This window comes from Schistocerca piceifrons, chromosome 3 (genome assembly GCF_021461385.2).
Source record: "Schistocerca piceifrons isolate TAMUIC-IGC-003096 chromosome 3, iqSchPice1.1, whole genome shotgun sequence".
In the NCBI taxonomy this organism is placed as follows: Eukaryota; Metazoa; Arthropoda; class Insecta; order Orthoptera; family Acrididae; genus Schistocerca; species Schistocerca piceifrons.
Window position 1 is genome coordinate 535162741 of NC_060140.1, and position 133345 is coordinate 535296085.

Sequence of the window (133345 nt, forward strand, 5' to 3'; positions counted from 1 at the left end):
GATTTTTTCGGTAAATGCTGTATCAAAGGAAAGGAAAAAATTCTGTGTCGCCACCTGAGGGACCACATATAGGTAAGAGGCATGAGCCCCCTGAGATACCGTTTCACGAAAGGGGAATCCACCGAGGATGTGATAAATCACGCAATGAATATTGTGAACACCTCAGACGACAAGTATGTTGAAGGGATCATGATTAATATAGCCAGGAAGTTTGACAATTTGTAATAACCTGCCCTGTTCAAAAGAATGAAACAGATGGACTATCTCAGGTGTCTCTATATGAGTCTACGAGATTGCAAGTGCAATTAGAATGTACTGGACAGAAAACTGTGAAAGACTTCACCAAAGCCTGCCCACAGGGCTCTGTTCGTGGTGCAGAGTTGTCGGATGTTGGCATAGAGCCATTATTGAACTGGCTTGACTACAGGCTGTATCACCTACACAGGCGATCTGTTAACCATACAATCTGCCAACACAAGGACTAAATTAAAGGAAAATAGTAGCGTAGTTCGTGAAAGATTAAGTAAATTGTGCGTAGAAAACAAACTAACGACAGCAGCACACAAAACGCTTTACATATTATAAAAGTAACATTACCAGAATGAGAAATTCCACAATCAGAATAAATGACCAAGTGAAGAGAAAAGAAGTACTCGTCTAAAAGTACGTTGGAATTAACATCGACGAAAAGCAAGACCTCCATGCACATGTAGAAATCGTCCGCCAGAGAGGCATTAAAATCGTAAATAAAATAGCATCAACTGGCCAAAGAAGTTTTCAGCTGTCACTAAGTGCAACGAGAATGTACAAAAACTGAAACTACTCGCTACTTTTGGGGTAGTGTGGGTGGAGTGTTTGGACTCATAGAGCCAGAAAGGTACGATGAGCAAAGAGCAGTGTACTTCTGCTCCTGAAAGGCGCGTATAGAACAACACCGTCAGAGGCGCTGTTGGTGATGATTGTGCTTGCTAGCCGGCCGGGGTGGCCGAGCGGTTCAAGGCACTACAGTCTGGAGCCGTGCGACCGCTACGGTCGCAGGTTCGAATCCTGCCACGGGCATGGATGTGTGTGATGTCCTTAGGTTAGTTAGGTTTAAGTAGATCTAAGTTCTAGGGGACATAATTCTCAGAGCCATTTGAACAATTTTGATTGTGTTTGCTACATCTAGACCTAGCCGTAAGAAAGAATGGTGCACACTATTGGCTCAAAAATGGTGAATATGTTAAGATGACAGAGACACTGTGTACAAGAGTGTCATCAGCTAAGAAAATAAAAACAGTAATTAATAGAAAATGGCAAGAAATATGGGACAGACCACAAACAGGGTGGAAAAACTACCAATTCCTTCCTAATATAATTGAAAGATCAAGAATATTACACGTCCTTCGGACCAAGGGAGCTACACTCTGTCGGAATATGGTCCATATCCCAGCTACCTAGTAAAAATACACAACGCACCAGAGACACATATGAATGTGGAGCAATCGTCACCCTGGACCATATCCTCTGTGAGTGTGCCATGAAACAAGATGCTATATACCAGGTTCAAATGGTTCAAATGGCTCTGAGCACTATGCGACTTAACTTCTGAGGTCATCAGTCGCCTAGAACTTAGAACTAATTAAACCTAACTAACCTAAGGACTTCACACACATCCATGCCCGAGGCAGGAGTCAAACCTGCGACCGTAACGGTCACGCGGTTCCAGACTGAAGCGCCTTTAACCGCACGGCCACACCGGCCGGCTATATATCAGGACAGAAATGCATTTGCTAACGTAAAAGATCAGTTTGGATTCCGCAGAAATACTGGAACACTTGAGGCAATACTGATCCTACGACTTATCTTGGAAGATAGATTAAGGAAAGGCAAAACCTACGTTTCTAGCATTTGTAGACTTAGAGAAAGCTTTTGACAATGTTGACTGGAATGCTCCCTTTCAAATTCTGAAGGTGGCAGGGATCAAACACAGGGAGCGAAAGGGTATTTACAATTTGTACAGAAAGCAGATGGCAGTTATGAGAGTCAAGGGACATGAAAGCAAAGCAATGGTTGGGAAGGGAGTGTGACAGGGTTGCAGCCTCTCCGTGATGTTATTCAATCTGTGTATTGAGCAAGCATTAAAGGAAACAAAAGAAAAATTCGGAGTAGGTATTAAAATCAATGGAGAAGAAATAAAAAATTTTAGGTTCGCCGATGACATTGTAATTCTGTCAGAGACAGCAAAGGACTTGGAAGAGCAGTTGAACGGAATGGACAGTGTCTTGACAGGAGGATATAAGATGAATATGAACAAAAGCAAAAGGAGGATAATGGAATGTAGTCGAATTAAGTCGGGTGATGCTGAGGGAATTTGATTAGGAAATGAGACACTTAAAGTAGTAAAGGAGTTTTGCTATTTGGGGAGCAAAATAACTGATGATGGTCGAAGTAGAGAGAATATAAAATGTAGATTGGCAATGGCAAGGAAAGCGTTTCTGAAGAAGAGAAATTTGTTAACATCGAGTATTGATTTAAGTGTCAGGAAGTCTTTTCTGAAAGTATTTGTATGGAGTGTAGCCATGTATGGAAGTGAAACATGAACGATACATAGTTTGGACAAGAAGAGAATAGAAGCTTTCTAAATGTGGTGCTACAGAAGAATGCTGAAGATTAGATGGGTAGATCACATAACTAATGAGAAGGTATTGAATAGAATTCGGGAGAAGAGGAGTTTGTGGCACAACTTGACTAGAAGAAAGGATCGGTTGGTAGGACATGTTCTGAGGCATTAAGGGATCACCAGTTTAGTATTGCAGGGCAGCATGGAGGGTAAAAATCGTAGAGGGAGACCAAGAGATGAATACACTAAGCAGATTCAGAAGGATGTAGGTTGCAATAGGTACTGGGAGATGAAGAAGCTTGCACAGGACAGAGTAGCATGGAGAGCTGCATCAAACCAGTCTCAGGACTGAAGACCACAACAACAACAACGTAAAAGTCTATGATATCGAGATGCACCATGGCAAAATATCCACCTACAATAACTTCCTGGCAGCAGTGAGGAGGTGAGCTTCGGGGAGGACCAGGAGGAATTTCCTGAGACTGTGACAGCCATCTCCCAGTCTCTTGGCATTGAGGGTGGGGGGGGGGGGGGAGGGAGGCACAGCAGCACAGAATCGTGAGTTGCACCTTAGCACGCCGGTGGCTAACGGTCCAGACAAACCAGAAATCCAACTTGGTTTCAATACCAAGGACAGTAGTGTAGTGTGGTGTTATGTAGTGTAGTTCTGTGACGTATGGTGCTGTATATCCGTGTAATCCACATTTATAAATTACAAAAGTTGTAATCTAACATGCTGCGTTGTGTAACGCTACTGATGTAGCGTGTGCCTTCTATATTCCAGATGATCAAATACACTCCTGGAAATGGAAAAAAGAACACATTGACACCGGTGTGTCAGACCCACCATACTTGCTCCGGACACTGCGAGAGGGCTGTACAAGCAATGATCACACACACGGCACAGCGGACACACCAGGAACCCCGGTGTTGGCCGTCGAATGGCGCTAGCTGCGCAGCATTTGTGCACCGCCGCCGTCAGTGTCAGCCAGTTTGCCGTGGCATACGGAGCTCCATCGCAGTCTTTAACACTGGTAGCATGCCGCGACAGCATGGACGTGAACCGTATGTGCAGTTGACGGACTTTGAGCGAGGGCGTATAGTGGGCATGCGGGAGGCCGGGTGGACGTACCGCCGAATTGCTCAACACGTGGGGCGTGAGGTCTCCACAGTACATCGATGTTGTCGCCAGTGGTCGGCGGAAGGTGCACGTGCCCGTCGACCTGGGACCGGACCGCAGCGACGCACGGATGCACGCCAAGACCGTAGGATCCTACGCAGTGCCGTAGGGGAACGCACCGCCACTTCCCAGCAAATTAGGGACACTGTTGCTCCTGGGGTATCGGCGAGGACCATTCGCAACCGTCTCCATGAAGCTGGGCTACGGTCCCGCACACCGTTAGGCCGTCTTCTGCTCACGCCCCAACATCGTGCAGCCCGCCTCCAGTGGTGTCGCGACAGGCGTGAATGGAGGGACGAATGGAGACGTGTCGTCTTCAGCGATGAGAGTCGCTTCTGCCTTGGTGCCAATGATGGTCGTATGCGTGTTTGGCGCCGTGCAGGTGAGCGCCACAATCAGGACTGCATACGACCGAGGCACACAGGGCCAAAACCCGGCATCATGGTGTGGAGAGCCGTACACCACTGGTGATCGTCGAGGGGACACTGAATAGTGCACGGTACATCCAAACCGTCATCGAACCCATCGTTCTACCATTCCTAGACCGGCAAGGGAACTTGCTGTTCCAACAGGACAATGCACGTCCGCATGCATCCCGTGCCACCCAACGTGCTCTAGAAGGTGTAAGTCAACTACCCTGGCCAGCAAGATCTCCGGATCTGTCCCCCATTGAGCATGTTTGGGACTGGATGAAGCGTCGTCTCACGCGGTCTGCACGTCCAGCACGAACGCTGGTCCAACTGAGGCGCCAGGTGGAAATGGCATGGCAAGCCGTTCCACAGGACTACATCCAGCATCTCTACGATCGTCTCCATGGGAGAATAGCAGCCTGGATTGCTGCGAAAGGTGGATATACACTGTACTAGTGCCGACATTGTGCATGCTCTGTTGCCTGTGTCTATGTGCCTGTGGTTCTGTCAGTGTGATCATGTGATGTATCTGACCCCAGGAATGTGTCAATAAAGTTTCCCCTTCCTGGGACAATGAATTCACGGTGTTCTTATTTCAATTTCCAGGAGTGTATCTTACCACCAGATGGCCAAATGGTAGTATGTAGATTTTATTTAGAGTTATTATAATTATCATTTTTATTTTTATGTAGACATTGAATTTAGATTTTCCCCCTTAATCAGCATTATGCTCAGTTATTACTAATACATTTCAAATTATGTTAACATATTGTGTGTTTTATTCATGTCTATTCATGTGCAACATATGATCTGTTCTTTTATACTGATTTACATCTACATGGATGCTCCGCAGATCACACTTGAGTGCCTGGCAGAAGGTTCATCGAATAGATAACCGACTAAAAGAAAATAGCAAATAAATAAATAAATAAATCCGATGTGAAGGATGTCTTCCTTGAGTAAGAAAACTAAAAAGAGGAATTAAAAAAAAAGTAAGATAACAGTTCGTTTCACACATTGTATGACGACCTTTAAAGTATCTTTAAAAGTTTTTTTCTGTATTCTCATATATCGAGTGGATCCTTCGACAAACCTTCTTTCATTTTCAAACCTGCTTTAGGGAACAAGTATCAATAAGCGATCTTGCATTCCAGCAAATGGTTACCTCTCGTCGCCTGGTACAAGTCTTTTTGGCTGACGCCACTCAGCGGCTTGTGTGTCGATGATAATAAAATGATGATGACGACAACACGACACCCAGTCTCCGAGCAGAGAAAGTCTCTGACCCAAGCGGGAATCGAAAATGGGCCCTTTACAGGGCAGTCTGCCACGCTGACCACTCAGTATGGAGGGGAGCATTCCAACAAATGAGAAGCCTGCTCTCAGATTAAGGTAAGGACAGTTTATACTCATATCTAATCAAACATTTGTTTTGTTACAAATTACGCATCAACTTATAATCCAAATTACTCTAAATTTGTTTCTGAGGAGACACTTGAAGCAGACGCAGTTACTAACGGTGTTGATATCCCACGTGGATCCCTGTACGTGAGCTCGTAAGAGTGACAGAAATGGTCTGAGGGTAACGTGGGAAATCTTCAGGTTGCACATTACGTATGCAATATGCTACAAACCGAAAACATTAAATTGAACAATATGAATCGTATAATGTGGCGCTACAAGTGACTTTGACACTTTGGTTGCCTTGCAAAACCCAAGTTTGTCAGAATGTGAAATGTAACTGAATCTGAAATTAAGCAAGAAACAGGCACACACTTGAGGTGCAGTGCTTAACTCAACGTAATCAACGAAATTACTGACGCTTTAATTTGCTGACCCTAGCAGTTAATCTAAATGAGTGGAACCAACATAATATTTATCATCTGAAGAAAGTGGATGGGATAATAAACTCAAGATTTAAGATAACTACAGCTTATTACAAAAGAAACATGAATAATAATGCAACAGAACACAATTATGTGGTCACGAAATCTACAAAGATATCTCTCACATTGAGAACTGTAAACTAAAGCTCTGAGCTCACAAAGTTACTGAAAGAGATGGAGCTACATAAAATCTCGGACCTAATTCTGTGGACTAGGCACAGTAACCTGACTAAGACGATCAGAGTGACTTTATTTGGAACCAACACCCAAAATCTCTAAAGATCTGAGGAAGCACTGTTAAATATGAGCCAGTGCTAGCTATCCTACAACTGAACTACAGTAGTCACGCTTGCCCTAATATGCCGCAGCTGTAAGCGATGTTTACCATAGTCTTCAATGTACAGTGAGCAGAGTGGAGACACAGCAAATCCTCGACTTGAGAGCGTAGCCACATCTCAGTGTTCACCACCCGTCCATGACTTCTGACCCCGAAATCCTCCAACCTCCATTCACTTCACCTCTGCGACCGATTATAAGCATCTCATTTGTTTCAAGTCTCCTCTCAGCAACTTGCTTATGTCTTCCGCCAACAAAACGTAACCACCAATCCTCTTATAAGTTGCTGCGCCCCGCAATGGCGTAGTTGTTTCTCTGAAAATATTTCGCTCCCAGACACCGCAAAATTTCAACAAGCCAGTGAATGGAATTTCTTCCCTTATTTTCTAAAAAAACTCCCCACCGAGAGCTACGTCCTCGTGTATTACTACTAACACTCCAACCGGTGCACATTCAGCCACCAGCTACCCTCGCGTTACAGATCCCATGAAATGTCAACAACCTTGCTACGAGGCTAGTAGCAATCCTGATCCATCGTTTGTCCATTACGTAGGTCAGTGCTGTTTGGTCAAGTTTTTAGGAAAGCTAGGACATGTTTATCTGCTCCTTGCGCCTACCTCCCGCTGACGGAATTCCGTCTTCTGGAACGAAGGCTCTTTATCTTTGTCCACCGCAGACCATCCTATAAATGGACAATGGCCTGTCCACTTACTCACGGTGTGGAAAGCCAACTACCATTGCCTGGCAAGGAGGCAGGTGCCCTACCTGATATTGCTTCTCCCTATGTTTCTGCAAAGTCCAGCTTGGCCATGGACCCCAGTGGTTCGTTCTGCTGGACCTCGCAATACATCACCCGTGTCGTATTTACAGCACTCCTCACTTAAAAAGATAGCCCATAAAGCAAATGAACATATCTAGAACCATGCTAGACTACAAGAGGTTAAGAAGAGGAAGTGAAATAAGCTCATAAAATCACTGTGCTATCATGACTCTCATTAAAGTAATTTGACTCCTCATTTGTATAAATAAAGATGAACAAAAATGAATAGAGGCAAGCCAAAAGCTTGCCATATTTCACCTTGCCTTTTTTAAAGCTTTTGGATTATGTTCCATGCCTGGATTGTTATCTGTGTTGTAATGTCAACATCGCAAAACTGGATGGAATTTATATTGGTAAGGGATTTGTTAAGTAAAGTGATAGATTGAGAGATTAACTGTAATGAGAGTAGCTGGTTTCCTTGTTAACAATAGAGTATGATACACAGCGGGCCGGAGTGGCCGTGCGGTTCTAGGCGCTACAGTCTGGTACCGCGAGACCGCTACGGTCGCAGGTTCGAATCCTGCCACAGGCATGGATGTGTGTGATGTCCTTGGGTTAGTTAGGTTTAAGTAGTTCTAAGTTCTAGGGGACTGATGACCTCAGTAGTTGTCCCATAGTGCTCAGAGCCATTTGAACCATTTGAAGTATGGTACACAATTTGAATGATAATACAGAGTAAGGTACTAATAGAACAAGACCATGTCAAGAATAAAACAGTTAGTATCATGGAGCACAGTAAAGGTAGGGTAGATGGCGGTTTAGGAGAGGAGCAGTTGATATTTCCCACGGAAATGTCAAGTCCAAACATGGGTGAAAAAGAAATAATTGATCTAGATCACATTCAGTCCGGGGATGAATTTAATAATGCACATGATAAGGGTGACAAGGAGGAAGATAAGTGCGCTTCATGACACATTGACACTGTAATGATTATTTAAAATTATGAGACGAAAGAGTGTGGCAGACCAGAAACGCTGGTGTGACGAGATGTACAAATGAGTTCACAAACCTCTTTGCAAATAGACAGACAGTAAACAGCAAAAATAGTTTCGGAAGTCTTCAATTTTTCAGGAAAATTAATGAAAATGCACAGAAAGGGGTGGCTGAGATTAGGAAAGACATAAAAGACATACAGAGACAGATGAAAGAAATACAGGAGACGAACCTAGGACAGAAACAAGAGACGAAGCAGAACAGACGAGGTTATTGGCAGGCTGTACATTGCAAGAGGCACAAGAAGCTAAGAAAATAGATCAAGAACCGATTACCAAAACGAGAAAAAATTAAAGGAAACGTGGAAAGAGATGACGAAATTAATCGATAGAGTCGAGAACATAGAGCAAGTACAAAATCAGTTTACCGCTCTGCAATAAGATCAAACGAAGCTGTATAGGTGGAAGAAAAAGTAGAGAAGTGGGTTGACAAGACAAAAGATTGGGTTGAAAGGGTTGACATACAGGTCAAAAAGCAGATAGAGAAGGCCACAAGTCAATTAAGAGTTCACAACCATGAGATTATTGGAGAGGAAGCATGAAAAGCATAACCCAGAATCTGTAGTAGAATGCTAAGAGATACAGGCCCTTCTTGGTTCCCGGAACAAACAGTAAAGGTTAACGAAAGACAGAAGAGAAGAAATGAGGAGTCAGACAAAGTTCACAGCAGACTTCGAAGGATGTGTTCGCTAGTGGTAGGAATAGAAGCAGACTCTTGCGAAACAAATAACTACGTGCCACTGATCGGAAGTCACTTACGCAGTGGAAGTGAATGCACTTCTGCATACAGCAAGAGCGTAAGCGTTCTCGCCGATTCCTGATGGGAAGAGATTAACAGAACATCGGAAACAGCTTTTCGGTGGTGTGTAAGATAGAGAGATTCCTTCGACTTAAAACACATTATATCAGTCCACAAGTTCCAAAACCCTAAAACTTGTACTGTGCTATGCCACTTTGATCTATGCAGAGTGGCGTGTCGAGACGCGACCCTACTCTGTGTACCGACAAAAGTCCTGCCAGCAAGGTTAGACACATCTCGCCCCAGTACTAATATAAATTGTTAAATTTTAGTCCAAGATGTTTAACTGAATGAATGTAATAGGAACTGGGCACAATCTAGGCATCCGACTGAAACGGAACTACACAGCTTACACGCTCATACCACACTGTACACAATCTGTCAGTACTGCGCTGCCAGCCTGTGTGGCCGAGCGGTTCTAGGCGCTTCAGTCTGGAACCGCGCGACCGCTACGGTCGCATGTTCGAATCCTGCCTCGGGCATTGATGTGTGTGATGTCCTTAGGTTAGTTAGGTTTAAGTAGTTCTAAGTTCTATGGGACTGATGACCTCAGATGTTGAGTCCCATAGTGCTCAGAGCCATTTGAACCATTTGAGCCAAGTACTGCGCTGGTCAATAGTGTTGTTATGCGTTAAAGTGGTGAAGGGTCAACACACTTTAGTATCAATACTTATCGTTATAGTAATTAGGATTTAATTAAATCTTGGGCATATCGCACATTATCTGAAATCTAAATACTCGTCCAGTGAGCCATAACGTAGGTTGCTTCTAACAACATTTCAACAATTCTCAGTAAAATTGCGTATGTTGTAATTCATAACTTGCACCGATTATGGCGTTATTAGCAGTTATTTAAATGATGAAGACCCCTTACTGACATAAACAACTTTATAGCATGAAATAATTACAGCTATCGCTGGTTGTTTTCGTTAATCACGTTAACTGTCGGTGTAATTTATTAGTGAAGATCTTTCACTCACTATTGTAAAACAGAATCACTTAAAAACGTGCAATAAATACAGTTTACCTTGACCAACGATTCACTCATTTACGGCAAATCTCAATCTCGCACACCCTTGTTCAGTTAAATTTAATAAACGGTTTCTTATTACGATAAATCCGGACGTGGCAACCAAAGTTACAATTTCCTTGCTACTCAACAATATAGCGATAGCTATGTCTGCGATACTGTTAATTCTCTTACGATCTGTAAACGTTGTGTCTTGTTGTCCCTCTTTCTTATTTCTTTCTCTTTGATCCTTGAAATAACCGTTAAGTGAATAAAGAAGTTAACACCCTTGCCTTTTCTTTAACGAAATCTAATTAAATCTTTTTTTCTCTAAATACTGATTTTTAAATCGTAATAAAATTGCAATATGACATTGATCCTTCGAGTCTAGCTCTTTGATCTGAAACAACTGACTTATCTCTGGAAGACTGACTTTTAATCACTTTGCATCAATGTAGCTCCTTATTATTTACGCCACTTGCATATCTTTCAGTGGGGATTCAATACTTTCCACTGTAGAATTAGACACCGAACTCAGAATTCAGTTTAACTTTTCTCTATTTGAGTCAAATTAATATCTCACATACAACTTCCAGGTGAACGAGTGATGTTTAAGAAAATCTGAACCCCACACAGATCGGTATAGAAAACACAAAATAAAAACACACTCAAGAATCCTATGCACCACCACCACTTTTGCACTAACTTTGATACAACAATCAAGACTCATTCACTTCAAGTGTTGGAAATCACATTCCGTCTACAGGCCCCAAGTTTGCTACTCATCACCTTACCAAGTAATGGAATTGAATACCATTGAATAACATTAATTGGTTCCGCAAGGGTACGAAATCTATTTTCAAATATTAATCTCACGAATTTTATGGGCAACAATACTATGTCTCCTATACCAGCCCACGGCGTTGGTGGGCTGACAAAGCGCGTTTTTTCTGGGGAACGATGAGGAGACATTTCCTGACGGCCACGTGCAGCGGTCGCATTGTGCAAAACACGCTAGCTTGGCGCCGAAAAGTCGCCGACAGCTCATTGTAGGCCGAGAATAATAGCAGAGGATGGACCCTTGTTAGAGAGCAAGCCGCCAAAAGAAATGTAAACGTTCTGCAAATGTCCATGGGACAGGGAAACTTGCGTCCAGACTCTGTTTCAGAAGATGTTTGTCAGAGCATGAAGCTTTTTCACGAATTTATGGCCATTCTTAGCAAACTTTGAAATGGACGCAACAGGGGAGATAACAAGCTGTTTATGGAGGGCTGTGCTTCCACCCTGTATTGTGTTAGCTAAAGACATGGCAAACGTGTGGGGAAGAGGCCGCAAAGCTGAATTTTTTTCCGTTTTCTGCCAATTAACTTTAAAGTCTCTGATTGGTCAAATCGGTTTGCAGTGCAAAGACCATTCTCTGAGCTTAGAATGCCGGGCTCCAGCTCATGATTGGCTTGTGTGAAAGTGGGGGAAGTCAAAAAAGAGAAATGTGCTTTTGGAACCGAGCTGAGGAGGAAACGGGGAGAAAGGAAGAAAGATCACTCTTGTACAAGTCTCTTGTACTGGCGCTTTGCTAGTAAAGAACTGCAGGTCTCTACTTAAACGGTGAGACTTGTGTCCTTTGCTAGTGTGCGACTTAGAGCCTGTGCCAGTCACCTTCTGAACCATGAGAGGTACTGCTTATATCATCATGGTCACAACGAGTGACGCATTCGTGTACTTATTTGTCTTGAGTCGGCCGTATAAACATTCGACGTATTCCGACACGCACAGTCGTGGCACAGAGTCAAATTGGTTTGGCAAACCAGCAAGCGGGTCCACCTGCACACTGGAATCCATCGGGTTTCAGAGGCTCTTAGGGAAGCACCTGAATTCTGAATTAACCGAACGCGAGACCGCGTACTTGCATTTTTTGGGAACGGGCATTTAATAACAGATTGCCGCCGTCCATGACTTCAGTTGCCGAACGCATCGTGGTGTGCCGCCTTGACCAGTAGGATGGTAAAGTGTTCGTGACTGCGCTGTAGGGCTATAATATTTCTCAGCACCCTGTTCTTTCGAACCACATTTTTCTTTTTTTATTGTATGGTAGAATATAGATGCTTGGTGGTGGGGTCGTCTGATGCCATAACCTGGATTCACGTGTATGAAGTGAGATAGAGCGGGTAGTGTTCTGGTTAGTGTCGTGTGTCGATTCCCAACAGATCTCTTTGTCCATCATAGATCCCATTTTAGTAAGGCTTTTGTTAAATAAATATTTTTTGTATGATGTTCCTTTAATAATTTTGTTGTCTTGTCATGTTTAAGATCAATAAATCGGTTGTGAATTAGACTACAACTTCTCCCTGAGTTCTGATTAACAGTTCCTTCGCATTTTTATGGTAGTCTAGATCAGAAACATACGAAGCAGCTTTTTCACTTGGTGTCCACTGTGTGGATCTTTACTTCATTAACATTAATCATCTTTCAAAGTATCCGGACACCCGGCTGAAAATGACTTACAAGTTCGTGGCGCCCTCCATCGGTAATGCTGGAATTGTGTTGGCCCACATTTAGCCTTGATGACAGCTTCCACTCTCGCAGGCACACGTTTAACCAAGTGCTGGAAGGTTTCTTGGGGAATGGCAGCCCATTCTTCACGGAGTGCTGCACTGAGGAGAGGTATCGATGTTGTCTGGTGAGGCCTGGCACGAAATTCAGGTCAGGACTCTGTGCAGACCAGTCCATTACAGGGATGTTATTGTCGTGTAACCACTCCGCCACAGGCCGTGCATTATGAACAGGTGCTCGATCGTGTTGAAAGATGCAATCACCATCCCCAAATTGATCTTCAACAGTGGGAAGCAAGAAGGTGCTGTGATAGTGCCACGCAAAACAACAAGCCCCCTCCATGAAAAACACGACCACACCAAAACACCACCGTCTCCGAATTTTACTGTTGGCACTACACACGCTGCCAGATGACGTTCACCGGGCATTCGCCATCTTGCCATCGCATCGCCACATTGTGTACCGTAATTCGTCACTCCACATAACGTTTTTCCACTGTTCAGTCTATAGTGTTATAAAAAATATAGTGTTGAAGATATAATGAAATTTTGTGGGTAACTTGTCAAAAGAATCATAGATTGATTGTATTGTCTTATCGTAACAAGTCACTGTAATGATTATTTCACCAGATAAACATTTTTTAAATACCTGACATTCTTTGGACATAGAGCAGCAGATTAATTTATTTCAGATTGGTAGGAAGCAACATTATCATCTCCGCACGTTTTCATGACCGCGATGCAGTCATACCCGAATCGACACTAAGGGACCAAAAGATTTACTGACGTTAAAAGAAAAACAACGCTACACAATTAAAAAGGATTGATTCAGAAATGATAGGAAAACGATAATGTTCCTCCTGCCTCAATGCTGCTTTCGGTCCATCAACGTGATCGTACGTGTTGGAGGTAAACTGATACAAAATGATTAACATTCAAGTAATGAGGAGATGGAGATACTTAAGGATAATTTGTCTAAATAAGCACACTTCATATATAATACACGTTTTTAATGCTACGTATCTTTTTTATATTACAGTTAAAGCCGGTGCATATTAACAAAAAATTATGCACATAACAGGCATTACTTGAGATTAATGTCCTCTTGATGGTGTCTGCTCGTAATTAATTACATAAAACTATATGTTCTCTGGCTGAGAAGACAATTACATATACATAATATTTTCCACAAATTATAAAACACAGATTGCGTAACGCAGAATCTTCGCGTCCGCCTTTCGTGGAATAGAAAAAGTAAAAGGTGAAGTGCTCAAGGCCTCATTTGTCTTGAAACAACAGAATTTTTTATATCATTAATCGATACGTGTACATAGAGATTCACAGCCGACGCACAGGAGCGGCAAAGATAAAGAATGATAGATTCTGTTGCTGCTATGCGATTGTTTATTTTTTTACGTTACAATTGTTTGATAACTTCAGTCCATCAGGCGTTCACTATTGAGCGTATAGTAATGTTTGTGAGGCGAAAATTACCAATATTACATATCGTCCAATGTTTACGCTCCTTACACCAACTGAGGCGTCGTTTGGCATTTACCGACGTGATGTGTGGCTTATGAGCAGCCGCTCGACCATGAAATCTAAGTTTTCTTACCTCCCGCCTAACTGTCATAGTACTTGCAGTGGATCCTGATGCAGTTTGGGATTCCTGTGTGATGGTCTGCATAGATGTCTGCCTATTACACATTACAACCCTCTTCTACTGTCGGCGGTCTCTGTCAGTCAACAGACAAGGTCGGCCTGTACGCTTTTGTGCTGTACGTGTCCCTTCACGCTTCCACTTCACTATCACATCGGAAACAGTGGACCTAGGGATGTTTAGGTGTGTGTAAATCTCGCGTACAGACGTATGACACAAGTGACACCCAATCACCTGACCACGTTCGAAGTCCGTGAATTCCGCGGAGCACTCCATTCTGCTCCCTCACGCTGTCTAATGACTACTGACGTCGCTGATATGGAGTAACTGGCAGTAGGTGGCAGCAAAATGCACCTAATATGAAAAACGTATGTTTTTGGGAGTGTCCGGATACTTTTGATCACATAGTGCATGTTGAAGCGAGTAAAAGTTCGTGACGTCACAAAAACTTTTGTCCGGTCACAAGCCTGGATTTTGCAATTTGATCTGTCATTCCCATATTCAGGCATATAAATTAGAGTTTGTCACGCATACCTTGAAAGAGTGACAATGGAAAGAATGAGGAGAATAGCCGCGTCTTATACCACATATCAAGAATTTAGAGATGCTTTCCTCATGAATTACTAGTTGCGAGAAATTCAATAACATATTACGCACGAGATGGTACTGTGCAAGGATTTAATAGCATCCGAATGCAAGAGTCCTGTAAAGTTTCCAGTAGCTATGGTTAAAAAGAATCAGCCCAGGTTTCATCATTCTGCACTGATATCTGGAACTATCAGCAAATAACCAATAGGTACTAGCAGCTCGATGTAATGAAAATATGGAAGCATTTAAGAACACAACGGATCTCTGTGATGTTACAATAGTAATAGGAATAATAACTGGATGGAACAACGAGAGGAGAAAATAATTTAAACTGTCAGTCAGGAGAAGAAATCATGTCTGTATTCACCAGCCACAAAAAGGAGGTTGGAAAAACTATGAGAATCGTAAAACTGGCCATCGTTTTGTACAGGACAAACTCACTCCACCACAAGAGAGAGAAGGAGCAGAAATCATAGAAATCAACCATCCAAATCCAAGTAGTGTTGAGTATGGTAATAGATTATTGTAACACTGACTAGATTTAACAGTGGGGGAGGCTGCCGAGACACCCACAGAAGAAATTGGAAGCAGTCAAGTAAATTTACTCAGATACAACAACTTATCAGAGCTGCTACTGGCGAAAAAGGATGTAGTCATGACACATGATCTGCATCCAGAAATTAAGGTCACTAGAGGATATACAAATCTGAAACGGATACTCGCCAGTGGAAGCCAAATTTTAGCGACACCCAGTACATCATAAATTCTTTTCGATATACAACACTCTGTTGATGATAAGGAGAATTGCTCGTTCAAACGCATTCAAGCTAGAAAGAATTAAATTGAAGAAATCAATTAGCGTACGTCACATCCGTCACATTAAACCCTTCTTAGAATAAATCATACGGACATGGGTAGAACACTGTATGGAGAGAAATATGTTATTCGGACAGAAGTAGAGAGTGCAAAGTAAGAAAGTGAACCAGTTACAACACATAGCATCGTTTGGAGGTGTATAACCTGCGGTACATTGTCTCAGATTAAAAGTAATCAGGCAGACAGAGAAAGAAGCCGTCTCTGAGAATGCTGATATTTTAGTGAATGGAGGGTAACAGAGATATGAGTACTGGGATGCACCAATGTTTAATAAATGCACAGATGCAACTAAGGTATTATCGAGTAAGGAATATTGTAAGATAATAATATGAGTTTATGTTAGGAAAGTAGCAATGTACTTTGTATCAGTTTGACTGTTGCGTGGAAAGATCGCCACAGTCACATGCCTGGTACATTGGAATTTCATGGCCTGTTTCGACTGTCTTTTAGTTGGTAGATAGTTTGTGTGGGCAGCAGCTTCCACAACGTCTGCAACACGGCAGAACCCTGTATTTTCGTTTGTGAGTCATAGTGAGCTTCTAATAACTACAAGCGACGCATATTTTTACTCACTGTGTATATTTTAGTTTAAAATGTTAAATTTATTGCGCGTTTGTTCACCTAGTAGCCACAGTTCCACGGTGTAATTACTGTCTAGTCTATAGTTCCGCTATGTTTAGTGTGGATAAGGACCATTATTGCTATGTTCAGATGCGAGCTGAGTAGGTGACCCTTTACTCACAGCTCCAGGTCGTGCTAGCTTCGATCACACTGTAATAATCTCTTTGGATCGTTAACGCTTAACTTTGCGTTTGCCTGGTTCATTGATGATTGATAAGAACATCACGAAAGTTTCAAGCTTCACGGAAGTTTTTATTGACATTAGTTGACAACCGAACTGCACAGACTCCTGAGGTAAAACAAAACATTGACTGATTGATCTTCTCGCAGCCTCTCTACGTCGTTTTATATACAAATTTAACAATTGTTACAATTGTTAATTTATTACAATATGTAACTTACAATGAAACAATTTCATCTAAACTAACTGTTGTTACATTTGTACAGGTTACAACATATAATGTAAAATATCATATTACATTTATCATCATCTTTGGTTTTAGGTGTGAAAATTAATTCACAATCTGATTTCAACAATTATTTTGATTTACCTTAATTTCGTAATTAGTGACTATGGATTTTATTGCTAACATTTGTTTAAAGTATACTCATCGTGCTTCGCCAGATTACATAAATTAAATACACACGTTTTCTTAGATACCGGAATTTTGTAAATTAGGGTGGTGTAACTAACAAGAGGTAATTATCTGCGTAATTCACAAGCACCATTAATTACAATGAATTACGTAAAAGTGAATAACGAATCAAATTACATCACTTGATAATAATTGTTATTTTCCTTTGAATCGGAATGAGCTTTTTTGTGTCAGCTAATTTACTAGTTGCAATTATGGTAATTAGAGACGTCAGTTATTCATGCCAACATTTCCACAGCCACTTAATATTTTTTGCCAAACATCCATCACTTCAATTTCACGATTTGATATTCAATTTGGAATATGCACATACTCTTGCCAATGACAACAATCTATTAACAATCACGAGAATCCACGTCATTCCAGAACATTCTACATGCGTTTACAAAGAAGAATAGTTTTTTTGGGCAAACTGAACTGAACGATTCCTATAAAAATACACATAAAAGGCCCTAGGAAGCACTGAATCGAACGACAAATAAACGGATGCATATAAAGAAGATGGTATCAGACACTTTATAATGATCTTGGGGGAGGTTGCAGCATTATAACACCTTATGAGGCTGTTGCCAATAGGCATCACTGTGGGGGGCCAGACTTTGGGCGGCAGGGCAAGTCCAGCACGTCCCTTGTGTCCCCCATTGGACCACTACTATGACTGCCCCAGATACTGCCTGCACTGACGGTGACCCGTCACCTGTGGTCAAGGGGGAGGTTTTTTCAAGGTGTGACAAGCAGCAAAAAACTTTCTGGAGGACCTATCGAAAGTCCTCACTGGTTCATCTGACAAACAGTTTGGGGCATTATCTGTAGCTGACAGATATCATGAGTCAGATGCAGCCACTCGTCTGTTACAGCGGAAGCGTCCCTGCCCACGAGATCTGGACATTCATAGAGAGCGAAATTACTGGCAGTTGGGAGCTCCAAATTCAGGTGTATAATGTGACCTCTTAAGCATATGACTGTCAAGGAGGGGAAGAGATCCATTGTGTATGCTGAGAGGAGCTATTCCATATATGGAACGAGTGCTTGCAGATACCATGAAGATCACATGTTGCAGCCAGCTGCAGATGATGGCTCATGTTGGTACTAATGTTTATCACTTTGGGTCAGAGGAGATTCTGCGTGGTTTCAGGCGGGTAGCTGAGGTGGTGAAGACGGCTAGTCTTGCCTGTAGTTGTAAGATGTTGTAGCTGTGTTGGGAAAGAACCAGAGCTCCAAGAGCTAGTAGAAAGCACTGAAGCTCAAATCGTTATAGGTACTGAAAGGTGGCTGAAGTCGAAGATGAATTCAGGCTAATTTTTTGCAAAGAACCTAACAGTACTCAGAAAGGATAGATTAAATACAGTTGGTGTTGGCGTGTTTGTTTCTGCGTTAGAAGTAGTTTATCTTGTAGCGAAACTGAAGTAGATAGTTCCTGTGAGTTAGTATGGGTAGAGGCTATACGTGACAACCGGAGTAAATTAATAATTGGTTCCTCCTACCGACCCCCAACTCGGATGATTCAGTTGTTGAACAGTTCAAGAAAAACTTCAGTATCGTATTACATAGGTACCTCACTCATACGATTATATTAGGTGACGAATTTAATCTACCCTCGATATGTTGGCGAAAATACGTGTTCAAAGCCGGTGGCAGGCATTAAATGTTATCAGAAATTGTACTAAATGATTTATTTGAAAATTATGAGCTCACTCCAAGTGTAAATGGTTGCGAAACATTCTTAATCTCCTAGCAACAGATAATACTAAGGAAACGGGAAGCATCACGACGGATACAGGAACCAGTAACCACAAAGTCGTTGTAGCAAGGCTGACCATCGTTACATCAAAATCTACCAAAAGTAAACGCAAATTATAACTATTTAAAAAAGCCGATAACAATTCTCAGTCCGGAACCGCGTGACTGCTACGGTCGCAGGTTCGAATCCTGCCTCGGGCATGGATGTGTGTGATGTCATTAGGTTAGTTAGGTTTAAGTAGTTCTGAGTCTAGGGGATTGATGACCTCAGACGTTAAGTCCCATAGTGCTCAGAGCCATTTGAACCATTTTTGAACAATTCTCATGACGCCTTTCTGAGAGATAGTCTCCACACCTTTCCGACTAAATATGTAAGTGTAAACCTGATGTGGCTTAGATTCAAAGGAATAGTATCTGACGCAATTGAGAGATTTATACCGAATAAATTATTAAAAACGTGGTACTGATCCCCCATAGTACACAAAACAGGTCAAAAAACTGTTGCGGAAGCAACGAAAACAGCATGGCAAATTTAAAAGAACAGAAAAATCTCCAAGATTGGCCATGTTTCACTGAAGCTCGAAACTCGGTGCAGACTTCAATGCGAGATACTTTTCATAGCTTCCACAACGAAACTTTGTCTCGAAATCTGACAGAAAATCAAAAGAGATTCTGCACATACGTAAAGTACACCAGCGTCAAGGTATAATACAATAGCCCCGTACTTGGCAATCACGTGTAATTGCCCCCTCGATGAAAGATCAACACCATAACACTGGAAAGTTGCACAGGTCACATCAGTACTTAAGAAAGGAAATATGAGTAATCTGCTGAATTGCTGATCATATCATCGACTTTGCAGTAGGATTTTGGAACATGTATTGTGTTCGAACATAATGAATTAACTCAAAGGTAACGGTCTAAAGACACATAGCACGGATTCAGAAAATATCGTTCTAGTGAATCACAAGTAGCTCTTTATTCTCATGAAGTAATGAGAGTTTTCGACAGGGGATCTCAAATTAGTTCCATATTTCTAATATTCCATAAGGCTTTTGAAATCATTTATCACAGGCGACTTCTAATCAAATTGCGTGCCTGCAGAGAAACGCTTCAATTGTGCGACTGGATTCGTGATTTTATGTCAGAAAGGTCACAGGCCATAATAAGCGACGAATAATCATCAAGTAAAATAAAAGTAATATCCAGCGTTAACCAAGGAAGTGCTACAGGCCCTCTGCTGTACCTAATCTATACAAACGATTTTTTTCCTTTTCTTGGAAAATATGTTCTCATCCACCGTCTAGCAAAGTTATTAAAAGATCAAAGCCAATCGCAAAATGACTCAGACACGATGCCTCTGACCAAGGAAAAGTGTGAGGTCATTCACCTGAGTACGAAAAGAAATCCGTTACATTTGGACAACACGATAAATTACACAAATTTAAAGGCTGTCGATTCAACTAAATACCTAGGAATTACAATTACTAACAACTTCAGTTGGAACGATCACATAGATAACGCTGTGGGGAAGGCAAACCAAAGACTACGTCTTATTGATTGAACACTTAGAACATGCAACGGTTCTACTAAAGAGATTGCCTACGATACGTCTGTTCGTCCTCCTCTAGAGTTATGTTGCGAGGTACGGAATCCAAAGAAGGGTGGCTCGTTTTGTATCATCGCGAAACAGGGGACAAAGTACCGCGGATTTGATAAGCGAGTTGGGATGGCAATCGTTGAAACAAAAGCGTTTGTGTAGCGGTGAGCTCTTTACACGAAATTTGAGTCACCAGATTTATCACCTGGATATAAAAACATTTCACTGTCTCCAATCTACATAGGGAGAACAGATCGTAGTAATAATGTAAGAGAAATCAAAGATAATGCAGAAAGATTTAAGTGTTCATTTTTCCCATGCGCTTTTACAGAGCGGACATAGAGAAATAGCCTGAAGGTGGTTCGAAAAACCGTCTGCCAGGCACTTAAATATGAACTGTAGAGTAGTGCACTAGATATAGATGTAGGAGATAATGTTTCTTTTCATCCGTGGCGCAGGAGCGTTTTTCAGACGACTGGATAGCGATTTTGCATCGTGCTCTTCACCGAAGCTGCAATCGGACAGGATTTGTTATGAAGTGAGTATATTGACAATTTGGAAATTTGTGGTAAGGACTATGGGACCAATCTACTGAGGTCATCGGTCTCTAGGCTTACACACTAATTAAACTAGCGTGCACTAACTTACGCTAAGGACAACACACACATCCATGCCCAAGGGAGGACTCGAGCCTTCGACGGGGGGAGCCGCACGAACCGTGACAAGACGCCTTAGACCCCACGGCTACCCCGCGCGGCAGTATATTGATAACTTCAATGTCAAGAGTACCTTTGAGGATGATAATAGTTCTATGGGGACATATGTTTGATTTTTGTTGTAAGAGAACGAAATGTGCTGGTTACTGAGTGGTAAGCAAGGTCTCTCAATCTGACTGACAGCAAATGCTAAATTTAATAAGAAGAATTGTGCATAATAATGTTTTGTCTATGTTTGTCTATAATCCAGCAGTGTGGAGACATACGAGAGGACTGAGGACGTGAGAGACTAGCCCGCAGAAGGATGGTATCAATGTAAAGAATATCGTAAAGTAAAATGTAAGTTCATGAATGGAACGAAATGGAACTACTATGGATGTAAGGTGAAGACCATGTGTATTGGAGAATAACGTTGACTCCAATTTCGTGTGTCCAGTCATTAAATATAAAAATCATAATTGTGTTGTGTTTTGTGAAGTTATTGATCGCTCTTGAAGACGATGACATGGAATGCGCTAGGAGAGGAAACTAGAATGCGAAAGGCATACATCTATATCTACGTGATTACTTTGAAGTTCACAATTAAGTGCCTGGCAGAGTGTTTATCAAACCACCTTTAAACCACTTCTCTACCTTGCACTCTCGAACAGCACTTGGGAAAAACTAACACTTAAATCTTCCCGTGCGAGTTGTGATTTGTCTTATTTTATTATTATGATCATTTCTCCCTATGTAGGTGAGTGCTAACAAAACAGTTTCACACTCTGGATAAAAAGTTGGTGATTGAAATTTCATGAGAAGGTATCGCCGCAGCGAAAAACGCCCTTGTTTTAATTACTGCCACTCCAATTCGCGTCTCATATCCGTGACACACACTGTCCTATTTCACGATAATACGAAACGAGCTGCCTTCTTTGGTCTTTTACCCTCTGTCAATCCTATCTGATGTGGATTCCACACCGCACAGCAATACTCCAGAAGAGGGCAAACAAGCGTAGTGTAAATAGTCTCTTTAGTAGGTCTATTACTTTTTCTAAGTGTTTACCAATAAATTGCAGTCTTTGGTTTGGTTTCCCCACAGTAGCGTCTACGTAATCGTTCCAATTTTAGATTATTCGTAATTATAATTCATAGGTATTTAATTGAGTTTACTGCCTTTAGATTCGTGCCTTTTATCGTGTAACTGAAATTTATCGGACTCTTTTTAGTGCTCATGTAGATGACTTCACCTTTTCATGATTTAGAGTCAATTGCCACTCTTACACCTTACAGATATCTCGTCAAAATCATTTTGAAATTCGTTTTGATCATCTGATGACTCTACGTCACTGTAAATGACAACATAATCTGTAAACAATGTCAGAGGACTGCTCATACAGTCTCCTAAGTAATTTACGTAGACCAGGAACAATAGATGGCTTATAATACTTCCTTGAGGAACGTCAGATATTACTTGTGTTTTACTCGATGAGTTTCCGTCAATTATTACGAACTGTGACCTTTGTGACAGGGTATCAGGAATACAGTCACAAAACTGAGACGATACTTCATAGGCACGCAATGTAATTAGGAGTCGCATGTCAGGAATGGTGTCAAAAGCTTTCTGGAAACCTAAAAATATGGAATCAATTTGACGTCCGCTGTCGACAGCACTCATCGTTAGAATAAAGAGCTAGTTGTGTTTCACAAGAACCATATGTTCTGAATTCTTGTTGGCCATTTGTCAATAAATCGCCTTCTTCGAAATGACTCATGATGTTCGAACACAATATATATTCATAAATTCTACTGCAAATCGACATTAGTGATGAAGCGAATTACTACTATTTCCTTTCCTGGGTATTGATACGGCTCGTGCAACTTTCCTGTGTTTGGCTAGGATCTTTTACGAGCTGTACATGATTGCTAAATATAGAGATGTATCAGCATTATCTGAACGGGACCTGACTGATATACTGTGTTAGAAGAAACCGTGTTTGGTAAGTCTGCTGTAGTGGCACTGTCATCAATAACATCATCATTGTTAAGGCGCAAGAAAGGTACTGATTGCGTCTTCCCACTGGTGTACTTTACGTACGACCAGAATCTCTTTGGGTTTAGCGAGGAGTACACAAATCACGAGAAAACTAAACACTTATCAAAAACTGGCCTAAGAACAGGACTCGTACTTCGATTATACAAATCTGTTTTAACTCAGTCATTTTACTTGTGGTTGGCGGGATACAGTTACAGGAACATGACTTGCATGTAAATAATGTACACTACATTAATCCTGTGAGAAACCATGAGTGCACACTTACCAAGGAATAATCTTAAATATATGGTAGCACATGTAAAAATAATAAGTTTGATGCGCCAAAATGCAAAATCTAACAGGTTGTAGCTACACGATCATAGTGAATTCTTTTGTTGCGAATAATTGAATTTGTTATATATATATATATATACATATATACATATATATATATATATATATATATATATATATATATATATATATATATTTCGTGCACTCGGACTTTGCAGAGTGATTACTCACATATCAGCAATACAAAAATGTCTCCCACAAAATTTCGTCCTACGCATGTTTCGGGCGGTAAATGGACGTTAAAGATTGGCAATCTGGCGACACTCTAGTCACGTTTACGGTAACTACCTGTGTGAGAATACATTAGTAGTTCTACGCAGTTGGTCCAGTGGATAGCGTTTCCGTTTAGGATGCAGGGAATCGAGGATTCGAGTTTGGGTCAAAGCGTATTTGTTTTTATTTGCTAAAAATAGTGTGCGTGGTACGACATCTGGCGTCTTAATCGTTATGCAGGGTTTACAGTGGGTCTTCTACAAAACGTTTGCAGTTACATACTACGAACACAAAAATAAAAATACAATCTTTTTCATTGGCTAGCTTTTAGAAAAATGTTTTGAACGCCGTGGACGCGAATTGTTTCGCTTCACTGCATCTATTAGATTCCAAACTTGTTTTGTGTGTATCCTCACCCAGTGGTTCCATCGATTAATACCAACTACTTACCACGTTCAGGTCCATTACATTTCGTTAGGGCTTTAAGTCACCAGAAGGGCTAGTGACGTGCTTTGCAAATAATTTCGATGGGTCCGTTCGGAGAGGCTACACAGAAAACATTTTTGGAACCTAGTAGATGCAGTGACGCGAAGAAATTCGAGTCAACGACGTGCAAAAGGCTTCTTTAAAAACTGACCAATGAAAACGACGGAACTTACATTTCTGTGTTCGTAGTACTTAACTAAAATATTTTCTAGAAAACCCAATGTAATTGCTGTATGACGCCAGATACCGTACCACGCAGACTACTTTTAGCAAATAAAAACAAATAAGGCTCGACCCAGAATCGAACCATCGACCTCCTCCACGCTAACCCAAAACACTATACACTGCAACAACTGCACAGCAGTGCTCTGTTTCTTGACAGAGATGGAACACACATGTGATTACAGTGTTGCCAGATTGCCAATCTTTAACGTCGATTTACTGCCCGAAATATGGTTGGTTGGTTGTTTTTGGGGAAAGAGACCAGACGGCGAGGTCATCGGTCTCATCGGATTAGGGAAGGACGGGGAAGGAAGTCGGCCGTGCCCTTTGAAAGGAACCGTCCCGGCATTTGCCTGGAGCGATTTAGGGAAATCACGGAAAACCTAAATCAGGATGGCCGGACGCGGGATTGAACCGTCGTCCTCCCGAATGCGAGTCGCCCGAAATATGCACAGGACGAAATTTTGTGACAGGAATTTTTGTATCGTCAGTATGTGAGAAATTGCGTTATGAAGTCCGAGTGCGTGAACTTTTCTTCGTCCTGTGTAGGGTAGAAGTTCGTAAATCAGAATATAGTACATAATAATGTGTAAAATAAACAAGGTAAGTTATATTTGTTTTGATAATCTTAGCATTCGTATAGTATTGTAACGTATCGTTATGAGTAATGTGCAGAATCATGAGCATCGAACGGAGTTGAGTCGGAGATTTCGTCAGAGCGTGTGCAGATACGGAGTCAGGTGGTGAGCGCGTGTCTTCACAGTCACTCTGCGAGTGGCTGAACACTAGGTGAAAGTTCTGAGTTTAGTCATAAATCTGTTCAGAGAACTCGTGGCATCGGCTTGTGAATATGTTATGAAGATACGATGGAGAGCGACACATAGACTCTGCAAAAACGGTGTAGGTTGTTGGACCCCTGATTTTGTTTTTTGCTCTGTTTACTTTGCTACCGGACGGGAATTTCAGGCGTACTAAACAGACGCACTGCCTCAAGGAATCCGCAGTAACCAAAGACTTCGTTGCCGACGCACGGGAACGCCCGGGAAACTCCACATGTCTGGCCAGCAGAGAGGATCGAAAGAACATCTCCAAATAACAACCGAAGATGTGAATATTTGATTTGTGCACACATTCCGGCATTCCTTCATAAATGACGTAAATGAATATCCCCTTCCTTGGCAACTGCCGTCCAAAACATTGGTGGGAGGTTGAGAGAGTGTGGAGAGGGATGTGGATTTCTTGAATACCGGGGGAACACATTTGGCCAAGATGCACTGCCTTTGCCCATTTGCAAGTTTCCGTTTGAATTGTCGTTTATTCTCCAATGGCTGCCTTGCATCACTCGTGCGACCGCCGATGTTTATTCTCTTGTCTAGCTACGAAACTGATAATGTTTCATTTCAGTATGTATGAATCTGTGCGGAGCATTGAATTGTTTCACATATCATCTTAAGATGCCCGCAAGAAATATACAACCAAGGCGGAGGAAAGGTAGTTTTCTAAATGTACACAACATCGTTTCACGAGATTTACCTTAACTTTGTTCAGTTATAAACCAAAATGCCCTCAAAAAGCCCTAACCAGACTAATCCGGCCAGTTTTAACCCCCGAAATTAATTTGCTCTTTTGCTTCAGGTTAATTTGATGAAGAATTCACTAAATCCTATGGTACCTACTTCCTTTTTACCTCCATAACAGCCATGGCTAATGTCTCTGTGTGATAAGCTGTTAAATCATATACATGTTGTGCTGGTCACTCCATTTACCCCGTTTATTTCAGTGAGGTGCCGCTACTTGCGCTTGTGATGAGTTCGGACGGCACCAGACATTGTAGCCGTCTCTGCCTCTGTACAGAATTGTCGTATTCCTACTGACTTCCAACTGCAGCTAGCAGCTTGAAGCTTGCGCGTACGTCGGTCTCAGAAGGAATTTTCTGTTCGTCGGCCGGCGATCTGCTAAGAACTCTGCGTGCACGCAGCACTTTGTCCTTGGATGACGCAATTGTCAGGACACTGCGTCCGACCTCTGCAGCCGTGACCTTGCTCTGGGCGACTGTCTCACCTGGCTGTAAGCAACACTATGGAACCGGTTAAATTCTGCTTTCATGATTCTACAGTGACTACTGAACGAGTCAGAAATTTCATTGTTATCTGAAACAAATCTCTCGAATCTCAGGACACAAGATAATACAGGGTGAGTCTCCTAACGTTACCGCTGGATATATTTCGTAAACCACATCAAATACTGACGAACCGATTCCACAGAGCGAACGTGAGGAGAGGGGCTAGTGTAATTGTTTAATACAAACCATACAAAAATGTACGGAAGTATGTTTTTTAACACAAACCTACGTTTTTTTTAAATGGAACCACGTTAGTTTTGTTAGCACATCTGAACATATAAACAAATACGTAATCAGTGCCGTTTGTTGCATTGTAAAATGTTAATTACATCCGGAGATATTGTAACCTAAAGTTGACGCTTGAAACCTCCGACGTTCAGTTGCGTGTTGTAACAAACACGGGCCACGGAGGACGCATAAATTGGCCAGCCCGTTCTCCTGATCTTACACCTCTGGACTTCTTTCTGTGGAGTACGTTAAAGGAGAATGTGTACCGTGATGTGCCTACAACCCCAGAGGATATGAAACAACGTATTGTGGCAGCCTGCGGCGACATTACACCAGATGTACTGCGGCGTGTACATTCATTACGCCAGAGATTGCAATTGTGTGCAGCAAATGATGGCCACCACATTGAACATCTATTGGCCTGACATGTCAGGACACACACTGTTCCATTCCGTGTGTACCTCACCCCTCATGGTACTGTACATGTGCTTCTGCAGTCGGATCTGACTGGTCTGATTCCAGTAGCAGGTTTCTCCTCAGGATACAATGCTGATTACTGAAGTTATGCAACGGATTTTGGATAACGGGAGGACCTGGTGTAAAGGACCATAAGCAGTATATCTTGACTGGGGTCTCATCGTATCTTCTCTCTTTACTATGACCAGGGGTTTAATACCTATGAACACAAAGTCATCAACTACAATATCCTGAATTTATTCCACAAATGACATTGTAGTTTAGAGGTATCAATAATTATCATTCATCATCTCAGCTCAGTTTGTATACGAGGAGTTTTCGGAAAGAAAGGAACGATTGGTCGCGAAATGTAGACCACACTGAAAATTAAAACCGTTTCATTTACAACAATTAGCTACATGTTTCAGCTACTTCTCTGCATAGTCGTCGCTCTAACTTAGACATGTTGCAATGTTGATGCATTAAGTTGATCTGAAAGCGGTGCTGATATTCAAGACAATAAAAGCGAGTTAAAAGCCGTGAGCTATCTGGGGAAGTTAACCTTGCATTACTGAGCAACTGTTTCACCAGGTATCCAGTCTAGGTTACCAAATTCCCAACCAGACTAACATTAATTATAATCTTTTAATAGTCATCTTACAACAACCAGTGATATATATATAAAGATATATATAAAGAGATATATATAAAGAGAATTTAAATTAAAAGAAATAAATCAGTTTATATTTGGACATTTATTTTAACATTGATCATTGTTCCGTTAAAATTTCAGCATATTAAAATTGATTCATAACTAAACTGATGCCTTATTTAAGATTGTGAAAATGTGAGTTTGTAATCTTACGGAACACATTAAATATGGAGCCAAGATTGGGAGACTGCATACAACACTGCATTCATAAAATAACACACGAAGAACGTTGAAACATATGCAAGGGGAAATTAACCACAACCAACCGATCCACTTTTCACCCAAAGAAGTTACGTTCGTAGCGCAATCCTGTCCGTCATGAAATTACCACACACTGGTATACTAAATTCATACTAACTCTCTGTGAAATCTTCCCGAAAAGAATAGCTGAGGGCTACTTTGATGCTTACACCACATGCTTCACGTGGTCAACCTGGTTTACACAAAGAGTGTAACTTCACAATAATTTTGATAATTAAAATAAATTACATCGAAGCGCAATTTACAAAAGAAAAACCTCGAACTGGTTACTGTCTTACTATTAACCTGATGGGTCAAACAATTGTATAAGCACGTGATAGTGGTCTCACAAAGTACACCCCACGTGGGTTGAACATAAAGAAAAGTTGCTATATTGAAAAATATTGTCAAGACGAGACGTTATAATCTCACGCACATTCGCATTTAAGATTGTTGATCTTAGTTAGAATTACAGATCACCAACACGTGGTTCCACTTTACTCACTAAGTAGTGACAAAGCAACTACTGGAAGATATTCTGAACTTCACACTCGAATTACACTGCGCTGCAATTTAAGATAACATTAGATATTTTAGATCTAAATCTGAAATAAAGGTGATTAAATTTTCAGTTAGGCTGAACTTAAGAAATCCATTGCCCTATGGACTTAGCAGAGACGCACTTAGCCGAAGATCTTACCATTTCAGACGCTCGCCGCGGACAGACTGCCGTGCGCCCCTACTAAGGGTGCTTCACAGATACAAACGGAAGTGACCAGAGAGGCAGCTTCCTATACCAACATTACAAGGGACTGACAGGACCATACCAAGAATAGAAACCTCTTTGCTTTTAGAAAGCGTAGCTACCTGTTCCGACGTTGGTCCTACTGTTCTCTAGCAGACCGGCTTGTCTGCTACTATCGAGCATGCAACTAGAAATACATTTGCTCATTCATCCTTTCACACAGAAGGGAAGGAGGATGACAGTATCTTATCATATACAGTATATAAAATAAAGCGGGTGTAGGTTCCGTATGAGACTGTGTGACATGAATTACATATAGACTGTGTTTTAAAGTGTAGTAGTGTGACAGATCGTTCTTGTTTATGTGTAAAAGTAACACATTCCACTGCTCAGTCTCCTCCCAGATAGAGTCAGAAACACCACAGTAAATTTAGAAGAGGAATTTACGCCATAAATGACAACAGATTTAAGAAATTAACATTAAAGGAATCCAACAGAGACCTTTCAATGTGTCGTATCATCATACTAACTTTCCAATACCCTCGTCATAGAAGGCAGCTCCTGTGCTTTCCGACAATTTTCTGCACCGGACTGCAGCTCGTTGTCTGTACCAAAATGTTGTCTTCATAGCCTTGGTTCATGTTACTAGAGATGAAAATCAGAGAGAGCCAAGTCCGGGCTGTACGGTGGGTGATCAAACACTTCCCAATGAAAACGCTGCAGGAGCGTCCTCGCTGTCCCTGCAGTATGCGGCTGAGATTTGCCATGGAGAACATGCATGACAGATAAATTATGTGGGGTTGCATGAAATCAAGCGGAACCACTCGACAGGCGCCCACACCTGGCGGGAGACACTAATTTCTAAGCATCTTTAGTCGCTCCCTGGGGCCTCAGAACTGAGACGAGCGACGTGACGCTATCTACGGGTGTACTAGAGACATTGTCCAACACATCCGTGCAAAGCTTCGTCACTATGGTTTCCACTTAGCGACTAATCATCGTTCGTTATTTTCCGAATAGCCCTCGCACGAGGGTTCATATTAACAACCATCAACATGTGTTGTCAAGATGTGGAGACCAGTAGGGATTTCAAGCAGTATATGTCGCGACCTTACCACAAATAGTCTAACATTCTGCGTGGTGTCTGTTTGTTCTAAGTCGTGTCTCCCCATCACTTTCGCGCAACGACGCTCTGAGCATGTTTTTTAGGGAATTGACTAGTTTGAACCTGGGACCTGTTGCTGGTAAGGAGACGCCAGACCACACATGACATGTAGAGTTCAGAAGAGTTCAGTGAGACTAGCGATGATATAATCAAATACTTAATGATTTAAACGTCAGCTCCACTGCACTCCCTGTAAAAGAATCTTAATACTAACTATATTTAGTGGAAGGGGTTCAAGGCTTTCCCATTTTTAGTTAGCTGGTAAAATAAAGTCGAAAAAGCAGTTAAGTTTACCATTGGGATTTTTATTCTACTCACAAAACATTGTTTATAAATTGCGATATTGATGAAAGGAAATATATTTATACAGGATGACAAAAACCAACTACGTTCAACAAAAATGTGAACGAATATTCCCTGAATGGGTTTCCAAGTTCCACAATGAGTCGAAGGATGACCTATGGCACATCACATCTATAATCTAGGTTTAAGTTAAGTTTCATAAAAGAGAAAACTATCAAAATGGTCTACAGTGACCCTCAATTATCTTTAATTACATATTTAACTTGTCGTAAATTACAGTGTCTGTTGTCGCTTCTCAATAATTGTATAACAGAAAAATCATCGCGTTTCAGATTTTAACTTCTAGTAGCAAATGTGAATACCATGAGCTTTAATTGACGATCGACACTAGTATTACGCAAAACGGGGCTGTAACAGATGAGACTTCTGCAGTTCTGAGTGAAGCGTTATGCGCTGTTATGCGGCATCGCGTGCGTTCATTACCTTGTCGGTGGTTAGTCAGCATCAGGGGGCGGCGGCAGGTGCAGCTCCACACGCCTCGCCGTCTCGGAAGCAACTCTTCTCTAACTTCTCTTTACTAAAATTTACCGAAGTTGGTTTAAAAATAAGGTATCTGGCTGTGTTTTCAACTGCCCAATGAGGGTCTCAATGTTAACCTTAAGCTCCGCCTACAAAAATTCTGTCTATCCAATGAGAAACGTTATACTTTTCGTGGTGGGGCAATGTTTTTAGTGTTTGTTAAGTAACAGAGACGCGTATAGTCTCACGCTAAAACTTGCAGCTGGTGTGGCCCTTTTAGTGTTATTGTAAGATCTATACTGTTCTTCTTGAGGGCTCTATCTTTTAACAAGGGCTGGGGAGTGGTCTTAGCGGTCGGCTGACAATGTGGGTGTCCTTTATCCTAGTGGCTTCTGGCTTACACGGTTCTGCTCTCAGCTTCTGTTCTCGTTCCTCCCCTTGGAACTGCGTGTGTTTCACGGTGGGAAGGTATGACATGCATTTAGGCGTTCTTGTGTTAGTCTGTGGTATTCCATGTGCTCACTCGTTGATGGTATTACTTTGGTTAATTTAATGTCAGGATTTATTCGGAGGTATGTGACATACTGCTGGATTTGCTATCATGTCAGGGTTTTCATGGAAGGTGTTGGATTTGCCTGACACCTTACAATAGAGACACGCTAAGTTGTATGACAGGTAAGCAGTGATTCCACAGCTGAGGAACTAATAGCGAACGAAGATAATTTCTATACATGCGACAGTAGACTTACCAACAGGTTCCAAAACGATGATAAATAGTTAGGGCCAAGTGTTTGGATAGTCCTTGGCATAGAACCCATTTGTGTACCCAAGAGACTGATTGTCTTAGTGTCAATGTCCTACAGTACATCTACATCTACATCTACATCATACTCCACAAAACATCTAATGGTGTGTGGTGGAGGGTACCTTCGGTACCACCATCTGACCCCTCCAACCCTGTTCCGCTCGCGAATAATGTGTGGGAAGAATGATTGTCGGTAAGCCTCTGTATTGGCTCTAATTTCTCGAATTTTCTCCTCGCGTTCAATACGCGAGATGCATGAGGGTCAGAGGATGAATATTTTACCATTCCTCCTGCCAAGGCAAATGGAAGAAATCGATTGGTCCTTTTTGCATTTGATGTGGTCTTTAGCGGACTTGATGAGACTTGTGCAGGCACTATTAGTTCATCCGCGGTTCCTTGGAAAACCCCAAAAATGTTTTTTATACTATATTTTCACAGGCAGCAGCAGACCAAAATTCAGTCTAGACTACGAAGACGACTACGAACAGCAAATGGTTGAAATTTTTGCGATTTATATCTAACATCCAGATCTCGAGCTTCCTTGAAAACTTTCTTTGTATCTTTATTCGTTTCTAAGATACAGAGATTCAAAGTTAGACTACCTGTATAAGTGAAATACACACATAAAATTATTAAATATACTGATTGATGGTCGATATTCGTCATATCCCCTTCTTTAAATTGACGGACATACCTGTGGTGAATGGATGAAAGATACATTTGGGTCAAAATTGTATTACCTCTAGGCTTATAAAATGGTTGAAAACATGATTTTTTGGTACCAAACATGAGGTGCGGACTCCAAGATGGTTATGCGCAGAAAATGGCTGGACTTTTTGCTCTATAGTCCTAAAATCCTGATCTCGAACACCCTTGAAAATTTTCCTGATATCCTTATCCCTTTCTCAGATATAGAGGTTCAAAGTTACCCTATTCCAAAATTTAAAATATGCACGTAAAAATTAAATAAATTGTCTGATGACAGGTATATCTGCGATAAACCTATGATTTAATTAAACTGCCGAGTATATCTATATCTGAATGATACATAAGCGATTGATGAATTTTTGTAAATTCATGGTCAGTTCCTGAGGAAACACCCAAAAAAGCGTTTTTCACTATTTTTTTTCGCCGTCAGCAGCGGACCAAACCTAAGTTGCGCGAATGCAAAGACGGCTATTCACAACAAATGGGTGTAATTTTTACGATGTACGAGGTACAATCAAAAAGTATCGGGAATAATTGAATTTCGCTGGCTTTATACATCCATTAAAAAAAAGAAAAGGTTATCTTGTTGGTACACGTGTTACTGGTGTATGTCTGCATTTTCAGCTGTTATGAATATTTGGTTTACTGTTGACTGTCGAAAGGTTTATACGTGTTTTCGAGTGTTCGTCGAATTTTTACTTTCGAAAAAGAAAGGTCAAATAGTTTGGATTAAAGTTTGCTTGAAAAATGGCATAAAAGTGCAGCACCACGTTCGAAATGTTGACTGTGGCTGTTGGTGAGTCTACTATGGGTAATACAACAGTTTACGAGACACTGAAGACGATAAGCGCGCTGGACGACCAAGAAAATCAGTTACTGACCAAAATGTGGAAAAAGTAAATGGTTCTGGAATATCGTGTAATCAACATTAAGAGATTGCTGACAATGTTGGAATATCCCTTGCTCACGCCAAGCAATTTTTTCGGATGCTTTCAGCATAAACATGTACTGTAACAGAAATCTTCGTTCCGAAATCGTTGAATTTTAGCCAAAAATAACGTCGCTTAGACATCGCTCAGGAATTGCTGAATGAAGTCGACAACGATCCAGAACTTCTTGAAGAAGGTTATAGCAGGTTACGAAACATATGTAAAAGGATGTGACGTCAAAACCAAGGACCAATCGTCCCAGTAGAAATTGAAGAGCCAAGGCCGAGAAAAATGCAACAAGTTCGATAACATTTGAAGATTCTGTGCACTGTTTTCTTCGATTACAATGGAGTAGTGTATCATGATTTCCTGCCTTACGGTCGTGCGCTGAAAAAGAATTTCTACGTGGAAGTTAAGCGCCGTTTGCGTGAAGGAATATGAGGAAAACGACCAGAACGGTGGCAAAGCCATTCGTGGAAACTGAATCGCGAGAATGCTCCCGTTCACACCTCAATGCCTGTTCGTGAATTTTTAACAAAAAACAGAACCGTTAAGTTGCCTCAGCCACAGTATTCACATGGCATGGCCCTCTGCGACTTCTTTCAATTCCCGAGAGTGAAGAGAACCACGAAAGGACGTCGTTTTGCCACCACTGATGAGATAAAAACAGAACTGTTCACTATAATGAAAAGGGAGAAACAGAAGTGCTTCCAAGATCGTAAAAAGCGCTGGCACATATGTGTTATATCTGAGGGGGATTAGTTTGAAGAAGACGAAGTTGATGTTGATGTATGAATAAAGATTCTTTAAGAAAAACAAGAGTTCCCGTTAATTTGTGACCACACCTCATATTCTCAAGATCCCAGTCTCGAACAACCTTGAAAATTTTCTAGATATCATTATCCATTTCCGAGGTACAGAGGTTCGAAGTTACTGTACTTTCGCACGTAAAATACGCATATAAAATTCAGTGTGAGGAGGAAAAGTAGTTTATACACATTCAAAATTGTTTTGCACGTAAAATCCGGTATGAGGTGTAAAATTAGTTTTGCGATGTTTCAATTCCACATAGTAACTAATCAAAATTTTACTGCTCTATATGCGAGGGTAATCCCAAAAGTAAGGTCTCCTATTTTTTTATAAGTTTATTTCTACAATGGTTTACGTCAGTTTACAACTTGAGCATTTAGCTATTTTTCGACATAATCACCATTTCTGTCGATGCATTTTTGTAGACGCTGTGGCAGTTTTTGTATGCCCATGTCGTACCAGCTCGCCGCCATGCTATTTAGGAAGTTATGAATCTCTTCTTTCACCTCGTCGTCGGAGCTGAATCGCTGGGACCACAATTAACGCTGACGGGTACTGTGAGACTCTGAAAAGAAACTCAAACGGGCAATTCAGAACCGGAGTAGAGACATGTTGAGCAAGGGCGTACACGTTCTCCATGACAACGCTCGCCCACACATCGCTCTCCTGCAACAGTTTCAGTGGAACATAATCACCCACCCATCCAATAATTCTGACTTGGCGCTCAGTGACTATCACCTCTTCCCTAGGTTAAAAGAACATTTGGCCGGAAAGCGTTTCAGCTCCGACGACGAGGTGAAAGAAGAGGTTCATAACTTCCTAAACAGCATGGCGGCGAGCTGGTATGACATGGGCATACAAAAACTGCCGCAGCGTCTACAAAAATGCATCGACATAAATGGTGATTATGTCGAAAAATAGCTAAAGGTTCAAGCTGTAAACTGATGTAAACCATTGTAGAAATAAACAGGTCTATGTACTTATAAAAAAGTAGGAGACTTTACTTTTGCGATTACCCTCGTAGTTCTTTTCACATGAGTGACATGCCCTGCTGTGGCAGGGAAAAGAAGGGAACCAGCGAAAAAATGCCCCTTTTGGAGCACAAAAAAGGCGAATATGCTGCTCCTTCTTTAAATGATACTGATTGAAAAGTGGGGTACCAGCTGCCTCATTCTACCTTCCTCGGCGCCTTTAAAAAATTTTCAGAAATATTGGAATGCGAACATATCCGTAATATTTGATGATAAGAGAGGAGAGAGTGGCAGCAGGAAAAAGACGGAGAGGTAATAAGAACTGGAAGATAGGAGACAGCGGTTGTGGTACAGAAAGAGCAAAGGAGGCAATGGCAGTGTGAGACAAAGAGAGGGACACAATTACAGTTGAACATAGCAGACAGTGAGATAACAGTACTAGGAAAAGAGTGAAGGAGACAGTACCAGTGGTAGACGAATAAAGAGGAGGTGTAAGTGGAAGTGGATGAGAGCCAGAGTCTATGACAATAAAAACTATGAATTGAGAGGTAGTGACAGTGAGAAGAAACAGCAGCATGGGAAGGAATGAATAAGAGAACAGCAGTAAGAGGGAACAAGTGAGTCATAGTGAGAGGAGACAATAGTAGCAGGATAGAACGAAGCTGTGAGACAGGAGACAGTGACAGTCGGTGAATTACAAAGCGATAATGGCAATGAGTTGAGCCGAATGAGTGAGTGAGAATGGGCGATTGGGAGTGAATGAGCATGAGGGACTTACGGTTATGGACTAGTGGGTGCGAGCGAGTTACAGTTAGGACGGCTTGTGGGAGGTTAGTTGAATGCTAAAAAAGAGGGCTAATATGTTCGTATGCCAATATTTTTGAGGCAATTTTTAAAGGTCCTGAGGAACGTAAAATGAGGCAGCTAGTGCCCCACTTCTCATTCAGAATCTTTTAATAAAGAGGAGCATATTCGCCTTTTTTGTACTGCGATAGTAGCACTTTTCCACTGGTTTTACGACTTGGACGGAACGACAATTCTGGAGAGCGCCATTTCCAGCCGAACTAATGAGTCGTTACGCATATCTGTCAAGGGCATGCTGCTGCCGCAATGTATTCTTTTTACTCATACTGAGTATCAAGGGGCGATCAATATTTACCTTCTCAGAAGAAGGAAAGCTTCTTAGCCAAGATCGCAATTTGTGTACATAGTAATTTTAACTTTCACTTTCGATGTGCCAACACATCATTCATGACACGTGTTGTGCATCTGGAGATTTAATGGAAAGATTTTGTGTGCATCTGGCATAAGATGTTTATAATAACCTGTACGAAGACATGATGATGTAGCATAGTTTTACCGAAACCGGTCATCGATACAGTATTTGGTTTGGTTCAAATGGCTCTGAGCACTATGGGACTTAACTTCTGAGGTCATCAGTCCACTAGAACTGAGAACTACTTAAACCTAACTAACCTAAGGACATCACACACATCCATGCCCGAGGCAGGATTCGAACCTGCGACCGTAGCGGTCGCGCGCTTCCGGACTGTAGCGCATAGAACCGCCCGGCCACTCCAGCCGGCGATACAGTATTTCATTGCGATCTTGGCTAAGACGTTTTTCTTCTCCTGAGTAAATGAAATCACTCTGTAATGAGCCACCGGAGACCGAAAGTCCCTTATACCAAGACGCTCATAAAGTATCGCTGAACTACCTCATGTTTTCGCGAAGAGTAATGAGAGTGATTTTTTTCATTGAAATACGGAACCGTCTGCTTCCAGGGACTTGCTCCTATGTATAACGTTATCCACTAAAGGAGCCTGCACGCGTTCAATAATTATTGACAGTACTAGTTAATCAAATCTTCAGTACCATGAAGCAACATCACACCGCCAATAACGTTGCCAAAAACTGTGCTGATAAAGCGATTTTACAGGGTTCAGATGTCGAACATTGTAAAGAAAGTGTGTACTGCAGTTGTATTAGCTATAGCTTTCAATGGTCGTACGGGAAAATCCCCACTTCATCTCTACCTCGGAGATGTCCCATCAGTCGTGCACCGTCTATAACACCACGTTCAAACTCACTTAAATCTGCCATTGTAGCAGCAGTAACCGATACAACTGCACCAGACACTTGTCCAACATAGGCGTTGCCGACCGCAGCGCCGTATTCTGCTTGTTCACATACCTTTGCATTTGAATACGCATGCCTAGACCACTTTCTTTGGCGCTTCAGTGTACATACCACTTGTGGGATGGGCAACGGAGAATTTTCTATGACTCTACTTACTGTATTAATTTGAAAATATAACTAAGGCTGGCGAATTTCATAGCAGTTTGAAAAGAAAAAAAAACACTTCCACTACGAAAAATACTCATACATGTGAAATGTTTATTAAGAGGTCTGGAAAATGCATGTCAGTTTCACCAAAGTATCGCAAAACGTAAAAAAAAAAAAAAAAAATGTTACGTTAATTGCCTGAACATATCCTTGTCAAGCAGGTATAATTGCTTCAGAAGTTGCCACAGAATTTTATTAACTGTGTATGTGATGATATTACAAACTAAACTTCGAGCATTCGGATGACTTGCCTATCGCCAGGCTTGCATAATCGAGCGTACGACTTTGTGACAGAAATTCCAGAGCAGCGAACAACGAAGAGGCCATTATACAAGCAAAGGGCAAAGTCGCAGGGAAGTGAGAGGGATCCAGAGACAAGAGAAGAGACTGAACTTAAAGCAGAGCTAGTAGCTATGAATGATGGCAGCAGTTTCCTGTTAAGTGACGATAGATCAGGAGACAGGATAATAGTTTTTTGTGGAAGAGCAGGGAGAGAAGCACTAGGAATTAAACCAGACTTTTGTATGTATGATACGTTCAAGTGCTGTAGCAAACAGTTTTCACAGATATATGCAATTCATGTAGATTTTGAAAGTAATAAAAACGAGACTAATATCCACCCAGTTGCATTTGCGTTATTACCAAATAAAAGAAACGAGACATACATCAGATTTTTCAGAAATGTGCTGGAAAATATTCCAGAATGGAACCCTGCGAGTGTGACTGTAGATTTTGAGTCAGCAGCGATTTCTGCAATTATACATATGTTACCAACTTTCTCAGTGCGTGAACGCTATTTCCATATGAGGAAGTCTCTCTGGAGGAAAGTACAGGATCTTGGACTCACTCGCGAATGTAAAGAAAATGAAGAACTGAGACAACAAATTCGTATGTGTGCTGCGATGGCGTTTCTAAGGCCTGAAGATGAATGTGATGGCTGGCTGGAGAGACATTCACAGGCACCGGATGTTCCTAGGCTTTCTGACTTTTTCGACTACTTTGTAGAGAGATGACTGGAAAATCAAGAAAACCCTATCAGCCTTTGGAGCTGCTACAAACGGCTCCATCGAACAACTAACTCCATAGAGGGCTGGCATAACAAAATTAATAATATAATTTCCAAACCAAATCCTAAAATCAGTGATATAATTACTTGCATGAAAACAGAAGCAGAAAATTCTGCGTGCTCGTTAATGAGAACAGAGCTGAGTATGGAAGGTAAAAGAAAGAAAACAGTGTACATGAAACGGGATGAAAGGCTGGAGAAAACATTGAAAAAGTATGAGGAGGATGGTGAGATAAGGGCTTGCTTGAAGGCTATCTCCTACCTTCAAAAACTAGACTAAATAATGTATCAGAATATGTATACAGGATGTTACGAAAAGGTACGGCCAAACTTTCAGGATACATTCCCCACACACAAAGAAAGAAAATATATTATGTGTCCGGAAACGCTTACTTTCCATGTTAGAGCTCATTTTATTACTTCTCTTCAAATCACATTAATCATGGAATGGAAACACACAGCAACAGAACGTACCAGCGTGCCTTCAAACACTTTGTTACAGGAAATGTTCAAAATGTCTTCCGTTAGCGAGGATACATGCATCCACCCTCCGTCGCATGGAATCCCTGATGCGCTGATGCAGCCCTGGAGAATGGCGTATTGTATCACAGCCGTCCACAATACGAGCACGAAGAGTCTCTACATTTGGTACCGGGGTTGCATAGACAAGAGCTTTCAAATGCCCCCATAAATGAAAGTCAAGAGGGCTGAGGTCAGGAGAGCGTGGAGGTCATGGAATTGGTCCGTCCCTACCAATCCATCGGTCACCGAATCTGTTGTTGAGAAGCGTACAAACACTTCGACTGAACTGTGCAGGAGCTCCATCGTGCATGAACCACATGTTGTGTCGTACTTGTAAAGGCACGTGTTCTAGCAGAACAGGTAGAGTATCCCGTATGAAAACATGATAACGTGCTCCATTGAGCGTAGGTGGAAGAACATGGGGCCCAATCAAGACATCACCAACAATGCCTGCCCAAACGTTCACAGAAAATCTGTGTTGATGACCTGATTGCACAATTGCGTGCGGATTCTCGTCAGCCCACACATGTTGATTGTGAAAATTTACAATTTGATCACATTGGAATGAAGCCTCATCCGTAAAGAGAACATTTGCACTGAAATGAGGATTGACACATTGTTGGATGAACCATTCGCAGAAGTGCACCCGTGGAGGCCAATCAGCTGCTGATAGTGCCTGTACATGCTGTACATGGTACAGAAACAACTGGTTCTCCCGTAGCACTCCCCATACAGTGACGTGGTCAACGTTCCCTTGCACAGCAGCAACTTCTCTGACGCTGACATCAGGGTTATCATCAACTGCACGAAGAATTGCCTCGTCCATTGCAGGTGTCCTCGTCGTTCTAGGTCTTCCCCAGTCGCGAGTCATAGGCTGGAATGTTCCGTGCTCCCTAAGAGGCCGATCAATTGCTTCGAACGTCTTCCTGTCGGGACACCCTCGATCTGGAAATCTGTCTCGATACAAACGTACCGCGCCACGGCTATTGCCCCGTGCTAATCCATACATCAAATGGGCATCTGCCAACTCCGCATTTGTAAATATTGCACTGACTGCAAAACCACGTTCGTGATGAACACTAACCTGTTGATGCTACGTACTGATGTGGTTGATGCTAGTACTGAAGAGCAATGAGTCGCATGTCAACACAAGCACCGAAGTCAACATTACCTTCCTTCAATAGGGCCAATTGGCGGTGAATCGAGGAAGTACAGTACATACTGATGATACTAAAATGAGCTCTAACATGGAAATTAAGCGTTTCCGGACACATGTCCACATAACATCTTTTCTTTATTTGTGTGTGAGGATTGTTTCCTGAAAGTTCGGCCGTACGTTATTGTAACATCCTGTATAATTAAAAAATATATGGGAGGTATGAATTAAACAACGCCTTCAGTCACAACTTTTTCGTGTTTTATTAACTACACGATGCATTTCGGACCCTGTGGGTCCATCTTCAGGTGTAATTTATCTTAATACACGTTTTATTTTTTCTCCTGAATGAGGTGAAATGCATATTGCAAAAAATCGCCAACCTTTTCAGAGAAATAAATGTAACAGTTGCATTCTCAACCAATAATAAGTTAGGAAACCTTGTCATCCATAACGTAAAATCAAATACACAAACATACAACAACAGCGGAGTCTACAAAGTATCATGCTCCAGTTGTCCTGCCTACTATGTAGGGAAACAACCAGAAACTTCAAGATCCGTTTTCAAGAACATGTAAATGCTTTCAGGCTCAAGAATTTCGAAAAATCAGTCATTGAACAACATGTGTTGGAAACGAAATATGTCATCAATAGCCTAGAAAACAATTTGGTAGTACTACATAACGAAGCCAATGGTTTCTGTTAGAACAACTGGAGATATACCTCTATAAAATCAAAAAACCAGAATCTGTGTTAAATGAACAAACAGATTTCGCAAGTCATAGTTACTTCAGTAATTTTAAAGACCTATTCTAAAGTTATTTCTTGCATATGTGAATTGTTTATTAGTTATCTCTTTAGCACTATGAATAAATTCATCTTTGACAACACCATGTACAAAAACATCCGTGAAGTGTTTATAAACATGTGTGCCCAAATGTACATCTTGAATGAAGTGACATGTACAAAAACGACAGAGAAAAGAATGTTTGCCGGTACTAAAACGTTAAAAAGGCTTTCCTTGAATGATGTGGTAAGTTTACACTGTTCATTTTCCACTATTTTCACATATTTTCCGCTTTCGACTTAGGAAATTCATAACCTAACATTAAACCTTTTCGTGACAGGAATATGCATTTCACCTCATTCACGAGAAGAAATAAAACATGTATTAAGACAAATTACACCTGTCGATGGGCCCGAAATGCATCGTGTAGTTAATAAAACACGAAAAAGTTGTGACGGAAGGCGTTGTTTAATTCATACCTTCAATGTTTTGAATACAGTCACGTTTTAAGCTGCAAAATAGGGATAAAATTAAATTACAAAATATATGAAATGTAAATAGCAATCTTTAACAAATACAAAAAAACAAAAAACAATAACAAAAAAGATAAAAAATTTGACGAAGCTTATAAGCTGATTTTAAACACGCCTAAATGACAATAAAATTACTTTTGCCATTTAGCCAGTCCAAAGCCTGGATAAAGTGCGATGGGAATCAGATTAAGTCCCATGCCTCAGTAGTATTTACAAATTAACTGTTAAAATTAAGCTACACTACAAATGTGTGAACACAATGCCACTTAATATTTCCGTGTATTTAATAACTGCACTTTTATGAAAATACATCTATTGACAATGACTGCTGTCTGGTGCTGTAAAAGAACCGAATCTTCTTTATGTACTGAAATATTCTAAAGTCTCTGTGAAGTCTTATTTTGTTCTATCTACTGGCTATTCGTTGTTTATCGTACCAAGCGAGGTTAGCGCAGTGGCTAACCAGGGCTCAATCATCTGGTCGTCCATAGTCTACTGTACTTGGTTTTCCTTGTTTAAGCAAATGCTGCACCTCTCCCGTACCAACAATCCGAGCGAAATCTAAATCTCTAATGACCACAACTGTGGACGTGACATGAAACACCAAACGCAAAATTGGTTTTCTTTAGGTTGTAATGATGAATGATCATATACTGAGCTAAAATTGAGGATATCTTTGGAATGTAAACTTGCTTTTTGTGAGTCCCCATTCACTTTAGAAAGAAGGGCACTAATGATGCAAATATGAGACACCTGAGCTATTTAAATATGAAATTATTGAATGACTTTGCGATATTTGGCGTGATCAATTTAGATCTCACACAGAACTGTATTAATTTCCTATTTTGTTACCTACATGTCGAATATTTTGTTCTGCTTCAGACTGACGTTTACGCAGTGGTTTAGCTATGTATTTTAGAACCCAACGCGGACTTCTGTCATCCTCAGTAATTACCATCTTCACAAAATCATTTATTTATTTACTATTTCCGATAGGACCACGCTTCCGTTTGAGGTGCTGTCTAGGTAAGGTATTTCTGTTTACAGTTAGACCTGTTCCTAAGGTTTTAAGGTTTAAAAATTCAACCACGTTTGAAAACTCTTGCTAAATTTATATGCGTTGTTCAAACTTGTGCCTGTGGTAAAGAGACTACAACAAGAATAATGCAAACTGTGGTTTTTGGTTGAATGTGCCATCCAAGTTCTAAAAATATTCTCACGCTGTGGCTGATGCAGAAGGAGTCGGACGTTAACTGTTAGTTAACGCTTTTTTTAAACTCATTTTCTGTTAAACAAAATCTAATGTGTAATGTTTGTTTTTAAATTTTTTGTCACTTACTATTTTGATGATTCAACTGTTAGATTTTCAAGACAGTCAAATGTCCTGACAGATGTCAGAATAGAAAATATTACTACTACTTTCATTGGATTTTTCTTCATTTGCTCTTTCTTCAACTAATATACTGTCTTCTTTTGCATGGCAGTTACGTGCAAGATTTCCTACGTTTTCTTTAAGTCCTTCAGTTTTATCGAGAACCACCTCCTTAATAGGTCCTTAATTTTTGTAGGTCTCATCAATTTTTTGATCATCTACAAATGCACTCTTGAACTATAATATTTTTACGCCTTCTTTCATGACCTTTGGGTCAAATGCTTCTCTGACGTAAGTTTAACAAATTTCAGCACTGAACCAGCCAACAAATGACCCTTCAAAAACCTGACCGCAATTTACCTATTTATTTATTTACTTATTTTGTGCACCACTTTCGCAACGTCGCTGGGTATGTGTTCTAAACCAAATTTCTGCATAAATTAATAGAATCATTTTTTTTCCTTTTAATCAGGAAGAACTCTCTACCTAAAAACATATACGTATCAGAACTAATAACAGTGAAATTGCTACATGCAACATATAGTACGGCTAGTACCGTACGGCTGAGCATGCTAGCTCACGTCCCCGGGGGATTAGTGGGCACTTCCTCGACCTTTTCTGGGCGGAAATTTGACGGTGCGGAAAATTCACAGGGCGGAGAATACACGACACCATCTATTCATGTCCATCGTGCATTCTGACGGACTTGGGCAATTCCAGCAGGACAATTCGACACCCTGCACATCCAGAATTGCTACAGAGTGGCTCCAGGAACACTCCTCTGAATTTAAAAACTTCTACTGGCCACCAAACTACCTAGACATCAACATTATTGAGCATATCTGGGATTCCTTGCAACGTGCTGTTCAGAAGATATCTCTACCCCCTCGTGCTCTTACGGTTTTATGGACAGCCCTTCAGGATTCATGGTGTCAGTTGCCTCCAGCACTACTTCATACATTAGTCGAGCACATGCTACGTCGTATTGCGTCACTTCTGCATGCTCGCGGAGGCCCTACACGATATTAGGCAGGTGTACCAGTTTCTTTTCCTCTTCAGTGTTTAGTGTTTACCCTTGCACAGACCTAGTAAAATTGTTTTGTGTAAAAGATTATGTGAAAAATTGAATCTGATGTAAGATATGCAGAAAGAAGAAAGGAAAACATCAACGTAGACACTACACTGTGTGGCTAGTTCACGAAGCTCTGTTAACATCTGAATGGAGAATATTGTCAAACTGTCAATCTCACACGTTCAGTATGTGCTGACAATGCTGAGAATAATTCTGAGGGCCATCGACACTGCTCCTCAATATTTCCTGTACTGACAATATAGCGATATGTGTCCCCATATGGTTAATATACCGATGTTTGACAGTATTATTGGACATGTGAAGACCCCTTGAGTGTTCTCTGAAATCTCTACAAGTGTGGGACAGGAATTACGGAACACCCAGTGGATGCCTCAGGAGCTGCCACGTGACTGGGGGTCTACACCTGAGCGTGCGATGCTCTAACCACGGCTCCCAAACAGCTTACCTTCTCAACAAAGGGATCCTTCTCCCTTCTCCACCAGCAAACGACGACAATCCCAGAGATACGTACAGCTGACGCACAGAGCCTCGCAGTTTGGTGCCCTGAGCAGGCAGTCAAGGAACTTCAGTTAAAACTTCCGGTCTGAGAGGCCGTGGGTGGCACGTTAAACCAGTCCTGCCCCAACAGCTCTCTGTGAGCACGAGTGCTCTGGCCGCGCTCCTGCCCAGCGCCCCGAGAGCAGCGCCCAGTGAGGTTGAGGGTGAGAGGAAGAGGAAAATCAAGGCTGCTGCCAGACGCCGCTATAGTAAAGTATTCGCCTCGTCAGAAGTCAAGCAGTTCGCTGACGATACTACTCGCGTTAAATTATATTTTCGTTCTACAATTGGAATACAATGGCATCTATGCCCTTGTCAAGAAAAGACAAACCGTTCAACGCTGAATCGGAATTACCTCATTTTTCTTATCTAAAGACCATTTAAAAGTGCTTAATAAGCCATCGCACTGTTATGAAATGGAAAAATACTCATTGGAACGTCATTACAATAGTAACCAGAAAGATGGTACGAAGCAATTGTCTTCTGACGCACGACAGTTAATGGTAGCTGAACTGAACTGAAGGCGGCCGTTAAGGAAAAAGCTGAGCGATGACAAAATCTTTTATGGTCGACATCGCCAATTACTTGAATTCATTAAGAGACTAAATGCAAGGAAAGAATTGTTTACTAACAGATATGGCGAACAACAAAAATGCTGTCAAACAAAGCCGGCCGGTGTGGCGGTGCGGTTCTAGGCGCTTCAGTCTGGAACCGCGTGACCGCTACGGTCGCAGGTTCGAATCCTGCCTCGGGCATGGATGTGTGTGATGTCCTTAGGTTAGTTAGGTTTAAATAGTTCTAGGTTCTAGGGGACTGATGACCACAGATGTTTATTCCCATAGTGCTCAAAGCCATTTGAACCATTTTTTTGTCAAACAAACAGTAATCCTCTGGAACAATCAGCTTCAAGTTCACGGTGTGGAACATTTCCTGTAACTGAAGGCAGTCAAGGCAGACATGACTGACTACATTTCAGTTATTGAAACATTGCTCCGTGAGTTCTCAAAGAGATTTCACGAGGTCGCACAAATGAAGACGGATTTCGATTTATCTGTCAGACCGATGTCATTTTTGGCTGCTAATGTAGCTCATTACTTCCAGCCTGAGGTGACAGACATACCTAGCTCAACGACCTGTTTGTCCAATCCAGGGACTCACAACACTTTTATAAAGTGTTACCCCAGGAGCAATATGCTTGACTGCACAGAGAAGCCGCTAATTTCAGTATGTGTGTCAATACCTGTGTGAATGTTTCTTTTCTTCTGCTATGAAATTCACAAACTTCCAACGATGTTGGAGTTTAATAAATTTTAATCTGCGTAGCTGTTTGACAGTATCACAAACGACAGGACCGAGCATATTGCATATTCTAAAATCGAATGCGTAAAATGTATAAACATGACAGCTTAATGTTGCATGTCTGTATGTAAAACTTTTTGTAGTTCTGGTCACTGTATTAGCACTACATAATGTATTTCTTTACTGAAGTAATAAAAGTTATTGCTTTGGCAAAAAAAAGAAAAATTAAAAATAAGCACCGTTGATGAAATCCTGTTTATAAAAGTATGCTGCAGTTATCATCTCTCTGAAGTAGTTGCACTGTGTTTCAAACACGCCTTCCTTTCTCACGCGTGTACCGTTTGACATGCAGCGGTCCCACTCACACACCTCTTCGGGATAGCAAATTTGTGGGGGAGGGCGGAGTGCTGAGTATGCCGGCACGGTAGCTCAGCGTGTTCGGTCAGAGAGCTGATTGGCCTCTGTAACAAAAAACTGAGTCGCAGGATCAACAAACGAACTTGAACAGATATCATGTGACGTCCGCAACCACCAAACACAACGATCAAAAAAGAAAAAAAAGTAGAGTCGACCGCACTCCGGGAGCGCAAAACTTGTACGGACCTGTGTTAAACTGTTCCCTGACGTTTCATCTCCAGTTGTGGGAGACATCTTCGGAGGTAACACGGCAACTGCATTCAAAGGTTCAAATGGTCCCTGAATTTACAAAGCCGTATAGAGGACACCAACATTTGTTCGTGATGCTAAACGCTTGATTATCTATGGCTGGCATCATCATCCTCCAATAAAAGTAACCGATCATCATTCTGTTGGCACAAAACTGACGTACATATTTTATTTATATTAACTCCCACCTCTTTTCTATTAAATTATTATGGTGTTCGTGAATCTCTGTCGCCTCTTTATACATCAAACGTGACTTCTCACTCTGGACGTATTAATGTGGAAGTCTACATTGTCTCAGGCCGAGAACTATTTGAATAAGTCCACACGTACATATATACTCTGCAAAACATTGTTAAGTGAATGGCAGAGAGTACTTCTCAGTATACCACTTATTAGGGCAGTGATTCTCCATGAGTGTAATAAGGGATTACCTAATACCCAACCCCAACCACTGCCATTAACATCTAACAAAAGTTTGCTATGAAAAAGAATTTTCTCTGAAGATTTTCTTTTTTAAAGTAACAGAAGATAACTTTGCATTGCGAATGCTATTTACAACTCCTTTCCAGAAAAGGAAGCTAACTATTCACATTGAAGGTGGACACTTGTTACAAAACATGCTTCCTCTGCAACACTCTTGCCCTAGCGCAGGACTTCCAAAATACTATTCAACGGGAAATGAACAAGTGCTCCGCAAAAACTGTTAATACACTCCTGGAAATTGAAATAAGAACACCGTGAATTCATTGTCCCAGGAAGGGGAAACTTTGTTGACACATTCCTGGGGTCAGATACATCACATGATCACACTGACAGAACCACAGGCACATAGACACAGGCAACAGAGCATGCACAATGTCGGCACTAGTACAGTGTATATCCACCTTTCGCAGCAATGCAGGCTGCTATTCTCCCATGGAGACGATCGTAGAGATGCTGGATGTAGTCCTGTGGAACGGCTTGCCATGCCATTTCCACCTGGCGCCTCAGTTGGACCAGCGTTCGTGCTGGACGTGCAGACCGCGTGAGACGACGCTTCATCCAGTCCCAAACATGCTCAATGGGGGACAGATCCGGAGATCTTGCTGGCCAGGGTAGTTGCCTTACACCTTCTAGAGCACGTTGGGTGGCACGGGATACATGCGGACGTGCATTGTCCTGTTGGAACAGCAAGTTCCCTTGCCGGTCTAGGAATGGTAGAACGATGGGTTCGATGACGGTTTGGATGTACCGTGCACTATTCAGTGTCCGCTCGACGATCACCAGTGGTGTACGGCCAGTGTAGGAGATCGCTCCCCACACCATGATGCCGGGTTTTGGCCCTGTGTGCCTCGGTCGTATGCAGTCCTGATTGTGGCGCTCACCTGCACGGCGCCAAACACGCATTCGACCATCATTGGCACCAAGGCAGAAGCGACTCTCATCGCTGAAGACGACACGTCTCCATTCGTCCCTCCATTCACGCCTGTCGCGACACCACTGGAGGCGGGCTGCACGATGTTGGGGCGTGAGCGGAAGACGGCCTAACGGTGTGCGGGACCGTAGCCCAGCTTCATGGAGACGGTTGCGAATGGTCCTCGCCGATACCCCAGGAGCAACAGTGTCCCTAATTTGCTGGGAAGTGGCGGTGCGGTCCCCTACGGCACTGCGTAGGATCCTACGGTCTTGGCGTGCATCCGTGCGTCGCTGCGGTCCGGTCCCAGGTCGACGGGCACGTGCACCTTCCGCCGACCACTGGCGACAACATCGATGTACTGTGGAGACCTCACGCCCCACGTGTTGAGCAATTCGGCGGTACGTCCACCCGGCCTCCCGCATGCCCACTATACGCCCTCGCTCAAAGTCCGTCAACTGCACATACGGTTCACGTCCACGCTGTCGCGGCATGCTACCAGTGTTATAGACTGCGATGGAGCTCCGTATGCCACGGCAAACTGGCTGAAACTGACGGCGGCGGTGGACAAATGCTGCGCAGCTAGCGCCATTCGACGGCCAACACCGCGGTTCCTGGTGTGTCCGCTGTGCCGTGCGTGTAATCATTGCTTGTACAGCCCTCTCGCAGTGTCCGGAGCAAGTATGGTGGGTCTGACACACCGGTGTCAATGTGTTCTTTTTTCCATTTCCAGGAGTGTAATATGCTGGTTTTTTCGGCATTTTGACGATACCAATTTTTTAAAAATTTTATTATGAATTATGTGTGTTTAGTTATGACTTAAAATTGAGGTGATCACTGATTGAAACAAATTTTTAAATGACCTTTATTAATATTCAAAAGAAACAAGGCGTTTCATCAAAATATCAGGATTCTCAAAGCCTTGCGTCGGAGCAAAAGTTTGGGAACCGCTGCGCTAACGATAACCGCTTCGCTCACGCCCTACACCGCAATTTAAGATCCAAGCATATTTTAAATGTGTGCACTATACTTCTGCTTATTATTTGCAAATCTCTAGATTACTGGACACTTCGCTTCTGAACTGGCCGAAATTGGAAGGCTTCAGGTTGCCCGTACTTTGTGTTTGACCGCTGTCACTAATAATAATAATAATAATACGGTATATGCCCTACAAGACAATAGTAGCCATTACATAGTTACTGTCGTGTTGTGCTGTCAATTAGTTCGTTTACAGTTGCGAAAATGCTTCATTATTTTCTAGTCTGTTGTGAAAACTACTTGTAACTCGAAGACAGCATTTTCGTGACATAGCTAAGCATATGTGATGAATATGCCTCAGTTGTAATATCGCTGATGCGTGGTAAAAAACCACAAAGAATGTGTGTAATGGGAGGACTGTGTGAAGAAGACGATCATACATTTGTTTCACAAACGGTAACCTCATGCGCACTGTGTTACGCATTAATGCTGGTATCTTAAAGAAAATGTAATTATTAGTAAGTTACGTAATCAGCATTACAATCTTACGAAACAGTGACAATACGACGTTAGTCTGAAGTTTCCGACCTCTTCGAGAAGATAGGAACACTTGTCAACGAAAGTTGGTGAATTTCGTTTTCAAATGACTAGTAAGACACGGATTAAAATTTCAGCTATTTTAGATGCGCAGTTGTTGTTTGATAGTCGGTCTAGTGAGTCGATGCGAACGTTCTTGTGAAAATGGACAAAATCGAATATTGAGCTATCATTAGATTTTTGTTTTTGAAAGGCAATACGCGTATGCAAGTTAAACACAAGTTGGACGCTGTTTACGGGGACTCTACACCATCACTCACACCGTGAAACTTTTGACAGCTGAGTTTAAACGTGTCTGTAAATGTTTGGGTCACAATGTACAGGTACGTATAGGACGGCCAGAAACGGCAACCACTGGCGTTAACATTGCTCAAGTCCACCAAATGTGAGAGAGATAGCCGGGGCTATGATCATATCTAAAGAAAGTGTTTGTCACATATTTATTGAGAACTAGGGACGAGGCAGCTCATCGCTCGCTGGATGCCACGGTTGCTCACTCTGTGCCGCCGTCTCACACCTCAGCGGTTCCCATGGCGAAAATCGTTTTGTATGTATGCATTATGGTTGCGCTATTTACTTTTATTCTTTCCTGTGTTTTTCGTTGCCTTCCACACCGCAAACAGTCCGACATTCGAGCCACTGTATCAGCGGCTTCATCCTCGCACAACACACAACACACAACATCCCGTTGATGCAGCTTCCCATGCCCTGAAGTCCTCCCGCTGATAATTTAGTCACGCGTTAAAAAAGATTCTGGCTAGAACAACATAAGATAGTTACCACGTGTGTCTGAGCAGCCGGAGACTATTGCCATGTGTGTATGGGTTTTGTTTGTATGATTGTATGAATGTGTGTGTGTTTGTGTGTGTGTGTGTGCTTTGCTTCCATTCTTTAGAAGGCTTTAGGAAAAACTTACTTGACCACTCTTTTCCTCGTGCCTGCCTGCTGCTCGGCATGTGAGTAGTAATCAATCGCTCTGCGTTGTAGTTATTCCCTCGTGAAGTTTACTGTAAACAATCCAATGCACTTCAGCACGAACAGTGATGTACATAATTACAATACGTAAAAATGACAATCATTACGCCACATTAAGGCTGTCTGTAGCACAAACAGGTGTTCAGAATGCTGCAACCAAAAATATTGATCACATATCCAGTAACATAAAATGCCCGACAGACAGCAAAGTAAAATTTTAAATTAAACTGGAAAAGTTTCTCTTTGACAACTTCACCTATTCCACAGAAGACTATCTATTATTGTAATGTGTAATTGGTGATGATTAGTAACTACCGACTAACATCTGTCTGTCTTTGATTAAAAAACATAAAAACTAACAAATGATCAGCATGGAGGCATAGCGACAAAAAAAATTGATGTTAATATAGAATGAATCGTGGAACATGAAACTAACTATTGCTAGTGACTTCTATACTTTGACAATCTCAAAATGAAATTCAAAAATAAAGCGAAGCAGATGATCAAAGTAGATGTACATTACAGCTGTGTGATATGCTTGGTTATTCCTAAAAATTGTAGAAGTTACTTTCGAGAAATGTTCCGGGAAAAAAAGAAAACAGCCTGCTGTTGTAAAGGTAGGCCTATGTGTTACACAGGTTAGCCTATTATCTTTTTTTTTGCCCTGTAAATTGCTATTGTTGGTCACACACTGAATGACGCATCATAGATAAGATTTCAAAGTGAAAAGATGTGTAAGCTACAGTGAAACTAATGCACTGACAACCTAATAAAGCAAGAACTCTATTCTGGATGGGTTTACACCTCTATGCAGTTCTGTTTCTTTGACATTTTAATAATCGTTCACTTCGTTAACACGCACAAGATATGATGCATACCTTACGTCTTCCCTCGTTGCGCACGTTTATGGGCTAGCAAAAAACGAGTAGGTAATTCTTTTGCAAATGTGAACATTAAAAATGTTGTTTAGAAGTTGAAAGCTGAAAATGTAACCAACAACAAGGAGTACCTGTAACCAGATAAGCACTGTTTTCGGAGTTTCAGTTTCATTTTCCATCGATACAAATACAGTAAAAGTGGAATTAAATGGATTACGAAAGCATGATTTTCACATTACTTCCTTCTCTTCTTGGTAATTCGAAATATATCAATGAAAAACAGACTACATTAACTTGGCCAAATGTGTCGTATTACTACAGCAAAGATGCGTTTAAGGACAGAAAAACGTTTGAGATTCCCTTCCTGACAATATGATATCCATGTAAGCACTATAATTTTGGGCATTTAAAACAGTTGTTGCGTGACACAACAGGAGTAATGAACAAGAAGCAACCATAAATAGTGGTGTGGTAATGTTTTGGGCTATTTAAGATGGCGGCAGGCTCCACCCACCCTGGCTTCAAAACGACGGGCAGCGCAAGTCTATAGTGTCATCTCTCTCCTTTTTTTACTTCCAAGACAAAAACGTGTACGCTCTGAAGCAAATAATATATATAACCTACGTTTCAATGAGTTAACCATAATTATTTAAATGCGAACATTTTAGGTTAGGCTTAACCGTGACTGTTACTGATATCGAGCCAAACAACAAGTTTACTGTTACCAGTCACAAACGTCTACGGTATGGAGTCCTGTACAAGCCACCTTATTCTTCGACGATTTTGCAGTTTTCTGCTCCTCTTCCAGTACTACAACAGCAACACGTCAGCTGCAATTTACAGTAAAGAGGCTGCAAGACTGGACTGTAAAGTAGGTCTCTTGTGTTTACCTGAGCTACGTATGTAAAGATGAGGACGTGCTATGAAAACGCGAAATGCTGATAAAAACAGCAAATATAAAAATGAAATAGTGACTCGTACAGTGGAATATACAATGCGTAACAAAATTACAGGATCACTTTTTCGAAATTTCCTGTCTTCCATTACGACGCATAAGTTTCAAATTTGGCTAAAAAGTGTGAACAATCTTCCTCTACAATGATGCAAAAGCGTGGCGCTCTGAAGTCACATTCGTGGTCGATGACACTTCAGACAGCAAGGTGTCAACGCATAAGAAAGGTCACAGCTCAGAAGTTCACGTGAGGTGTAAAGTGGGTTACTGATGTCGCGTTCACACCAAATTTCACCGCACTTCTGCCCAACCCCACATTGTACGCGTCACACGCTGGGAAGGTCGTCACAGCCCCTCTTACCTACATTTCACTCCTCCTTTTGACGAATCAGCAATGGAACTCGGAACTGCGCCACCCTTTATTGAAATCACGCAGTTTTCTTGTGAGCTGCCAAGGAAAACATTCAGACTCACCTCCGCTCAAAACCAACACGAAAAGGCCTCAGGGGATGGCATATAGGAAACTAATGAAGTCATCCTTTCCCTTGGGGCATTGATTCTCATACATTTCACGGGCGGAAACAACAGTTTGCAGTGCGATGAACAAGAAGAAGACGTTCTTGACAATCTTTGCCACTGATGCTGCCGACACCCTCGCACGTTTCAAATCCCTATTAAACGTCATCGCATCCTTTTGGAGTGCAATGTGGCCACAGTTTGTTCTCGTGACCGTTAGGAACATTCAACGAAATTTGAACGTGGTCCGGCAGAGCAAAGGGCGCTTTGCTTTTCCAGCCCTCCTGTTTTGCCTACTTCTGTGGTATGATCACGGCGGGGTGCAGCATTGACACATGCGTGAATAAAAGGCCAAAGGGTCCTTCAAAGAGCCCCCAGTTCAGCAAAAGCCTCGGTGGCACCCGCTCATCGTCATTGAGAATTTTAAAAATGAATTTGCACAGAGACAGCCTCTAAAATTGCGTTTACAGGCACGCAATTAGAACGGCAGGGGTGTCAAGAGTGTACCTATCGGCGAGCACCTCGGACTATTTTGAGAGGTGCCGGGGCTAGCAGTGTCTTTAGCACTAAATTCAGCCAGAATTTGCATACGGAAATGATGCTCTAAGCCCCCACCCCCTCTTCCTAACTCCGAATTTTGCGGTTGTACATGGATTAAAAAGAAACGCAAACTGATTGCAATCGACCCTGCAAGTGGAGTAGAGAAGAGTTTGGCACCTGTAATAATTTAATTTGATAAAAATTAATTTGACAGTGGAAAGATTAATTAATGTTGTGACAGTTGAAAGGGTTGCTCTACCTAACTACAGAATGAAAGTTCTGTTCAAGATAACAATTGGATTTATTCTGACTAAATTCAAAATGAAAAACACATGAAACATTTTCAATACGTCAATTTGATGCACAGATAATTGCTGTGAAGGTGAAGTTGTCCATAAACTAGCTCGTGACATTTATGACCAAGTGGTACGTGGAGCCAATTACTTGCAACTCAAATCTTAAAAAAACACCCAGCAAACCCGACATCAGTTGTGCTGCAACAGCAGTGAGAACTCAGACAATGAAAACCCAAGGCAAAACCAAGGCAGAAAGAACGGAAACAGGCGTGCTCTGCTGAGCTCTGATTATCACACAGGAAAGTTCACTAATCTGCCGGTGCTGCGGACATAAATGACCAGGCTTTCTTCTTCACTGCAAGAACACTATCTGGCGTACTGGAGGCGATGGCTGGTTACTTATACGTCGCGTCGTGGTGATGATGATGTCCTGAGTATACCCCGACACTAATTATCCTGGCCTGGTTGTTGCAGACTAAAGACTTCCTAGCAGTTCAAATGCGCCTCTAAGGGAGACGAAGAAAGCTCGCCACACAGTCACTGACGGTACAGTGATTGATTTTAACGATCGCATTCACATAGTAACTCCGATACAATCAACTTTAGCCAAAACTGCTCAAGACGGACAACATAGGGCGTTTGTACGTAGAACGCTCAGTTGCCAACTGTACTCGGAAAGTTACGTTGAAGCCGAAACCTCATCAACTTTGTCAAACAGGTACTATTAAACAAAAGTGTATTAGACAGCCAACGGAAGGCAGACTGTCAAGAGCAGCGAGTGCTCAGTCTTGTAACCTACTCAGACTGAAAGGCGAGACTAGACTGCCTCACAGAGCACCCATACAAGCCAAACCCAGCATATTACCACCCATACCACAGTGGCCGTGGTTAAACTTGTCAATCAGCAACTTGATAACCAGCGGAAAATTTCACTCAATTGCCGAAGCACTTCTACTACACCAATGGAGATACTTGTGCCAATTTCTGCGCCGATTTTGCTACGTCACAGAGCTTTTCCCTGAGTAAGCCCACCATAGGTAATATTTTACTGAAAATGCGGGAGTTTGCTCGTGGAAACTACCTGGGAACTCATGTCGTTGCCGCACCTCGCTCGCAGCTCGCCAGAAGGTGTGTTTACCGAATTTCCGCGAAGAAACGGAATATCCCACCCCAGGCGCTCCCTCACAACCCACCGTGGGCGTGTCGTCCCGCTCTTTTGACAATGTCGGCGTCGGGGCAGCATACACCCTATTCAACCAGTCCCCCACACCAGGCGGCATAATCCTTTCTTCACCAGCAGAACCCTCCTGTCTTTCTGGACTACCCAGGCGACGACAGACGCCGCGTGGGAAGGAACAGCAACTCTTCGCCACATGCAATTTGAGATGAAAACATTCATATCTTCCGAGTTCTCAACACTAGCATTGTAATGACCTCCCCAAATCGAATTATTAAGAATAAGATGATTGCCGTAAACATGAGAGGGGGGGGGGAGGGGGGGGGGCAGGCCACTGTTTGCATTGGAAAGGCATGCCGCCTCTCAACTTTACAGTCTGTCTCGGTACATATTCATTTTTAAAATTCTCGGTAAAGGTCTGCGGGTGTCAGCGAGAATTTTGCGGAACTGAAGGGTTTTAGAGGGATTCTTTGCCATTTTATTCATGCATGTGTCTATGCAGTATCCCTCCGTGATCACGCCACAGGAGGACGCTAAACAGGAGGGCTGGAAAAGCTTAACCATCCTTTGCTGCATTGTATCACGTTCAAATTTCGTCGAATGGTTTTAATAGTCCCTAGTGGTTCCATCATGTACACTGAGAGCAAAAACCGAGGGTTGCGCTACACTCCAAACGGATGCGATAGCGTTGAATGAGTATGCAGCCACACAATGCTCTTAGAGAATGTTGAAACTTCCGAGAGTGTCAGCATGTAAGCGTATTGTCATATCGCTGGCTTAGTTGCGGAGTATCTCTGCGGGCAGCACGTTGGCAGAGTCGAGCGCGGGACACGCTACAGTTGTGTTGTGAATAGCTCTGCGTGTGAGAGGCATTGTTATTATGGAAGTTCAAGTGTTACTACAACTGATATTACAGTAAGGTGATGAAATATGGTACTGATTCAGAGGAAAGTAGGTAATGATGTAATTAAAAATGTGGAGTGCTGCTGATAACGTATTTGTGTATCTTCTCGTTGCGTGTCGCACAGCATCAATCATCCGCGCCGTGTTTGGTCTCTGAGAATGAACTAATGTGAATCAGTAAAAATTAGTTACCATAAAAGAGTGCAATCAAGTACCAGTGTCTTGTAGCGAGAACGTGCGTTCGGTCATCGCGTTTCCGCATCATCAACAATCAGCCACACCGCCACGGTTACGCGCACACTCGTACAAGTGAGAACTGAGAAACTAACTTTATGAACAGTGTTATATTATTACAAGTGTCAAGGACGACTGGTGCCAGATATCGGTCTATGCATGACGAGCGTAAGAACTTACGTTCGATCATTCGGCTTCCGCATCATCAACAATCACCTGCGTCGTGTCGGTTACGCGTACGCTCGTCCAAGTGATACTGTGGACATATAATCATCAATAAGTTAAGGTTCGCAGGAGAGCTTCTGTAAAGTTTGAAAGGTAGGAGACGATGTACTGGCAGAAGTAAAGCTGTCAGGACGGGGCGTGAGTCGTGCTTGGATAGCTCAGTTGGTAGAGCACTTGCCCACGAAAGGCAAAGGTCCCGAGTTAGAGTCTCGGTCCGGCACACAGTTTTAATCTGCCAGGAAGTTTCATATCAGCGCACACTCTGCTGTAGAGTGAAAATTTCATTCTAGAATCAATAAGTTAATTGGCATGGTCACTTATGACTTATAGACTGTAAACAGTGCAAACTGTAATTTTCATTTCGTCTCAGAATAAAGATGTTCGTGCCAGACGTAGGACAGTGTTATGCTTAACGTTGAGCGGATCCCCTAAACCCCCTTGCGTATTTAAATACATAATTTCAGGCAAGCCAGCAGCAGTGTGGAGCAGAACAATACCACCGCCGCAGGATTATCAGGTATGTGGTGTGGACATGGCGCACGGTCACGAAACGAGAAGCGAGAACCAGTTAGAGAGGCAACCCTCCTCCCTCTCCGCCATTTGCACCCCCATGCGGGTTACAAGCGGTGTCAAAGGTTGCTAAGAAAATGTTCCAGTTGCTCGCCCCACAGTGAACTGTCGTTTTCGACCGCGAAATGTGTGCGAATCAAAGGGGTGGTTTCATTGCCCTCTATAAGTCACTTCCTGAGACCTTTTCGTGCCGTTTATGAGCGACAATGTGTCTGAAATGTTTTCCTCGACAACACATAAGAAAACTGTGTGGATTCGACGCTGGGTGTCGCTATTCTGATCTTCATCGCAGAAGGTTTAAAAGAAGTTGTGAAATGTGGGTAACAGGGGCTGTGACGACCTTCCCATCACGTGACACGTTCACGATGGCGTTGGGCAGAAGTGCGGTGAAGTTTGGTGTACACGTGACGTCATTAACCCACCTTACACGTCACGTGATTTTCTGAGCTGTGGCTTTTTTTCGCCTGTGTCGACATCTTGCTGTTTGAATCCTCGTCGAAACCGAGGGTGACCTTGCAGGACTCCACGCTTTTGCACTATTACAGAAGGAGATTGTACGCACGTTTGAGCCAAATTTCAAACTTATGCGTCGCAATGAGAGGCAGTTACGGGATTTCTAAAAGTATTCCTTCCGTTGCACATCGACATAGTGTCATGAACTCTTAAGTTCAAAGTTATTCAAATTGTGGTGCATAATTCTTTGAAATTCTGAAGGTAATAGGGATAAAATGCAGTAAATGAACGCTGATAGACAGCTCGTTCTCGCACTAGGCTGCAGTTGTAAGAGTTGAAGGTTATTAAACGCAATGAGTAGTTGATAAGGAATTGAGACAGGATTGTAGCCTTTCCTTAATGTTATTAAACCTGTACGTTGAGCAATCAGTAAAGGAAACGCAGTAGAAGTTTGGAAAATCAACTGAAGTTCAGGGATTGTATCTTCAAAAGATGTTATAAAATGAGCATCAACAACAGTAAAACTAGGGTAATGCAGTGTGGTCTAATTAAATTCAGGGGTACTGGGGGTTAGTTTACGAAATGAGACACTGCAAGCTGACGATGACTTCTGCCATTTGGGCGGAAAAGCAACTGTTGATGATAGAATATAAACTGGAGACTGGATGTAGCTATATTTCTGAAAATAAGGTAATTTGTTATCATCTAGTATAAATTTAAGTGAAAGTAATTCTTTTTCTGAAGGTATTTGTCTAAAGCGTAGCATTGTTCGAAAGTGAAATGTGGGTGGTAAGCGGCTCAGACATGAAAAGAAGAGCAGTTTTTGAAATGTTCTGCTATAGTAGAATGCTCAAGATCAGTAGGGCTGATCGATTAACAAATGAGGAGGTGCTGAATCGGTTCAAATGGCTCTGAGCACTGTGGGACTTAACAACTGAGGTCATCAGTCCCCTAGAACTTACAACTACTTTAACCTAATTAACCTAAGGACATTACACACACTCATGCCTGAGGCAGGATTCGAACCTGCGACCGTAGCAGTCGCGCGGTTCCGGACTGAAGAGCCTAGAACAGCTCGGCCACCGTAGCCGGCTGCTGAATTGGATTAGGGAAAAGAATAATTTATAGCACAACTTGTCTAAAAGAAGGCGTCGGTTGACAGTACACGTCTCCAGCCAACGAAGATTCAAATGGTTCAAATGGCTCTGAGCACTATGGGACTTAACTTCTGAGGTCATCAGTCCCCTAGAACTTAGAACTACATAAACCTAACTAACCTAAGGACATCACACACCTCCATGCCCGAGGCAGGACTCGAACCTGCGATCGTAGCAGTCGCGCGGTTCCAGACTGCAGCGCCTAGAACCGCTCGGCCACTCCGGCCAGCGAGCCAACAAAGGAATAGCCAAATTGGTAAAGGAGGGAAATTTTTTTTTGGGGGGGGGAGGGGGATGTAAAATTGTAGAGGAAGGCCAAGGCTTGATTACAGTAAGCAGGTTCAAATGAATGTAGGTCGCAGTAGTTTTTGTTGTATCCCGCCTAGTTGTCAAAGATGGGGTGTCTAGGGAACCTGCTTCTCGGATCGCTAGACAACAATTGAAGCAAATCGTAATAATGAATTTTATTACAGAAAATAGATGATAACACTTAACTTTGGGGAATACAGATGTGTCGCAAACAAAGGGTGACATGAAAAATAAACAACAAATAAATAACAATTGCAGTACGAGTGAAGTAATACAGAGGATGCTTCTGTCTAGGTCGCTGATCTTGACGCTTCTGTAGAAGTCGTAGAACTGGCCCGCTGCCAGGCGTCGCGGCCCTATGGCCTCTCCGTGAAGAGGCCGTTGCTGTCGCGTTTTCGTCCTGGAGAGGGCTCGGTCAGCGTGCAATTGGGTGACGTCGTCTCACAGCCCTCTCTGCTCTAACGTTCCCACCCGGCGTGCCGGCGCTTGACTTTACGCCGGAACAGTTATTATGAGATGAAGAGGCTGGCACAGACTAGACAACCGTGGAGAGCTGTATACAACCAGTCTCCTGACTGAAAACCACAACAGCGGATGCTGAACTGGGTACTTCGCAACGTGTAAAGTAGTTTCTCAGCTTCAGTCACTTGATTCTTTCCCCATGTTTATTACCACGATGCATTTCGGCAGTGAGATCATGTTCCAAATGTTGTTGCCTCTGCCCAATAATCTGTACTTTTGTCCTGGACAAAGGACATCAAATGGACATAAATCAAGAACTTAAAATTCTCATCAGTGACACTATACGTGCTTAATGGCAGATTTGAAAGTAATTATGTAAATTTCATAAAAATTTCTTCAATGTTGAATACTTGTTCCATTAATAGTGAAGAGTCTTGGTGAGTCTATTTTCAGTATTACCATTAATAACCTCTTACCCCATTTTCAAAAAAATCTGAATAATGCTGAATAAATAAATACGTACTGAATAACCACAGTGTTTACAATCGCGCATGATGTAAATATATGTTCACAAAATACGTCTATGTTATGAGATATGTAAACCGAGGCAAAAAAACCGCAACCACAAAAGTTTTCAATGTACAGTAATGAAATTTTGAGAATACGTTTGTCTAGCTAACATGATTAACATTGCAAGATCTCGAATTAAATCAGGTGATGCTGAGGGAGTTAGATTAGGAAATGAGACATTTAAAGTAGTAGAAGGATTTTGCTATGTGAGATGTAAAGTAACTTATGATGGTCAAAGTAGGTAGGCTATAAAATGTAGACTGGCAATGGCAAGGAAAGCGTTTCTGAAGAAGAGAAGTTTGTTAACATCCAGTATAGATTTAAGAGTCAGGAAGTCGTTTCTGAAAGTATTTGTATAGAGTGTGGCCATGTATGGAAGTGAAACATGGGCGATAAACAATTTAGACAAGAAGAGAACAGAAGCTCTTGAAATGTGGTGCTACAGAAGAATGCTGAAGATTAGATGGGTAGATTCCATAACTAATGAGGAGGTACTGAACGGTATTGGGGAGAAGAGAACTTTGTGGTGCAACCGGAGTAGAAGAAGGGATCGATTGGTAGAACACATTCTGAGACATCAAGAGATCACTAATTTACTACTGAAGGGAAGTAGAAAATCGTAAAGAGATGAATACAGTAAGCAGATTCAGAAGAATGTGAGTTGCAGTATTTACTCAGAGATGAAGAGGCTTGCACAGGATAGAATAGCATGGAGAGCTGCATCAAACCAGTCTTTAGACTGAAGACCACAACAACATTGCAAGATCACAGGTTAATGTAAGCGCGATATAACCCATTGCAAATGTGAAACGCTGGTACGTTAAAAACCGTTGTAACCGACAGAATGTTGAATACAGGCATGCAAACGTGCATGCATTGTATTGCACAGGTGCCACATGTCAGTTTGTGGGATGGAGTTCCATGCATTTTACACTTAGTGAGTACAGAGACGGTTGATGCTGGCTGTGGATGATGCTGCAGTTGTCATCCGATAACGTCTTATACCGGGTGATCAAAAACTCAGTATAAATTTGAAAACTGAATAAATTACGGAATAATGTAGATAGAGAGATACAAATAGACACACATGCTTGGAATGACATGGGGTTTTATTAGAACCAAAAAAATACAAAACTTCAAAAAATGTCCGACAGATGGCGCTTCATCTGGTCAGAATAGCAATAATTAGCATAACGAAGTAAGACAAAGCAAAGATGAAGTTCTTTACAGGAAATGCTCAATATGTCCACAATCGTTCCTCAACAACAGCTGTAGTCGAGGAATAATGTTGTGGACAGAACTGTAAAGCATGTCCGGAGTTATGGTGAGGCATTGGCGTCGGATGTTGTCTTTCAGCATCCCTAGAGGTGTCGGTCGATCACGATACACTTGCGACTTCAGGTAACCCCAAAGCCAATACTCGCACAGACTGAGGTCTGGGCACCTGGGAGGCCTAGCATGACGAAAGTGGCGGCTGAGCACACGATCATCACCAAACGACGCGCGCAAGAGATCTTTCACGCGTCTAGCAATACTTTGTTTTCTTTTTTTGGTTCTAATAAAACCCCATGTCATTTAACGCATGTGTGTCAATTTTTACCTCTCTATTTACATTATTCTGTGGTTTATTAAGCTTTCAAATTTATACTGACTTTCTGATCACCCGGTATGTGCCCGATTGGAAACAGATCTGATCGAACAGGCCAAGGCAATATGTCGACATTTTGTAGGGGATGTTCGGTTACAGTATCCTTATGTGGGCGAGCGTTGTCCTGTTGGAAAATACCCCGTGGAAAGCTGTTCACGAATGGCTGCACAACAAATTCAATCACCAGACTGACGTACAAATTTGCAGTCGGGGTGCGTGGGATAACCACGAGTATGCTCCTGTTGTCATACGGAATTGAACTAAGACCGTAGTTCCAGGTGTAGGTTCAGAGTGTCTAGCACGCAGACAACCTGGTTGCAGGCCCTCCGCTGGTCTCCTGCTAACCAGCATTCGGCCATCACTGGCATAGAGGCAGAACAAACTTTCATCAGAAAACAATAGACCTCCACCATGCCCTCAAATGAGCTCTCAGTTGACACCACTGAAGTCGCAAGTGGCGGTTTGGGACCAGCGGAATGTACGCTACAGAGCTCGTGGCTAGGAGCTGTCCTTGAGGTAACTGGTTTGTAACAGCTCGTTACGTCACTGTAGTGCCAACTGCTGCTCAGATTGCCGCTGCAGATGCGCCAGAGTCACACGCCGAACACTATGGTCTATGATCAAATATTCAGCAAATTTCTTTGACAATGATCTTTAACGAGGCCATTCGGAGCCCTGTCGTCTTGTGGCTGTACATTCTCGTGACCACCGCTACCAGCAATCATGAGCTCTGCTACACGACCTCGATCAAAGCCAGTGACGTGATGGATGATAATGGCGTCCTTGTCGCCTTGAAGACATTCTTGACTAACATCCTCACCACGGCCAATCTCAAAGGTAACTAATGGTCAGGACCGTTAAAACTAGTATTTAAAGCCGTAGCGCCACTCTTATGAGATTGATGCGAAGTTTAAATAGACGTCATGTTTCAAAAGTAGAAACGTTCCTACCAACTTTCGTGTACGTCGCACAGCTCCTTCTTGGTGTTGCAATTTCTTTCCGTCAGTCTATTATTTTTGCAGTTGAAGCACATGTATTATCTTGAAGAGTCGATCTGTGGATCTTTTGGTTTTCATATTGCTACACTTTGTTTTTCGTTTGCTAAATTATGTGAAACACTTCAATGCTAATCTGTCAACAGTTTCAACAAAAGTCCTCCTGGTTGTCGTACTGTATATGTGATGTTACTATCTATCAACTATGAAGTGTTTCAAATCATTTAGTTAAAGAAAAAATATGAAAACAAAAATATCCCAATATCTCGACGCGAATATGTGTCGAACTTCCATAAGTGGATTGGAAGCGCATCAATTAAGGCCGATATTCCACTATCATATTTCTTTGACAAAGAAATATTTCTTTGACAAAGAAATATGATCAAATATTCAGCGGAAAATGGGTATTACACTGCCATGATATTTTTATATTTGAATAATTTAATTAATAGAATTCAACAACCATAAAATTAATAAAAAGTACGAAACAGACGATGCACTTTTTAACTTGTGACATACAGAAATCAAAATTAGAGATTCGTTTTTTATTTCAGAATGTGCCCATCTCCTCTATTCTGGCTTGCTGAAAAGCTGCCTGAATATTTCTAGGTGTAGAGGTGGATGGCTGTAGCTGTGATTATGGATCTGAAGTTGCTTGCAACATATCCCACCTGCCAACCAGTGTCCGTTGCTCACCCTCCCCCTCCCCCTCCCCCTCCCCCAAGTCGAAGCAAGGTTATTAAAAAGAGTAAAAGGAATGTAGCAACAAAACTTTTAAGCCATGTTTACAAACGCAATGCAACGTCAAATAGCTGTAGCGACGCTACTGCTCCAAGCGGTTACATTTCACATTGCAAGGAACAGAAGACGAATCACTTTCATAATCAAATCTACAGTAGCGTCCTACATTTCTTTGACGAAAGGCGAGATTTGAAAAAGTGCACTGTTGCACTATCAAATTTCTTTAACACAAATATTTGAGTTATCAGCTTTGACAAAGAAATATGATAGTGCAATAGCGGCCTAATCTATGACAGGTGAGACGAACGCAAATTTTGGCAGGAAAGAAAAATGACTGAAAAATTCACTGAAGATACTTTCCATATAAAAGGCAAAATGCATCTGGAAAGTTCATATTTTATTTCAGCCACAATAAAATGTTTGAATTTCTTAAACGAATATTGAAATATTTATGCTCGACTACTCGTTTACTATCTGAAGCTACTCAGTTTGGAATAGTCTTCTGTCTGCATATTTTTGATCCCAGAGGTTTGTAGTACCGTATACTTCTATACTCTGAGTCAATCATGGCTGTACTAAAATCTTGAGTTACCCTGTGTAGAATCTCCTCTATAGTTTAGGAGAGTGGTGGCGATCGCTTAAACTGGAACAACATAGAAAATGTTCTGAGAAAGGCGAACCGTAGCTGCGTTTTGTTAGATGCAACAAATCTGCCTATATTATGCTTGTCCTTGCTCTTCTGGAGAACTACCGCCGTATGGGAACCTTAACCGGCGACTTCGAAAACGTTCAGAGAAGATCAGCTCTTTTCGGCATTCACTAAAACAAAAGTGCTTTTCGTTGCGGCGAGATCTTTTCTCGTTATTTCAGTCATCAACTTCTTCCTCCTAATTCGAAAATACTTTATTGACTCCCACCTAAATAGGGAGGAATGGCTATCATAATAAAATAAGAGAAACTAGAGCTCGCACGGAAAGATTAAAATGTTCTTTTTCTTTCCACATGCTATCCGAGAGTGGTGCGGTAGATAAATAGGTTGAAAGTGGTGAGATGCCAAGTACTTAAAGTGTGAGTTGCATAATAGATGCAGATTACATGCTGACAGTACTGCCTCACCGGAAGGATCAGTGTTTCCTTTTAGACACTGGCAATTGTCTTCCAGGAAGAGTCGCGGCGCTGAAGACAGCTGCAGATCACAACTTCCGTCATCGACTCGCGCGTTCTCTCCCTGTGCGCCCACGGGTGTACCGTCACGAAGTGAGCCGGAAACCCCCGAGCAGCACCGAACGTTGCATGCGGCGCGCTTATAAAGCACCCGGCGTTGGCCGCGAGCGTCGTTTCGCAGCGAGGAAGCGTTTGGAGTGAGGTCGGCCACGCATTGTTCCAGTTCCCTATTACAAGGACCTAGTGAAGATATTTGTCCCACCTGCGACTGCAACACTGCACGACGAAGAAGACAATATATTCACTTCGCAAGGGGCTTTCATATCTGACGCTGTACCTGCTACGCCAAGACAGTGCGATGCTGGGCAACACGTTGCGCCAACTGAACCACGAGGTTTTGTTGTCACTGCAGAAACCGCTGCCGCGGGCGTTAACTGTCGATAGTGGCGCCAGGAACGCTCTTGCCGATCCGAGATCAGGGAGAAAGAAGGCAGATGGCTCACCAGTGAGGAGCTCTGGACAGGCCCAGTGGCGCCAACATTCCTCCGTGGTTCCCTCTGGGGGCCCCAGGAAGCAGCTGGCGCACAACTTCGCTCTCCAGCCGGAACTCTATCCGTCGTCTGCCGGTCCTGTGTCCAGGTTTGAAGATGTAGAGTTCGGCACGCCAATCGAAGTACACATCGTGCGAGCCAGCTACAACGCCGACCCTTTCGAGAAGAAGGTCGATCTCGGAGTTGGAGGTTAGTATGTGTGTGTGTGTGTGTGTGTGTGTGTGTGTGTGTGTGTGCGTGAGAGAGAGAGAGAGAGAGAGAGAGAGAGAGAGAGAGAGAGAGAGCGAGAGAGAGGAAGACGGAGAGAGGGAGAGGGGGGGCGGGAAATACTACCGTTAGATGTCTGAATTTTCAGCCAGAACCAGTTTCAGCGTTGCTGATCCAACAGCCACCGCCTTGCTTCTAAAATCAGAATCGCATTTTTCTCCATCTTGGTTACCTTGACAGTGTTTTTGCAACGGTACTGGTCGAATAGCGAGCCGGTAGTAGCAGAAACTTTCAGCGTCAGCAGGCGAATATGATATGCGTTTCCAACTGTCAAATAACGTATTAAGCTTATCCATTATGGATATAGTAGAACCTTATGACTCTATATTAAACAAGTGCTCGCAGTCATACATTTGGTCGTTTACTGGTTTTCGAGCCCTTTTCATGTTCATTTTCAGAACAGACCTGCAGAAGTATCATAAATATGTTTGTAGCGTGATGTTGGGAACTGGAGATTGCTTCTTGCGGTAGTATAGTCGATATACACCTGACAGCTTCCATTTTTATTGTCTATCGGCAACACATTAACACATTACTCGTATGAACATTGAGTGGCACTTGAAATTTGTAGCGGAAGTGTTTAATTCTGTTGCCGATACGCGATGAACTGGAAGCTATCATGTGGATACAACATCAAGACTTCCATAACGCCATAAGAAGCAATATCCAGCACCCAGCATCAAGCTACAAACATATTTATGTATTTTCTGCAGGTCACATCTGAAGGTGATCACGAAAAGGCTCAAAAACGAGTTAACGAAAAAAAATATTTCGTAAGTGATTGGTGCTGTTATCCGTCTTCAAATTGAGTGAGATGTTTTGTCTTGTCAGGAATGCTAACAGAAAATAGAAAACACTCGTATTAAAAACGCTGTGATTTTATTGCGAACATTTGCATGTCTGCTCGGTTTAACTCCATAACAAAAATTCCGTGGATTTTACGGAATTTGATGTTCGCGCTCATACGTCTAACAAAACGCTTTCATAGGGCGAAGTGGATGACACAATGGCAACAGAAATCGTAGAGGTGTATGCCAGGTACTTCTGTTGAATCACAGTAGAAATACATACGTATACCAATAGTCGCTCTTCCCACTCAGGAAAAATGGATAAATAACTGAATATTTTTACTATTAGGACGAGGGGCTGCAAAAGCAAAAATGCAACCAGGAGAAAGCATGGATGATAGAAGTTTAACGCCTGATCGACGACGAGATCATAAGGAACGAAGTCCAAGCTCGGATTGGGGAAGAATAAGGAATCGTACGTGCCCTCCTTCAAATAAACGGTACCAGCATATTACGCCTTAAGCTATTTAGGTAAACCACACAACCGTGAGGGATGTAACGGCAACTGTAACTCTTATATGCCCTTCGGCTGCATTGCCCTTCTTTCAGAGAACTTAAGAACAGTTTAATGCTGATATTCTTGTTATTGTAGATGTACAATCACTTCAGCTCTTACGAAGTGTGTTGCGAGAAATGCGAATACTAAGCAAACTAACTGGAGGCCATGGTTTTCGAATTATTCAAGTAAAGCGCGTTTGAAGATCACCTTTGAACGTTCTTCTAGAATAATTCGGGAACTATGGCCTCTAGCGAAAATATATCTCAGTCAAAATTTAACTGCATTAAATATCCTACAAAAAGATCCTGTTCGTTTTTGCCGTAGGAATAACAGTCAGCGTTCGCGCGTCATATTTGAAGACGTTACGGTATTACGGGTTGCATGAAACCTACATATGTATATACTTCATTCACTACGCATTTCTGCGGTTACTTAATCACCAAGTACAAAGTATCATTCATACAGCTATTTTTAGTGGCAAGGTCGGCTATTTCTTGTCCCAGTACAATCTGTCATTTATTTTCAGTGGAAAGTATATGCAATCTTCTGCTTTAGGAGGCAGCTCTCATTCTGTTGTAGCCCCTTTTTCAAATCTAAGCTAAGCTCAGCTCTTGGTCACCTCATATATAAGAAATGGTCGATGCTTACCACTGAGAACAGCCATCTGAAAGAAGTATTCCTCCTAAAGATAACTGTGCAACCGTCGAAATACGTACTGAATGACATAAGGGTTTTGTGACACAGAATTATACATATTTCAATAACCGAATAACTATTAACAAATTGCACAGAGAAGTTTGTTTAACATTCAATCGATTTCATGGTCATTACAGGAAGAACACTCGCTCAGATGGAAAATCATGGGCGCCGAAATCGTGTTGATTCTGGCAAGGGAATCATTCTGTCATTCGTCACACGAAGTCACGAATTGATTTAGGGAAAGCTGGCTAGACGGAGATTTTCACTTTTTTTTCAACCCATTGTGTTACCACGTTAGTTTCCATCCTTGGCAAAAGAATGAGGAACAGTATAACTTCTTTTAATTTTAGTGGAGTATACGCTGCCTTGATTTGTGAATAATGAGTGTGCCTGTGCGTGAACAGCAAAAGTGCGTATATACAGGTTTCATAACTCATCAGCCCCTCACACAGCGAACATATAGATACACCCTTGGAGCTAATTACGGGATATTTATTACAGTGCAGTCCCCTGAAGAAAAGTTCTCAGTAACTTGAGCAGTTGCGCGAAAACAACTTTGTTATTCAGACTGTGTTCCTGTGGAAGACGGTAGAGCTGTTCCATCCTTTGACCTAAGCAGTAGCTCATTTAGTCTGTCGTCAGAAAGCTTACACCTTAACGTGGATTTGATGCTAATCACACGCGCTAACGAAGGTGTTCCAGAAGTGAAAACCCCGTCGGAGGCGAAAAGAAAGAATAGTATCTATGGACCATTTCGGCGTCTAAGAAAAATTCTTGCCGCTTCTTCAGAATCAGCTGCCCAGCTTCCGTTAACCGTCGAATGGCGAAAGTATACAGGGACTCGAGAGGAACGATCATTCTAACCCATTCGAACAAAATAAATAAATAAATAAAATCAGCAAACGTGGGCTCTGAAATGCATACCTTAACAGTTATGAGCACTTGTTCAGTAGAGGATATGTGTTTCACAGTAGCGAAGATGAAAAAGTGCTCATAGCTTTTAAAGTATTCATTTTAGAACCCATGTTTGCTGGATTTGTTTATTTTGTTCGAATGAGATACACTTTAGAGCTCATGTTTACTAGACTTTTGTATTTCAAATGATCGTGCCTGTCATATTGCAGAATACTGAGCGTTCGTTCTGGGACACGGGTGTAACATCTGATAAGCTCTCGCGTAAGATGACTGCGTTGCGGAGGAAGCTTCTTTATATGGGCTTGACGTTCTTGAATGTACTGAATACCTGCGGTCTAAGGAGATGTGTATGTGTTATCTAGTTTCTCTGGTTTTCTTCTTTGAAGAAAATGCTACGTATAAGTTATCTTGTGCGTTATTTTCCTATTTTAGCCGACAGTTTTAAGGCTTGAACTGAGATATTGCTACCTCAGTAGATAGTAGAAACTGATTAAAATTATCCAAGACAAGCTTTAGTAGTCGGTACATATTAATATCTTAAACGGACTCGCGGGTTTGTCAGGGTTTTTCCTATACGAGGCGCAGGTCACGAGTGACCGAGGGACGTGTGTGTAAAATTTCATCTCGAATCAGGGACCTTCCGACACTGCGGGAATACTGTTTGTCGACTAACTACGCTCCTCCAAGTCTACAGAAATCGCATAGTTAAACCCAGCACATCTCATATTTGTAACACTCGCAAGTGATGGTAAAAGAGGAAGTTCTGCTGCAATACACGTTGATTTCGCTGTTACGCGTGGGTTTTCCTGTACAGTAAAAATTCATTGTTAGGACTGCGGAAGAAAATTTAGCTGCAAGAGAAATTTGATAGAAGCTATCAAAGGTCGCTACTGGACGGGAAACTGCAAGTCCCAGGAAGCGTGTCCCAATCTACGCTAATCTGGAGTGAAACTGAGGAGTCAGTGATAACATCTTCTCCAGTCATCAGCCGAATGGTAGCGACGTCTTGTCGCAACGTTACACGGAGTTTCGTACCCATCATCTTTAGTCGAAGTCAAGGCACTTCGCCTGAAGATTTTATCATCTGAATACGCCGGAAAAGCCTACAATTACATATACGGGCAGCGTCGTGTTTAGGGTAATAGCTGCACATAGCCTGTCGTGCAGTTCATTTAAGATTTATGTTTCCTCTCTCTGGCCTTAAATTTGTTATGCAAAAAATTCGTAACCAAACAGGTTGGGTTCGTTGAGTACTGGATAGGATTAATATATCTGAGTGTTGTGAAAACTTGGTTAAAAAATATTATTTGATATTTCCAGGAAGATCAAATCTATGTGACGCGTAAGGGCTCGAACCCAGAACATTCCCTTTAACGGACGATGCTCTTGTCGACTGAACTGCTGTCACAAATCAAGACCCGCCCTCACTTTAATTACCAACATATCTTTCCTAAACAGCATACACTATGCTGCAGAGTGAACGATACATTCCGGAATATTATTTGAGGTATCATTGTCTTTAAGCTGGGTTCCACGCCGCTGAGAAAAAGACAAAATGTTAACAGCCTCGGTGGAACCATAGCTTTAACCTTTAACAAATTTTTTTGTATTGCTTTCTTCATAGGCTTATACGTGTGACTTATGTCCCATCCGTCAAAAGTTTCTTGTACGGATACTTGGCTCGAATGCTTCGTGTGTGACAACCAAAAATGACAACCAAAAAACTAATCTTAAGCGATCCCTAGACTATCAGTAATACTGAGCAATAATATTGTACAATATATTGACGATTGACTCGAGAAGGTGAAGTTATACAGCGCAAACTTTATGTCAAATCTCGGAGGGGAAAACATGGCGGATGTGGACGCTAGCTACTGTTTGTTCTTCAGACTGGCTACAGGAAAGGCGAGACAAATGACTGTGGGAACTTACTGAGGATGGACTCTCGTTCATTTAATTTATTTTAGCGGATGGTTGCCCCTATACTTAAGGAAAAAGGAACGCTCATTTGCAAGACACTATCCCTGCAAATCAGTGCCTTCTTGTAATTTGTCCGCTACGAATTTAACTTCTTTACTGATTGAAGTTTACCTGCTTACGAATACATTTCTCTGTATTTGGACAACAGCTGATCGCATTTCTGGGTTTTCTTCTAGTGTTTACTATACTCGTTTGATTTTACACAGCCTTTTGAACTTGCGTTTCGTTGATTTCGAAGCCATTTTGACAATTCAGTTTACGCAACACAACAAATCGCGCATAATAAGCAGTCTGGCAAACATACAGTATGTAAGTCTAACCAGCTTGCGTAACAGCTATCTAATTTCAGTAGGCCCATTAGTGTATTGTACAGTGTGTTGCACAACGTTGAACCTTATCCACAGACGGTCAATAATATTGCACAATACAAAATACTACACAATATTACTGACAGCCTAGGGGCCGTTTTAAGGTCGCAGAGGGATGCTCCACTTTGCTGCGGTATGTTCACTGTTGTCCTTTGGATTTCGCAATCTAAAGAGCGTCCCTGAGCTGTGAGGCAGACGGAAGGTTCTGGAAGGCGTGGAGCGTGCATGCTGGCGGCCTTGGAGCCGGCTGCTAGTGCGTTGAACTCAACATTCGCTGCCAGCCAGACACTTTGCCAGTAGGGGCGGTCGCGGTAAACACTTGCCTGCTGAAGCCTCTGCCTACGCGTTAACTGGAGCCCTAACTCCGAAAGCGGTTTTCAAGGCGATTTCTCGGACATACACATTAGCATGAGGTACTTTAGTACTTGTGTCTAGTGGATAACTGTAGCTGGTGCTTTATTATTGCGCAGGACTGCTGAAGTCAAACTAGGGCGAAGTGACTTAATAGCCGCGCGGCCTGTGGCGCCTCGCCATGGTTCACGCGGCTCTCCCCGTCGGAGGTTCGAGTCCTCCCTCGGGAATAGGTGTGTATGTTGTCCTTAGTGTAAGTTAGTTTAAGTTAGATTAAGTAGTATGTAAGCTAGGGACCGATGACCTCAGCAGTTTGGTCCCATAGGAACTTACCACAAATTTCCAAAATCATTATACAATGGCCGGATTACTGTAAAACATTTACGTATTATGGAAAAACTCTTAGTTCACTAATTATTTATTTTTGCAACTTTGGTTTACTATTGTTAGCCCCACTGTCTAGCACTACTAGCTTTCGGCTGATAACCGGAAAAACAGGTCATAAAAATAAATGAAACACGTGCCAAATAACTGTTCCTTTTTTTTTCAAATAATAATATCTCAGCAAGAGTCCATAGTGAAATCAATAAAATTTAAATGATGTTTCCAGAACTAACGTCTACCATCCACTTTTATAATTGTTTCCAGGCGCATTTATAATGATCTCTCCATCTTCAGCAACGATTGTCTGATGCTTTACATTTCTTGGGACACGATATTGCTAAGTGTGAAGTCCTTTATTTAGGAGATTGCAGTTAATGAAAGAAGACGAAATCAAAAGCGAGCGTGTTACAACAAATGATCGTGCATCTGCAACTGCAAATTTCGTATAAATGCACAATAGAAATACATCCAGAATGAATTTTCACTCTGCAATGGAGTGGGCCCCGATACGAAACTTCCTAGCAGATTAAAACTGTGTGAGGGACCAGACTCGAACTCGGAATCTTTGCCTTTCGCGGGCAAGTGTTTTGCCAGCTGAGCTACCAAAGCACGACTCACCAGCCCTCCTTACAGCTTTACTTCCACCAGCATCTCATCTTCTACTTTCTAAACTTCACAGAAATGCTGCTGTGAAACTTGCTGAGCTAACACTCCTGGACTAGCATTTGCCTGCGAAGGGCGAAGGTCCCGAGTTCGAGTCTCGGTGCGGCACATAATCTTCATCTGCCAGGAAGTTTCCTGTCAGCACACGTTCAGCTGAAATATCATAAGTTCTGTTTTCTATGCCTAGTTGCTCTCTTATAATTTTCTACAGAGAAAGTCTGACATTGACGTATGATAATACACTCTCGTAATTTTTTTGTGTAATTATGTTTCAGTTTACTCTATTTGTTACAACCAAATAGTTAGAGACGGAAACCTCATGTTGCAACAAATGGAAAATACTAGACAATTTCCACTGAAGATAGTGGTAGAGACATAGATCTACGAAATGAGTGTCGAAACAATCAGAAAACTGGTAACGCGTTATTACGAAAATAATAAGTAACTATCCACAGTCACAGGATTTCCAAACTGTATTACAGAAACAGGAACCGAAGAGGCTATAAAAATGTCATTCGACTTCACTTCATAATAAACCAGACAGGGTTTGGAAATTTACCCAATACATCGGGGCAGAGTTTGACCGTCGGAAGCAGTAGGTCACTAATCGTATTACCACGGACTGCCTCCTATTAACTCACCGTTGAAATGGAAGTAATTTGGCAAAAGGACTGAGTAGCAGGTCGTGAGACATGACAAACTACGGTAGTTTACGTAGACATTTTTGTCACGGCAGACGTCTTGCGTTTCACTTATACAGGGTTGTCAGAAAGTCTGAAAAGCCTATAGGTGTGTTGTAATGTATGTTGTGCTGAGAAATAATTGTTCAGAAAAATATTCTACACATTGCGACCTTTACGAGGTATTTGGCATTTAAGTTAACCAATCAAGCCGTAGCGCGCCCAAATTAAAGCGGTACGCCAGAAGACGGCGTCGCCAAACATGTTTTTCGTTTGATTTCCTAACAAAGAACAAGCGAACGATACAAAAACTGGACATGGGATGGTTGAGGAATTTCATGCGTTATCACCTACGCTATGAGAACAAGTGACTACTTGTAACTGTCAGACCCCTAGAATCTGCGCTTGCAACGGTCTGATTGGCTAACTTCAATGCTAAGCAACTCGGAAATGGCGCAATGTATCGAAGTGTTTTCCTTAACAATAATTTTTTAGTGCAACCTACCTCCTAATGGCCTTACAAGCATTTTAGATTCTTTGTGACCGGCCTGTATACGAAGAAAAAATCGATTTACCACGATTATATTTAGAATGTTATTTTCTGACATAAGACAGCTTCTTCCAGCAGGAGGACGTATAATGTGCTGTGCTTGTGGACTGCCAGTTACTATGTGCCATGTTTCAACTCAGTGCACTTTATGTTTTAATAAGGTAATATTATTTTGAGAGGCGACAGATTTTACCTTTCTTTTATATTATGAAGAGGTGAGAGTGTAAATGATTTTTGTGTCAAGTGGCCTTCAACTGTGCAACTTTTTTCATGAGTGTTTACCCACAGTTTACTAATAAATATAGTTATTGGCTGACTGCCGTGTACGCCGATCTTGCATTGCATTCGTACTTTACTAGCGAAAGTTCACGGCCTTGCTGCTGCGGTTACACTGGTTTCCGAAGTTAAGCACTGTCGGGCTTGGGTAACACTTGAATGGACGACCATTCGGTGTGCCGAGCGCTGTTGGCAAGCGGGGTGCACTCAGCCCTTGTGAGGCCAGTTGAGGAGCTACCTGATAGAAAAGTAGAGGCTCCGGTTTCGAAAACTGACAACGGCTGGGAGAGCGGTGTGCTTTCCACATGTCTCTCTACATCCGGGTCCAGTAACGCCTGTCGGCTGAGGATGACACGGTGGCCGGTCGGTACAGCTGGGTCTTCCTAGGCATGCACGGACGGAGAAGGAGAGGGACGGAAAGAGAGAGAGAGAGAGTTACTAATGAAACTGTTCTTCTGTGCTTACAGTAGAGTAAACATTTGTCCCTAGAGAACACGAATCTTTCTGCACTATCCCGACTACTTGTTATCAAAGTATCGAGATTATAACGGTGATTTTGGAGTTATTTTTGCATTTCCTTTAATGAAATGCCTATGTGATAACATTTTACCCACCAAGATTCGAGCCGCATGTTTCAGAGGAGAATGCCATGAGAAGTTCCAAGAAATTCCAGCACTTAGTTTAAGAAATCTGATAACAAGTTCGCTTAAATCTCAGAGCAGATGTTCAGTTCTTATTGATTTTTCATGGCAATTAAGTCACTTTCATCCATGGTAATGCTTCATGTATATGACAAATTCGACCTCCCACAGTCATTTGAGTTAGACGTCAAACGGTAGGTGCCCCACATCTGCCGGAGGGTAGAAATGGCATACTTTGTCGACAGGACCACACCTAATAAGACACCGTAGTGACGAGTCTATTTAGACACCTTATTTTAAGCACCTTGTGCACGTAGGTCACGACATCCAAAATGTCACCCACTGTCCGTTTTCTTGAGTATCCTATCCAGTAGAATGAGGAGGATTTGTGTGGAGTTAGAGATCGAAAACGTGGATAAGCGATTGTCGGATTCAGTACATGTAGTTAGGCAAATGCTAAATGCAGGTCTGGAGCATATCAGACTAATCACATTTCGTTCGTATTCGCCTCTCTGTGGCATCGCTATCTTGTTGCGTGAAGGAAAGGTGAACGCTTGGAGACAGGTCACTCTGCACCACATTTTCTGACCCGTCTTCTGTTTTAGATACCACCAGCTAAATTAAGATTTTTTTACTTGAATTTTCTAAGTCCCTGCGTAATGTGAGTGGCAATCCATTCTTCGAGGCAGCTCCGCTGTAAACAGAGAACCTTGCCGTCCTTGAACGGTTTCCTTGAGGCGCATTAGCGAGATCCAACGGCAGCAGAAGTGAGTCACCGCGCCTAAAGATTCAACGACGGAACACTGTTTCACGGTCCATTTCAGGTCCATCTTTTCTGGTTTGTTAGTCGAAGAATATCTTGAAATTTCCCTAACGGATGTAAACTATATTGGCGTCCTGTTTTATCAGATGACGCTCATAAGTCATTGATCGTGCACTAAGAAACATTATAGATTTTTTCAGCCCATGACGAAGAAGGAAACGATATCCTACAAATCTGAGCGGTTAAGTAATCTACCAGTTACGTATTTTGCTTGAGCTGTCTCAACTACATTTTTCTACTCTACCTGCTATATACAGGGTGGTCAGAAATAGTCTGAAAAGCTTATAAGGGAGTTGGATGGTAGGTTGTGCTGAGAAATAATTGTCAAGAAAGAAAATTCGATACATTGCGCCCTTTCCCTGTTAATTAGCATTGAAGTTAGCCATAAGGCTCTTGCGTGCAAATTCAGGCGGCCTGCCAGAGACGGTGTCGCTAATTGTGTTCTTCGTTTAGTTTCCTAAAACCGAACAACAGAGCAATACAAAAATTGGATGTAGGACGATACTAAGGCTATAACCCAAGCTAAATGCTGAGCAGTCTCGTGAGCTATCATCTACTCTGTGAGAACAACTGGCACTAATTGTACAGTATGTGGCGGGCCTCTTGATTTTGCACGCACAAATGTCTGTCTAACTTGAAAACTAATTAACTCATAAATGGCTCAAGGTACTGATTTTTTTTCTTAACAGTATTATTTCTGAGCACAACCAACCCAGCAAGACTATTACCAGCTTTTATGACTGTTTCTGACCATCAGGTATTTTTTTCCGCTCTGAGTTTTCGTATTTTATATTTATATTTGTTAAAAAAGCCACTGGAGCCTACGATATGACACAAGTACATTGCGTAGTTTCCTCTGCCATTTACAGCATTTTAGAGGACCAGGCAATTTCAAGGTAACTGTGCGTAGACTTCTAAACAGGGCTGGTGGTCAAGTTCTCCAGCTGAATTAGCAAGCCGTTTTCCGCACACAGCTATCGCTATGTGCAGTTTATGAAGATTGGCGAATAAATGGATATAATACAATGTCGCTGAGAATTTACCACTGTAGCGTTCGTTTCGGTGGCGCGGTTGAACGAATTAGTTGCGACAGAAGCTTGTAGAGGAATATGACGAAGTCTGCCTAAAATTTCCATCGGTGTTAACGAACACTTGAAACATCATGACGATGTCGAAAGCAGTTTGCTGACACTAAACGAGACGAATCATGTTCGATCAGAGAGTAATTTAGTTTCCTTCATTTCCTAACGGAACGTGCTCAATGTTAGCACCATGTCTTAACGATAGACGAACACAGTGGACTAACTACATAATTTGAGTCGAATGAAAAAAATGTTCTACTTCCAGAGATGTAGGAGCAAACAGAGAAACGTGCACCAAGAACGTATCTAAGAAACTCTCTACCGTGTACAGTACGAGACAGAAAAGAGTCGTCGCGTCCGATGTTAGTATTGCTGCAAGAGATAACAGCCTGTCGTTCTTCATTTCGGCCATCGGGTCTAAACTGGCTCCCGCGACGTTCTGGAGCGGCGCGGGGTTCGGTGTCCCTGACGTTGCGTTTCTCCATGAGCGGCGTTGCGTAACGACGCCGTGCGTGGTGTGAGTAAACAGGAGGGCGCGGCCCCTCTGCCGTGGCCGCCGGCCAATGGCGTTGCTGCCCTGCCGTGACGTCATGTGGCGTGGTTCGGCCACTCAATGGTCGCGGTCTGCTGCTGCCGCTCACCGGCTCCCAGCGTTGCGCAACTTGTTTTGTCGTTTACCGACAGCGACGAGGCTCAGCCACGTAGGAAAACAGTTCTTGTTCGCTGTGATGACAATTGTCCAGGAGCGGAAATATTGCGCATGTTTGCGTGAGATAATCGGGCATATCTATGGTCGCGTGTTCTTGTCTCAGTAGATTTCTTGAAGCAAGAGGGCCTATCGCAGCGCCCCTGGCGTTTTATTCTTGGACTGAGCCTTGTCTGCAACGAGTGGTTCTTTTCGTTACATGTCTGCGTCAAAATTGCATGTGTCGTGAGAGCTGGCTGCTGTGCAATTTGGCACTTGAACGGCGAAAATTAATTTATGAGGGACCATCCGTTTTACGAGAAAATCTCAGTATAGTAATAGAATGATAATAGAACAAGCGACAACAACAGAGTGTATTAATGACCAAAGCAAAATTCAAGTGCCAAAAACAACGAAAATTATTTTTCTCGTTAAATAGATTTGAATTTTTCGCTGTTGAAACAATTTTCATTAAAATGACGTTGATCTATGTCCTTATTCATTCACTGTGCAGGCTTTTTTGTCAGGGCATTTCAAAACATAAATACCTTTCTGTTTTCCGGTATTTCGTCTGTTTTGTGGACAAGAGTAGGAAAAACACCAGGCCCTTTTGCAACCTCTGTAATGCGCCACGGAAACAAAGTAAACAACAAAAAGAAGGCTAAGAACGTACCTATACGTAGTGTGGTGTCACCGCCAGACACCACACTTGCTAGGTGGTAGCTTAAATCGGCCGCGGTCCATTTAGTACATGTCGGACCCGCGTGTCGCCACTGTGTGGTCGCAGACCGAGCGCCACCACAAGGCAGGTCTTGAGATACGGACGAGCACTCGCCCCAGTTGTACGACGACATTGCTAGCGACAATACGGACGAAGCCTTCCTCTCATTTGCCGAGAGACAGTTAGAATAGCCTTCTGCTAAGTCCATGGCTTCGACCTAGCAAGGCGCCATTAGCCTTACATAGTTTGAGAGTTATCGTATAAATGTCTCATGAAGAACAATGTATACAACCATTATTAAAAGTTAAGTAAAAAGCAGCTACTTACTTTTCTTGCTACCATTCAATAGTTATCCTGTTCCAGAATTCACGCCCGTCTGCGTTAGATAGCGTGCCTATGGCCCCCTCAAAATAACACTGTGTCGGCACTTCTGTCGACAGATCACGTAGAATCAGTTACTGTAATAAGAGGGAAATCGACGAAAGTAGGTGAACCTCGATGTTAGCAGACAATGCCACAGTCCGCTGTTTCTGCGCATGCGCAGCCTGCATCGTTCTCAAGAGCTCCACGCACAGCACAGGCAATTGATCAATGACGTCAGTCTCCACCACGCGACGTATTTGGCGGCTTATTTACATGCTGGCACCTGACGCGCATCCACAACGAGGAGTCGATTTCGTTCAAAAAGTCGTTTGTGTAAAACGGGCTAACGGCGCTCAACGGCGCGATCATTAGCGTCACTGGGTGAACACTATACGAATGGTAAGTGACTTCGTTAAGTGAACATCGAAACAGCACGTCAAAGTAGGGAACGTTTATAGCTGAACGCATTAGAAATCACACGACAATTAATTAATAAACTGTCCTAAGAACAAGCATTCTAAAAATCGTTTGTAACGATTAGAGTGAAACATATATTACATGGTGTACTGAAAAACGCCCCCAGTGAAAAACGCACCAAGTGAGATTCGCGCCGAGAAAGGGTCGAGATCGGGTCCGCTAGTCCCCTTGCCCAGCAGAGAAAAGAGTTGAGGGACGCTACCTGGAGGTTTCCGAGCTGGAGTTTTCAGCCGTCAGGCAGAGAGAGAGAGAGAGAGAGAGAGAGAGAGAGAGAGAGAATTAAGTTTCTACCACACACCACTTTAAACTGCAGTAAATACAAGACATTACATTATTTTGCTTCACTTGCAGTATCATTCAGCAGTCATTATCAATATCGTTTTCATTATAACAACTACTCTTCTTGAATACTCAGAAATATCAAGTGACTCTATACTTGGCGATTAGTAATGTCACTTAATTTTAACTCTTAATTTATAAAAACTAGCGAGGAATTGGGGTGGTGACTCTTGAATGAGAAGTATAATTGTAAAGGGTTGACTCTGAAAAGGGTTCGCTTTTGTTTTGGTGTATTGTAAAACACATATACTGTATTTTAAAAATAATCTGATTTCCATCACACTTTATCCAGGCTTTGGACTGGCTAAAGAGCAAAAGTCATTTATGCGTGCTTAAAATCAGCTTATAAGCATCGTCAAGATTTTTTTAATTTTTATTATTTTTTATATAAATTGCTATTTACATTTGAACACTAATGTATCTATATACATCTTCTGATAAATTCAGTCAAGTTTCTGAAGGTAGGATATGGCTTTCAAGCAATCCTTGATCTCACCATCCTCTTCGTATTTTTTTACTATTTTTCCCAACCTTTCATCACGTTTCATGTAGACTGTTTTTCTCCGTTTACCTTCCATACTCAGCTCTGCCCTCATTAAGGCGCACGCTGAATTTTCTGCTTTTTCAAACATCTAATAACGTCATTAATTTTCGGATTTGGTTTAGCAAGCATGTTATTAATTTTGTGGTGCCAACGTTCAACAGCGTTGGTTGTTCGGTGGCGCCGTTTGTAACAACTCCAAAGGTTGATAGGGGTTTCTTCATTTTCCAACCATCTATCTACGAAGTAGTCAAACAATTCAGAAAGTTTGGGGATATCCGGTGCATGTGAATGTATCTCCAGCCAACCATCACATACACCTTCAGGCCGTAGAAACGCCAGCTCAGCACACATGCGAACATGTTGTCTCACTTTTTCGTTTTCTTTGTAATCACGAGTAAGTCCTAGCTCTTGAACTTTCCTCCAGAGACACTTTTTATATGGAAATAACATCATTGCACTTCAGCTGTAGGAAATACAACTTTAATTGCTGAAATCGCAGCTGATTCGAAGTCTATGGTCACATTTGCAGGTTTCCATTCTGGAATTTTTGCATCAAATTTCGGAAAAGAAGGACGTACATCTCTTTTCTTTGGTAGTAGTGCAAAGGTAACTGGATACATGTTTGTCTCCCAAAGTGGGCGTGAATGGAGTATATTTGCGAAAACTGTTTGCTGCAGCACTTGAACGTACCATCCATAAAAAAGTCTTGTTTGCTCCTTAAAGCCCCTCTTCCTGCCCTTCCGCTAAAAACTATTACCCTCTCTCCTAGTTTGTCGTCGCTTAATAGAAAACTGCTGCCATCGTTCATAGCTAGTAAATCTGCCTTTAGGTCAATTTCTTCTCTTGTCGGTGGATCTCTCTCATTTTCCTGTGATTTTGCCCGCTGGTAGTACAAAGCTCTCTTCGTTGTTTGCTGCTTTGGCATTTCAGTGACAAAATCATAGCCTCGATTATGCAGGCAACCCAGCTCCTCTGAATATATTTTTGAAATAGACGTCCTCTTCTTTGCGTGGTTCAAAGTCTTCCTTACCTCCAACCGAGCAACATCTGGAGGTCCACATTGATGCTCCAATGAAAAAAGCACCGTCGAATCCTTCGTTTTCAGCATTCCTCGGCAGTGGTTTTCTCTCTCTCTTGAACAGCGCCACGTTACTGTTCCATCTTCTTTAGTTCTCTTCACTATGTAAGAATAACCTTCGCAGTGGCAACATGGCTTACCGTGATTAGTGGTTGAAAATTCCATATCTGAACTGCTGTGTCAAGAATACACGAATCGCGCGATGTGAACTCTTCCGACGGTGTCCGTACATTTACCACGCCGGACATTTGCTACGATTTTACCTGCTCCGAGGGGTTGGGTCCCTCCTCCTCCTCCTCCTGCTCACCCGCCCGCCCAGTTTGCTTTCGAAGTTCCTAACGTGACCATCAGTATGGAAGTTATTACAACGAACAAGGGCAGGCCTCCTGCTCATTAGAAAGGTTACGCGTATCTGAAACAGAGGGAATCTAAAGAAGGTGGCGTTACATGGATGTGCATACGCCGAAAAGCGGATCATTGCAAGGGAAAGCTGCTTTCGAGGAACGGAGAAGTATTGAACGTTTTAGAACATCTCTGTGGACCACCTGACGATGTGGCTCTGAAAGAGAAAGCAAATGGAAAGGGCGAAGAGAAAGTCTCGAGAAGGAACTATACAGTTATCGGTGATATAGGCGGGTGAAATGGCAAATCTACATAATAAAGCTTATGACCTTATTACAGTGATGCCTAATTCAGAATCTGTGAAGAGAACCATGCGTCGTCGATGGAGTCAAGCGCGGGGGAACCAACAAGAGCCTAATAACTCTTATGAAATTGATCTCCATGAAGACCTATTAAAAATGGGAGATGGCAGTAGCTTTCTTCTGGAAAACGATAGATAAGAGGAGAGAATAATGATTTTCAGTGGAAGCAAAGGAAAAGAAAGTTTAAAAACATGTTCCCATTTTTCAATGGATGGAACATTTAAGAGTTGATGCAAGCAGTTTGCACAAATGTACACCATACACGTAGAATTAGGAGGCCCGATTAAAGAAACAAACATTCTTCCTATTGTATTTGCAGTGCTCCCTAATAAGAAGAAAGATGCATATGTTCGTCTGTTTCGTCTGATAAAACAGGCAGTCCCTGAGTGGTGTCCTAAACAAGTAAAGGTCGACTTTGAGGCAACTGCGATATCGGCCATTCGTCAAGTTTTTCCCACAATTGAAATAAATGTATTCTCCGTTCCTCGAAAGCAGCTTTTCCTTGCAATGATCCGCTTTTCGGCGTAAGCACATCCATGTAACACCACCTTCTTTAGATTCCCTCTGTTTAAGCCAGAGGGGCACTAAGGCTGTGTTTGTGTATCAGACAGTCGACGGCTGTGCCTAGTACCGGGGGGGGGGGGGGGGGGGGAGGGGGCAGGTCCCTGTATCCGAGGAGCAGGTAGTTAACGGTGATTAGGACGGCCCGGGCGCGGGGGAGCCCGACGCAAAGGGAGCAGGTATTGGACGCGAATCTCACACATTTATGGGTGGGCGCGAATCTCACTGGACGCGATTTTGATAGAATCATATTACATCAGGTGTCACCCTGAGCACTAATTAAAAATATTACATTCAGAATTGTTAAAAGCACATGAAAATTTTAAGATACGTCTAATCGTGACTAGTTCCACGTACAAATATGAAAACTTATCTACAGGGTGGAGAAAAAGGACCCGATAAGAGGCCACAGAGCAGGGTAGGAGAGTCGAATCGAGCAATCTTTTTCCAGTAACCACAGGTCGGAAGCGCACCCTTGCGGCTAAACGGACATAAAACAAGAGTCAATAATATAGTTACTTGCTCCAGCTAATAACTATTACGCTAAACAGCTCAGCTGTTAATTATATCAGCCGAAGACATTGGTTTCAGTTGAGCAGTCAGACCTGGGAACACTCTGAATTATAATCCTTGGCTGGTTATGTTGGACACGAAATTTCTGTGTTAATTGGGTAAAAATCGACTGTTAAATCAACTACGCTAACGGTACTGTAATACTATAATCAAAATATAACACAGCAGCAGCAAAATCGTACTGATGCTCCCACCCGTACACCTTAGATCGCGAATGGTACCCGGGAAGAATAATTGCCGGTGAGCCTTCGTGTGAGCACGAATGTCTGTGATTTTATCTTCACGGTCTTCTCGGGAGCTGTATGCAGGAGGAAGCAATATACTGGCTGACTCTTCAAGGAATGTACGCTCTTGAAATTTTGATAGGGAGTCTCATCGCAATGTACAACGCCTCTCTTTTACTGTACGTCACGGTAGCTGAAAAAGCATTTCTGTGATGCTTCATAAAATGTGCTGCTCCTCTCCGGATCTTCTTTATTTCCTGTATCAGTCTTGCTTGGTTAGGGTCCCAGACTGAGAAACAATACTGAAGGATCGGTCTAACGAGGATTTTGCAAGTCCCTCCTCCACTTCCTAAGGTTTCTCCCAAGGAATGTCTGCCATCTGCCTTTCCTATGATTAGTTTTATGTGGTCGTTGCACTTAAAGTCGCTCGACAGGTTTGCTCTCAGATATTTAATGAATGTGATCGTTTTCAACGATCCTTCGGAAACGATATATCATAAAAAATACAAAATAATGAAATGGCGCTTGTCTGGAACAAAGATGTAGTTTTGTCCTGTATTTTTTGGTCTCGGATTTTGCAAAAAATAATTAATAAATTAAAATAAAAAATAGCGTACTACTCCATGCGGAAATGCCCGAAGAGTGATTTCAGAAAGATATCTTTATTGGTGTGCCTGCAGTCCATTCCGTCAGCTTGACGCACGCGGTATTTGTGACTGCGCGGAACTGTAATTGGCTATTGCTTACGGCGAGCCCCAATTGAAGCTGTTTTGTTGAGTGGTGGACTGCGCAGTAAGATCTGTGCAGGCGCCACATGTAGACGAGCCGGAATGCGCACAGGTCAACAAGTGTCTCTCAATGACGTGAGGTCACCGCTAGCTTGTGGGCCTGCTTGCTTCGTCAAAAACATACGCCCTCGCACTCTATGCGACGCTTGTTTCGCTCGCACGGATCTCGCTCCTTAACGAATCGTTTGCGTCAGTATTTATACGCCTGTACTTGTACACAGCCAGCAACGCTTTGGCGCTGATAGTATAGCAAGTGTACCAGGGAGAAGACATCCTCTAGCTGTCTAGCAGCAACAGCAAGTAGTCTATAAAACTTAAGAACGAGGTAGATAAAGTAACATAATACGCTCTAAGACAAAAAAGGACACGCCACGAAGGAGTTGTGCAAGTTGGTCACAAATTGATAGTCATTAGAAAATCGACGGAAAATGCAAAACTGTAAACTTTGGCTCCCTATGGATGAATGTTTGATGCGCAGTTGGCAAGAGTAGTAAACAGGGGAGATATCGACACGAGGGCATAAAATCTTTGACAATTTCACTCCGTATTCTCAGTAGGACAATAACTATGCCTCGCACACAGGCGCGTGAAAAATATACGCAGATGCCAGTATTTGAGACAGGACGTGTAGTTGGGCTCAGAGAAGCCGGTCTGAGTAATCGGTGGACCGCTCGACATTTTAGCACGAGAGATGCCACTATTTGTTGGGAAGAATGGGTGAAGCACGGCCAAACACAAGGGCCGAATGCGGTGTCAAGAAGGAAGCGGTCGACTTAGGGAGACGACGGAACGTGTGGGACGGAGCAATCGTCAGAGAGATACTCAGAGACCCGAAGTCATCATTGTCATCGATCCGACGTGCAACTGGTACGTCAGTGACTACAAGGGCCATTAACACGAAGCTCACAGAAAGGGGGCAGGGATCACGGCGCTCCTTGGGCCGACTACCAATGACCTCTGTACACTAAATAGTTCGTCTGCAATGGTGCTGGGCAAATTCGGCCTTGGATCTCACTGACCGAAGTAGAACTGTGTTAATGATGAGTTCCGCTTTAGACTGAGCCCCTATGACAAGGGATGACCCAGACTGCGGAGGGATACCAACCTCAATGTCGCCCGCCATACTGTCCGACAGTCAGAAGTGATCGTCTCGGGTGCAATTTCATTTCGTATCAGGACCGCTTTGGTTTTCATCCGCTGCAACTTACAGCACAGCGGTACCTCGACGATATTCTACGCCCCATTTTCTTGCGCTTCATTGCAAGCCATCCTGGACTTATCTTTCAACAAGATAATGCCCGCCCGCACACGGCGAGAGTTTCTACTGCTTAGGATAAGCCAAACTCTAGCATGGCCAACAAGTTCGCCGGATCTCTGCCCAGTTGAGAACGTTTGGAGCTTTGTGGTTTGGAGCACTGTGGAGAGGGCCCGCTAACCAGTTCCGGATTTCGACGGACTCACGTGCCAATTGGACAGGATTTACCACGATGTACCTCAGGAGGACATCCAACAACTTTATCAGTCTGTGACAAGCCGAAAAACTCCTTTTATAATGTACAGAGGTGGACTAATGTGTTACTGATTTACTCGATTTGTAAAGTCTTTTCTCTGTAATAAATCATCCAATTTTTCCGAAAATGGACAAATGTGTCAGTCTTTACATGTTCATCACCTCTACAGATTTCCGTGTCATTCACTTAATTCCTTCGTAGCGTGTCTTCTTTTCTTTTTTAGATACTATTTAAATAACGTTATTGTGCACGGAAATGAAATAATATTGTCAGAATAAAGCAATTGATTTGGAAATTCTCTCTACATTCCGTTACGCAATAAGATGAAAAGCATTCTGATCCATCTACATCTATATTCTGCAAACCGCTGTGAATTATATGGCGGAGGATACTTCCACACCATTTGAGAATGGAGCTCGGAAGTTTTTATTGCTTAAACACCTTTGCGTGTTGTAATTAATATTGGCTTCACTGAATCTACGGGAGCGATTCGTAGCGGGTTGTAGTATATCCATAGGTCCCTCACTTAATAATGGTTCTCAAAACTTTGCAGGTAGGCCTTCGCGAGTTAGTTGGCACCAGTTCGGATCTTTCAGCATCTTCGCGACGCTCTACCGATGGTCAGGCGATCCTACAACGATTCGTCCTGCCCTTCACTGTATAAGGTCAAAATCCCCTGTTAGCAGTACCTGATGTGGATCGCACACCCTTAAGCAGTATTATAGTATGGATCGATGAGTGTTTTGTTAGCAATCTCCTGGGTACTTTCTCGGTATTCTACTACTGAACCAAAGTCAACCACGTGCTTTATCTGCGACTAAGTCTCTTCGGTCATTCCATTTTATTTCCCTACGAGTTGACTCCAGTGGGTCCAATTTTGACTCCTTCATATTGTAGTCAGAAGGTGTTACTGTACAGTTTCGCCTCTTCTGCGAAATTGTACATTTCTGAACATTCAACACAAGTTGCCAGTATATGCGCCACTTCGAAATCTTATCAAAATCTTACAAATAATTTCTTTAATTTTTTCAGATAGTGCTTCATTATAGACAACTACAGAATTTGCAAAAAGTGTCAGGTTACTTTTGATACTGTCTGCCAGATAATTAACATATAACACAAAGAGCAACCGTCTACGAATGAAAGCTTCGCCTCTGTTTGGTTTAAACGGAATAACAGTAATTTATTGTTCCGTGCTTCAATCCGGGTCATATGCCATTTCCTCCTGAGTTTGGGGGTGATGCGGGCTTTGGGTACGGAAAGGAATGCACTTGTGTCCGGAAAGCCAATTTTTTTGTAGTTTTCCCAGTAGTAAGTTAGGTGACATCATGTTTTTATAAGATCACCTAGAGGGAGATACTAAGGGTTTTGAGTTGAGATTTGGGTTGGCCGCTAATTGAACTCTTTATTTAAAAATAGAGTTTTAAATATAAATCTGATGATGAAATCTTAAATTTTCTCGTTCTGAAAAAAGGCAATGTTTAGGATTTGAAATCTTTCTTACAACACTCATTTCTATATGGGTGATAGAATGTTAAAGGTCACAAAAAATTATGAAATGTGGAGTTCATCTGATAAGGCGTTAATTTGTTTGACAAACGAGCAGAATTTAAAAAGCATAACATTCGCCCCAGTGGGAGCCGTAGTGGAGATGAAGTCGCGTCTTTTGCTTATGCAAGACCTGCTCGAGCGTTTGACTCGTTCCGACACAACTAGTTCACCTCTTGTTGTGCAACCCGTACGCAATAGGTTGTCGTGCAGTTGTCGCCCTGTTGTTAGGTGTTCTAGTGAACATACCTGTTACGGCGTTCATTGTCGCTACCTGTGTGATATTTTTAAGTCTTGCAAGATTAAGTGTTTTGTACTTCTGTGGATAAATAAAGATGGGGTACAAAACTAATCATACGAATATTCTAGTCGCTTAATATTATGTATATATTCCGTGATGTTTCGGAACGGCAGCTGGTTGTCGTTCACTATCACACACGATATTTCATCCGAGAATGTGCAAGTCATCTTCATGTGAGCCGCCAGATGCTGACACGGACTATGTTTTGTTTTTGTTACTTCAGTTCCCCATTAGTGGGCGGGATGGCAGCAGATAAAACCGATGAAGATCTGCTGAAATCCATCGGAATGTGTGACACTAGGCTTTACTTCATCTCAAATACAGAAAACTACGAAACAGACATCAATATTACAGCAAAAATTTTTAAAAATTAATGATTTTACTCTAAACAGAGAATCTGTTATAATGATTATGTGACAAGTTCAACTTGTGTACTAGACCGGGATTCGATTCTAGATCATTGCCTTTCGCAGGCAGTGTGCTAAGAACTATGCGGTGCCAGTACACCTGAGGATCTGAAACCTACAGCTGTATTTAAAGGTCTCACTTTATATACTATCAATTTCAGCGCTACAATCCACCATCTTCAGGCCTCTCTATAAGTGTTTAGTCACCATAATATATTTCAATAGAAGCCACAATCAATTCGATGCCTGCAATGATGAATTCCTCCCTTCTTGCTTATGGAACTGAAAGTCCAAGTATATCAACAAGCATTATGTTTATGATGGCAGTTATCTGCTTAAGTGTCCAATTCATCATGGAGGGTCCTAAATATGGTGCATTTCAGTGCCAAAACAGTTAGCAAAAAAGCAAGATCTTTAAATACAGGGTAAATTCATGTTCGACGGATCACTTTGCACGATAAGTCGTAATGTTATGGATCGAGTCATTTTACATTCCCCTTCTGTAAACATGGTTACATGCTGAATAAATACTGGGTTAGTGGAGGATTCATTCATACTAAAACAATAGTGGCAGCTGGTTTACCCCATTCTATCTGTAGATGGATGTGCGAAGAACAGCTTCAACATGTACATGCCTGAATCTGTCTGATGCACAGATTTGCTTAGACAACTTTGTTTTACTTGAAACAGGGTACAGAACATTTCTGGGACTTATCGTACAAAATACCCTCACGCCCTTTAAAAGTGTGTAATTATACAACACCTTGCTGAGGCGGTAACGCTAACTTGTGGTATTTCTACTTTACTGTGGCAGAGCAAGGCAATGGCATTGTTGGCATTAGTTAAGCAGTGTTCTCTCATATTTGCAGCGTACCGGACAGAGGAGGGCCGGCCGTGGGTGATGCCATGGGTGTACACGGTGAGGCAGCAGCTGGCTCACGACCCGACTCTCAACCACGAGTACCTCCCCTTCCTGGGCTGCGAGCGCTTCACCAGGTGTGCCAACGAGCTGCTACTGGGCGACAACAGCCCAGCCATACACCAGGGCAAGGTGCGTATGCATGCAGGACCTACTAGTGTGACAGTGTAGGTTTTCTTGGGGTAGTAAGTCTTGAAAGTCTCCTCGGGTTCGCTGCCGGATCCTAAAATTAACATGTTTCAGTATTTCGACAATCCGTCTGTGCGCCATCTTCAGGAGAACGCTGCTGTTGACTCCCGCTGAAAGCTGATGCCAAGGTTAAAAATCGTTGTCCTGTATAGTCGTCCGCACTATACGTGTTGCATGCGCCGCCCATCACAATTGCCACACTCCAAGACTGGACAGGTGGCGCCGACCTTAGTAGAACACTGTAACAGGACTTCAGCTTTCCAATTAAGGTGCTTCAGGAGATAATTACATAATACATTTTCCGTCTGGCCTCATGGACGTGACGCTCTCAACAGGTTATTGGACCACTCTAGCTGTTTTCATCCTACTATTAAATTTACCGTGGAGAGTGAAAATGATGAGAGGCTTCCATTTCTGGATGTTTTGGTTTATAAAAAACAATATGATACTCTGGTACACAGTGTCTATCGAAAGCCGATACACACCAATCGGTATGTGCATGCTAAGGTTGCTCTCCACCATACCAATGCAGTGGTGTCCTCAGACTCTTGTATGCAGAGCATTATACCATTTCCAAAGAGGACAATTTTATCCGAGAACTTGCACATTTGATGGCTGTTTTTAAGGAAAGTGGATACTCTGATAAGAAGATACGTCGGCGTATGGAGCTTGGACCACCTCCAGAAGTGTACGAAGAGGAGCATAGATCTGTGGCCTTTATCCCTTACGCTGGGGGTATATCGTTTAAAATTGGAAGGATTTAAAAAAGTTTTAACATTAAGTGTGTGTTCCGTCTACCTTCCAACATTAGGGGTCTGTGAAAAATGATTTCTGGCTTAGGAAGCGTATCATACAAAAAATTCCGAGTCTGTGTGGGAAAGCTTACATCGGTTGTTCGATGCGTTCAGTTCAGGACAGATGCGTGTAACATTGCCAACCTACGAGCCTACAACAACCGGAAAAATTGGCGGTAGCAGAACATTGCCTGACCGTGGGACACGGGATGAAATTTGGTGAGACTGAATTGAAGTCAACACTTCCGATTTTTGGACAAGTGTTTATAAAGAGGCAATTACAAATAGTCTGGCAGACATTTTGATCAACAGAGATTTTCCTCTTAGCAGGACGTGGAACCTTTTACTGTCCCGCACCAAAACAGAACGTTATTCGGTGCGGCGAGCTTTGAAAACAGTTTCTCAGTGCGATATATCGTTGCTGTCGGTGTTCGACTAAGGGAGGCACTACAGCTCCAGTCTTGGAGGGCAGCAAAGACCGATGACCTCAGCAGTTTATGGTTCAAATGGCTCAGAGCACTATGGGACTTAACTGCTGAGGTCATCAGTCCCCTAGAACTTAGAACTACTTAAACCTAACTAACCTAAGGACATCACATACATCCATGCCCGAGGCGGGATTCGAACCTGCGACCGTAGCGGTCGCGCGGTTCCAGACTGTAGCGCCTAGAACCGCTCGCTCAGCAGTTTAGCCCCTTGGGAATTCACACAAGCAGCAGCTGTGATGGGTGGCGCACGAGTAGTGTACGGTACAGAGGCCCGTACAGGGCGAGGATTTGCGACCTTGGTAGGAGTTTTCAGCGGGAGACAGCAGCGGCACCGTGCTCCTGAAGATGGTAGACAAATGGATCGCCGAAGTAGTGAATCATGTCGATTTTAGGATCCGGAAGAATACCCGGGGAGACTTTCAGGATCTACTAGTGATTGCCCACACCGATGTTTTTATAACCATGCAGCTAATTTTTCTTGTTCAGTGTTAATAACACTTCTACCAAAGACCACTGACATAAATAAAAATGTTTTTGTAAAACACGTACAGTGTGGAAACCGAACAAACAATACAATTCCCCAGTTCTATGTATCAACTACAAGGTGTACTTCTCTGTTCCAGCTGTACCTGTGTACACATCAGTGCTTATTAGTTGTAAGGGGAAGGAGCATTTGGTAGAAAGTTCTGTTTAAAAAAATAGCTTATGATCACTTTTATAATTACAACTTGCTGGATGATAAAAGAGGGATGCTGTCCAATAGATAAAATAACTTGTAGACAGTGCCTTATGATGATAGTGGGTAAATGTGACATCTTCAAAGACCTGGGACGTCATGCAAATTGCCCTGTGACTACTCTGCTTCAACTTCCATTCATAAATACCAATACCCACTACTTAGACAAACTTCTCAAAGTCCCTCCCATATTCTACCGTTTACTGCCTTTTCTCATAATGTACAACAGTGTGCTCAAGCAAAAAACAGGTTTGACCGAGCCTCCTGTCACTAAAATGTCTGTGAACTGGCCGAGGTGACTGTGTTAGTCTGATAATGGAAGACGATGCTACCTACTGCCATTGTTCATCTGCGGCATTGACAAATTTAATGCCATTGAAACGCCGCGCGGGATTAGCCGAGCGGTCTCAGGCGCTGGAGTCATAGACCGTGCGGCTGGACCCGGCGGAGGTTCGAGTCCTCCCTCGGGCATGGGTGTGTGTGTTTGTCCTTAGGATAATTTAGGTTAAGTAGTGTGTAAACTTAGGGACTGATGACCTTAGCAGTTGAGTCCCATAAGATTTCACACCCATTTTTTTGCCATTGAAACTTCTATTGATCCCAAACTGAAGTCTGGCAATGACTTTAGATCATCGAAAATAACCAGCTGCTTTTGTTGCTCCACAAAGTTTGCCTAAAAGGATTTTAATATGAACCTTTGTAACCCAATTTCTTACGGTACTTTATATCTGGGGGTTACAAACAACATAAATTTGGATGCGCAAATAGATTAGTGGATTTGGGATAGGAGTTCTATCACCTTAAACAGGATGTTCTATGTTTATCTGAAATGTGTCAACAAAGTGAAATCATTGAAGGTAAAATTTTATAGGTTGCCAGGCTATATCATCTTTCTTCTACATGATCGACCTTTTGACCCATCTGCGGGGTCCATTTGAGGATACTGCGGTGCACACGGTTAGCTGAACACTGTAATAGTGTTTCTTTCTCTTTTAAAAGGGATTTACCAGTGTTTATGCTGAAGAAGTGGAGTTACTGGATACAATTCGAGCGGCTACCTATGTGAGCAATTCGGCACTGGATAGGAAAGTTTTCCCGCGCTTATGCTGAAGAAGATTTACTGTGTAAAGTTCCTCCGGCGGCTAATGGTGGGCTATGGTCATTGAATAGAAGCGAAATGGGCAGAGCTGGACGTTGTCTGTACTGCTCTCGCATCGCGACTGTGTGTTCACTTCCCTGATGGCGGGAAGCTACGATGCCGGAAGCCCGTAGCCGCCTCCTACATCAAAGTTACATTCGCTCTGTGAAATCACAATTACTTCTCAGACTTTTCTTCCATAAATGTTGGTTTGCTTTACCAGTACACGTATGTTGTTGAAATCAATGTCGCGGTCGCAGTTCTGGTGTTCCGCTACTGCATATTTCACACTTAGCTTTAATCGTGTGTGGCATTTCTGTCCTTTAACACATTCTTTTATAGTCCCATCCGTTTCGCCTATGTACACTCTGGCACAGCCACACGTCATTTCATAGATTCAAGCAGAGTGGAGATAATTGGGAGCGTCCGTTTTGCGACAGAAAAGGTCTCGTGTTTTATTCCGATTGTTCTGTGTACCTTATTTCGCAGAATTCTGCGGGTGCGCTCACTAACCCCAGAAAACAGAAAGAAAAGACGGGCCCTCGTCCTTCTTATTGGCTTAATTAATATTTCGTTCGGAAGCCCTGCCTATGGACAAGCCATCGTAGGCGTTGGCCTTCATGTCTTCTTTAAGATAACCAAATCCGATTCTAGGCTGTTATTGTCACTGATATGGAAGGCACGTGAAGACTGTGTATTGACCCCCTATTTGCTTCTGTACTGCGTGGGGGTGTGAATTCGTATTTAAATACCTATTTGTGTTAATAGGCTTCTATACATGCTGTGTGTTGGAGTGTTGTCAGATCATCTATATATCAACACGTCTAGGCACGGAGACTGATCTCACTCTCTACCTCAAAGGCGAAGTTAACATTGGATTACACCTCAGTTAAGAAATTGTGGAATCCGTGAAGTTCTTCTTTGCTGCGTGCTTTTTAATAAACGTGTCATCCACAAAGCGAACCCAACAAGAAGACTTTAGTGGCGCATCACTTAGCTCCTGTTGTTCAGAATGTTCCGTAAAAATGTCACGTGCTATTGGCAACAAGGTTGAACCTGTAGCAACACTATCACATTGCTTATAACATTCTGCTTCATCGGTCACGACAGTGCACAGTACCAGTATGTCCCAGAAAGCCGCGCGTGAAAATACGATTTTTCAGGGGATCATATCTTGGTGTCTATTGATCACAGAGGTAAGAAGTGCAATAGATAGCCCTTGGCCAAATGACCACTTGTACACCTGTCAGAAGAACGGGCATGCTGTAGTTATGCTCATAATTCAAACATTACACTTCCTCTATCCCAGGCAAATTGACCAATCGGCTGCTTATTTTGCATTAGGTGTACTTAGGGAGGACATTCAGAGGCTTATAAAAGCACCATGGGTGGTTCCTGAGAAAACCCCGAAAAACCATGATTTTTTGGGTACGAAAAGTACCACTTATGGAGACGAAAACTTCTATAAGTTCTATTCATAGCAAATCACCTAAATTTTACAGTATGTTCTTAAGATAATGTTCTCGGAGAATATCATTACCCGTTACCGAGATCCAGAGGTTCAAAGTTGTCGTAGTTATGTAGAAAACAGCAAAATCAGTTTTTCCCGCTTTTTCACAGTGTTCTTCAATTAGCTAAATAACTAATGATACCAAATGGCTCAAAATGTAACTGCACATTCTTTAAACATTCACCTACAAAGGCCATTTTCCTGTTTTCGAAAATGTGTATTCGTTATCTAGATAACCCGAAAAACCATGATTTTCATGTACCAGAAGTACCAACTGTGGGGATGGCCACTGCTGTAATTGAATCGCTCATTGTTGAAAGGCACTAAGTCCAACCTTTACAGTTTTGAGAAACACAAAAAAATGTCTTTCTAATTTTGTAATGTAGTATGAGACACAATTGTTTGTACGTCTAAAGTACGCACACACACACACACACACACACACACACACACACACACACACGCACACACACACGCACCATTATAATACAACCAAAATTTTTCTGCTAATGATGTTACTAACGATTTTATTGACAAAATACGTAACTGGACTTGGTTCCTTTCAACACGGAACGAACAGAACCTGTAAGGGGGCAGTAACATTCATAATCTTTGTTTATCGCTTTATTTCCAAATGAATATCTGCATATAAAGTATTAAATTAAAAGGTAACATAAATGCAATATTATTTTTTCATACAACACACGGAATTGTTTATAATTTTCTTTGGTGGAATGCAACCCTATTATTGATAAAACAGCTGCTGCATAGTCATAGGTATTGCACAACAAAACTGATAGGATAACAAGTCATACAGTTAGGAAAAGTAGGTAATGCATTTTCACTGACAAGGCCATTCTAGTATTTCATCAAAGAATGCTTTACTCGCCTCGCAAGTCGTGACATAACGATGAACCTTCTCGAGACTGAATGTTTCGTTGATTTGATTGGAACTCTTCATTCTTCGTAGGCCCTTCTCAAGTGGTTCATAAGCGGTGCATTTCTTGGTCCAGCCTGAGGCAAATAGAATTTGTGATGGACAACGCTCCCAATGAAGGGACAAGCAACCACTCTCCCAGGATGATCTGCAGAGCAGTGGAACTCGGAGAATGATGCTGGAGCAAACTGCACTTTGGCTCTTCTAGGAATGTTCTTCCCTACTGATTCATCACTTAGTGTTGTTTTTCTGTAATGCTTAGGCCACCAAGTGTCCACATCAATGATATTAGCTCCTTCCACCATTTGTGCAATAACATCTCTTTTTGCTTTAGCAATGATTGTACAACAGTATTTTGGTGTGTACATTCTGTCGCAGCACTTAATTTTTTTTCTTGAAAACACCAAAACCTCTATAGCAAGGCAGGAAGGAATAACCTCTTATAGGGAAGCGGTGAATAATTTCCTCGAATCATTTATCTTCGACCAAACCCATGCAGAAACGAATAACTGAATGATTCCTATTTTGGCCTGGACATGCATCAGGTTACATGTGTGGTTTCTTCGTGCTTGGTTTAATCTCGTTGATGAGGTAGTACAATATGAATGTACACACCTCATTGGCCCCGTTCTTGGCCTGACCCTCACTGATACATGTATACTATGGAACTATTGTCCTTGAGGTTGTGTATAGTAAATACGTGCACCCATAGCTGCCTTAGGTAGAATATTTCCTGAACAGGTATATGAGGTAGAGGTAAATTTTGCATGAACTCCAAGGCAACACAGACTGTATCACTGGGCTGACATTATTCTGAACATGTTTTCATACAGGAATAAAATTTGCGACTTTTGCGCATGTGAATACTTAGTTCACTTCCCGCTGCTAATTTAATATTTTGCGATAAGTGCGGAGACTTCTCGTTGACTTGAAGTTCTTCACAGGTGCTGAACATATCTATTTGGGGTCTACCGAATCTATAGTCAAAGTTCTTGTTGAAATAATTAACATAAAATGCATATTTTAATTTAAGATTAGGGTAATCCTCACAAAATAATTCATGTATTTTTTAAAGTTCAGCTTTGCATCCATGTACTTTACTTCTTTTCTCCCATAATTAGATGTTTTAACAAGAAACCTGAAAATATGGTCCCGAATTTCAGGCCAGATTTCATGTAATATAGTATGCGCCTTCTTATTAAATCCTCTCTTGTCTACTGGGGTTTCACCTTTTGCCAGCAGCTTAGCAATCCTGAGTACACGCTTCTGCGTTATACCATATAAGCTAATGAATGCATTCCTACATGCCTGCAGACGCTCCTGGTGTCTAATTACGTAATATGTTGTAGAAAAATATCCGCTCCCAGTTTCAATAAAAGATTATTTATTCGTCACATGGCCGATTTCGGGATTGTGCCCACCCTCAGGTGTTTATACACTCATGTAAATGTTTATATTGCCGGAGATCACTGTATAAATACAAAAAATTATTTGCTAGTGACTAAATAGATACATGTGGAACAATTGTAAATGACAAGGTAGCATTTGTCTAAAATTGTAATAGTGAAATTTGCAGCTAAACTTTATACAACTGAAATATGGACGTGAAAATGATAACAAATGTGCAACTAAGTGGAAAGACTATCACCACAGCGTAATTATAATAATGAAGCATCATCTTTATGTAAGTACAGATATATTTTCGACAAATGCTGCTTGCCACTTGTATCTGTTTAGCCACCAGCAAATATTTTTTTTTTTTTTTGTATTTATACAGTGATCTTCAGCAATATATGGTAAACATGTACATGAATGTATAAACACCTGAGGATGGGCACAAGCCAAAAATCGGTCATGTGATGAATAAATAATCTTTTATTGTGACTGGTAACGGAAATTAAAGGAACAGTCACGGAGTTCAACAGCAACCACTATGGATAAAATTCACTTTACGTAATATGTATATGCAGAGTTACGTACTACTTTCTCTTATTCTCCGTTTTGATTAACGGCCCTCAGTCTTTGCCGTTTAATGGGATGCCATTCAATAAGTCTCTGTAGGTGGATATCTTGTTCATTTTTGGTTTCGTAACCGTAAAAAGTACTAATATCTCCAGCTTCTCTTCTTCTTGCAATTTATTGAAGCATTGCCGGCTGCCGTGGGTGAGTGGTTCTAGGCGCTTCAGTCCGGAAGCACACGGCTGCTACGGTCGCAGGTTCGAATCCTGCCTCGGGCATGGATGTGTGTGACGTCCTAAGGTTAGTTAGGTTTAAATAATTCTAAGTCTAGGGGACTGATGATCTCAGATGTTAAGTCCCATGGTGCTTAGAGCCATTTTTGAAGCATTGTCGTTTGCACCTAACACAAACCCATTAGTTACCTAGGTAAAATCGTTTCAGACATCAATTAAGTAATCATAACTTCAGCATTAGTAATCATTCGAATCCCTTTTATGGAAGTGATATGGTTGGACAGATAATATTTAGGTGAAAACGATAATTTCTGTCATACCGGTATGGAGTTCTGATACTTTTCAGAGGAACTCCATTTCTTGCATAGCCCGTATAAGCAGTACCCTTAACCCTGGGTCGCTTTACTTTCTTCCTGACATAATTTTCTTCTTTGCGTTGACGTTTCTTTCCTGCCATAACTTCATTATCCATAATGAAAATACGTTTATGAACACAGCAGGAAAACGATATGCACAGCACAACAACCACATACGATATATCGTCAACAATACTCAATATCCACGCAAACAAAACAAAAAAGCACGCCAGTCTTGACAACTGAAACATACCAGCATTTCTGGCGCTGATAGACGTTCCGTGTTGAAACGCACTAACTGCAGAACTAAGTTCCTTTCAACATGGAATGACTAATCTGACGACTGTGTTAAAGGCACTTGCGATGGCAGGACACGGTTCCTTTCAACACCAGAACATGCATCTTTCCTATTAGAACGGAATATCGCGCTAAAATGAATTTGTTAAAAATGTGGACTTAGTGCCTTTCAACAACGAGCGATTCAGTTTCTGTTCATGGAAAATCTTCAAAATTTTTAGCACATGTTCCTTAGATTATAATGGAAGATTTAACTGAAAAAGTAGGGCAAAAAACAAAGGGCGATCCTTCAGTGTGTATTTTGGGATGTGGCGCCACAAATGGCAGAGGTCATGCTTTTGTAAAGTTTGCCAAGACCAGCAACGTGTCTGACCCTTCACACAGAAAGAAACATACAGAGAATGGAATACATAAATATCAAACAAATAAAAAAAGTGGCCTCTACTGTATTTTACCAGAGAATAAAGACATTGCACAAGATATGGCAGCCCTAAACCACTTCTGAATTCATCATAGACTTGTAAGATTCACAATTAAAAACAAATAAATAAAAACATAAAATTCTATGTTGAATGACCTTCTAGAGGTTCTTTGGGACAAACTTCAGTTTGCCAACTTGCTCTTCTGACATAACTCAATGTGATGGCACCTACCATTCCCACCACTCCAATTACAACTAAGAGCAATAGTCTATGTAAATCACACTCAAACTATAGAGTAATGACATAAGGCGCTAATGTGCTATGGTAACCACTTGAATGCTGTTGTGTTTGTGTAAAAAATGCTCTCTATCTTTTGGGTAGGATATAAATATCAGTAAAGGGAGTGTATGTGAAAGAAGCAAACATGTAACTGCAGAAGGAAATATCCCTGCTCTTAGTGAGATTATATTTTAAATATAAATATGCTAGAATGTTACTAGTATAATAAGCCACTTTAACATATGGATACTGCTCCACATGTGATGTCTAGACAATTATTCACTCACAGTACCTTGAGACACTCCAAAGGTTACTGCTATGCATAGTGATGAGTGTCCCAAACAGATAGTGAACTGCATTCTTTCTCTCTCCTTATCTATCCAACACCAATTGTGCACATACAATAAAGAGTTCATAGGAGAGAGGCAAGGCCTGTTGGTATGGACTACGTTTAATATTTTGGAAGACAAATTGTGATTTGTAAGTTGCCATAAAAAAACGACTCAGTATCAACCCTGTTAAAAATCTGCATAATACTGACTTTTAAACAATTTTCTTGAAAGAAAAACATCTGTCTACACTATTTTTTTCCTTTCCCTAGAAGCAATTGGAGGGGGGGGGGGCAGAGCTGGTCAGGCCCTCCCTTCCCCTTGCACCTGAAAATGGGTGCCCTTGTCCACCACCACCACCACCTTTAGGTCACAGTGTTGTGTCTCTCTCCCTCTCTATAAAAGAAAATTGATAATCCTCAGTTTATTACTTTATTTGACTGGACTGACAATGTTTCTGTTGAACAACTTTATAACAGTACTTGGCGTCTCTTAAGAACAAGATGGCTAATTCTAGCACCATGTGCACATAAAAACTATCTCAATCATGGACCTGTTAGTGAAATGCTTGATAATAGTTGTTTACCTGTCAGTTGCTTAGATATTACATGGGTAATTTTAATTGCATGAATATTTACAGGTCTTTGGCATTCAGAGTCTGAGTGGAGCAGGCAGTGTTCGAATAGCATTTGAATTTCTCAGCAAAGTAATGAAGTACAAGACTGTGTTCATACCACTTGAGACATGGGGTAGGTGTTACTTATAAGGCTACCTTTATTTATTAATGTAAAAACTGCATTTACATCTATTTTCAAACATCCTTTGCAGAATATGTGCATAAAGAAGAACAAAGTTGTCAAGTTTCTTTAGAATATTTCCTAAAATTTGCAATTCTTCTTGTTGCAGATTGCTTTTATTGTTCAGCTTAATGAAAAATGGAAATTAATGCTTATTTAATGAGGCAGTGTTGTTCTAGCTTACTTTAAATCTCTCACCAAACAGAAGAAGTGTTGAGTTGTTAGAGTTGTTAACAGACACACACAAAAGAGACCAAAAACTTCTAGCTTTCAGAAGAGACCCTTTGATGAGCTACACACACACACACACAAGGAGCATGTGCCCCTTCATGTATAAGCATGTTTTCATTCTATTCTCTTTTGTACGTGCCTGTTGATGACGCAAAACTTCTGCTATTTGCTTAGTGATATCTATTCCTTAGTTATTTACATTATGCTACAATTTCCCTCAATATATTAATTTGACATCTGAAAGTAATAATACAGAATTACTGTTTCCATTTTTCAGAGAACCACTACCGGCTTGTTACACATGGTGGATTTTCTGATGTTAGGGAGTATAGGTACTGGAACACACAGACCAGAAAACTCGACTTTGAAGGTCTGATTGAAGATCTTTCAGGTGCACCTGCAGACTCTGTAGTTGTGTTGCATCCCTGTGCACACAATCCAACTGGCTGTGACCCATCACATGAGCAGTGGGACAGGATTGCTGACATTATTGAGGTACATAAATCACAAAACATTTGTAGTACATGTATCCCAATGAAACTAGGGACTAAATGTAAAATCAATTTTTTCTTTGAAATACATAAACAAAGCTGAAGGGAAAACTATAAAACAGAATAGCATAAAGGTATGCTGGCTTGTAACTCCAAAAGGATTTTTTGTTTCTTTTCTAAGTTCAAGTTTCAAGAACACTGTATGTGACTGTAGCTCATAGCTAATTGTTTTCAGAGGCTTAGTTTAATAATTTAGGTATTTTAAATATCTTGGCATTACCTCATTGTCTTCCTTGCTGAAATATGGATTATGTGGAACTTAGATGACTAACAGCCAGTAAAAGGTTAGAGATTTTTGATTATGGCTTTTTGTTGGTTTTCAATCCATATCTTCTTCAGGCAGGTTGAGGTTCTCTCAGCACTAAAGAAATTCTAAAAAGATTATATCCCAACAACTAGAAGAGACAATGAAACTTGGAACTGACTGAAGTTCTCCAAAGCATTGTGGGCTAGTAATCATATTACTTAGAATGTTCAGTTGTATTTGTTATAGTACTAAGACACACATGTGATAACTTTAGTTCTTTTGCAACATTTAATCAGCTGCTGGTACTGAAATGGTGCAGTGTAGATGTGGCCATCAGGCAGCTGAATCTCACATGGTCAACTTTTATTGATTTTTATCATTGTCAGGGCTGTGAATGACCTATTTTTATTGATTTATTTAACCTAATCACTTTAGGGTCTTCAAATCCTCTCTTACATTAGACCATGGTTTCACACACACAGTATTTTTTTACATCACAGTTGTCTACAAAATAACACTAATTTTAATACAGAAAATAGTAATAAAATAGCATTAATAGTTAAAAATGTTTTGAAGGTTTTAGAGACAATGTGAATAAATAGTATTGGCTAAGAACTAATGATGTTAATGTCAGTATTTCTCCTGCTGCTGCTGCCTCTAATAGTAATAGTGATAATGATGATAGTGACTGACACAAAAATATTTACAAATGTACAAAATTGATATATTTTGATAAAGCAGATTCTGAGGGAGAGAAATTTATTTAGACTGCACCAGCTACTAGCACCGTTAAATGAGAAAAAATCTAGTTTGAAAGAAGAAAGTAATTAGGTAATGAATGTGTGCCGAACAAAGGTAGACATTATTGAAGCTTCAGTAAATATTTCATTAACTATGTTCTGAAACTGAAGATGTTTTTCAGCTCTCTCATATAATAAGGAAGGTTATTCCAGAGTGATGTTTCTGTTATTGGAAATGACTCTCAGAGAGTGGTTGAGTGATGGAATAGGAGATAAAGGATTTTTCTCTGGAGGCAACGAGTGCTTCTTCCATGTAGTTCAGACTAGGGAATTACAGACGAGGGGAGTTATGAGGTACAGTGAACACTGTTAAGGCAGTAGAGGAGTCAGACTGCATTCAGCCAGGATAGGTGTGCATATGATGTTGAAATTTGATCAAAGGGTCAAACGTGACAGAAATTTCAAGCCCAGATGTTCCAGGCAATTGAGCTTTCCTGAAAAAGACCTTGCAGGATAATGTTGCTGTAATTGAAAGTATAAGGCCTGTAAAAATTTCCTTTCCAATTCAAAAGCGAAGAGCTTTATATATATTTCTTTGGGGGTAAGGAGAGATGCTTGTCTGTTGTTGCTATATGCTAAATCCAATTTAGATTTTCATCTATTATTGATCCCAGACTTTTGCTGAGGGAGAGAAGTTGATGTTTGTTCCATTTAGGATTAAATGTGGTATAGATTCCTGACATATTACGCTCATGAGCCTAGAATGACCAAACAGGACTGCTCGGATTTTAGATGGGTTGAATTTTAACCCTATGTTCCATGTCCACATGCATAGCACACAGAGGTCTGTACTGAAATTCTCGATGCCATTTTTCAAGTTTATTCATTTTGCACTTAAGATACAATTGCAGGTTATCAGGACACAAATGATACGCACAGGACAAAACTAATGACACATCATTGACATAAATGAAAAGATTATAGGACCTAGTACCTAACCCTTGGGGATGTCTGATACTACCTGTCCCCAATGTGACTTTGTAGTGCTGAACAAGACGCAATGCTGGCTAAATGTCAGGTATGAGCAGAACCATTGCACTTGACTTAGTGACAAATTTAGGCTGCTAAGTTTGGCAAGCAAAATGTTGAACATGACAGTGTGAAAGGGTTTTCTGAAGTCTAAGAAGCACATGACAGTTGCCTCATGTGCATCCATGCCAAGCTTCAGGTCACCTGTTACCTTTATTAAGGCAGTTGTTGTGCTGAGATGTTAACGCAAATCTGATTGGTGTTCTTCTACTAGATCGTTGGCAGTTAGGTAGTTTTTTAACTGGTCATAGACTAAGGTACTCGACAGTGCCAGAAGAATGGAAATAAACTGACAGTCAAAGGCTGCTGTGGAAATGCAATTTCTAGGCATGCTCGAGGGAAAACATCTGTGGTTAAGAAGTGATTTATGATAACTGTTGTAGTGGACAATAGTGGGTCAATAGTAAGCTTCAACATCTGAACTATGATGGCACAGTGTTCAACAGATGCTGATCTGATATGCCTGATAGATTTTTTAATGGTTTTGCATGAAACATGCTTTAGACAGAATTTTTGTGATGACCGTTGTTAATGCCCATGATGTAATCAATAAGTCTTTGTTTCCTTTGTGGTTCAATTGAAATGGTAGGTAGTGTGAAGTACTGATTCAGTTCTTCAGCTGGGACAATGGTATCAGCTGCAGCTTTGACTCTAACTATACCAAGATCATGCAGGTCTTTCCATTGTGCAACTCATCTCTGTCTGTTGTTGGATAATTTCTTGCACCTCAATTGCAAATTCAGATAAATTAATGTGTTTCAAGCCTCCACGTGTAGTCACTTGTGGCTTCTTCCTGGGACATTCTAGTGAATACACCATGAGACTGAACTCATACCGGGTGCAGATATTGATGAGGCACAAATTATTCTGTTCGAGGATTTCATTGTAATTCTACATATGAGGGTGTGACTACTGGTTGTGTCATGGACAGGCACAAATTCAAATAATGCTGAGAAAAATGTTTGAAGAAAATAGCAAACAGTTAAATTTCACACTGGAAGGACTGTTGTATAGAAAATTTATGTTGATGTCACCAGCTGTAACTATATGCTTAAATGTCTATTTGAGACTTGACAAGGAAGTTTTGAATGAGGCAAACCTGCCTACTTTAGGAGGTTGTACAGGACACATATTTGGCACTTTCTACAGGGCTATTACAAATGATTGAAGCAATTTCATAAATTCACTGTAGCTCCATTCATTGACATATGGTCACGACACACTACAGATACGTAGAAAAACTCATAAAGTTTTGTTCGGCTGAAGCCGCATTTCAGGTTTCTGCCGCCAGAGCGCTCGAGAGCGCAGTGAGACAAAATGGCGACAGGAGCCGAGAAAGCGTATGTCGTGCTTGAAATGCACTCACATCAGTCAGTCATAACAGTGCAACGACACTTCAGGACGAAGTTCAACAAATATCCACCAACTGCTAACTCCATTCAGCGATGGTATGCGCAGTTTAAAGCTTCCGGATGCCTCTGTAAGGGGAAATCAACGGGACGGCCTGCAGTGAGCGAAGGAACGGTTGAACGCGTGCGGGCAAGTTTCACGCGTAGCCCTCGGAAGTCGATGAATAAAGCAAGCAGGGAGCTAAACGTGCCCTAGGACGGTGCTCCACCACACTTCCATCATGATGTTCAGCATTTCTTAAACAGGAGATTGGAAAACCGATGGATCGGTCGTGGTGGAGATCATGATCAGCAATTCATGTCATGGCCTCCACGCTCTCCCAACTTAACCCCATGTGATTTTTTTCTGTGGGGTTATGTGAAAGATTCAGTGTTTAAACCTCCTCTACCAAGAAACGTGCCAGAACTGCGAGCTCGCATCAACGATGCTTTCGAACTCATTGATGGGGACATGCTGCGCCGAGTGTGGGAGGAACTTGATTATCGGCTTGATGTCTGCTGAATCAATAAAGGGGCACATATCAAACATTTGTGAATGCCTAAAAAAACTTTTTGAGTTTTTGCATGTGTGTGCAAAGCATTGTGAAAATATCTCAAATAATAAAGTTATTGTAGAGTTGTGAAATCGCTTCAATCATTTGTAATAACCCTGTATTATGGGTTTGTTCTCTATAAATCTTCATTACCTTTGTATGTGTTTAGCAAAGTAGGTGATAAATCAGAGTGTAAGTGTGCACCTACTTCAGCTCTTCATTTGTTACGTCATGCCTTAGAACTAGTGAAAAGTCTTGCTTTGAGCCAGGTCTCCAATGAAATATTACAGGGATGGCTGTCTTGGAATATACGATGGCGCTCATAGAGATGAGCTGGCAGATGTTGGACATTTGCATGTACAACATGGAGCTTGGCGCATTCAGTTGTAGCTCATGCAAGGACACTGCTGGTGGATACGTCTGATTCAGTCAGTGCTTACAACAGCATGGAGCATAAGGAATGTGTTGATATGGGAGAACTCCAGGAAGCAAAGGAGATTCAGGTAGTTTCTGGTAGAAGGAAGGTTTTGTGGCCAAGGTCAGCAGTGTTTGCATCAGTCGTGGGATAACAGAGTGGTGATAGGAAATGGAACCCTTGCTGAAAAGGCCTAGAATAATTTGCATGTAATAGTATTAAAAGCAAAACAGTCAGAATAAAAAGAGAGTGTACTATTAATAACACTAACAATGAGTGACAGCAGTGATAGAGTAATGGACAAATGAATAAGAAACAATAAAAAAGCAATTGGTACTGAGGTAAGGCACAAATATTAAGAAAAGATAATATTTAATTTACATTATACAAAAAAAAAAAAAAAAAAAAAAAAAAAAAAAAAAAAAAAAAAAAAAACCACAATTGTAATGTAGTGTGTCTAGCTTAGAACCTTCTCTTCTGTTGTTGTCTGTTGCAATCTTTAGCTTCCATGATCAAGATAGCAGATTTAAGTGTTTGTATTACTTCTGCACATTTTTTGCTGCAGTAACTGTCAAGGTCATGAAATTAATTAGCCACTGAAATTACTTTTCCAGGAACGAAGGCTGTTCCCAGTTTTTGACATTGCCTATCAGGGACTAGCTTCTGGAGATATTGATGAAGATGCCTGGGCTGTCAGACGCTTCGCTGAAAGAGGCATTGAATTTTTCTCTGCACAGTCTTTTTCTAAGAACTGTGGGTTATATGGTAAGTTATACCAGTTTCTAACATTCCTGCTGACACACCAGTTTGAAATATTTCTTAGATACAGATATACTGAGCAAAATGCATGGTCTATACTTCCTCATTTATCTGAAGCTGTCAATGCAATCAGAGGAATGAATGAATGAAGGTGAACACACTCATAACAGTTTTTCAGTTTTTACAGTGGTTGCATCTATGCATAAATGAATGCTTAAAAAATAAAGAATTGACTAATGAAATTAAGAAAGCCAATAACAATAGAAAGGCCACAATAAATTACTGTTTCAATTGAACTGAAGTTAAAATTTGTGACTGGTAGTTTACACTTTAGGTACCCGGTAAATCAATACGACACTAGTAGCCCCAGTCTGACCTCATCTTCATGATGTAACAGAACATAAGATAAAAACAAAATAAACTGAATTAGCTATTAGAAATCTCTGTACATCACCAAATGATGCATGTTCATTGATATGTTTTTGGTGTTGCTGGATATGTCAAAGGCTCCTTTTTTAATTGATAAAAACATTCTCTTCACATGCCTCCCTCCCTTCCTTTTCTTTTTTCCTGTTCCTGATGTAACTATGTTGCCTATCTTACTCCAGGCATAACTGGTAGCATCAGGCTCTGTACTTTGTGAAAGCGGGTTGCAGTAAAGATCTTTGTCACTATTACCAGTGAACTCTCCAGTGAGTACCACCTGTGCAGTTTTCTGCTAGTCATTTAGCTCCTGTCGCATAAATTTGAAACATTTTTCCTGATTGCACACTGCTTTTGGAACCATGGTGTGAACAATGGCCTTGTTAATCTCCAAATCTTCTGATATTAATCCCAGAGACAATCATCAACTTTATACTAGCCTTTGTCATATATGATTGGTATTATCTGTTAGAGTTTGTCGACATTTGACTTCAATATTATTCATAATTAACAGTTTCCTTTTTTTGCTCTCAAAGCATTTGAACAAACCACAGACACATTTTCTGCTTGCTGAAACTGTTGTATCCATGCACCATTATTCCATGGATTCTATTGCTACTTTAATAACTTTTTATTAGACTTTAAGATTTATGCAAATGAAAGCAGAGTTCACAAAAACATTTGTCAAGCTGTAAAAGACAAAGGCATTTCAATTTAGTGTGATGAATACAATATGGCTCTTGACCAATGCTGATGGTTATGGGGTAGGTCCAGTCCTAGTACAAATTCAGAAAGGTACTGAATATGTGATAGCTTATGCTTTCAGCGTATTCTTCAAGTCTGAGATGAATTACTGTACTACAGAGAAAGCTTGTCTTGCTGTTTCTGTTTCTGTCTGTATTTATCCAGTAAACCATTACAGTTGTGATGGAGCACCATCCTCTATGCTTGCTGACAATCCTGAATGCTCCGTAAGCTGAACTGATGAAAAGGGCACTGAAACTTCAGTAGTATGACACCACAGTGGAAAAGAAGATGCAAATACATGAATATCAATTGCCATTCAAGTAATCCTTTAGCATAACACTGCAGCACTATGAAATTTCAGCCACTGCTCCATTAAATGATATTGCTGCTGAACAGATAGGAGATCCAGCACTACTGAAAGCCATAGAAGTCTTGAAGAAAGAGGAACAAAATGAAGGAGAATTCCAGTTAATAAATGGAACACTGAATAAGAGGATCTATGACCTGATGGGTCTGCAATGGTTACTTGTAATTCAAGCTCATCTATGGCCAGTTTTCCCAAAGATTGTCCATGATGCTCCAACATCTGATCACCTGGGATTTAGAAGGTTTTAAATAGAATCAGACATACGGAACAATGGCCACATCACTACTGGTCCATTAAGACAATATGTGAGCCACTGTAATGAATGGCAGTGGTGGAAACATTTTCTGCAGTTACCTCTAGGGCATCTGGTACCATTTCCACCTGTTGCAGTACCATTCCACTGAACTGGAATTTACCTCTTGGGCATGTTCCTGATAGTAACAAAACAGAAAGTGATGGATAGTATTCTACACTTTACTACTACATCACTAGCTGCACTGACTGCTATAGTTCTGGAAATAGCAAAGTTCTCTAAACATAATTTTGAAACATGTAGAACACTATGTATTGGTCTCGGACTGTAGAAAAGTTTTACAGAGGTTAGTATCAGAGATAATTTCCCAGTTTGACATCATGTACAGGATTACAGCTATCTGCCACACCCAGATGCATGAACTCACAAAATGTTTTAATAAGATATTGATAGATATCTCTCAACATATGCTGAGTCAAACAAGGAGACTGTGGTAACATTTACATATAACATCATGAAGAATGATTCTACAAGCTTCACACTGTTCTCTCTGCTCCACAGTCATGAGGCCGCTATGGCAATTGATACATTGTTCCTATTTGAACTGCATGATACTCAGGATCAGTATCTGAAATTCCTCATTACAGTGACAAGAAAATACAGATGGCTCATATATGGACCCTTGACACCTAGGAAAAGAACTGAGGATGCTATAATCTGAGTACTGGGCAGTGAGATGCAGCCCAGGAGATTTGTTATGGATTTCTACACCTATGCAGAAAGTGGGATTATCAGAAACTTTACTGAAGTGGTACTTCACCACATATTATATTGTGCTTGTTGGACATTACATATGAAGTTGAACATTATGACCATTCATCAAAAAGGTAAAAGTGCAGAGGTGTTGTCCATGTCTTTCTTATGAAGATCTACTAAAATCCTGAGATGCAGATCAGAGTATTCAAGGAAACTGAAGACCCACTTGACAGTCACAAAGCTTTGGTGGAGGACCTTCAATGCTCACAGCAGTGAAGAGAGTGACAACATGAGCAGAATGCAAGGGTCTACCAGTGCTGCCATATAGAGGACCATCGACAACATCTAGATCCAGAATGATATAGGCAGCACCTTTGAGAAATTCTGAAACAGTGGGTCACTATTTCTCCACGAGAGTGAGCAATGCCACAAACTATGTTGCATGCCTTATGGTGTGGTGGTTAGTGTCACAGCAGGCTGGTGAGCTACAGGGCACCATTTCAAAATCTACCAGCAGCAATTGGTATTTATTGTTTCTGAAATCTTCTCAAAAGTTCTTACATTTGTGATGTTTGTATCTTCTGCAATATTTGGCATTCATATGAAGAGCAGAACTCTCCATTCAGGAGTTCAGTTGTGTTCTGTCTGCACAATGATATTTGTAATAAACATGATTTCAGTGCAATGTGTTGTGCCTCATTGAATACCTTGCTATTGGATTTATGACGTGACAATACTGTGTAAAGCAGATTATCATACATATTGCATAATCTTTTTTAAGTATCTTGGAATTGTTGCACTCACTTCCCAGTATGCTTACTCCTTTGTGGTTTATGGTGTTGACAATAGAAATCAGTTCCAGCTGAACTATGATATACACAATCACAACAGAACCTCCTTCTACAGAGTTCAAAATGAAGTTATGCACTCTTGTGGGAAGATATGCAACACACTCCCATCCAACATAAAGTAAGAAATTGAAAATATGTACCAATTCAAAAGAAAATTAAGCACATTCCTCATTAACCACTCTTTTTACACATTATCTTCATATCTAGATTTAGGTATTGAAATGTTCTGTTAATACATGGCAAGTGTCAGTAAAGCTGCATGTACTGCAAATAGGACTCAGTGTTTGTAGATGCAGGAAAATATTTTCTTTGAAAAATACCACTGTAATCAAGTAAATCTTAAGCCACTAACAGCAGAAAAACAGTAGCTATTTAGTATAACTGAAAAGGCAGCAGCTTTCCTTCTAAGTTATTCAGTTAAAATTCAATGGGCTCAGATTAAAGGGTAGTGTGGGTAGGGGCTGGGAGCTTCATGTACAGTGTAACATGAAAACTGAGAATCTCCAAATTGGCAAAATTACAAGATATGTTTAACACAGGATGCTTTCTAGTTGCTTCCAAGCGGGCTTGCACATGTGGTTGAGGTTGTGGCTTGAATGCCTGCATGGAACATTCCTGCTAGGTAAAGGCACCAATTCTCAGGCTTGACAGTACCTGCTGTCAGCAACATATCAGACACAGTTCAAGAGTTCGGAGGTATTACCAGAAAACTACAGGATGGAAACTGAAGACACTCCACTAAGAAAAAAATAAATGAAAGAATGACTACACAAAAATAGTTGGAAGAACACTGAAATAAACAGCCCTGCTCTCATTTAGGATAAAATTATTTTGTGCATTGGGCCACGCCACTGTAAAAGGAAGACACTGTAAAGGAAGACATTCACCAGTATACAGCAGTGAACTGCTCTGAAGAGAACCATAGGGAATCAGTCAAAACATCAGCAGTTTAGTTGTTTTAGTAATATACAATGACTTGGCCCAATACACAAAATTATTTTACTCACAATGACACAAGCTGTGGAAGCCTACAAAATTAACAGTATTGCACTCAGTTTATGAACTATGACCACCCCCAGAATCAAACCTCGGATTTCAAACCAAATTTAGAGATGTAATTGTGAATAGCGCTAAGCAGTTTAGCGACATTTTATTGTTAACACAGAATACAAATTAAGTTTCTATGATCTTCTTTTCTTTTTTAAATGTATTTGTTGACTTCCTCATATCCCTGACAACACCTCTCCTTGAATAGATGTACAGAACACAATGAATGAATGACTGACTGAACATGCACACATTTTTTAAATATACTGCACAGTTTAGATATCAGTCAACTCACCAAACTTTTTAGATGCACATTGTAAATTCAAAGTTTTTGACATTTTTAGAAGACATGAATACATTTTCTTCTCCACAGGTGAACGCACAGGGAACCTGGCTGTGATGCTAAACAATCCAGACAAGATTGAGAAAGTGAAATCTCAGTTTATTGTTATCGCACGATCAATATACTGCAGTCCGCCTAGTCAAGGTGCTCGTATAGTAACTACCATGCTAGAAGATCCTAAACTGAAGGAAGAGTGGTAAGTAAAATATTAATTAAAGTGCATAAAAAGCTTTTGGCATTGATAAATGCAATAATTAATACATGTAAACAAGATTTTTTTATTTTAGTTTGATTTTCCATTTTTGAAATATAAATTTATTTGAATTAATAACAAAATGCAATATAAAGCTTCCATTTTGGTATGGTTTTTCTAACTAGACAGAAATATTGGGGATGTCATTAAATAATCAGGATGCATTCTTATGACGAATTATGTGGACAGCAACAAAGGAAAGTGAATTAATTAAATTGACTCGGGAACACAATTAAATAGATAATCCCATGAGGAATATAGAAGTACTAACTTCTGTGAGAGTATTAGTCAAAAATATTATAGTAAAATAAACACATGATGACATTATGCTTCTTCTTTTGCAAATTGAGGGTTTAGGCCTTATGGCCTGTTCTGACCTCACCATTGTTACCTTGACCTTCCCACACTCCTCTTTCCAATGATACTGTATTTCATCACTTGTTAAGTGATTCTGTGAGGTGACCTGCTCTTTCAAAACATGCTTCTATTGGATTACTTTTTCTGTTAATAGCTGTACTCCCCATGTATTTCCTTATTTCTTCATTTCTTATTTTGAACATCTTTTGTGCAACTTTCACAGATCTAAGGAATTTAATTTCTAATGTTTCAAGATGTCTTACCTCTCTTGATCTTAATGTCAACTTTCTGCTCCATTTACTACTGTGGTTAGTGCCATAGCTCTATGAAACTTCATTTGGTTTTGTCTTTTAGTTTTACCCTTTAATGTTATTCTTATGTATGTTGATAGGTGTTAATTTTCTTACTTGCATCTCCCTGTTCTTCAAAAGTTATGTCCTAGATATTGGAAATAGGACACATGTCCTATTATTACATTACTAATGGTTATATAAGTTCTTATGGGGTGTTAACATTGTGTATAGAACATTTATTTAACAGTTTTAAATATGGGCAATGGGAATGCTACTTCATGGGATTTGTAATTGTTCATGAGCCTCTTGGTCTATGGACATGCTGCACAGAACTATCATTAAGTACAATGTTTACTTAGAGAGCTCTGATAATTCAAGGTGTCATTTGCCTCAAGGAATAATTTTATAATTTTTTTCAGATGGTTGTAACATGCATTATGATATAGGGCATTAGCTCCTAAGTGTTCTTTCTTGGTCCTACTAATATCCAATGCCTGAAAAAAATGCCTGACATTACATTAGTATATCCTTCCCTGAATATCAAGTTAGCATAACACTGATAAACGATGCCGTTCATTAAAAATTGCTAATTTTAATTGTTGGTGACTCTGATTATATTATAACAACTCAGTTAGTTAAATATAGATGAAAAGCAATTTTTGTTAGGAATTAAGTTCTTTCTGTATGTAATTGAAATAGTGAAACAAATTCATGAATGTCAGCGTTGTGTCACAACTACTTTCACACAGAGCAACATAGAAAAAATGCATCCTGCAGTATAGGCAGTGATGCCAAGAACATGAAATAAACATTTGTTAATGCCAAATAGCCATTAAGCAGAGATAATTGTGATCTCTGCTTCACGTGCTCAATATACTTAAAATAGACAGATGTAACGCAGTTTACTCAGAGAAACAATTGAAATTCATTTGTCAACAGGAAGATAAGTAATATTCACATCTATAATTATTCTCATCATATCTATTTGCAAATTAAAATTCTTGTTTGTATTACAGACTTTAATGTCATACTTAGGGGTGAATTTCAGGGGCAGAGCAGCAAAAACCTATTATAATTCTGTAAGAAAGAAAATTGTTAATGTTGTATAAAATAAATGATTAAACATCAAACAGAAAACAGTTAAAGAATCTTGGTATTGTTACTAATGTTCATCTACATTTTACCCTCAAGCTATGTTTTATTACTCTGTTTCATTTTCTTCTTTAAGTTTTGTTATGTTATAACTGATTCTTTGACAGTGAGTCACTGATGCTGATGTACAACTGAATAAAAATAACATACAAAATAAATGATATGAATATAATAGAGGGAAACATTCCACATGTGAAAAATATATCTAAAAACAAAGATTATGTGACTTACCAAGCTAAAGTGCTGGCAGGTCGATAGACACACAAACATACACACAAAATTCAAGCTTTCGCAACAAACGGTTGCTTCATCAGGAAAGAGGGAAGGAGAGGGAAAGGTGAAAGGATGTGGGTTTTAAGGGAGAGGGTAAGGAGTCATTCCAATCCCGGGAGCGGAAAGACTTACCTTAGGGGGAAAAAAGGACAGCTATACACTCGCACACACACACATATCCATCCGCACATACACAGGCACAAGCAGACATTTGTAAAGGAAAAAAAGTTTGGGCAGAGATGTCAGTCAAGGCGGAAGTACAGAGGCAAAGATGTTGTTGAAAGACAGGTGAGGTATGAGTGGCGGCAAATTGAAATTAGCGGAGATTGAGGCCTGGCGGATAACGCGAAGAGAGGATATACTGAAGGGCAAGTTCCCATCTCCAGAGTTCTGACAGGTTGGTGTTAGTGGAAAGTATCCAGATAACCCGGATGGTGTAACACTGTGCCAAGATGTGCTGGCCGTGCACCAAGGCATGTTTAGCCACAGGGTGATCCTCATTACCAACAAACACTGTCTGCCTGTGTCCATTCATGCGAATGGACAGTTTGTTGCTGGTCATTCCCACATAGAAAGCTTCACAGAGTAGGCAGGTCAGTTGGTAAATCACGTGGGTGCTTTCACAAGTGGCTCTGCCTTTGATCGTGTACACCTTCCGGGTTACAGGACTGAAGTAGGTGGTGGTGGGAGGGTGCATGGGACAGGTTTTACACCGGGGGTGGTTACAAGGGTAGGAGCCAGAGGGTAGGGAAGGTGGTTTGGGGATTTCATAGGGATGAACTAAGAGGTTATGAAGGTTAGGTGGACTGCGGAAAGACACTCTTGGTGGAGTGGGGAGGATTTCATGAAGGATGGATCTCATTTCAGGGAAGGATTTGAGGAAGTCATATCCCTGCTGGAGAGCCACATTCAGAGTCTGATCCAGTCCCAGGAAGTATCCTGTTACAAGTGGGGCACTTTTGGGGTTCTTCTGTGGGAGGTTCTGGGTTTGAGGAGATGAGGAAGTGGCTCTGGTTATTTGCTTCTGTACCAGGTAGGGAGGGTAGTTGCGGGATGCGAAACCTGAAAACAGCTTTCTGTTTCTGAACTAGAAGCAGAAAATTCTCATTCTTATATTGGTTATTAGACTACTGATATGCAATCAGTCCTTACATTTATATTCAAAATTAAACTTACAGTAACAGATTTTATGCAAACACATCTTGAATGTGTGGTTCACTTCATGTAAAGAAAGTGCTTTATTTAGTCTATATGTTCCCCAAAATTTGCATTCAGTACATTAACAACTCAACACTTATTGACTATTTATACAATTCCTATTTCAGGAAAACATGCTTGCGAGAGATGACAAACCGCATCAAAGATATGAGGAAAGGCCTAAAAGAGCGCTTGGATGCATTGGGAACACCTGGCTCGTGGGACCACATCACTCAGCAAGTGGGCTTCTTTTCATTTACAGGACTCTCTGGTAAGCTTCACGTATGTTAACCACATCTCCAATAGTTTTCCAACGAACATAAATTGCAGAGTTCTCTGCAGCCATTCACACAGGAGAGCTGAGATCAGTTTCCAATTTTTTAAATACTGGTAAAGGAATTATTGATACATAAATCAGCCAGTGGTTGTCAAAACACTTATAAACAATACTTAAGACTAATGAACAGTAAAACTATGACAGGGCCTATGACAAAGTCAGGAAATATGGAAGATTTGTAACCTTTCCTCCATTAAGACATTAGGAAATTTGTCAGTTATACAAAGCTAAATCTACAAGAAACAAACACTATAAAGTACCTGGTTCAGTGAAATATCAGGCAAGATTATGAAAATCAATGCAGTACATATTAGTGTTGCCCTGTCAACATTATACAATGTTTTTATGTGCAGTCAGTTTGCAAATGGACTAAAACACTTGTTGCTTCATAAAATGGGTAGAGAGATAACATGGACTAATACAGCCCAATTTCCTTTTTGACAGTGTTTTTCTGAAGGCTTTTTATAATGTGATTTATAAGCTTTCCTGGCATCATTTTGAAATGTTCTTGGGTATTCAGGAATATGGTATCATCAAAATGGTGCAATATTTTGGGAAGCTGACTTGTCATCTCCAGGCAATCATAATAACTGTCTTTTGCTGAGTGATGTTTGATATATTTCCTCCCTACTGCAGTTGATCATGCGTCTGTGGTACCCAGGTACACCTGTACTGATGTGGTGTAAGGAGAAGTGTGTGCCGGGATGTCGGCTATGACCCACAGTTCCTGATGTGTAGGATATGGGTCTGTGTGATGTGGTCTCAGTTCTTCAATTGGCATGACATGAATGGATCTTGAGCATACTCAATGCTAAGGCCCAAGTCTTATTTAGTTGGAAACCACTTTATGCATTTTTCAGTTCATCGTGCAGTTGGACCCTATGAGACTATTTTAAAACAAAATTCCAGAACGTTTTGGCCTGTTTTAAGGACTTGGCAATATGACAGTTCATGTTATGTCCTTCAGTAGGCGTCAGTAAGCCATTTTGTGACATGTAGCCATAAGTTATATCATACAACACTCTCTCAAACACCTTTGAGAACACTGCCAGCAAAGGGATGGGCTGATATTGTCCCACTTTTGTGGTTAGGCATCACTATTGCATGTTTCAGTCTATCCTGAAATGTCCCAGTTCCAACTAACTGATTACATAAATAGCATAATATGTGACCAATTAAGTCTGCCTATGATTTTAAAATCCTACTTCATTTCCATCACATCCAGAAGATCCAGAACTTTTAAATAATTTTACAGTTTTGTCCAATTTCTTTAGGAGTTGTGCTTTTGAAATGAAGTGTTATATTTGGTGTGATTTGCATGTGATTAAGTAGCTCTATAGCTTCTGTGGGAAAATGTTTATTATGGTTCCCTGTTCTCTTACTTACAGCGAGAAAAAAGTTATTCAAATATGGGGCTGCAACTTTTTGATTATTTTTGTCCTGACCAAGGACAGTGGAGTCCCTGCTTGTCCAGATTTTACGTTCCTATTTGCCTCACTTTTTGTGATATTCAGTATAGTTTTTACTTTATTTTTTGAATTCCTAATTTTTTCAGTGTAATGCATTTCTGTGGCCTTTCTGATGACATATATTTGAATTTTACAGTACTTTTTTGTCGTGTAGTTTCACTGCTAATTTTGTTCTAGCCCTTTGTTCTACATATAGGTCTCTCTTTTTAGCACTTGATAGTTTGATGTAAGCTGTTTTCCTCTCTTTCCTTTCACAACAGGTTCATTTCATTTTAACCTGTCTTTGTGGGAAGCAGGCTTCAAAATGTTTGAGAAATAAGTCCAGAAATAAACTTCTCACTCATTGTATCTGCCGGGTACACTTCCCCCCATTGTTCATGGTGTAAACTGATTCTAAACAAGCTAATAGGTCCCATATTTATTGTTCTAACATGTGTAACCTGAGTATGACCATTTACCACTTTTCTACTGATGAGTTTTAAGGGTGTCGACTGACCATCATGACCATACAGACCACTTATTGTGGCTTGCGTTTTTATGTCATTGTAATTTGTGGGGTCCAGGAACTGATTATCAGTCAAGGCCTTGCTGTACCCATGTACTCTTGTTGTGAGTGAAAGCATCAGAAGTAGGTTTAAAGTTGACAATGATGATTCAAACTGCTTGTGACTGTTACTGTTCAATAGAAAATTAATGTTAAAATTGCCAATACTGTGATCTGACAGTTAATCCATAAAGTTATGTAAGAACTAATTCTAGCTGAGAGAAGAATTTTTTAATGTTCCCCACAGGTGCCCTATAAACTGCAATTATTATGAGGAACTGAGAGGGAGAACATACCTGATAATGTGACTCAGAAAAAAATGAGAGTCCATATGGAAGACACGGGGGATGCAGTATTAGAGCCAGAGTTTACTAGGGCTTTGGAAGTTCTGCAATCAAATAAGGCAGAAATCAATGGGGCGAGTGTCAGTTAGGAAATTATTAAAGTTGGTGTGTAGATTATAAAACTGGAGACAGGCCATCAGACTTTCAGGAAAGTGTCATCCACACAGTCTTGAAGTAGCAATGGCAAATAAGTGTGATGACTATCACACAATCAGGTTAATGGCTCATGCATCCAAATTGCTGATAAGAATAATATACAGCAAATTTGGAAAGAAAATTGAGTATCTGTTAGGTAATGATCAGTTGGGCTTTCAAAGGGAAAAAGCACCATGTAGGCCTGACACTGATTGGTAATGGAAGCAAGACTTAAGAAAAACAAAAACTAATTTGTAGGATTTGTTGGCCTGCAAAAAGTGTTCAGTAATGTATAATGGCGCAATATGTTTGAAATTATGAGCAAAATAGGAGCAAGCTACAGGGAAAGATGGATAATGTAAAATATGTACAGGAAACTGGAGGAAAAAAAAAAAAAAAAAAAAAAAAAAAAAAAAGGGGGGCTGTGTAATCTACAAATCAAGGAAGCAAAGTGGTATAAAATTCAGTATGGAAGAATATCATTGATAAGATTCGTTGATGACACTGCTACCTTCAGTGAAAGTGAAGAAGCATTAAAGACACGCTGAGTGGAACGAACAGCCTAATGAGCACATAATTTGGACTGAGAGTAAACTGAAGAAAAGATGGTTCAAATGGCTCTGAGCACTATGGGACTTAACATCTATGGTCATCAGTCCCCTAGAACTTAGAACTACTTAAACCTAACTAACCTAAGGACATCACACAACACCCAGTCATCACGAGGCAGAGAAAATCCCTGACCCCGCTGGGAATCGAACCCGGGAACCCGGGTGCGGGAAGCGGAACGCTACCGCATGACCACGAGCTGCGGACTAAAACTGAAGAAAGACAGAAGTAATGAGGAGTAGCAGAAATGAGATTATCAGTAAAATTAACATCAAAACTGGGAAATGCAAAGAAGATGACGTTAAGGAATTCAGCTACCTTGGAAGCAAAATAGCTGTCAATGGATGGAGCAAGGAGGACTAAATAGGAAATTAAAATTGGTAAAGAGGGCATTTAACTTCAAGAGAAATATTGGCCTTAACCTGAGAAAGATATTTTTGGGAACATATTTTTGGAGTACAGCATTGCAGGGTGATGAATTGTGGACTGTGAGAAAATCAGAAAAGAAGGACAAAGCCTTTGAGATGAGATGCTATAGAGGAATGTTGAAAATTAAGTGGATGATAAGACAAGAAATGAGGAGGTTCTCCAGAGCACCTGTGAAGACAAAAAGACATTGGAAACACTGACAAGGAGAAGAAACAGAATTAGAGAACCTGTGTTAAGGCATCAGGATATAACTTCCATTGTTCTAGAGAGGGAGAGTAAAAACTGCAGAGGAAGACAGAGACTATTTTTGGGAACATATTTTTGGAGTACAGCATTGCAGGGTGATGAATTGTGGACTGTGAGAAAATCAGAAAAGAAGGACAAAGCCTTTGAGATGAGATGCTATAGAGGAATGTTGAAAATTAAGTGGATGATAAGACAAGAAATGAGGTGGTTCTCCAGAGCACCTGTGAAGACAAAAAGACATTGGAAACACTGACAAGGAGAAGAAACAGAATTAGAGAACCTGTGTTAAGACATCAGGATATAACTTCCATTGTACTAGAGAGGGAGGGTAAAAACTGCAGAGGAAGACAGAGACTGGAATACTTCTAACTAAATAAATGTGGACATAGAGTGCAAGTGCTACCCCACAAGAGAGGATTTCATGACAGGCTGCTTTGGAACAAATAGGAGACTGATGGCTCAAAAATTAGTAACATGCCTCTGTACACATAATTTGTTCTCAGATTAGCACTTTGGATTCAGAAAGCAGCAACAAGTAAGTGTGTGTTTGTGTGGAGGTGGGGATTGGGTGCATGCAATAAAATACTGAGATTACTATTTCTGACTAAGATTCCTTGTAAAAGAAGTAACAGTTTCCTTCACAAGATCATCACATAATCACTGAAATCAAACATTCTACATCTTTAGTACTGAAGATAATGTCATGGGCAGTGAAATGTGAAGACAAGTCTACTTTGCATATTTTGACTGTAGTATGTCCTAATATAGATGTACCAATACTGTAAATGGGCACTTCTCACAGTAACGCCCAGGTTTCAGAGAATGTATAATATGGTATCACATTTTGGGGCACAGTGCTATATGCATTAGCTTTCTTGCCTTATGGTGGATGACACAGTGGCAATGAAACAATGTTTCCCTGGGGTAGAGGGCACAGGATCATCATCAGTGCCTTAACCTATGATCTATATAATAAAACAAAGGGAATGGGATTTTAAAAAACCAATGATGGAAAAATGTGATAAAATAATAAGTTACTGCAGGTTGTTCCTTAAACACAAAAAACTTTCAATTTGTTGAAGCTTCTCTGCAAGGTATTTATCAGACATGTCTTATGAGGCAGTTATCCCACTCTTGTAAAACACATGTGACATGTGCTCTTTCTTCACTACAAAACAAAAACTGTCTGCTTAAGTTCTCGATGATGAACTATAGTTTATGTAGCCATCCAACTGATGGACTGATACTCGAAAATTATTGTTTTTTTAATGACTGAAGTTCTCTTCACTGATTTTAAATTATGCTGATAAAGATATCTGAACTGTTCGCATTTGTAGAGGATGAAAAAATAAAATTATGCACATTCAGAATAATACATACTGTTTAACTTCCCACGGTTGGGGTTACCAGTCATGTAAAACTCTGTAAATGACATATTCACATTTGACTGTAAAAGTTATCTACTTGCACTGCTGTACATTTGACCATTATTAAGTGGTATAACTGTGCTTTAGCACATGTCTAAAATCTACCAATCTTCTCACATGTATACAAGTATACATCATCATTGTATCTGTGTGCTACGCCTTTTGATATTGTTAACACCTTTAATATGAATCACAGCAAATAACTATAAGTGTACAATCTCATCTACACATGTCAGAAGAGTTTTAGATTTTCTCATGTGCTCAAGCACAGTTATATTACTTGATAATGGCCACACGGCTACAACTATAATAGTGTAAATAAATAATTTTTACAGGCAAAGGGAATTTGATGTCATTTATAACATGTGTATTGTGAAATATGTCTCATAGATATTCTACCATATAACAAGCTTTTCTATTATTATTATTATTATTATTGTTGTTATTATTATTATTACTATTACCTTTTAAATTTTGTGAAAAGCTATTTAGCAAACTTGTCATTAGATCCACATTACTTTATCGACAGAGTTACATGAAGTGCCAAGATCCACATTATTTTATCGACAGAGTTACAAGAAGTGCCAAAGAAACTGGTATAGGCAAATGTATTCAAATACAGAGATATGTAAACAGACAAAATACGGTGCTGCAGTCGGCAACCCCAATATAACACTACTAGTATCTGGTGCAGTTGTTAGATCAGTTACTGCTGCTACAAAGGCAGATTTTCAAGATTTGAGTGAGTCTGAATGTGGTGTTATAGTCAGTGCATGATTTATGTGACACAGCAGCTCTGAGGTAGCAATGAAATGGGGATTTTTCCATATGACCATTTCACGAGTGTACTATGAATATCAGGAATCCAGTAAAACATCAAATCTCCAACATTGCTACAACAGAAAAAAGAACCTCCAGAAAGGGACCAATGATGACTGAAGAGAACTGTTTAGCGTGGCAGAAGTGCAACCCTTTCATGAATTAATGCAGATTTCAATGCTCGGCCATCAACAAGTGTCAGCAAGTGACCCATTCAATGAAACATCATCGATATGGATTTTTGGAGCCAAAGACCCACTCATATACCCTTGAAGACTGTATGACACAAAGATTTATGCCACGCCTGGGCCTGTCAACAGTGACATTGGACTGTTGATGACTGGAAACATGTTGCCTGATCAGACGAGTCTCATTTCAAATTGCATTCAGTGGATGGATGTGTACGGGTATGGAGACAACCTCCTGAATCCATGGGTCCTGCATGTCAGCAGGGGGCTGTTCAAGCTGGTGGAGGCTCTGTAATCGTGTGGGCCTTGTGCAGTTGGAGTGATATAGGACCCCTGATATGACTCTGACAGGTGACACATATGCAAGCATCCTATCTGATCACCTGCATCTATTCACATCAACTGTGCTTTCTGACAAACTTGGGAAATTCCAGTAAGACAATGCAACACCCTACACATCAAGAATTGCAACAGAATGGCTCCAGGAACACTCTGCTGAGTTTAAACACTTCTGTTGGCCACTAAACTCCCTAGACATGAACATTATTGAGCATATCTGGAATGGCTTGCAACATGCTGTTCAGAAGAGATCTTTGCCACCCACCCCCTCCTTGTATACTTATGGATTTATGGACAGCCCTGCAAGATTCATGGTGTCAGTTCCGTCCAGCACTACTTCAGACATTAGTCGAGTCCATGCCATTTCCTGTTGCGGCACCTCTGTGTTCTTGTGGGGCCCTACATGATATTAGGCAGATGTACCAGTTTCTTTGGCGCTCTTGAGTGTAGATTTCATGTTATTTTATTGCTTGAAGAACTATCAGTGCTAAGTGCCCACCCAATCCCTTTTACAGTATACATGTTTACCATTTTTACAGTGTGCACAGGTGTATAAGGCACTATTTTATCTTTAATGCCGTTATATAACAAGTACAAGTGACAAAACAGAGAAGTCTCTATGCATTTGTTTGGCTTACAATTTATTTTCCATAAAGCAGTTAGTCATACGAAAGTAAGAATTTTTTGAAATACATTTCAAATCTGGCATTTATATGGTACTTTTAAATTACAGAACGTCAAGTACAACTTCTGAGAGAAAAGTATCATGTCTACATGCTGAGCAATGGACGCGCCAACATGTGTGGTCTGAACACAAAGAATCTCGATTATACTGCAAATGCCATTCATGATATTGTGACAAGATTGCCAGAAGAGGACAAAAATCCTTTGCGTGCCTAAAACTACAAGTTTTATTCGTTCCTGAGGGGTCACCATAATGGTGGCCTCTGAGATTGGCACCTGATTTCTACTTTCCATATTTTTATTTTTATTTATTTGGTACAGAGTGTACTAGTTTTGAAACTTACAGTACAAGTCCTTTAGTTAGATGGTAGATATGGAAATGAGTGAAGTTATTTCATTTATGAAGCAATGACCCAGAATATAAGTATTAAAGCTGATTATTTTCTTCCTTATTAAAAAGTAAGACTGTTGCTTAATATTGTATTGTATTTTTGTATGATTTTTATATGTTAAATAAAATTGTATTGCAGCTTTATACAGATTGTCTATCTGTTTTTACCTCCAATAAGTAGAGACTGACTCTCAATACTACAAAGATTTTTTCCATGCACTTCCTGGTCAATTACGAGTTCATTAAAATTAAGCACATTCAAATGTGATTTTTCTACAGAGCACATAGCTAATAGGCCTACACTCAGTCTCTCTTCTTTCATTGTGTTTCTAACAAAAGTCTTCATTCTTGTCAGTGTGGAAAATCCTCTCGCTTTCCGGCGTTTATTTATTTATTTATTGTCATCCCAATGATCGCATTTGTGATATAGGATTTGTCAGGGTACATTTTAACAACTATATAATATCTTTAAAAAATTTTTATCTGTGCTGTATTCATATGAATCTATCTTATGTTTAATACCGTATACAACTAATAAGTGTTTTTATAACATAATTTCTTATGTACTTGACAGACATATTCACTGATGTAATTTCATTTGTCACATTAACTTAAAGATACGTGAGTCTTTCTGCTCCCGGGATTGGAATGACTCCTTACCCTCTCTCTTAAAACCCACATCCTTTCGTCTTTCCCTCTCCTTCCCTCTTTCCTGACGAAGCAACCGTTGGTTGCGAAAGCTTGAATTTTGTTGTATGTTTGTGTTTGTTTGTGTGTCTATCAACCTGCCAGCGCTTTCTTTTGGTAAGTCACATCATCTTTGTTTTTAGATATATAAACATATATTCTTATAAAGTTGCACAGAGATATTCACTTATGCTGTAATAACATTTTCAAGCATGTGGTTCTTTATATTCTAATACAGCTGAGCATAGAAATTCACTTACGCTGTAATAACATTTGACAAGCATGTGATTCTTTATAACAGTTTTAAATTTATCCTCATTTTCCAGCTCTTTGATATGTTTTGGTGGTGCATTAGAAGTTTGATGCCTTGATTAAATACATGTTTCTGACTTTGGATCCTTGTTACAGCTTGTATGTGGAGATCTTTACATTGCCGTGTATCGTAATCATGGTAGTCTGTATTTGTTTTATTTTGTCCTGATTTCTTTTGATCACCAACAGACATTTCAGAATGTATAATGATGGAATTGTTAAAATTTGCAATGCTTTAGAAAGGGGCCTACAATATGTTTGAGGTGGGCTCTGGGACATTATCCGAATAGCGCATTTTTGTAATTTGAAAATCTCATTTAGACGCCCCCCCCCATGAACCATGGACCTTGCCGTTGGTGGGGAGGCTTGCGTGCCTCAGCGATACAGATAGCCGTACCGTAGGTGCAACCACAACGGAGGGGTATCTGTTGAGAGGCCAGACAAACGTGTGGTTCCTGAAGAGGGGCAGCAGCCTTTTCAGTAGTTGCAAGGGCAACAGTCTGGATGATTGACTGGTCTGGCCTTGTAACAATAACCAAAACGGCCCTGCTGTGCTGGTACTGCGAACGGCTGAAAGCAAGGGGAAACTACAGCCGTAATTTTTCCCGAGGGCATGCAGCTTTACTGTATGATTACATGATGATGGCGTCCTCTTGGGTAAAATATTCCGGAGGTAAAATAGTCCCCCATTCGGATCTCCGGGCGGGAACTACTCAACAGGATGTCGTTATCAGGAGAAAGAAAACTGGCGTTCTACGGATCGGAGCGTGGAATGTCAGATCCCTTAATCGGGCAGGTAGGTTAGAAAATTTAAAAAGGGAAATGCATAGGTTGAAGTTAGATATAGTGGGAATTAGTGAAGTTCGGTGGCAGGAGGAACAAGACTTCTGGTCAGGTGACTACAGGGTTATAAACACAAAATCAAATAGGGGTAATGCAGGAGTAGGTTTAATAATGAATAGGAAAATAGGAATGCGGGTAAGCTACTACAAACAGCATAGTGAACGCATTATTGTGGCCAAGATAGATACGAAGCCCACACCTACTACAGTAGTACAAGTTTATATGCCAACTAGCTCTGCAGATGACGAAGAAATTGAAGAAATGTATGATGAAATAAAAGAAATTATTCAGATTGTGAAGGGAGACGAAAATTTAATAGTCATGGGTGACTGGAATTCGAGTGTAGGAAAAGGGAGAGAAGGAAACATAGTAGGTGAATATGGATTGGGGGACAGAAATGAAAGAGGAAGCCGCCTGGTAGAATTTTGCACAGAGGACAACATAATCATAACTAACACTTGGTTTAAGAATCATGAAAGAAGGTTGTATACATGGAAGAATCCTGGAGATACTAGAAGGTATCAGATAGATTATATAATGGTAAGACAGAGATTTAGGAACCAGGTTTTAAATTGTAAGACATTTCCAGGGGCAGATGTGGACTCTGACCACAATCTGTTGGTTATGACCTGTAGATTAAAACTGAAGAAACTGCAAAAAGGTGGGAATTTAAGGAGATGGGACCTGGATAAACTAAAAGAACCAGAGGTTGTACAGAGATTCAGGGAGAGCATATGGGAGCAATTGACAGGAATGGGGGAAATAAATACAGTAGAAGAAGAATGGGTAGCTTTGAGGGATGAAGTAGTGAAGGCAGCAGAGGATCAAGTAGGTAAAAAGACGAGGGCTAGTAGAAATCCTTGGGTAACACAAGAAATATTGAATTTAATTGATGAAAGGAGAAAATATAAAAATACAGTAAGTGAAACAGGCAAAAAGGAATACAAACGTCTCAAAAATGAGATCGACAGGAAGTGCAAAATGGCTAAGCAGGGATGGCTAGAGGACAAATGTAAGGATGTAGAGGCTTGTCTCACTAGGGGTAAGATAGATACTGCCTACAGGAAAATTAAAGAGACCTTTGGAGATAAGAGAACGACTTGTATGAATATCAAGAGCTCGGATGGAAACCCAGTTCTAAGCAAAGAAGGGAAAGCAGAAAGGTGGAAGGAGTATATAGAGGGTCTATACAAGGGCGATGTACTTGAGGACAATATTATGGAAATGGAAGAGGATATAGATGAAGATGAAATGGGAGATACGATACTGCGTGAAGAGTTTGACAGAGCACTGAAAGACCTGAGTCGAAACAAGGCCCCCGGAGTAGACAATATTCCATTGGAACTACTGACGGCCGTGGGAGAGCCAGTCCTGACAAAACTCTACCAGCTGGTGAGCAAGATGTATGAAACAGGCGAAATACCCTCAGACTTCAAGAAGAATATAATAATTCCAATCCCAAAGAAAGCAGGTGTTGACAGATGTGAAAATTACCGAACTATAGCTTAATAAGTCACAGCTGCAAAATACTAACACGAATTCTTTACAGACGAATGGAAAAACTAGTAGAAGCCAACCTCGGGGAAGATCAGTTTGGATTCCGTAGAAACACTGGAACACGTGAGGCAATACTGACCTTACGACTTATCTTAGAAGAAAGATTAAGGAAAGGCAAACCTACGTTTCTAGCATTTGTAGACTTAGAGAAAGCTTTTGACAATGTTGACTGGAATACTCTCTTTCAAATTCTAAAGGTGGCAGGGGTAAAATACAGGGAGCGAAAGGCTATATACAATTTGTACAGAAACCAGATGGCAGTTATAAGAGTCGAGGGACATGAAAGGGAAGCAGTGGTTGGGAAGGGAGTAAGACAGGGTTGTAGCCTCTCCCCGATGTTGTTCAATCTGTATATTGAGCAAGCAGTAAAGGAAACAAAAGAAAAATTCGGAGTAGGTATTAAAATTCATGGAGAAGAAATAAAAACTTTGAGGTTCGCCGATGACATTGTAATTCTGTCAGAGACAGCAAAGGACTTGGAAGAGCAGTTGAATGGAATGGACAGTGTCTTGAAAGGAGGATATAAGATGAACGTCAACAAAAGCAAAATAAGGATAATGGAATGTAGTCGAATTAAGTTGGGTGATGCTGAGGGAATTAGATTAGGAAATGAGGCACTTAAACTAGTTAAGGAGTTTTGCTATTTGGGGAGCAAAATAACTGATGATGGTCGAAGTAGAGAGGATATAAAATGTAGGCTGGCAATGGCAAGGAAAGCGTTCCTGAAGAAGAGAAATTTGTTAACATCCAGTATTGATTTAAGTGTCAGGAAGCCATTTCTGAAAGTATTCGTATGGAGTGTAGCCATGTATGGAAGTGAAACATGGACGATAAATAGTTTGGACAAGAAGAGAATAGAAGCTTTCGAAATGTGGTGCTATAGAAGAATGCTGAAGATTAGATGGGTAGATCACATAACTAATGAGGAAGTATTGAATAGGATTGGGGAGGAGAGAAGTTTGTGGCACAACTTGACCAGAAGAAGGGATCGGTTGGTAGGACATGTTCTGAGGCATCAAGGGATCACCAATTTAGTATTGGAGGGCAGCGTGGAGGGTAAAAATCGTAGAGGGAGACCAAGAGATGAATACACTAAGCAGATTCAGAAGGATGTAGGATGCAGTAGGTACTGGGAGATGAAAAAGCTTGCACAGGATAGAGTAGCATGGAGAGCTGCATCAAACCAGTCTCAGGACTGAAGACAACAACAACAACATTTAGACGACAATTTATTTTTCCCCAGAATGCTATCCCATAGGATGCAATGGACCGAAAATTGCCAAAATATACTAATATGGTACAGTCATTCCTACAAACTCTTGAAATTATTCTAAGTACAAATCATGCTGAATTTAGTTTTAGTGCTAAGCTCACCACATGGTCCTTCTAGTTAGTCTTTTCATCAATGTGTATACCCAGGAATTTTGCACACTGTACTCTTTCAAGTTGTTTGCCCTCCATGGTGGGATTTAGGTCGCCATGTTCACTTATTTTTCCATATTGCACATAATTAGTTTTTTTTTGCATTCAGTGTTAGCTTGTTAGCACTAAACCATTTTTGTATGTCTTGTAGGACGTGGTCCACAGTACTGTGAAATGACTGCTTCATATCACTAACTATTAAACTAGTATCATCAGCAAATAACATGATTCTAGCTTTTCTCTCTGGCACCTGAATATCATTAATGTAAATGAGGAACAGCAAGGGGCCCAATACACTTCCTTGGGGTACTCCTACTGTGACCTCCCTTGGATCTGATCTTAGTTTAATTTTTTGATTAATATTTGGTGCTGCAATTTCAACCACCTGCATCCTCTTTTCCAGATAAGACTCAAACCACTTTTTTACCCGTCCTCTGATACCTATAGCTTCAAGCTTTTCCAAAGGTATGCTGTGGTCAACAGTGTCAAAGGCTTTTGACAAATCTAGATTTATCCCAACGACACTTTTTCCCTCTTCCAATTTAGTGATTATTTCTTTTATGTATTCAAGTAGAGCTGTTTCGGTACTTCTCCCAGCTTGAAATCCATGTTGATTACTGTTTATCAGATTGTGGATATTAAGATAATGTGTGACTCTATATTTCACTAGTATCTCTAAAAGCTTAGAGAAAGTTGGGAGAAGTGAGACAGGTCTGTAGTTTTCTATTTTAAGCTTATCACCCTTTTTCAACAGGGGAACAACTTTGTCATTGTCATTGGTATTGTACAAACAATTCGTAATAGTTTCACTGATTCCATTAAAACAGTCTCTAAATTATTCTCGTAGATACAATTCAGAAGTGCTAAAGCTCCTTTTGCAGTTTGGAAATCATTGCTACTGTATATGACTGTCAATTCCTGTCATAGTCCGTTTTCGTTCAGGCCAAATAATTTAACTGTTGTCTGAAATTCTTTGTAGGGGAATAACAGCTTGTGTTTGTAAACAAGCTGGGCTGGGATAATTTAGCTGCTGACAAGTGATTGCTAAATGCGAAATGCGCGTCAGTGTTGCTGATAACAAGGTCACAGACATCCTTTAAAACAGTTATTCATGACTGAATGAGTGTACAATATGGACACTTTTGGGCCAGCGATCACTTAGTCCATTCCCGTTACCCCAGTAATGATTGAGACTAAGAAAATTTCTCATCAGCTGGATCGCTGACTTGAAGTCAGTGACATTCTTAAGAGTTATCGCCACGGAGGTAAAATAAGACTGGAGATGGCACTATGCTGCATGTTGTTTTGAAGCCAGAGTGGGCAGGGCCTGACGCCATTTTAGGTACTAAAACATTTTTCCCCAGTAATACAACAGAGTTGGTCTCGTTATTATAGCTCGTTTTTGTTGATATATTTCGAATAACCAAGAAGTGAAGAATTTGTTGTGACAATGGTACTTTCGTAAAACATTTTATTCCACTTTTACTACATTTGTATCGATAGCAAATGAAGCTGAAACTCTGAAACTAATTCTTGTTTGCTTACTGGTAATGCTTCTTGTTACTCACAGTTTCAGCTTTCGACTTGTATGCACAACATTTTAAATATTCATGTTTGTAAAATACTAACTTACATCTTCTTTGTTATCCAGCAAACATGTATTGATTACCGAAATGTCAAAGAAACAGAACAGCATAGAGCTATACTTTGTAGAATTTGGGTAACGAACACTATGTTCATGATGTGTAATGACTCTCAACATTACCGATTCATATACACAATATTTTATTTATACACATTATAGGGACAGATAGAACTTAAACATTTAGCATCTATGAGCACACTCCCCAGGGTCCCTAGATACTGTTTTTGCAGTGATATTCTTGGGGATGGAAGTCCATAGAGACTGTGTCCTCCCCCCCTTCCCCTCACCCCTGAAATGCATGGATTGCTGAAGTTGTGCTGTGGTGTGGTGCAGTTCGTCTCTGGAGATGCTGTCTAGCTTGTTCTCATCTAGACGTGTTGGTGAGCATAACAGTCAGCCTGTTCGTGACCTCGGTACTGGCTGAGTAGGTGGTGTTTTAGGTGCCATCGTAAGGTCATCCACCAGTGGTTGTACGTGATCCTGTGGTGGCGGTGTAGGTTTATCCTGTGTCTGGTTTTCTGTGTTGTGGTCTGGGGCTGGCACATGTAGGATGCCGTCCCTAGATAGCATAGATAACAGTGCAGCTGTATCAACTGACTGTGGTATTGGTGTGGAGTGGTATAATGATTGCGACACCATGCTGCTGCCGATCTGTCAGTTTTCATATGTGGCAGATACCATGATCATTGTGTCGTGCAGAGACACTGTGATATCTTCTGGAAGGTAGTGCTTGACATCGACTGTGATGTAAAAGGAGGTTGTGTTGTGACGTGCAGTCAAAGAGACAGTATTGTTCCCTGACGTCTTCACCAAAGTCCATCCTGGCTTCAGTCTATTGACAGACACAGTACTAGGTTTGCTGGCTAGCATTGTTTCAAATGAGTTGGGGCCCCATCTTAGTACTTTCTATGCTCCACTGTACACTGGGTTCAGCACTGGCTTGATAGCAAGTGTATGTAGCATTATGTGAGTGCAAGTCTGTAGGTTTTTGGGCACAAATACATTAGGTGTTGTTTGGTGCGACGGAAGTGGGACTCTGGTGCTGTGTATCCATTCTCTGACCTGTCATATGAGGTCAGGGAGGTGCTCGTTGCCTTCGTCTGTTGTCTGTGTGACTTATTCCACTAGGGGGCTAATCGCTTCACCATAGAGGATCTCCGCTAGCAAGGCTTCAAGGTCCCTCTTTGTGGGCCGTTCTGATACCCAGCAGCACTCAGGGTAGGACCTCCGACCGTTTGTTGTTGTGGCAAACCAGTGCTGTCTTCAGCTTGCGGTGCCACCGTTCCACTAGGCTGTTTGACTGTGGATGATAGGCTGTGGTATGAAAACACAGGCAGCCACAGACGTGGCACAGTTCGATAAACTGGGTCAATTCGAATTGTCTGTCCTGATCGGTTGTTAGTGACTCAGGGGAGCCAAATTTCACTCTCCATAGGTCGGTGAATGATCTCACCACTGTCTCTGCTGATATGTTTCTGAGCAGAGTGGCCTCCACCCAAGTCGTTCGGTCGATGACTGATAGGATATAATGAAATCCGTTACATTCAGATAGTGGCCCCACTAAATCTATAGGTGCATGGCAAAAACAGCCCTTTGGGGTTGTCCTATCTTCACCCTCTGGCAAGGAGCGCACCCTCGTGTCCAAGTGGCACAATCCCTCTTCATACTGGGCAACACATAATATTCCGAAACTGGTTTCATCATTTGGCATATTCCTGGGTGAGCTAAGTTACGGAACAAGTCGAATATTGTTTGGTGATAGTTGGCTGGGATGAAAGGTCGTTGTCTCCAGATGATGCATCGCACCAAACTAGTTTGTTAGTTCCAGGCACTGGGCATTGTTGTAGTTGCAATTCCATGTCACCGTCTGACAAGAATCGTTCCAGGTCCATATCTATTGCCTGTGCGTCCATGAGGTTATCGAAATCCAGTTCAGTGGTCATGGCTGTCAGGCGGGACAGGTAGTCCGCAACCATATTGTCTGCTCTGTGCACATGGTGAATGTGTGTTGTGAACTGTGAGATGTGGTCCAAGTGCCTAAACCTGTATGGTGTGGTGTTGGCAGACAGATTCTTTACTGCATCTGCTAATGTTCAGTGGTCTGTATAGATAGTAAGTGGTCTTCCTTCAATACCATCGTGGAAGTAGCGCACTGCTTCATGCATGACCAGTAGCTTGTGGTCAAAAGTCGACCTCTTCCTTTGAGAGTCTGTCAGTTTCCTTCAGAAAAAACGCAGAGGTTGTGTCATCCCTGGCACTTCCTTGTGTAATACAGCACCTATCGCTAGGTTGCGCACGTATGATGTAATGATAAGGTGAGTATCCGGTAAAGGTAGTGTGAGTGTGATGGTGTGGGCTAGTTGAGCTTTAATGTTGTTGAATGCAGTCTGCATCTCGGCTGTCCATGTCAGCTTCCTTTTCCCCAATGTATTTTTCCCCCATAGAGCTTCTATGATGGTAAGTAGGGTTTCAGCTGCATGGGGTATGTGTCATCAGTAGAAATTGAGAATGCTGAGAAATTTACATAGCTGTTGGTAGTTTGTGGGTGGGGACCAGTTAATAATCTGCTCAATTTTGTCCTGTGTTGCGTTTTGTCCTGTGTTGCGTTGACTAGGTGACAAATATCATGCAAGGCCGCCACAGTTGTCATTTGTCTGTATTAATTTCCACCCCGTATTGTGACAGCTTGTCATATATCCGATGCAGGTGTTGTTCGCGTTCCTCTGTGGATTTTGAGTATACAATTAAATCATCTAAATAACAGCAATGGTATGGCACATTGAGAACCAATCCATCAATGAATCTTTGCCACATCTGTGCAGCGGCTTTCAACCCAAATGGCATAAATAAGAATTCATATAAACTGAATGGAGTGATAATGGCCATTTTGTGAACATCCTCCGGGGCCACAGGCATTTAGGAGTACGCTAAGGATGGTTGCCCCTGCCAACTCGTGTGCAAAATCTTGGATATTCGGGACCGAGTAGCTACTTATCATAGTTCTGGTGTTGAGGTACCAGTAGTCGCTGCAGAGGCTCCATGTACCGTCTTTCTTTGGCTGCATGGTGATAGGTGGTGCCTATGCACTGTCTGAAGATCTGATTACACAGTCCTGGAGAAATTCTTCAATGGCTTCCTTGGCCATCTTGCGTTTGTGGGGGGCTAGGTAGTGGCGGTGGTTGTGTATGGGCGGTACCGGGGTCATATTAATTCTGTGGATGGTGCCGTCCATAACTACGCCAACTGTTTTGTTTGGTAGGGGTGGTCCTGGGGGTGGATTCTTGTTGTCTGATCTGTCGGCGGGGGGGGGGGGGGGGGGTAACCTTGTCGGTGGGTAGCCTGCTCACAAGAGCAGAAATGCTGTCACTATTTGATGTGCTAGCGATAGTGTAAACACCGTCACCGTTCAACCCGCTCGTGAGAGCTGTGTCACCAAGTGTAACAGACACTGTACTAAATTGTGTATCTGTGCTAGTGGTTGTGCCATTATCCTGTGCCTCTCGGGTGCACTGGGCCATCTGTAGTTGCTGCCAGATTTGTTACAGTTGGCTGTCCAGTTCGTGATGGTGGCTGCGTAGCTGCGTATTCTCTGTACAAGTTTTGTTGTTCTCTTTGCAGATGTTCTCATAGGTCATGATCTCTTCTTGGAGTTCACTGCACATTGTTGCATGTTTTAATGCAAGAGCTACTGCAGTCTCCACGTCTAGCAGTAGAGGGGGAGGGTCTGGGGTGGACAGGAGACTCACTCCAGACGCCCCCTGTAGGGTGTAGTCCGTCTCCTTCCAATAACAGAGTCCTAATGAGATCTGAGATGAGGTGGTAATGACAGAGGAAGTCCATTCCGAGCACCAGTTCCACCAATTCGGCCAAACAGAAAGTCCATGGAACTGGTATGTGGTCGTCTAGCCATAGCATGGTGGAGGCTGTCCCCATTGCTCTTATTATTGAATCATTTGCCTCTTGGAGTTGTCTGGTTGAGGGATTGTAATCTCGTGTGGTGAAATGTGGGGGTAGCGTGCTGATGCCCACACCTGTATCAACCAGCAGGTACTGGTGTAGCCAGCGGTCGTAAACAAATTCGAGCATCATCTGCCCATGTGTGTGGTGTGTTATATACTTTGGTATCTCCAGCAGAAAGGTGGCTTGTTGTAGGGAGGTGGGCTGGTGCACATAGGCCAGTCCACTGGTGTAGTCTGGATAGCCACAGGGTGGTGGCAGTAGCGTGCATCGGCGCTGAATCGCTCGTGAAACCAGCAGTAGCTGCTTGTCGTTTTGTTTAGGCTGGGGTGTGTTGTGGCGGCCTGGGCGTCGACCATCTCACTTGTTTGTTTATTTCCTGCAGAAGCTGGGACCATGAGCTGTGATTGTTATTGCGTTGCAGTGGTCGTGGCCTGCAAGACTGCTGGGGTCCCGTTGCAGGGGGAGGAGGAGGTTACCTGGGGTCTGTGCACAGTGTTTTGCTCTATGTCTGCTGCTGCTGCCATCCTTGCCTGCCGTGCACTGTATCCATGGCTGCCGTGGCAGTCAGATGTAGATGTCCTGGTACTGATTGGCGTGTGAGCACCAGCATCCTTTCGGCCAGTTGTAGGTGCATTTCCAGTGGTGTGTCTGCATGTAATAGAAGTGCTGTCTGTATTTGTTCTGGGAGCTTGAGTATCCACAATGACCATAGGGCTCTGTCTGGTAGTAGGTTGTTATCAATTTTCAGGCGCAGTTTGCGCCATACGACGATAGTGTGTCGTCGCCCATCACTGTCTAATTTGTGATGAGGCACAGTTATTGCTCTGACATGCATCATAATCGTTGCAATATTAGTGACCTCACCATGTCATGCTTTTGAGCAATCAGAGTATTTAGCAGTAGATCACTGACAAGATCCGCTTGTTCACCAAGATGGTTGAGAAGTGTTAACAGCTTGATCTGGTCATCCTTGGTCCCTGCTCTCCTCATCATACATTCACATAAAGCATAACACACTTCTGGTGAGTCTGTGTGAATTTGCAGTAGGTGGAGTTCGATAGACAGCGGGTGGTTCCCATAGTGGTCGTTCTGTGTTGGTCCCACTGAGTTGTTGCCGTTCAGTAGTTACTTGGACCTACCATGGTGGCCCGATGAGGTGTGACCACCGTATGTTGTACCTGTTGGCAAGATGTGGTGTGATACTTCACTTGGAGCTATGGTCTGGCATGTGGCACAGCCAGCCAGGCGGTGACGTCATGCCTGTGAAGTGGCAAATGTCATGGTGCAGCTGATATCTCTATGCTGTCACCCATATTACTTATAGAGGCATTGGTCAATTGCAGAGAAATGTAGTTCTGTTGGATATCACAGTTATCTGGCAGTATTTGTCCGTGTGTCCACTATGCACACTGTTCTGTCAATCGCATCACGGCTGTAGAGGTTATGTTGGACAAGGATGGAACTGTCAGGATGTGCAATATTAAAACTCGTCTGAGTTTTCCAAGTGATTTGTGATTTCCAGCTACGGTGCCCCTGTTCCTCTCGGTCTGCGTCACCGGGTCCTGCTTTGCTGAGGACACCACTTCGTTGTCTGCAAAATAGGCTTGGCACGGAATGGCTGCCTCAGCGACCCATGCAAAGCCCTGTGGTGTCTTGGCCTTATACGGACTCCGAGTTGTGACGACATCTGGATGCGTCTGCAGTCGACTCAGTGGTCTTCGCCCCTTTTGCCTCAGCGCTGCTTGTAGGGTGGCCCACTGCGTGCTTCTTCGCCGGCGTGGCTAAGATTGCGGCGATATTACGTGCCCACGATCTGGCATATGAATCTGCAGCCCTCGCCTCAGGATGCCTCCGGCGGGTGTTGGGAGCCAATAAGGCTGCTGGCTCTAGCGAGCCGTGGTGTGGCATGACGCTGGCTGGCCGCAGACCCCACGTTGGCTTAGAGGGTCGAAACAGCGACCCGCCATGGACTGGAACGCTGGCACCCCATCTACTTCTGCGTGTAGCCGGTGGTGGGACACGCCCTGCCATCCAGGAGAGCTGTCACACTTGAATGCCATGTTAGTGAATGGGCACCTATTTATACATGGCTGTGCACCTCTGTTTTGCTAATGTGCCGCTCCGAGTCATGTACCCATAACACCTGGGTTGGGCTAGTGGGCCCCTTCTGCCTGTGACTTGCGCCATGCAAAAGGCTGCATTTACTCTTTTCTGTGGGTCTATGGTCCTGTGGCCTCCATTCTGCTCTGCAACCACTGTTAGCGTAACTTCCTGTCAACAGGCCCACGCCTGGTTGTAACTTGTGCACTCGGAAATATTACACTGAAGCTAGCCTTTTCCCATCTTAAACTTTGGTGCCGCTACATTATTGCTCCCTTCGGAAAGACCCGGTCCCTGGGTCGACTCCTAACTACTCTTAAACTTATTTGAGTTGGCAAGTACTTAGGACATATTTACTATTACTATTAGAAAACTTGGATGTGGTCTAGTCCTCTTAAAACTCATGACATGAGACAAAACATAAAAATTCTTTACTGGAAGACCACTCCACTTACTGCTCGATCAACTTCTTACCTACCTGTCCTACGCCCTCGGTATCCAGTCCACTAGGATTTGGACTACCGTCGGTTCCCTCTTGGAATTGGCTCCCCTCCTGATATTCGCCGCTTTTGCTCTGAAATGTACTGGTTTACGGATCTCAACCGACCTGACTCCAGAGTTTGATGTAACAAGGTC

The 133345-nt window shown here is 41.5% G+C and overlaps 1 protein-coding gene across 1 annotated transcript; it reads left to right on the forward strand.

The window, feature by feature from the left end:
* Positions 1–64327: 64327 nt before the first annotated feature.
* LOC124788381 (aspartate aminotransferase, cytoplasmic-like) lies at positions 64328–120327 on the forward strand. Its single transcript, XM_047255648.1, has 8 exons — positions 64328–64892; positions 87423–87604; positions 97780–97888; positions 98445–98662; positions 103766–103916; positions 108728–108893; positions 112351–112493; positions 119842–120327. Exons 1-8 carry the CDS (start codon positions 64511–64513, stop codon positions 120006–120008), a joined length of 1518 nt encoding a protein of 505 aa, XP_047111604.1. The 5' UTR covers positions 64328–64510; the 3' UTR covers positions 120009–120327.
* Positions 120328–133345: the final 13018 nt, after the last annotated feature.

Excerpts from the sequence above, each read along its gene's own strand:
- LOC124788381 (XM_047255648.1), top strand. The coding sequence starts at position 64,511 with ATGCTGGGCAACACGTTGCGCCAACTGAACCACGAGGTTTTGTTGTCA. Across the intron at positions 108,894-112,350 it reads CCTAAACTGAAGGAAGAGTG|GAAAACATGCTTGCGAGAGA; the intron begins GTAAGTAAAATA and ends TTCCTATTTCAG. Across the intron at positions 112,494-119,841 it reads TTCATTTACAGGACTCTCTG|AACGTCAAGTACAACTTCTG; the intron begins GTAAGCTTCACG and ends TTTAAATTACAG.